The following is a 144179-nucleotide window of genomic DNA, read 5'->3' on the forward strand; positions in this document are numbered from 1 at the left end:
GCAGCTACCACATTGTCCGTTCCCTCGCAACACGTGCCGCTACCACCGCTTGCTACCTCCGCTTGCTACACCGCGGTCTCGTCGGTTCACTCAAAATACACTTGACGCGCGTCTAACGTACGCGTTGACACATGTTCGTGCGTGCCACTTCTCTCTTGCTTCACCCTGTCCACCACTCATCCAAGCAGGGTTCCTTTGGGGAAGATGGTGTAAGCTTACGTCTAAAATAGGCCTTTATTGCAACATGGCGCTCGCGGCTTTTTTCACGTTTTTTGCCGATCTTTATTCTAGCGTTCAAAATTTCATCAATATTCAATACTAACTTGCTTAGTTTTGTGTAAAAGCGGATACGAGACCCGGATACGAGGCTCGGGGATACGAGCTCGGGAATACAAAATACATTCGTCACAGTTTTTGTTCTCGTGATGCGCAATATAACAATGGACCACGCAATCATAGTGAGAAAAAAACGCCCACGTTGTGCACGAGTCAGACTCACTACTGAAAAGACCTCCTGTCTGTGGTGTGGTTGAAGTTGGCATCCTGGTTGAATGTGGCGGCGTCGAGGTTGTAGTTGGCATCGTGGTTGTAGTTGGCGTCGTGGTTGTAGTTGGCGTCGTGGTTGTAGTTGGCGTCGTGGTTGTAGTTGGCGTCGTGGTTGTAGTTGGCGTCGTGGTTGTAGTTGGCGTAGTGGTTGTACTTGGCGTAGTGGTTGTAGTTGTCCTAGTCGACGTTCTCGTAAGCGTCGTACTAGAAGTTGTCTTCACTGGCGTCGTCGCACTTGTCGGAGTCGTCGCCGGGCTGGACGGCTTCGCAGTGGTCGTTGTAGTTCTGACGCTGGCCGCTGTGATGGTGCTCGAAGCCATTGATGTAATAGTTTGGCTGCTTGCCGTCGCAGTAGGTGATGCCGTAGTCGTTGTGGCTTTTGTAGATTTTATGACGTCTAATTGAAAAAGAAAAGAGACGAAAGTACTGTGACAATATTATACGCCAATTCTAATACGCCAATGAAACGTCAATGAAGCGCCATAATACGCCAATTTATACGCTATAGTAGCTCTTTCCGATTAAACTGTAGCTAAAGATCTACCTATTTTGAAGTCATTGAGCAGAGAAAAATTATGCTTTTGAGGAGGCTCGCGGGAAACGGCTCGTCGAAGGACTAGTTGAACAGAGTAGCACTTTCAGAAAAGTGAGTGCGTGCAACGCTGCACTGCACAACTAAGTTAAACGAAGACGAATTTATCACGCAAAAAGTTTAGTTCATCAAAGTTAGATTAATTAGGCTCCTTCTGAGCCACTATGGGATGTAACAAAAACGTGTACAAAATTTTGTATATAGCTTCTCAAAGTGTTAAAAACGCTTGTTCTACTTACTTGGAATGTTAACATGCGCTGCACACACACACACACACACACACAAATAAAGAGCAGAACAACAACATCAATTTTTTTATGAAACAAGATCAGTGAATGCAAAAGCAAATAATTATAAGCGTGTCTAGCACCACGCGGTAAGGAGTATGTAGTATCGTGATACGACGTACTTGTAAACGTATGTTGTGTGCTTTCCAATAAAGAGAAGGCAAAAGCACGAACTGTGTAACACAAATGCAGCATCGTATTTGATACGCAGTCCTCTACGCATGTCAAACGTGTTGACATGCCAGGAGAAGACAGTGAAAAAAAAAAGCATCAAGCAATCATCAAAGCGATACCGCGTTGCTTAGAAAAGAGCAGCAAAATCATTGACAAAAAAGCAGAGGTTCACATATGAAGTTCGAATCGACCCAAAAAGGCTGGCTCCGTGTTCGCCAGCTGATTTGGAGAGCGAAGAGTGACAACAAGGTGGCCGACAGGAAGCAGCGACCGAAGATAGCGCACAGCTTGAAGCAGAACGTTGCCGTTTGAAGGATGCTTTAGTCAAAAACTGTTGAGCGTGACGAGAAGATACAGTGAACGTCGCTTCAGTTGTGTCATTCCTGCGAATGAAAGAAAGATACGCGAAAATAAAAAGAAAAGAAAGGGCTGGTGTGGGTTTTCTAGAAGGTTCATGTTATTATTGATCATTGTGAAGCACCCAAACACCATGTTCAAGAATGCTTATCAAGATTGATGTCTACAGAAACGCCAAATCCACGAACATGATTTTTTATCGACTGCAAAAGCTTCGATACGCAATCTGGTTTCCTCCTCTTGAAAACCTTCTCAATTTCAGTATTTTCTTCCAAACACCACGAGCACCCAGCTGAATTCCCCGACTATGTCGGCCCTGAAACCAGGAACTTTATGATGTGCTGTCCTTATGACGCTCGGCAAAATAAGGCAAACTGCCTTAATAAACACAGACCAGCAGCTGCTTACACTTATACAAATTGTATCGGTTACAACCCCATGTCCGTGTAATATATCTTAGTAGGGGGCAGTAACCAGATGTGACCGCTCTCTGAAAATAAGAGAAAAATTATGGACCATCTCACCGAAGGGAACCCTGACGGAATGCGAAGGAGCAGTGGTGCGCACGTCATTGACCAGGTTGAAACGCGTGTCGACGCGGGCGCTGGAAGAACCGTTTGAAGCGAAACTCCTTGCGTTTACATGAGTTTCATCGCAGATAGACTGTTCGCTCGATGTGCGCTCAAACATTGCGAGTGGTGGAGAGGGTGAAGCTAGACGCGGCGAGCGGTGACAGCCTGTAGGGAGAGAGTGACGTCAACGCGCGCGCACTGCGAGGGAAGGCGTGAGCTACTAGGCACCACCCCAACAGCTGCGGCCAGGGAAGCGCGGTGCGGATGGAGGGACAGCGTTACACAGGCTAGTTGAAGAGCTACTTCGCATCTCAAAGTTAGAAGCGAACAAATGTCAACCAACACTCGTTTTTTTTTTCACACCCCATTGGAGTCGGCTTCCACCGGTGATTGTGAGTGTCGCACTGAAACATCGCTCACAGACATACTGTTGCAGTTATAGCTACATTTTTTATGTTAATCTTGTTTTCATCGTTATTCTTACGTAAGAATACCTTATCCTGCGTATCTCCCCCCCCCCTTGTAGTAATGCCTTCGGGCGCGGCAGGTAATTTGAATAATTAAGTAAATAAAAACCAACGCATCACCGCTTCGGTTCTACTTTTTCTAGGATCACCAGTGCCAGCTCCAGGATTTACACCGACGTGCCACTCCACCCATGACGTCACACGTGATGTTTCGTTTCAGGTCACGTGACCACAGTTCTTGGGGCTGCAGATAGGCTGTCCTCTCTGAGACACGATCAAAAGTGCCGTGGTAGAGACGCAGGACCAAGACTGGTGTAGCGTCACCTGCAAAACAGCTGGAGCCATGCCAGGAGGTTTTGCAGCTATCCCTTAAATATTCATTCCAATAAAAATAATGACATAGCTTATTAACATTTTCAAAGAGCATGATTACAATGCAGACTTGGCCTGCCGTAGCCTCATTGGGCTTAAAACGCAGAGCTGACAGACAGCAGACACAATTTCAGATTTTAAAAAATCACGGCGTATCCACGGAGTGAATAATGATGAGTGGGGCGAAGTGTCTATCTATCTATCTATCTATCTATCTATCTATCTATCTATCTATCTATCTATCTATCTATCTATCTATCTATCTATCTATCTATCTATCTATCTATCTATCTATCTATCTATCTATCTATCTATCTATCTATCTATCTATCTATCTATCTATCTATCTATCTATCTATCTATCTATCTATCTATCTATCTATCTATCTATCTATCTATCTATCTGTCTATCTATCTATCTATCTATCTATCTATCTATCTATCTATCTATCTATCTATCTATCTATCTATCTATCTGTCTATCTATCTATCTATCTATCTGTCTATCTATCTGTCTGTCTGTCTGTCTGTCTGTCTGTCTGTCTGTCTGTCTGTCTGTCTGTCTGTGACGGACAGACGGACGTTTTGCCTCACTCATGATGATTAACTCCGTGCATATGCAGTGAATTTCTTAGGACAGCGCCATCTATTCTTTTTAAACGTCAACTATACGAAAACCACGGAAGTCATCAAGTTATATTATTTCCAAGAACATATTCGCACGACGGCATGTAGTGAGCACTTCTTGAAACTAACTAGTAGTGGCTGCCACTGCAACAAGGACCCACACCCTACCGAGTTCGGCCCTAAAAAAGTCAGGAATTAGGTTACGCTTGTTACAAAAGCGCGCGTACCCCAACCCCACCAAAGCTAACGTTTTCTATCCCGACGTGTACGCCAGCGACACGTGCCGCTCGTGCGGACACACGGTGACACTCGCACACATGCTCTGGGAGTGTTTCTAGAAACGCTCATGCCGGCGCTACCTGAAACCAGTGGAATATGGCCCTCAAAAGATCCCTTATCGCAGCAGGTCCACGAAGCGGCCGCCAGGTATACCCTGACGTGTGAGACGCCCGATATACGATAAGCGAGTCCTGCAGGAAAAAATAATGTTTTAAAGATGATGGTCTTTCTTGGGAACCTTCGACGCAAAAATTTTGGTCTGTCTGTCTGTCTGTCTGTCTGTCTGTCCGTACATTTGTCTGTTTGTCCACTTTGAACGGCATTGGGTACTTGAAATTGCTGACCCCATCCGCAGTGCCCACCTATGTTGCTCAAGGTTGAGTGTTCATGCTTGTGAATTGTCAATTAAAAAAAATTCCGCCATATCCACGAAGTGAATGATGATGAGTGGGCGAAGCTCCGGAGGTAAACCTGGTAAACCATGAATCCTCTGTACATTTTGCCCACTCGATTTTATTACATCGCTCCCCCTAGCGTACGTCGCCGCACTAAATCGAACGATTGCCTTCAACCAATGACACGCGTCATATGTGACATCATTCCTATTTTATAAGATCTCGCGTCTTTCATCAACTACAAGTACCGCTTTCTAGTTTATAACATCTTGCATCTTTTCATGATCAGCTACAAGTACCACCATCTAGTAAACACTACAAGAACTAAACGAGAGGTGGCTACATACAGGAGACGGTACCGCTATCTAGTGAACACTGCAAGAACTAAACTAGAGGTGGCTACATACAGGGGACGGTACCGCCATCTAGTGAACACTGCAAGAACTAAACTAGAGGTGGCTACATACCGGCTACAGGGGACGCACAGCGCACGCCCTAAGGAGCTTCGCCCCTAAAAGCAATTATTGCGCATGTCTGGGGCAGCATAAAACGTATATATTTTGCATGTGCGTCTCTTACTAGAAAAAGCATACATAAGTAATTTTAAGGACCGTAGCACCTATCACGCTGCGCTGACCATGCAACGCTTGCACGGAAAGGCGAGTGCTTCCAACGCTTTGCTAAAACGAAACGGTGGCGGCACCTATCCATCGCCTTGCGTTCTACACCTTATCACCTCAAAGATGGGCGCGCACATTCGTCTCAGAGCCACGCATTTTGTTTTCTAAGACAACTGCCAGATGGCGCTTATGTGTCACGTGTGACGTGACTTGATGTGTTCGTTCACCTCCACTGCACGCTCGAGGCACTCTAACGCAGCGCCTCCAGAATACCATACACCAATTTTTCTTGCTCAGAACATCAAACAAATGTCTTGTTCACTCTCTCCACACGCCAGACTATCGTCTTTCGACGACATTTGCAGATTACATGCAAATACGGGGCCAATTTTTTTCCATTTAATTTCATTCGAGCAACATGTAAAACAGATGCGCGCGTAACACAGTGCGTGAGAGAAGAAAGCTGACACTGGCACGTATGATGCCTTCTAGACGGAAATGAATTTTGCCATGACATATTTAACACCGACATAACCATACAGTAAGAATACAATCAGTCTTTCGGCGAATTAATAAAAAGCGAAAAAAAAAGATAGAGAACAAATATAGTATGCATAATTTTTTACTTTAAAAACAGTTATGTGGACCTTGAAACTACACGGTTACCTTAAGGCTTTAATACCACAATGGCATTTTTCAAGGAAAAGAGCAGATATCACGAAGAAAATAAAAATTAATGCGCAGAAATTACTTCGGGTCATATTTTATTTTTGCGGGTGGGTAATTAAAGATTATGACACAAGGTTCAACGTGAATTATACTTCAGTAAACACTCTTTGACTTAGTTGATATATAAATGTTGGAAAGTGAAGGCATGGATATCACGGGCATGACATCAAGACCAACCCATGACGTATTGGACAACACTAGTATCGTCTATGTCCGCACTCACTTGTCGTGCTTTCCTTTTCTAACTTCACGATTGAAATACTGAGCAGAGCTCACGAGTACGTCAAAAAAAAAAAAACGAAAAAATCAACACCTTTATCCCGTCCTTTGTTCTTATTCGTGGGCGCTGGCACTGCACAGGATTTCAACATGAACAATGATCCACTAGTTCAACTTACCGTGTTACCGACCCTAACTACAGATACCGGTTGGTAACTTCGATTTCAGGATTGACGTACGGCTGTGGCGGTCGAAATTGGATAGAGTCAAAACGATGGAGGCCCGTGTACTGTGAGAGGTGAGTGGAGCTTAAAGAACCCCCAGGTGGTCGAAATATCCGGAGCCCTCCACTACGTCGTCTCTTATCGTATGATGGTTTTTGGCTGTTAAAGCCCAGATATAGTGAGCGTAGTGAACAACTGCACGTTTCATCGTCGCTTGTATAACTTCTTAATCTGTAGACATCATCAACGTGTGCCAGTTCGAGCTCGTCTCGAATGGAGCACTTCCTCCGAAGGACATTATTACAATTGACCTAGCAATGAAAGCGGGGAAAATATAATGCTAGCTTTCTTCTAGAGAAATAGCATGTGCTTACTAACACTCATGGACACGCCTAGCGAGAAAATAAGAGCGCGGGCCACATGTCTATATCAGCGACGCCTAACTGTGCTCATAGAGTTTCCTAAAATTAACTAGAGGTGCTCTGTCACTGCAATCGTTCAGCGACCATGGGAATGATGGGTAATACACACATCTGCCTAGTCTTCGTGCTTGCGGGCGGCGAATCGTATTTGCGGCTTCGTTTATTGCTTTTGTTTGGAAAGAAGGATTCAACCCCTTGAACTTCGTGACCAGATTTGGAAAGGTAAGTCTGGAAGAACAAGGTGGTGAAGCGCAACCGCTGAACAGTTGCTGATTTTTTGTTTCGTGAGAAAACAGCTCCAAGCCACACGAACACACACGGAGCCAGAAGCAGGCCAGAAGTACGAAGATTAGACAAATGTGTGTACTACCGACCATGCTCGCTGAAGCACTGTGCGTTGCATTTCCCATAGACACTAGCGCCATAATCGCCTCTAGTGTATATTAGGGAACTCTATGCCTATGATGATACGAAGCTTCGCACATGCGCGGTTTGTTTGCGGTGGGGTTATATCTTTCTATTGGACGCGGAGCACCATAAGCTAGCGTCTTCGATGAAGCGGCGCTAAGATGACGTGGTTCGTGGGATTATAAATATTCTCGTAGCAGACGTATACTGCTACATGTGCCGGGAGTCAAGCTGATGTATAGATAGGCGTCGCTGTCAAAGTGTCTGGCACGCACTCCCACGTTCGCGCTAACAATGCTGACGACTGTATACTGTCGTGAGCACATGTGACAGGGAATTGATTGATTTGTGGGGTTTAACGTCCCAAAACCACCATTTGATTATGAGAGACGCCGTAGTGGAGGGCTCCGGAAATTTTGACCACCTGGGGTTCTTTAACGTGTACACTAATCTGAGTACACGGGCCTCCAACATTTCCGCCTCCATCGGAAATGCAGCCGCCGCAGCCGGGAATCGAACCCGCGACCTGCGGGTCAGCAGCCGAGTGCCTTAGCTAATAGACCACCGCGGCGGGGCATGTGACAGGGAAACAAACCAGTGCGTGGCTAATAGCCTCAAATGCTGATTCGACAGATACTCGGATGGCACTGTCAAAACTAAAGTTGATTGAAAGGTTGACGCTTTCCCGCGCAGCAGCCACGCGTCTGCCTTTGGGATGTGCGAGACATATAAGAGTAGTGATAGCTTGATATTGCCTGCTGCAGGGCTCACGCGAGGCAAAAAGCAGTACTGCGTCGCAAACTCTTACCTTGCCGTTTCTTTAATTCAGTTTCCCACACAAATGAATCAAAAAGTGATATTTAGCATTGGGGAGGGGAGTTTATCGCAACGATTCCACTAGTATTGATTAGATGGATCAGGCAGAGTGCGCGTGTCTACTACACGCTGCTGTTGCTCAGTCGCAAGCGGAGAAAACGAAGTGTAATAAATATATCGCGCATGACAGTCGGGCGAATATGCGAGACAAGAGAGACCGAGCATGCAACGGCATACCGAACCAGGGTAGGCGACGATCACGACAGGTATTCCTCGCGTCACGTGAACGACCAGCTGGCGTCGTGAATTGAGCTGCAACTGAGACTGGATACGCCGGAAGAGATTAACGCGCTCGTTCTTTCCATTTCCGGGTTCGGTTCTGGGAACGTTTAGGAACCGAGCGAAGGACGGAGTAGGGCAGGGAGAGTCGCCAGTGTGTTCTCTTACAGGTTCCTTCTGGCTCGTCTTGTGGAACCAATGCTGAAAATTCCGCCGTTAGACATGAAAGGAACGTTGCATTCAGTTGAAATAAAGTAAACTTGCTCACTTGAAGAAGAAATCCTTCGTGAACAGCCCGCGTGCTTCTTGATGACATGGTTGCTTTTCGTTCACGCAACTGGTTCGTGGCCATTACGGTGCTGCGAGGCTCGGACGGGGACGGCTGAAGGCACGCGGGTGGTGACCGTCTCACCGTCATCACATTCTTAATAACCACGACTAATGGTTACGCTCAGTGACGGACAGAAGTGCGGCACGACAGGGTGACCTTTGCACAGCACGTGTTCACGTCGCCCTCTTCTCGGTGGTCGATTCTGTTGTCTGAAACGACAGGCGCCAGCTAGCGGCTTGCGCACGAAACGCTTCCAGGAGTAGCTGTGGGTGCTGCCACCTGTCCAGAAGCGTGGGAGAATCCCGGGGGAAGGCAGCAGAAGAATGATGCTGCTATCACTAAATCAGCCGATTCGTTCTTGTTCTTGTCGCCTAGAAAATCTTGGCCTGCATGCCTAAGCACTCGCCCTGCGTGCGCCTCCGCTGACGTCATCGTCGTCACTGCCTTTGCACGCCAGCACGCGATAACCTGTAGGAACAAAAACTACCGAACAAAGATGATGATGATAAGTGGAATTTAACGTCCCGAAACCGCCTTATGATTATGAGAGACGCCGTAGTGGAGGGCTGCGGAAATTTTGACCGCCTAGGGTTCTTTAGCGTGCCCCTAAATCTGAGCACACGGGCCTACAACATTCTCGCCTCCATCGGAAATGCAGCCGCCACAGCTGGGATTTGATCCCGCGACTTGCGGGTCAGCAGTCGAGTACCTTAGCTACTAGACCACCACGGCGAGGCAACCGAACAAAGAGAAAAGCAAACATACAAATGTTCTTGTAAACACATACCTGACGGCTAAGTTCTTGTCAAGTGTGGCTAATATCCCCATTTATAAGTGAAACAAAATGAACCTGGATCGTTCCCGTCGTGAGAAACACAGGAAATTGGTAATCAAAAAAAGCGACAAAAGGATAATAATATTATTATTTCTGCCCCGCCGCGGTGGTCTAGTGCCAAAGGTACTCGGCTGCTGACCCGCAGGTCGCGGGTTCAAATCCCGGCTGCGGCGCTGCATTTCCGATGGAGGCGGAAATGTTGTAGGCCCGTGTGCTCAGATTTGGGTGCACGTTAAAGAACCCCAGGTGGTCTAAATTTCCGGAGCCCTCCACTACGGCGTCTCTCATAACCATTTGGTGGTTTCGGGACGTTAAACCCCACAAATCAATCAATATTATTATTTCTTGAGTCTTACGCTCGTGAATCATGATATGATTATGAGCCTATATAAGGCATGCCGTACTGTGGAGCTGCGAATAATATCAACCACCCGATGCTTTGAAACGAGCTATCACACCCCATAGCACGCATGCTTCCGATTCCGTCACTCTTCAAGCTTGACTGCCGCGGGCGGGATCAAACCCGCTTCTTTAGCGTCACCAGCGAGCGAAGAGCAACAGAACGGATTCCAGCGGTGGGAAGCGGCACCGAGGAATGCATTGTGATAGGCCAACGTGAATGCTTTTTGCTTTCGCATAGCATACCAATCGACAATGTTGTCCCGCCAGCGGGGCGCTAGTGGTGAGAAAGTTTGATGCCCTGCCACTGGAACAATTGAATGCTTCGCGTACTTAGTCACTTCTTTAGGGTGACATAAAGGATCACAAGTGTACCTGATGTATTTCTTGTTGTAGTTTTCCTCCGAAGATGGCTCATACCCAATGGAGGGGATTGGCCGAGTAGTAAGTGAATTTTAAGGGCCAAGTTCCTGAAGCTGAGTGTCTGTCCATGCTTGTCCGTGACCGGTTTGTAACTACCTATAGTTGTATGACTCGCTCAGCAGGCAGCACTAGTGTGATACAGACATATGGACGGATGAACAAATGGACAGACAGACAGACGCACGGACGGATGAAAGCAAAAACGAACGGATGGACGGAAGCACGGACGCCTGGGCAGTTGGCACGAGATGCAAGCAAGGGACACGATACGCGAGGCGTGAGTATGTGCAGGGACGGTGTGGATCGCGCTGACTTACGAAGCGGGACATCATGCGACTAAGAAACGCGTTCTCATTTTTATAAATAAGAATAATAAAAAAGAAATAACGATTAAGCATTCCCAAACCATACCCATTTACGCAACATTCACGCCATACCGCAAACACTCTGCGACGCATTAGGTAGATTTAGAATAGCACACCGCAAGCCCTTGCGGTGCGGTCACTGCCACTGCGCATGCGTCGTAATGCCAGCCGCCATTCGTGCTTGTGGCCTGCCGCAGAATTTTCGAAATAGCGTGCGGCGACCGCGGCCCGCAAAGGTCTCTGTGTAGCTTCCGTGCATTTGGGTTTGCGGTCGGGGCGAAATTCCGTAGAATTTTCCCGAGGGGGATCAAACGCTTTTCTAAAACTCATATGGCGACCGCAACTAAGGACACGGCCACAACGCCTGCGAACGTTATTCTAAACCTGCGGGCCCTATTTACTCGAGTTCCCCCCGTGGGAAGATGCGGGTGGCGTTTATTTATTTATTTTTTGCTCACATCATCATTTCGCAATACCTTCGGGATCGGAGGCATTGCAAGCTATCTGCACATCACCTGGTTTCGCACGGCCTCCATGATCTACCCACCTTTCAGCCATAGAGTTACCTGTAAACACGCTATTGGGAACTCTGGAGCTAGTGTCTAGGGGAGCTGCAACGCATGGCGCTTCAGCGAGCATGGGAATTACGAGTAGTAGAAGGATTTGCCCAATCTTCGTACTTTCGGCTCCGTTTGGCTTCGCGTGGCTTGGAGCTGCTTTGCCGATAAACGGCAATGGGCAAATTATCAGCAGTTGCAATTCGCCCCCTCAGCCATTAAAGCTCACCAATTCAAATTGGGTCACAAATTTCAAAACGGTTCATTGTTTTCTTCGAAACGAAACCGAAACACAGCAATAAACAAGTCACAAATGCGTTCGAAGCTCGCAAGTTCAAAGACTATAGGAAAATGCGTGTACTACCGATCATTCCCATAGTCGCTGAACGATTACAGTTACCAAGTCCTCTCAACTTAACTTCAGGAAACTCTATGCTTTCACTAAGCTAAAACACGTTCTTGGTCTAGTTGGTTCACGGCGTGACGAAATGCAGAGGTCCCATAAACGAGCACGAGAACGCACCGGATGGCCTGGACCTCTCTTGCCGCCGTTTCTATGTTCCTTCGAATTTTTGTCAGGCTATTACCAAGTGAGGACTACATGAAATCGCGTGGTCACGTCACGTCGTGTTGAAGTAACAGTTTTTGTCGATATGTGACGTCGGTGTGATATCATGAGGTGTCATCACTCGACGAATTTTCGCATTGCTCGCGTTGACGCCGACGCCGCGGCACGACGGTTGACGTCGGTGGACAAATTTTCGCGTTTCGGGAGGCATCTTGGGTTTTCGTCTTTATACTTACCGAGGATCACTTGATCGACTGATATGTGGGGCTTAACGTCCCAAAACAACGTAATCCTTATAAGAGACGCCGTAGTGGAGGGCTCCGAAATTTCCGACCACCTGGGGTTTTTCAAGGTGCACCCAAATCTGAGCACACGGCCATACAATATTTTCGCCTCCATCAAAAAAGCAGGTGCCGTAGCCGGGATTCGATCCTGTGGCATGCGGGTCAGCAGCCGAGTATCTTAGCCACTAGTCCACCACGGCGGGACGTTTTAAGTCCTAAAACTACGAACGATTATGAGCGATGCCGTAGCGAAGGGTTCCACAAATTTTGTCCATCAAGTACGTGTTCTTTAACACGCACCTCAGTATCAGTTGGCTCACGAGATTCTCAGTGAGTCTCCATCGAGATGCGACTGCTGGAGCCGGGATTAAACCACGTGACTTCGAGGTCAGAACTGGAGAGCCATCACCACTAGACTACTTACCGTGGCGGTTCCTTTTGAAAAAAAAGCCTAAGAGTCCTCAAAGATTAGATATGACGTTTTTAATGAATACAGGTCAAATCACGTTAAACTGGGCACCACACGTCCACGTGAGAAGCAAGCTGCTTCCGTATTCATGCACTATCAGCCTGTACTGCACCGCGCCTGACATCATCGGTCACGAGGTACCGCCGCACGTGGCTCCAGCAGTCCTCATTCAGGTCGTCCAGCTGCATGCGGCCGTCCTCGGCAGGGTGGCACACGACACGTTCCTTTACTACTCCAACGGCCCTCATGAAACCGTCCATGGATTGTACTTGCATCAGGCGGTCTCGTACCAAGACCGCGAGTTCTGCACGGTCGAGTTTAGCTCTCAGGGCAACCTCGTCCAGCAGGGCGGGGTGTCGGGCGACGCGCTCCACGGCTCCCGTCACGTACCTGCACGGGACGATCGCTTGCCATTCGAGAAAGTCGCGTTTTCTCATACGAGGCTCGCTAGTATAAACTTTGTACTAGCACTTCAAAACTTGATTATTGTAGCTCGAGAAACAGGGAGAATGTAAATAAAAAAGTCAGACGCATTTTCAGGGGGACTAACAGTCGGCAGAAGGAATATCGGCTACAAAAAAGTGTCGCACAATATCCACCTACTTCTCCGGCAAAAAACTTCGTCGGAAATGGAAGCCATTGATTACGTATTCTGGTGTAACATATTTTGCAGGCTTGTGAGCCAATGATAGTGAACAAGGGCCAATGAGAGCGAAACCAGATGTTGCTGCCAGACCAGCTCTTCTCGATAAGGCAGTACTTATTCCTTCTTGTGAACACTCTGCTAAAGTTCAATAACTGACATTGATAATAATAAATAAAAAATAGCTTCATAAAATCTGCATTACTCATAAAAAAGGGCACTGTTTCTTGTCAATAAAAATGTTGCATAATTGTTTGTACAAGGCAGCATCAATTGCCTTCTTTACCAACTCTCGTCGCTCCATTGTGATTGATTGAACAGTTTAGTTGTCACTTTTATCTCCAAAAAAATGCATGAAGAAAACGATGCGCATGGATTCACGCAACCGTTATTTCACACAATTTTAAGGGAAGAAAAAATTATTATGAAATCATGGTTGTATTGGCATTGATTTAAAGAGCAGAAATTATGTGATAAATAAAACAAATGCTCAAAGACCAAACAAACTGGCTCGGCTAATGTAGTAACCCACTTTCGAGTTAACCACGAATTGCACTACCAATCGTGCTATGGCGAAGACGATCGTTTTGCCCAATTACAGGTGCATCTGAGTGTTAGCTCCGCTGTAGTATGCCGCACCACTGTTAAAGCCACAAGAGAGTCGTGAGCATGCAAAGCGATTCAAACAACAATTCTAACGTTCCTGAATGTACGCAGTCTCTTTGCCTACCACTTTCAGAACGGTCTTACTCCTTGATCAGTTCAGCCCAAAAGGCATGTTCACTTGGTGTGGAAAAGCTCGCATATATCGTACACGCCTATATCGCTCCGCCAAACTCGCCCCTAACAGTACACGCTGGTTCTACTATAAAGCTGCACTCGACACCAACTTAGCGGCACTAGAAAACGCGAAATACAACATTATATGTACCGATATACCTACTTTGTTAAAGATAAACACCAAAAAGTGTTGGAGCGTTATCAAACCCTCACGTGGCAAACATATATTTCCATATATAGAGGCAACCATGCACCAATGAAACAATACGCTTCAACTCTTAACGATACATTTGCGAAAAAAAATTTCCGCCTCCTGTAGTGATCGCCTTCCAACCACTCGCCAGTAGAATTTTGTTGTTCTAGGCTATCCGTCGGCCGGGCTAAAGGGCTTACGCTGCTTCGGAATATTGCTCTCGGATGCTGAGAAGGGCTTGGCCAACGTCAGCTTCGTCACAAAAAAAAAAAAAAATCGGCGACGTGGTACTGTGTTATGTCTCCAGTGACTGTTGACATAGATGCCATTGCCAAACTTATCGATTTTCTGAGCAATCACTCACCAGCGGGCTATGACTTATGAGCAAGAAATTTCTAAAAAAAACACCAAGGCCAATATTTAGGTGCTTCTCGCTAAACTTTTTCAGCAGCCTTTGGATTCACCTACTCTGTCTATACAATGGAAAATCGAGAAAGTGGGGCCACTTCACAAGCCAGACAATAAAGTCTCGCAACGAAGTATTGTCCCATTTATTCATTTATTTATTTAGTTGTTTATTTATTTATTAGTAGCACTACCCATTTTCAGGAGTTTTAGTAGGGTGGAATGCAATGCATGAATAAAAATTTATTATAAAATTTCTGTACAGGAAGATTGCAATAATAATAATAATAATAATAATAATAATAATAATAATAATAATAATAATAATAATAATAATAATAATAATAATAATAATAATAATAATAATAATAATAATAATAATGCCAAGCACATTCACTAAAGATATCAAAATCATGCTAAATGACTCCAAAAATTGCATTTACAGTAAATGCAAATGAAACAAAGCGACAGGAAACGGAGAAGCAAACAGACTGTAATAATGAAAAATAAATGATCACGTTTCAGCCATCAAGAAACGATCAAGATGCTGAGAAAGAAGTTGCTTGAGTGATGTTGCTGTTAATGTTATTTAAATCTGTCAATGCTCTCGGAAAAAAATACTTAAAGCTGTCGTTATGAGAACAGAAAGGAGTGATTGTTAGTTCGTGTCTTTGACGCGTTAAACAACCGGAGAAGAATGAAATCCATTCGATAGCGCTGACATTCTAGTGTCCCTTGATTAACTGGTATAGAAATTTTAAACGTGATGAGCGGTCTCTTTCGGCTAATGGTTAGCTCGAGCTTGCCGGTCTCGCACTGAGCTGCATAGGAAATCGCTATAGATGAACTGTGTGGCTCTTTCTTGGACGTTTTCTTCAGTCTGATTTCACTCTTAAGTACTAGCTGTAAACTACTTGAACACACATCTTTTCCAACAATCTCGTTAGGTTTCTTGATTACAATACGTTTTTCCTTCCAACCCAGCAGGGATATAGAAAATCATTACCTCGCGAAACTCAACTCGCGATCTTCACTCACAAACTTCATCGTCTTCTCATTCATTCATGTTTGGCCGATTGGATTTCGCCAGAGCATATAATAAAGCCTCACATTTATTTTTACTTTATAAACTAAGTCTACTAAATTGTGACACTAACATTCTTAGGTGTATTAAATGTTTTCTATCTAACCGGACACAGTTCGTAGTTGCTAACGACCATAATTCATCACACCGAAACGTTAACTCCAGTGCACCGAAAAGTTCAACGCTTGGACCTCTTTTGTTTTTGATTTATAGTGACGACCTTCCTTCACTAACATCTACCATTCATTTCTTCGCCGACGACTGTGTTGTATTTCGCGAAATTTCCAGTGTCGATGATTATTCTCACGGTCAGTCTGATTTACATATCGTAGCTAACTAGTGTAAACAATAGTTAATGGAGCAACGACCCTAAATGTAAATCCATGCGTGTGTCAAGTTCTTCTAACATCATGCACGCGCACCTCCTAAAAGATTTTCGTCTTGTATGTGTTCGCTCGTACATATATCTAGGCGCACATAAAACTTCTAACCTATCTTGGAACACCCACATTGACTACGTGACTCAGATTGCAAACCGCACCCTTGGCTATCTACGCCGTAACTTTTCTGAATACCCCTTCATCCCGAAAAATACTTCTGTAAATAACCCTTGTAAGTCTAAAACTAGAATATGCATGCGCTGTTTGTGGTTCTATTACTGACAAACTAAGTACCTCTTTAGAACTTGTGCAATATAATTCAGCTCGCTCCATCTTGTCTAACTAAAATCGTACCGCAAATGTGTGTCTGTCATGAAATTCTATCGTTCACTAACACCGCTATCTCATCGTCCAAAATTGCCCGTCTCGCTCTTTTTGATAACATATATCATTCAACTCTCCAGAACGAAATAATTTTGTGGCCACAATGCATACCTTCTATTAACGACCACCGTTACAAAGTTGGCCTTGAAAGATAGCACAAAATAGGATTCTTTTAGTCATTCATCCCTTCAACATCAACTGAAAGGAACAACGTTGCTGATTACATTGTAACATTGTAACAATTCAACGCAATCATGTGTTTGGAGGAAGTTTAATTAGCATTGTATAGCTGGATTCTCTTTCCTTTGTTTTTTCTCTATTTTTTGCGCAACGTGTATGCATTTCGTTTTCCATGACTAGATTTTTATTTTGCTGCATACATGCCTGTAGCCTTAGCACATTTCTCAAATCATTATTTATAATTAGTTTGTGAACACTATACATGTCCTTGTTACGACTAGCTGAACCTGTATAATTAGAAAAATGTGTACTACGATAATCTGATCTGTTTCTATATAGTACGTCGTTTATTATAATCACTCCCATCTTCAATATCCTTGATCATGAGGGTTTACATAAATAAACAAATAAATAAATAAATAAATAAACTTCCTAAACAAGGCAATAAAGAGACAGTCGATGGTTGCGATGACAAATTTGAAAACAGGAGGTAAGTACTGCAGTCGACGTTTCGGCAAATGAACTTGATTTTTTGTTATAGCCTTGAAAGCCTTGTTCAAACAGATCACTTGTTCAAACGCCAACTGCAGCCTCTACCCACCTGTTTACGAATTTTTCACCATAAACGTCCCAAGACAGGCATACATGCAGTACTCAACCGACCCGTGGTATTTTAATATTTTTAGTAAGAGACTGGACCACTAAACACTAGTTAAAACTCGTCTTTACAAGAAGCAGACGCCAAGAAGCCTACAACTCTGGACACATGATACATAAAAAAAATGGCTTCGCTTCTGTTTTACACTTACCTGTCCAATGAAGATGCTTGCTTTATTCGAGCCGCTCGTGAGACGAGACCTGAGTTCCGCCATGTTGTCTCCTGGACAGCAAACCAGTCACTGGCCAGTTGCTCTTCACAGTATCCCGAGTATTTAACGTCGGTTAGCCTGTAATTCTCCTCAATACCTTTTGAAAGGCGCCGAATGAATGCGCTGCTATTCTCCGGCGGTGTGTAGAATAGGGAGAGTCGCCGTATGCACGTATTCCGCTTGATCGAATCGGCCATGTCCTCGGTGTCTTGGATGGTCATGTTATAAGACGTATGCACCAATTTCGTCAACGTCTTGTTCAGAGACAGCGACTCAAGCACGTGCTTCCACCATTGGTTTCGCCCACCTGCTCCACGAACACACATCACGCGAATGTCTAGTTTTTGCAAGGTTCTAGTCGATCTCAAAAATTCGGCTAATGGAATCGATATCCTGGGGTCGTCAAACCTAAAATCGATTCGGACGGACGTTAGCTGCTGACAATTCGGTAACTGAACCAAGACGGCTAACTTTTGTTCATACTGCGACAACGACAAATCGACTGCCGAAAACACTTTCGACTGTAGGAATTCAATGTCGTACGCACTAGTGTAACGTTGGAGGGAAACTTTTTCTTCCGATCCACTATGTTTCAGCTCTGCGCAAAGCCAGTTTAGTCGAGAAAGGTAAAATGGTGAGCTGATGTGAAACTTCTTCAGGTTTTCCTTAGTTGGCAGCGCCCGGAAGAAAGCGGACCACGTTTCGGGATGCAGTGCGTACAAGGGGAGTCTCACTTCTTCCAGAGTGTCGTTCTCCATGAGAGGACGAATCCAACAGTCGTAAACTGTTCTATGAACAGGTGGTAAAGGAAGTGGTCTCGAAATCTCTAGCATGCGTATTACTGGCTTAGTCTCGATTATTCGCGATATCAGAGCCGTGGTCTCTTCTATCACCATGAACAAGTCGAGCGATAGCTTCTCGATGCTCCAGTTTTCCCAAGAGGCCTTCGAGTACAGCCATTTGTATTGACGGTGTTTTAGTGCTCACGTAAAGAACCTTTAGCATTGTAGTGGAGGCGAGGAATTCCTTTACAGATTGCGGATACAGACTACCGTGCACTGACATGTCTTGGAAGTGAAGCTCTGTTAGAGTGGGGTTTTTTAACAAGGCTTTAAAGAGCGTGTCAACCATCCTGTCTTCCGCAAACGTGCCCTCTACGTGTAGGCTACTGAGAGACACCGACGACTCCAGAAGTGCACACAGAGGGCCTACAAGGACATCCAGAGGTACCTCCACGGGCGTGAGTTGCAGTTTTTCAATGTTGGTCAGGCAAGGCAGTATAGTGGAAATGGCGCTAGCGGTCCAAGTATTCATCCTAGCTACTGTAACGCTTTTGATACACCTGTTTTGACAAAGGGCGCTCAGGAGGGGCAGGCTTCTACACTCCGTTGAAGAAAGCGCAAGGCTGACGCTGCCTATGCACCGGTGCGTCGTCAATATCCACCCAAGAAGTTCCAGGCATTCTGACCATGGTTTTGTGACGGAACTTTCCACATACGGTGCTGCGGTGGCAGTGTTAGTTACGTGTAGCTGGTTACATCTCTCGTGGTCTTCTCGGATTTCGAATCGCAAGCCGCGGAGAAAATTGTTCCAGCTAACCAGCTCGGTGACGATCTGACACGTTTCTTGATCAGAAGCTGTGCAGGGTAAGAGGTGAACACCGGTTCCTCCTTGCGGGCCTTCCATGATGACGCACCCGCTTGGTTATGGAATATGATGAAGCGTTAGACCTCCATGGTTGCTCAGCAGGTCCAGTAAGAACAGTCAGCCGCATTCCAGAGTAATCTAGTGTGACTGAAAAATATATAATACTATAATGTATAATATATATAATAAATATTTGATACTATATAATATATTATATTATTATATATTATAGTATATAATATCATATAAGAAATATATCATACTATATTTATAGAATATAATATTATCGGACGTATTACGTCCTGAAATCGTGCTATGATTATGATAGACGCCGTAGGGAAAGACTCCAGAAATATTGACCATCTGGTGATCTATAACGTGCGCTGGCATCACACAGTGCACCGCCGCAGTGGTCCAGTGGCTAAGGTACTGGGCTGCTGACCCGCCAGTCGCGGGATCGAATCCCGGCTGCGGCGGCTGCATTTTCGATGGAGGCGAAGATGCTCTAGGCCAACGTGATCACATTTGGTCTTCGCGTGGCCACCTGGGGTTAACCCCTGGGGTTAACGAACCCCAGAGGGTCGGAATTTCCAGATCCCTTCACTACAGTGTCACTCATAATCATATGGTGGTTTCGGGACGCTAAACCCAACATATCATCATCATCGTCGTATCACACAGTACAGGGGCCTCCACCATTTCACCTTCATCGAATTGCAACCATCATGGCTGTGATCGAACCCCCGACCTTCGGGTGAGCAGCCGAGGACTCTAGCCATTTTTCCTCCGAGGTGGACAACAAATGTAAAGTTGACGGGCGTAAGAAAATCTTTACATTAAATGTGTCATGTTACTACTTGAGATGGAATTAGGGCCAAAAATAAGTTCCGACCGCAGAAGCCTCATTACAGTGAGAAACGCCAGAAGTCATCGTGCAATTACGTCTCAACTATTTCAGCTAGATTCGGGGACAACTTTCTGTGGCATGGATAGTAAGGCTACCGAAGAAAGTGGGTGTATGCCTCAGGTGAAGTACGTAGTCCCACAAATGCGTCTATGCTTTTGGTGTGAAAAATCACAGAAAATATCCCTTTATTTTCTACGGATGCTATTTATAAAGAGATGTTGCAATAATATAGTCCCAAAAACCAAGGAGATACTAATACTTGTTTTGATTTATGAAGTGTCATTTCACGTTTTTGAACGCCAGAAAACGTCGCACGTTTTAGGTGCATCTCACAGTGAAAATGGCGTACTCACCTTTCGGTGAGTGGTCGTCACCCTCCAGCTATTATGTAGACGACTCACCGAAGAAGCCTGTGGTGAATTTCACTGACAAATGTCTGTATAAGTAGGCATAGAAAATTCTATGCAATGACATTATTCGAACGTGGCCGTCATTCGAGATGCGAGCCGCACCGGACTTATTCGCAGAGCAGTACATGTGCAGTAGCTCTGCCCCCATAGCTTTCCTTTCATTGCCACAGGAAGTTGCTCCCGATTATAGCAAGCTGACGCGAGAAATAACGTACGAACGAAGCACAACTATGGTGAGCCATCTGGGGAGTCTGATAGCGTCTTATAAATAATAATATAGGCAGGGGCAACCTCATCATGCGCAGCCGTGGCTTTCGTTTGCAGATGTTACAGCAAAAAATGCCCCTGCCTTATCGAAGAGAATCGTGAGTAAATGCGAATGAATACATTTATTGCGCCAAAAGAGGGCACCATTGCCGTCTGACATTCGCCTTCACAGATTTCTGCCATCGCCTTAAGAGGGGCCCAGCCAGCGAACGGTCGAGAGCGAGGAGCCAGCGTTCTCGGCTCTGCATTGGCGTTTCACAGCAGCGTCTCGAGCGCACATTTCCGGCTGCTCTTGAGAGGCGCCCAGCCAGTGAACGGTCGAGAGTGAACGCGTGCGCAGAGAGGAGAGAGAGCGAATGGCGAGAGAAGGAAGGCGAAGCACTGCAACTACCCTTTCCTACACTCTCTAACAAAACATGCTCCAGCGGCTAGGGGCGAGGATAACCCAAGGAGGATATAAAAACTTGCTGGAGTGGAAGCGACGCCCGTCAGGTGACGCCAGCGGCAGCCATCTTGCCGGAGGCAGAAAGCGCGCTGCCGGTGTGTCGCCTCCACGCTTTGTTGCTGGTGCACGCTGTTTTCTTCAAAGTTTTCAATGAGTGCAAGTCTTGCTCTTGGATAATGGTTACCTCCTGCGTTGCCTACGGATGCACAAACAAGCTGAAGAAAGGTTGTGGCCTCACATTTCACCTGTAAGTACATGAAATTTAGCGTGTTCTACTCGCGGTCATTTCAGCCGCATTGTAGTTGGTTGCAGGCCCGCACATGAAAGAGCAGCAAAATGGCATTGTGTGTACGTGTGCCGCAGTTGATTGTCGTATATTTCTTGACAGGTTTCCAAAGAATGCAGAAGTTCGGAGTCTTTGGGAGCGGGCAGTTCGCCGTGAAGTGTGGCGCGCTAAGGATGGAGACCGCCTGTGCTTTGTACATTTCACTCCTGAGTGCTTTGACCGCACTGGGCAAACGACGCGACTGCGGGTGGGAAGTGTGCCCACGTCGTTTCCAGCTTTTCCGCCTCATCTGCAGAAACCTGTGAGTATTATTGCCATCGCTGGACGAGAAGCGTAATGTTTAGCGTGCATAACGCTCGTGGCGTTACGGCCGCTACATAATACTTGTTCCACGAAATGTTGTTGCGGGTATACGTGGCATTGATTGCGTGCCGAGAATTGGCGGTACTGTGCAGGAGTAGCTGTAGTTTTAGCATATCGTTACCGTGTTTGCGTTACCGTTTACCGCATTACCGGACGCCGCCGGCGAAGGTGAAGTTACCGGTAATGGTAACTGCTTCACCTTCGCCTTAACTGGTGATCAAGATATTTATTATTTATTTATTTATTTATTTATTTATTTATTTATTTATTACTGCTGACCTGTTTACCAGGTCTTAAGCAGGAATGGGCATACAGCAATGTTTACTACAAAAACATTATTGACATTCACAGCATACTGACAGTGGTTACAATTCGATACTTAAAGGCACATCCGGCGAATGGAAAGTTATACCAGAGCGGGTGCATGTCCTTTTTGCTGGCATACAATGTCTCGTGCACGATTATGAAAAAGTTTGTTACTTAATACATTTATTATTTCTTCAAAGAAAATGTGTAGCTTAATTGTACCCACATTATACGTGTGAGGTTTCATTTAGTTTTTGCGCTTGCTGCCTTTTTAGCTCGTCTGAAAAAACGTATGCTTTCAAACCCAGGTCAAACAGAAGCGTCCCGACCCCAAGTCTCGAGATTTCCCGGCCCCGCCTGGTCCTGAGTGTTCTGGGTTGTGCGACCTGCCTGGAGCTGAAAATATTCCTGAAGACTCGCCAACCAAACAGTTCTACAAAGACAAGGTCCTTTCCTCACAAGAAGAGATAACCCAGTTAAAGAAGGTCAAAACACTGCAACAAACTAAACGAAGGCTGGTCAAGAGAAATGAAACCACCCAAGAAATCATCAAAGAAATCAGAGAGCAAAAACTCTTGTCAGAAGAAGGCTCACATCTGTTTTCATCTGTTTTCTCGGATGACATTCAGCAACTACTTTGCAGGGTGGGCAATGAGCAGAAGGGCAAGTACCCACCTGAGCTGCGAGCATTTGCACTGACTTTGCATTTTTACGGTCCAGCCGCGTACGAGTATGTACGATCCAAGTTCAACGAAGCCCTCTCATCCCAGCGAACACTAAGGGGCTGGTACAAGTCGATTCAAGGAGCTCCTGGCTTCACAGCCGAAGCATTTGCTTTCCTTGAGAAGTTTGCGGAAGCACGTGATAAACCCTTCTACTGCGCTCTCATTGTAGACGACATGGCCATCAGGAAACACGTAGAGCTAGTTGGAGATAAGGTAGTAGGGTATGTTGACTTCGGAACTGGGCTTGACGATGACGGTCTTCCTGAAGCTGCAAATGCGTGTGTCTTCATGATCGTTGGAATCAACGTCAGATTTAAGATGCCAGTTGGATACTTCTTAATAGACTCACTCACAGGAGCAGAGAGGGCCGAGCTGGCCAAACAGTGCATTGAGAAGCTTGCGTCGGTGAAGGCTGAAGTATTCTCTCTCACATTTGACGGAGCCTCGTCGAATTTCACTATGGCCAGGTGTTTAGGTGCTCAACTTCGTGTTGACTGTGAGCAAATTTCTTCAAGCTTTGTGAACCCAGCTGACGATGCTAAGAATGTTTACATTATCCTAGACGCCTGCCACATGATTAAGCTTATCCGCAATTGCTTGGCGAACTTAAGCTACATTGTTGATGCTGAAGGAAAGCACATAAAGTGGGCCTACATAGTGGCATTGGAGGCATTGCAGCGTTCCGAAGGGCTGCGGCTGGGCAACAAACTCACGAAAGTACACGTGCAATGGGAAAAACAAAAGATGAAGGTGCGATATGCTGCGCAAGCATTGAGTTCCTCTGTGGCCGACGCCTTGGACTTCTGTGAAAATGTGCTGAAGCTACCCCAGTTCCGGGGCGCCAGTGCAACATCGAAGTTCGTGAGGGTCTTCGATCACCTGTTCGACCTTTTTAATTCTAGGAACCCTTTTGCAAGGTCGTAGAAGGCTCCTCTGCGGAAGCAGAATGAAGCCTGCTGGAAGCCATTCTTTGCCTACACCCAAGCGTATATAAAGGGATTGAGAGATCCGGCTGGGCGGCCAGTTTTAGAAAGCTTGAAAAAAAAAACTGGTTTTGTGGGCTTCTTGATCTGCATGGCGAGCACTGAAAAAATGTTCGACGAGCTTGTTGGCCAGGGTAAGCTGAAGTACTTGTTGACGCACAAACTGAGCCAGGATCACGCTGAGAACTTCTTCGGATCTGTTCGTAGCCGAGGTGGGTATAACAACAACCCAACCGCTGCTAAGTTCATGGCAGCATACAAGCGTTTGCTGGTGCAAACAGAAGTGACGTCTTCTAGCTCGGGAAACTGCACCAAAGACATGGTTTCCATCCTGAATGCCACTACTGTTGTCGCCCAGGTAGACGCAACAAGCGCGCTCACAGACATGCGCAGGTCCTCGATCTTGGAGTCTCACGATCACCACGACTACACGCACCCTGAAAACCTTTCTGCCATAGTTGTTGCGGTGGTGCCTTATATCGCAGGCTTCGTTGTACGCCAAGTGTGCAAGGCAACAACATGCGAATAGTGCATTGCGGCCCTGTACTCAGATGAGCTAGTTCCCCTAGTTGAGCAGAAAAACAGAGGTGGGCTTGTGTCCCCGTCCAAGGATGTCATTGGCTTGTGTGAAGCCGTTGAAAAGGGGCTGCGATGGCTACAGATTGAGTGTGGAACACTTCAAGCTGTTAACTCCTAGTCAAAGCATCTCGTTTTGGAAGTGCTACGACTGTCTGTAGAGGAAAAATGGTTTCAGAAGCTAGAGCAGCACATTCTTGACCTTGATCCCCTCGACAATCATATCTACAGCTTGTGGAAAAAAGTTGCGGAGCTGTATGTGAAAATCCGCATCCACCATATGACAAAAGAAAGAAACCGCGAGATCATCAAGGACAGGGTCAGGCCAGTTCTTTCAAGAATGATCATTTTCAAACATCAGTGAGTCTCCCCGCACTGCTCGTTTCGGCTATACTGTTCGCATATATTTTTAATGTTTGTGTGATTGTGTTTTTTCTGCCATTTTCGAGTTTCTCAAAGCGTTATTGTAGGCCATTTCGCCACCAAAAAGCAAAGAATAAATGCTTTCAACCTGACACAACTGTTTTTATTGCTTTGAAGACGCGAGAAACTGCACCTGCTGCTTAAATAAGCGCGAGCGCAGCTGTACTCGGCTGTTTCTTGCCTCTGCCAAGATGGCCGCCGGCGGGTCGGCGCGGCTTCACCCCCTCCCATGGGTAAGCATAGGCGGCTTCCACTCCAGCAGGTTTTTATATCCTCCTTGGGATAACCACGCGCACCAAGGGGCTTTACGCACGCCCACAGCTGTCGCAATAGGAGAGGGAGTGAGAGCGGAAACATAACACCTGTCGGTGAACGTCCGCCGCCGCGGACGCCGCCGCTGGATGCCTGCCATAGCCCGACTAATGGAGTCATCGATTGGCAGATTTGGAGTGGCCGACAAACGCTGCGCCGAAGCACTTCCCTCTGGCGGAGGGCAACCGAAGGGAAGCCACCAATGGAACACGCGTGCTCTATTATCTAGAACAAATAAAGGTTCAGAATGGAACGCGAAGCGCGCCTTTCTCTTTTGGCATGAATGGGTACGCGGGGCACAGCGCTGCTATGCTAGCAAAACGTGAGCTCCGACGCGGGGCAAAACTGACGCGACCAGCGTCCGTTGGCGTGGCCGAAGGTGGCACCGTTTGAAGGCATGGGGTGCTTGAGACTTCCGACCAAAACCACCAATTGAAGCGGAGTAGAAAAAATTGCTCTGTGGAGTGGATCTGGCGACAAAACTGCTCCAGATCTGCCATTGGAACATACAGGGAGCACTTTCAATCCTCCAAAAAAAGAGACTTGTTCCAGATGAAGCAGACGAAAGTATTATTGGAAGTGCTCCGAATCTGTCAATGGATGACACCATAAGAAATGCATTCGCATTTAAAAGAAAAGCGGTCACCCCAAGTGGTCGTGAGGTCTTCTGTGGGGGCTGCACGCTGCGCCTCAGTAACCCCCCTTCCTCCCCCTCCCCCCCGTTTGGGTGACTGAAGAGGCAGCTATTCTCCCAACACTCACCCCTCCCTGTGCGCATAATGTATATGCTGGTCACAATGACAAGCAGTGTCTTCGAAAAGGCGATGGACTGCAGTTCTTACTTTACTCTCCCTCAAGATAACAGCGATCATTGACAGCTAATAAATGGCTTTTATTACTCTGCTTGCTAACTACTAGTTTTGAGCCCACAAACGCTGTAAAACTAAATGCCTAAGTTTCTTACTTTCTGCATGATTCGCAACTCTTTCCACTTTGTTTGCGTCAATGAAATTAATTTCAAAATTTAGATTGTATTCACTGACTATGCCTTCCGCTTTGAAATTAAAACCTTCCGCTATTGGCTCTGAAGCTTTTTCACGCAGCTCACAGGTACGGGACAAAATTTGCGGAAACTTGGTAAACGCCACTCTATTTATAATCGGAGACGTACGAATAAACATGGTGTAGTTTCTCACCTTGTGGATATCAGTACGCGAGTAGAGGCAAAACGGAAGATGGCAGCTCAGGATGACAGCGTTGAAACGATGTGACAGCAACATATCTGGGCCAGGCAGTCAGGTTGACGGATGCCGAATCTGCAAGGATGTGGCAGTCGATACTCGAACCTAGTCCCGGCAGAGTAACGACCAGGCAAGCAAGGCCTTCTTCTTCTTCACCTCTTTTCGTGGCTCTTACGCAATGCAGGTGATTGGCCGAGTGTTAGGTGAATTTATTTCAGTGTTTCTTAATCATAAAATGACTATGCTAAACTTCAAACGGCCCCTAAATTGCCAAGAGGTCCAAAATTATGGTGTGATCCATTGGCCACAAAGTTTCATACAATAATACCCAGAGCAAAATCTGGCGCTAGTGTTTACGCGTGCTACTTCGGCGGCACTTGTACCCCCATGGGAATCATGGGAAGTACAGGCTTCGGATCCGCTTTGAATGTATTACGTTCTTGAGATTCGCGACGCTTCTTTTTCGGGGGTAAAACAAAGTGATATGAACTCAAATTTGATTTGAACTTGATTCAATTATTTGTGCAAGAACTTTCTTGCAAAGAGTTTTCGCGACCAGACGGCAAAAGTGAAACCTGGACGAATTCAATCATCGGTGTTTGCATCGCTGTGCTATTGCACTCCAGGTTTGGCATCGAGCTTTATTGAATTATTTTTCACAACACTTGAAAAACAAACTTGATTGTTTTTGTCTGAGAAGTATGTATTATCTGTTTATAGAAATAACAGCACAGGATTAAGCGTGAAACACTTATCGTTTCGTCTTCTGCAACGCTAGGTGCGTCTGTCCCAGTAGTCCCAGTGGTATGCCCTCAATGCACCTCTGGTTTTGTTGTGAAGTCGAGTCAGAGGAGCGTGACGGTGCGTCTCCCCTGTTTCGTCATCGGTTTGCAGTCGATTTAAAACGAGCTTAGGCAAGACGCGCTCGTGAAAAACATTCACTCGAGGCAATGTCCTGCGCTGGCATGAGACGCTACATCTATGTGCAGCGGTGAGGGGACGACGCTTCTTTTAACCGTCAAATACGACTCGTAAAGCTCCAACGTCGCAGCAAATCAGGTAGGTAGGTGGTAAAAAACTTTTCTTTCTTATTTACATTCCATTGGTTCTAATAACTTCCCCTGTACATTCCTTGGCATTACTGTCTGTTATATCTCATTAATATTGTGTTAAAACATGAAGAAACGAGCCCTTAGGTATACTCTTCTTCCCTTATATATATATATATATATATATATATATATATATATATATATATATATATATATATATATATATATATATATATATATATATATATATATAATGTATGTATATATTGAGACGTGATAATGACTGTATGGTAACGAAATTTACTTGGCTGTGAACTCGGGAGCGAACAGGCGCTACAGGTCCTGAGATGAGGTGCCCATCCACAAACGCCTATGATTGTCCGCCAAAACAGATGATTGCTGCTGAGATGTTGCCTATATATATACATACATACAAAGAGAGAGATATCCCACCTGATAGGTTTCTTTAAGTGTCTCCACTGATCTCATTACATTTCCTTCATCGCTCGGTATTCGCACATCCCGGAGGAATCCGAAGCCGTACAGCGGCACCCCCTGCTTCTTTAGGACGTTTCGCACGCTGATTTGGAAGAATATAGATTTCAGCGCCGTATTTGTCGGTGCGAAGTTATTCCGAATCAAGTTGACGGTGAAGAGAAACGTGTACGCCGTTCCATTCGGCAGGAAATCATACGAGTCGGCTGCAGGAAATGAGATGAAAATAAACACAAGGAAGGCGTGAGCGGTAACAGTACGTGTTAGAACTCTTCTTTTCGACGGGCTAAATTATATTCGAATAAGGTGGCATGTATAGTCAGCTTAGCAATGCACATGAAGGAGCTTTAGGGTCATGTTTTCCGAAGGTGAAACTTTTCGTTGTTGCAAAGCACTTCAATATCGTTTACGGGTGCCCCGCCACGGTGGTCTAGTGGCTAAGGTACTCGGCTGCTGACTCGCAGGTCGCGGGATCAAATCCCGGCTGTGGCGGCTGCATTTCCGATGGAGGCGGAAATGTTGTAGGCCCGTGTACTCAGATTTGGGTGCACGTTAAAGAACCCCAGGTGGTCAAAATTTCCGGAGCCCTCCACTACGGCGTCTCTCATAATCATATGGTGGTTTTGGGACGTTAAACCCCACAAGTCAATCAATCGTTTACGGGTCTTTAAATAGCGGTCGGACGAAAATTTAGAGGTGCAAGCGAACCAGGAAAAGAAAGGACCGAAGCGGGGCACCATTCCTGTATTTGCCCTTGTTGCTTTGTGCCTCCACATTTTCACAGGTCCACGGAGCGACTAGGCCCAGAACGCGTTTTAGTTGTCGCAAATGGAACTCCTCTATACTTTGTGTCACATAGGCTAATATGGTAAACAAGTTAGATACGCTTGCTAACTGTTGTACGGTTTTAGCCTCCCTCGTCCTACGCGGGACAAGCAAGACAACGCAACCTGCGGCTTTGGGTTGGCCCAGTGAACGTCAATCAATTATAGCACACAGCTACACCACATTGAGACATCCGCAGTGACAAGCTGAGCTCCACATCTTGTTGACATTTTTAACAACAACAACAACAACAACAACAACAACAACAACAACAACGACGACGACGACGACGACGACGACGACGACGACGACGACGACGACGACGACGACAACAACGACGACGACGACGACGACGACGACGACGACGACAACAACAACAACAACAACAACAAACTTGTTTTATCACACTCATTGTGGGAATTGGTATAACACGAAAGCGAACCGCATCTTCACAGGGTATATAACTGCGCATTGTACATTTTAATGTACTTGAAGTGCCTATTATATTTATTTCCATTTTTTTTTGTTTTTTCTTCTTCTCTGGCTTTGTTTTACTTTTTGTATTTTGTATGTTTTTCTTTTCGACTTTTTTTGTCTTTTTTTCTCGTTACTTAGCTTCAGCAAGTGTATAATTAGGTACATTTGACCTTGTAGTGCACCTGCGCCCGTAGTGAATGCACTATGATATCAATTTGAAACTGTTTACTGACTATTATTATTCATTTTCCCCCCGCATTTATCAGGTGCTTTACCCTGTCGTTTCGTCACCGATGGGTGGCTGGGGTTTTGTCAAGCTGTCATTGAACAGCTTTTTTCCCGGCCACTTTTTTTCACCGTATATGTTTTTGTTTTTCGTGAAAATAAAGTTCTTTGATTGATTGATTGATTGATTGATTGATTATTCATTGCGGGTGTTGGCACAAAACGCGTTTGTTTTAATACTAAGTGTTTCCGCTACTGTGAAGAGGGTAGCCAACGGCTGCGGCTGCGCCTTGTGCGGCAGCGGCTACAAATCTTTGCGGCACCCTTTTACTCTTCTGTGCACTTCGGTGCTCCTTCAATTTCTCTTATTCCTGCTCCGAGTGAACTAAACACGTCGGTCCCATCACATGGCTTCCACGTAATAGGACAGGTCTTTGCTATCTTTGCTATCCCTAACTCTTTTTCCCCATGCGAAATACTGAGTGGTGGAGGTTGCGGAGGTGAGCGACAGCAGGACGCTGGGAGGCGAGTTTGTTTCACATGCGCTGCTTTTGCGCGATGCCCGCCGCTCTGATGGGCAGCGTTCTCCGTACTGAGGAGTGGAAGCGAGTTGCTCCCGGTGAGCACGCCCGCTCCTCGACTCCGCCCCCGCCATCACGTGCCACCCACGCCACTACTGCCCCTTTGGTTAAACGCTATGCCGCGAGCGAATTTTTTCAAACTTGGGCGATGTTCGTTGCAGCGTCTTGTAGACGCTCTAGAAACCTCTTCGCGACGGCTTCCGCTCCGCTCTTGGGGCAAAATCGCTCGCATGTGAAACACGCTTAAGGATGTTCTACGGAGCCCAGCCGCAACGCACGTGCCGGGACCCCTGCCGCATGCAAGCGGGGGACAAATAAGCCAATTGGACCTGCTCCCTTCACTTGGATGCGGCAGGTGTGCCAGCACATGCACTGCGGCTGTGCGGCTAGCGCATGGAACGGCCCTTAACGGCACGAGGTGAAGGGGCACTACAGTTGGCGGGAGGTGCCACCGCCGAGTATCACGACACTTGTGAAAGAGGCATCGGTGGTGGCGAAAGGGCGGGGGGCACCGAACAGTGCAATTTTACGCGTCAATATGCCCGCGCAGGCGATATAAATATCGGTTGTGGGGGACACCACGGCGTAACCATGCGGGGACAACCTTGTGACGTGCATGGTTAGATTGCTACGCCAGCCTTCTGGCGCACAGTCCAAAGCGCGCTTTCGCGTATCCATTCTTTATTAAAGATGATAGTCTTTCTCGAGGATCTTCAACGCAAAAATTTTGGTCTGTCTGTCAGTCTGTACACTTGTCTGTTTGTCCGCCCTTAACGATACCCCAAACGGCGCTAAACCTCAAACGATACCCCAAATGGTCGACCCCATCCACAGCGCCCACCAATGTTGCTCAAGATTATGCGTTCATATTTGTTTGATGGTCAAATAGGAGCAATTATTGCGCATATCTGAGACACTAAACAACACGTCACTATTCTGTATGTGTGCCTTTTTACTAGAAAAGGCGTAAATAAGTAATTCTAAGGACCGTAGCATCTATCACGCTGCTCTGACAATGCAAAGCTTGCGCGAAGAGGCAAGTGTGTCGAACGCTTTGCTTAGACGACACGGTGGTGGCACTTACCCGTCGCGTTGCCTTCTACACCTTATCGCTTCCAAGACAGGCACGCACGCCACGCGCTTCGTTTTCCAAGATAATTAACTGCCAGATAGCGCTCATGTCTCGCATGTGACGTGACTTGATGCGTTCGTTCGCCTTCACTGCACCCTAGAGGCACTGTAATGCAGCGCCTCCAGAACACCATTAACCGATTTTCTAGCACAGTACATCAAATAAACGTTTTGTTCACTCTCTCCAGACGCAAGACTATTGTCTTTCTACGACTATTGCTGTGTAACATGCAGATGTGAGGCCAATCTTATTCTTGTTTTGTAGTTGACTTCATCGAAATCAGTAAAATGTTGTGGTGGTTTCTTCATAGACTGTACGAAATGCCAAATAACTGCTTAAAAAAAAATGCTGCTCATTCTTTACTGCCTGACTGCCGGCGTTATCTGTTATAGCCACCTGCATGAAAGCTTCGGCCGAGTGAGCTGCTTTTATCAACTCTATCGAGTCATTCTGCGTCGAACTGAAGTATATGAACAGGGCGTTAACGCATGCTTGTGGCAAAAAAACAACAACAACATATTTTTCTGCAATACATGTTCGCAACCGTGTTGTTACACTCCTTCTATAGAAGGAGTGTAATAACATGGTTGCCAACCTGTAATAACACAGAAGCCAACCTATAGGTTATCATCTGAAAACGGGTCGTGGTTGACGCGACAAGCATGCGCAGGTTGTAAATGTTCTTGTTTAGCATGCTGAGCCCTATGAGGCACATAACAAGCAGATTCCCCACTTGTGGGAAGGAAGCCACATGTTTACAGCTGCATGCCGCAGCAACCTTTCTGTATATTATTGGAGGAAAACGTGTACAGGCGTGCCTCACTCAGAGTTGTAGGTATAGGTAAACTTTCACATGATTTCACTTGCTGTGGCACAATCGTAATATTTATCTGTTACCCCCATTGCGCAAGCTTTTTGTACGGTTTTAACACAGTGCCCATTTGATCGCCATCGAGCAGGGGGAAAATTTTCGGAGGATTGCATCAGTTCTGCACATTTTGGAAAGGTGTAAATGGTGATATAAAAATGCGGTGTTGACCGGGCTCGATTACGATAGCAAGTGCAGCATGTGCCAGACGGCCATATTACTTCGCACCCTTCAAGGAGCATGCGGCAAGGTTTTAATTACCGCGATATAAATTGCAATTTAGTGTTTCAGTACAAATATCCCTGTCGAGCGCTTACAGCTTCCTTGATAAGCTGTATGAGATTTTGCGGCAGCTGTAGGAAGCTGAATACTTTTTCTCTTGTCGCTGAAAACAACATCTGGAAGAACAAGTGACCGTGTTTAAGGGCCTACTCTACAGGTGTAATCTATAATCAAGGAGGAATGTGAGCTGAAGTCTACAGTCACGGACGGAAACCGCCCGAAATCCGTGTGCTCGGGAACCCACACGAGGACAACGTATAACATGGACACCCGAAAAGGGGGTGTTGCAAGGCGCAGACTGTGCTAAACGTTACCTCAGCAAGAAAAGTAACCTTCAGCAAAAAAGGCTCCAGCAGCACATGCGTACGATGTAAGAGAGAAGGTTTGATCGAACGCGCTGGCGGAACGCGCGGAAGAAACCAGACAAGAAATAGACCAGAGTAAGTTAAAGATAACGGAAAGAAAAGAATTTGACTTCTTGGATTTATCTTGACTTTCTGACAATTCATACATTGACGCACATTCTTAAACTCAGCGACGGCCACTTCCCACACATGCACGCATGTTGCTACGTCGTATTTCAAAGCATACATATTCATTTAACATACATAATCGTTCGCACACTGTGAACGAGGCTCCAGAGCGGGAACACACACCTTCCGTTTTTATGTGCACATTTGCGGTCGGCGTTCACTTTGACCCTATGGACACAATAAGCACAATAAGCACAACAATAAAATATGAGAGGTGACTTGGCATCACGCTCTTGCAAAGCATGGTAGGGGTAAAAGTGAAATAGCACGTCTGGCTCCTTCTGCTACGGATCGCACTGTATATATGTATCACGGAGCAGAATAGTACTACGCCACATAGAGTTTCCTCAAATTAAATATAGGGGACTCTGGCGCTACGATCGTTTAGTGGCCATGGGAATGATGGGTAGTACACAGATTTGCCTGGTATTCGGGTGACCAACCGTACTTGCAGCTTCGTCTATTGCTGGTTTCGGTTTCGTTTTGAAAGAAATAACGAATCTTTTCGAATTACGTGACCCGATTCTAAATGGTAAGCCTAAAAACATGAGGTGGTGAAGCGCAACCGTTGAACATTTGTTGATTTTTGTTTCGTGAGAAAACAGCTCCAAGCTACACGAACATGCACGGAGCCAGAAGATTAGACAAATCTGTGTACGAATTATGTCCATGGTCGCTGAAGCGCCGTGCGTTGCAGCTCCCATAAGACACCAGCGCCAGAGTTTCCTCTAGTGTATATTAGGAAACTACGCTACGCCATTTCTAGCCTTTCTCGCATTTTTTTCTGATTGTGTAGCCTCCAGTAGTTCGCACGCATGAAGTGAGAGCAAAACAACGCAGTTTATAATTGGTACCACAACGAAGTCGCGCTTAAAAACAACGCATTCTGCCACCCGCTTTTCTTCGCCAGAGTGAGGCGAGATAACGTGATTCAACCCTGCACGTCACAGCGATTGCAGCGTCCGTTCCTCCTGTGGGACTCGCGCCCAATACGCCCCCTTTTGTTCACAGGCACAGTCCCTCAGAGTCTGGCCATATACGTGATCGCAATAGAAATAACGGCTATCGTAATCTACGATGCCTTTGATCAAGTGCATCAAAGTAATGCTGGGAAAGTTTATTATTTGGTAAGATGGCGTGTTCGGGTAATGTTCGAGTGAGGAAGAGTAATCGACAGAGGCAAAGAAATATAAACGTGCTTAGTGAATACTGATTGCACATATGAATGGCGTTTTCGGCTTAAATGGAATAATCAACTACTTCCAGCAGTACATTGTGTGTTGTGTTTAAGGCCAAGGTACTCGCGCAATTGCATCTCACACAGAGAAAAAAGCCACCTTCTTTTGTTTCGATCCACTGCACATTTATCTTTCTACTCTTTGCAGAAAGCAGGTTGCTACCCCAAGATACACGACCCAAGCATTGGGAAAGTCTAAGGCAAACGCAAATGACGCACAATTGTTCTGGTCGTCGACTGGCTTTACTGGTCCAATGATTGCACGCCTGAAACGTTCAGTGACGCAGTGATTCGGAAGTAGATGACACATTTCAGAAATATTCGTTTAGATGTAGAAAATGCGCAAATAAAGAAGCGAGTAAATGCTTTGCTTACTAGGGAAGTATTGATAGAATGTCTGTTCATCTGTCAGCTTTAGGTACGTGGATTTTGCGTATGAATATGACATCCTGACCATTAAAGAGGATGTGATTTGAGCACCCAACAATCTGGGGTCTTCAACAAAAAAGAGAAGTTGAAGGGTCTATTCCGTTTATACTTCTATGAAAAATAGGCTCTACAAGAATATTTCGGTTCAATATAAGGCCCCAGAATTCACTGCTTATAAGCTCCACTACTAACCATCCAGGACCACCGTATTAACACAGCATGTGTGACATCGTGTGCTGCATGGAGAAGAGTCGTCGTCTCTTACCGTAACTTTAACTTTGCTAATCGTTTACTTTCGAAGCCGGGCGGAAAAACGCTGAAATTAATCGATTGAGCACGTCACTCATCGTAGAACCCAATCGCCTGACGGAGTGCAAATGCTCGCCAAAGCAATCTACTTACTACGTCACAACTCGTGAGCGCGCAATTGCTGCCCGACTTTCAGGCCACTCACACCCTTAGAAATAATCATTTATTATTGACATACCCAACCAAATGCAATTAAATTTTCCCAACTTGTTCGTGGACGTGCAAGGAATAACCCACGTAACGCGGAATACGATTGAAAAGTGAATGCCGTAGCCGTTTGCATGTGTCCGGCACATGCGTACTTTCAGACTTCGGCGTATTCGTTTGAATGTTTCGTGAAAGCTTAGTTGTCTTTACTCTGACATCAGACGAAGTTGAGCACGATCCCTGTTTAGCTTGTCGTTCAGATATCTCCTCACCAGTTCGACACAACAGTAGGCAGAGTTGTGCGGTGTTTGATCAGAAACCCGCATTACACAAGCCAAAGACTTGGCAAATGACTCACTTAGAAAGTGCTGCTCTCTCCTTTAAAAGGCCGATGTTCTCGAAAAAAAAAATGGTCCCGTATATGCAGGTTTCCCTGCAAATGTCGTTGAAAGACGCTTGTCTTGCCTCTGTAGAGAGAGAAGAAAACGTTTATTTGATGTTATGAGCAAGAAAATTGCTGAATTGTATTCCGGAGGCAATGCGTTAGAGTGCCTCGATCCGTGCAGCAAAGGCGAACGAGCGTATCAAGGCACGTTTTAAGGCACGTGAGACACGAGCGCTATCGGTCAGTTATATTCGAAAACGAAAAAAAGTGTGCGCGCCCGTCTCGGAGACAAAGTGTAGAACGCAAAGCGACGGCCAGGTGCCACCACCATGTCGTCTTAGCAAATTGTTGTAAAAACACTTGCATTTTTTTGCATAGCGTTGCATTGTCAGCGCTGCGTGATAAACGGTACGGTCCTTAGAGTTACTTATGTATGCCTTCTCTAGTATAAAGACACACATACAGAATGTTGATGTGTTGTTATTGTGCCTCAGATACGCGCAATAATTGTTTTTAATTGACAATCGCACAAGTATGAACACTGAAACTTGAGCATTATTGGTGGGTGCTGCGGATGGGGTTAGATAATGGCCGTTTGGTGTAACGTTTCGGCAGAAAAACCGACAAACGTACATACATACTCACAGACTGGCAGACCTAAATTGTTGCGTCGAAGTAACCCAAGAACGACTACACGTCGTGTTGCTTCCAGTAAAAAAACCGATATCATTATGAATTGCAATGCGTTATTGCATATTGAAATAAATCTATCAAAGTTTTCATTTCATGTACACAGATTTCTCTTCAAAGCTAATGACAGCTAGGACAGCGTTCGAATAAACCCTACGTGAATACATCCCCGGCGACTGGAGTGGAAGCTCCAAGACAACGAAGTCGCACACTCCTGGTTGTGGTATAGTTTGAGACATTAGGTACGATTTGTCCGAGTTGTTCTGGGCGTAGACGGGAGACAGCAGGTGACACACCAGCGGCGGCTTTTCTGTGTACCACATACACAAAAAAAATTGGCAGATCCCACGTACAGTGGGAATCGATGATAAGCGAAGCACGAATGAAAAATGTTGATATGTAACTTTAAAAACAGCACAACGTTACGAGATGGAGGTAAACGATGCCGTACATGACTTCCGTGTCATGATTTTTATGTTTGGATATGTCATTTACCTTCGTCATCTATTCACGTCACGTGATACCAAATTTAGTATATGTGGGGCTAGCGAAACGGCCACGAGCACGCTATGAGCGTGGTATGTTGTCGTGTTCTTACATGACACGCGTGTCAGGATTATCATGTTTGCCCCAGTCACATATTTCGTCATCCATTGATATCATGAACACCAAATTAGGTATATGTGGAGCTAGCAACATGGCCGCGAGCGCATGATGAAGGGCTCAATATACTCCAATGTAGCGTTGAAACGTGCGCACACTGGGCACAGCGACGCTACGTTAGCGAAACGCGAGCACTTATAATCTGACGCCAGGCGCGACCAGCGTCCGTCAGCGCGGCCCGACGGCAACCGGTGCGAAATGCGACACGCTTCATTTCGCGCCGATGCGTTACCCAGACAACACTGTGTCTTCCTTTTTTTCGTGACGGAGGGACGCCAGATGCGCTGAAACGCGCCTGCGTCAAAGGAACGCAGCGCGGGGTGCGCCTGCAAATATATGGCAGGACCGGTGCCTGGCGTGGCAACGCCTGCGGGACGTGACGAAATCAACACCGGCGAGCGCGTGCACCAGGTCACGTCGAAATGTATTGGCGTCTTCACTGTGGCAAGTAATCGTGTTCTAACATGACACGCATCTCATGATTATTATGTTTGCATCTATCACATAGCTTCGTCATCCATTGGCGTCGTGTAATAGCGAGTTTGGTACATGTGAAGCTAGCGAAATGGTCGCGAGCGCATCGTGAGCATAGCACATGGTCATGTTATTACGTGACACGCATCTCATGATTATCATGTTCGCACCAGTCACACACCTCCGTCATCCATCCATGTACCTACCGTAATACCAAATTTGGTATATGTGACGCTAGCGAAACGGCCGCGAGAGCATCCTGAGCGTAGAACGTAGTCATGTTGTTACATGACACGCATGTCGTGATTTTCATGTTAGGGTTTGTCACTTGTGTTCACCATGCAATCATACCATACCATACCAGTTTTTCAGCATGCCTCGTGAACGAGACCACCGCAAGATTTTACAGGACCATGAAATGTAAATTATGAAATTCATGACATACATGTCATGGGTTTCATGTTCATCATCAGCCTGACTACGTCCACTGCAGGACAAAGGCCTCTCCCATGTTCCACCAGTTAACCCGGTCCTGTGCTTGTTGCTGCCATTTTATACCCGCAAACTTCTTAATCTCATCTGCCCACCTAACCCTCTGTCTCCCCCTAACCCGTTTGTCTTCTCTGGGAATCCAGTTAGTTACCCTTAATGACCAGCGGTTATCCTGTCTACGCGCTACATGCCCGGCCCATGTCCATTTTCTCTTCTTGATTTCAACTATGATATCCTTAACCCCCGTTTGTTTCCTAATCCACTCTGCTCTCTTCTTGTCTCTTAAGGTTACACCTACCATTTTTCTTTCCGTTGCTCGCTGCGTCGTCCTCAATTTAAGCTGAACCCTCTTTTTAAGTCTCCAGGTTTCTGCTCCGTAGCTAAGTATCAGCTAGATACAGCTGTTATATACCTCCTTTGCCTGCGCTACCATATATGACCATGCTACCCTACCAACAAGCCCAAATTGCCACCCTCACTGTTCTGAACTCGTTCTGATATCTCTGTCAGGTATTCTTTGTGACTAGACGAAATAAGGGAGGCGTGCTCGAGTTAAGGGCAAACAAGAGTGAGGTAAGCTAGCTTGCGAACATTCGGAGGAGCATTTCTTAGACTTTGACGCAGGTATCCCAAAGATTAGGAAGCCTTGGCTGTAACGGAGGTGATGTGCTCTGACCAAGAAAGATTTGATGTGAATTTAATTACAAGCCATGCTACGAGTCAACACAGTTCCACTGAGTTTACGAAATCTGCGTACTGCTTGAAGCCAAAATCGCAGTTATCACTGCCAGGGTCACTTTACGCGCACCATGAGCGGCTAGCGAATACTTCGCTAGTTCATCGCAAATCAGTGTCTCCCTGTGACGTCACACTATCATGACACGTCAACGAGAAGTTGCCTTCGCGATATCGAAACCAAAAATGTTTTTTTTAAGGCAGCGGTATTAGTGCACTATGCGATGAATGCTGAGGCACCACTAAAGTCATTATAGGTTGCGCGACCACATCGCTCTTATTCAAAACAGCGATTCGAAAATATTCGAAATTCGTGTCAGTACTTCTTTGAGTGAAGGATAATAGAACTTTGACGGACCTATTTTTGATGCTGAAACTTTATGGAGTACGCGCACTACTTGGACACGCTGGTTTATATACGTCACTGAGTAATGAAGTTACAAATACTAACTGATAAATATGTGATACACTCAAGGTTTAGCCTTTTAACTGCGAACACGAATAAGGAAAGCACACGACGATTGCTGACCCACAACGGTAGGCTTCTTTCGACAAAATAGAGAAATGTGTACTAAAAAATTTTAAATGACTCAATCCTATTGCGTCACATGATAATTTTGATATATATCGGAGCATAATGAATGACAAACCCTTGCATCATATTTCGGCGTCTAACAGAAGGGTTTATGCCGTTCTCCGTTCTCTTGGATATTTTCTCCTACAAAAACTTTTTCTGCGTACGTATTCCCACACGGAATCTACGACCAAATTACTCTTTTTTTAGATAAGTAGCAGCTCTTTGATTACGTGCGTAATGCCATACGCACTCGCATCCGTACGTACTTGCCCGAACACGTTCCCCTCGCCACAAGTGTGGGAACAGTGCCAAGTAGGTGACGCCGCAGCTGCGCGTTGCCGTCACGCTCCCTTGGCAGTGCGCGCTGACGTCACTTTCTCCCTCGCCTGTCGCGCGCTCGCCGCAGCGCCCGCAGCTGCCACTTCGTCCGCTCTCTCGCAACACGTGCCGCTACCACCGCTCCCTACCACCGCTCGCTACGTCCGCTTGCTACACCGCGGTCTCATCGGTTCACGCGCAATAAACTTGACGCGCGTTCAACGTACGCGTTGACACATGTTCGTGCGTGCCACTTCTCTCTTGCTTCACCCTGTCCACCACTCCCTGCTTGGCATCCAAGCAGGGTTCCTTTGGGGAAGATCGTGTAAGCTTACGTCCAAAATAAGCCTTTATTGCAACATGGCGCTCGCGGCTTTTTTTCACGTTTTTTGTCGATCTTCATTCTAGCGTTCAAATGTTCATCAACATTCAATACTAACTTGCTTAGTTTTGTGTAAAAGCGGATACGAGGGTCAGGAATATTTGATTAAAATCTATTGAATATTGAATTGAATCTCTACCAAGTTGCTGTGATCTGTCATAGATACAAAATACATTCGTCACAGCTTTTGTTCTCGTGATGGGCAATATAACAATGGACCACGCAATCATAGTGAAAACAAGCGGCCACGTTGTGCGCCAGTCAGACTCACTACTGAAAAGACCTCCTGTCTGTGGTGTGGTTGAAGTTGGCATCCTGGTTGAATGAGGCGGCGTCGAGGTTGTACTTGGCGTCGTGGTTGTAGTTGGCGTCGTAGTTGTACTTGGCGTCATAGTTGTACTTGGTGTCGTAGTTGTACTTGGTGTCGTAGTTGTACTTGGTGTCGTAGTTGTACTTGGTGTCGTAGTTGTACTTGGCGTTGTGGTTGTAGTTGTCTTAGTCGACGTTCTCGTAAGCGTCGTACTAGAAGTTGTCTTCACTGGCGTCGTCGCGCTTGTCGGAGTCGTCGCCGGGCTGGACGGCTTCGCAGTGGTCGTTGTAGTTCTGAGGCTGGCCGCTGCGATGGTGCTCGAAGCCATTGATGTAGTAGTTTGGCTGCTTGCCGTCGTAGTAGGTGGTGCCGTAGTCGTTTTGGCTTTTGTAGATTTTATGACGTCTAATTGAAAAAAAAAGAGACAAAAGTGCTGTGACTATATTATACGCCGATTCTAATACGCCAATGAAACTTCGATGAAACATCATAATACGCCAATTTATACGTTATAGTAGCTCTTTCCGATTTAACTGTAGCTAAATAACTACCTATTTTGAAGTCATCGAGCAGAGAAAATTTATGCTTTTGAGGAGGCTCGCGGAAAACGGCTCGTCGAAGGACTAGTTGAACAGAGTAGCACTTTCAGAAAAGTGAGTGCATGCAACGCTGCACTGCACAACTAATTTAAACAAAAACGAATTTATTATGCAAAAAGTTTACTTCATCAAAGTTAGATGAATTAGGCTCCTTCTGAGCCACTAGAAGATGTAACAAAAACGTGTACGAAATTGTGTATATGGCTTTTCAAAGTTTTAAAAACGCTTGTTCTACTTACTTGGAATGTTAACATGCGCTGCGCACACACACACACAAAAATAACGAGCAGAACAACAACATCAATTTTGTGATGAAACAAGATCAGTGAATGCAAAAGCAAATAATTGTAAGCGTGTCTGGCACCGCGAGGTAAAGAGTATGTAGTATCGTGATACGACGTACTTCTAAACGTATGTTGTGTGCTTTCCAATAAAGAGAACGCAAAAGCGCGAACTGTGTAACACAAATGCAGCATCGTATTTGATACGCAGTCCTCTACGCATGTCAAACGTGTTGACATGCCATGAGAAGACAGTGAAAAAAAAAAGCATCAAGCAATCGTCAAAGCGATACCGCGTTGCTTAGAAAATAGCAGCAAAATCATTGACAAAAAAGCAGAGGTTCACATATGAAGTTCGAATCGACCCGAAAAGGCTGGCTCCGGCTCCGTGTTCGCCTGCTGATTTGGAGAGTGAAGAGTGACAACAAGGTGGCTGACAGGAAGCAGCGACCGGAGATAGCACACAAATTGAAGCAGAACGTTGCCGTTTGAAGGATGCTTTAGTCAAAAACTGTTGACCATGACTAGGAGATACAGTGAACGTCGCTTCACTTGTGTCATTCCTGCGAATGAAAGAAAAATACGCGAAAAAGGGAATGTGCTGGAGTGAGTTTCCTCGAAGTTTAATATTAGTATTGATCATTGTGAAGCACCCAAACACCATGTTCAAGAATGCTGATCAAGATTGATGCCAAGAGAAACGCCAAATCCAAGATTATGACATTTTTATCGACTACAAAAGCTTCGATACGCAATCTGCTTTCCTCCTCTTGAAAACCTTCTCAATTTCAGTATTTTCTTCCAAACACCACGAGCACCCAGCTGAATTCCCCGACTATGTCGGCCCTGAAACCAGGAACTTTATGATGTGCTGTCCTTATGACGCTCGGCAAAATGAGGCAAACTCCCTTAATAAACACAAATCAGCGGCTGCTTACAATTATACAAATTGTATCGGTTACAACCCCATGTCCATGTAAAAAACTCCCAAGCATTTCCCCGAGGGTGAACATGGTTAAGTGCGAATACACGGGGTGATGCTATGAGGGGTATTTATTAATTCGCACTATTATATTTATTAATCACACTATGGTGCCTTCATGGTGTAATGGTTGCTGGGAATCGCAATTTGATCACACGGGGGAGTTTACGTTAACTCACTGGCGTTAATCACTGGCGAAGACTGAGAGAGAAGGCGGGCGCGCGAGAGAGAGGGGTGTGCGCGCAGCTGCAGCGAGCGAGGGGAGCGGAGGAGCGAGCGAAGGGGGAGGGGGTATAAGGCGCGTTACTGACACCGATATCAGCGTCGCGTCCGTGGCTTATTCGGTAGAGCGTCGCGCTGCGGCCCGCCAAGTCCTCTTTCTTTTAAAGATAGAGAGAAGACTGCGGACGCCGCCGACGGCGGTGGATGGTTTGGGGTCGCTTATAAAGCGTATTCACACTTAATATATCTTAGTAGAGGGCAGTAACCAGATGTGACCACTCTCTGAAAATAAGAGAACAATTATAGACCATCTCCCCGAAGGGATCCCTGATGGAACGCGAAGCAGCAGTGGAGCGCACGTCATTGACCCGATTGAAACGCGTGTCGACGCGGGCGCTGGAAAAACCGTTCGAAGCGAAACTCCTTGCGTTTACATGAGTTTCATCGCAGATAGACTGTTCGCTCGATGTGCGCTCAAAAATTGCGAGTGGTGGAGAGGCTGAAGCGAGACGCGGCGAGCGGTGAGAGCCTCTAGGGAGAGAGTGACGTGAACGCGCACGCACTGCGAGGGAAGGCGTGAGCTACTTGGCACCGCCCCAACACCTGCGGCCAGGGGAGCGCGGTGCGGATGGAGGGACAGCGTTACACAGGCTAGTTGAAGAGCTACTTCACATCTCAAAGTTAGAAGCGAACAAATGTCAACCAACACTCGTTTTTTTTCACACACAATCTACCATTGGAGTCGGCTTCCACCGGTGATTAAGAGTGTCGCACTGAAACATCACTCAGAGACATACTGTTGCAGGTATAGCTACATTTTTTATGTTCATCTTGTTTTCATCGTTATTCTTATGTAAGAATACCTTATACTGTGTATCTCCCCCCACCCCTGTAATAATGCCTTCAGGCGCTGCAGGTAATTTGAATAATTAAGTAAATAAAAACCAACGCATCACCACTTCGGTTCTATTTTTCTAGGATCACCAGTGCGAGCTCCAGGATTGACACCGGCGTGCCACTCCACCAATGACGTCACACGTGACGTTTCGTTCCAGGTCACGTGACCACAGTTCTCGGGGCTGCAGATAAGCTGTCCTCTCTGAGACACGATAAAAAGTGCCGTGGTAGAGACGCGGGACCAAGACTGGTGTAGCGTCACCTGCAAAACAGCTGGAACCATGCCAGGAGGTTTTACAGCTATCCCTTAAATATTCAAATAATATTAATGACATAGCTAAGTAACATCTTCAAAGAGCATGAATACAATGCAGACTTGGCCTGCCGTAGCCTCACTGGGCTTAAAACGCACAACTGACAGACAGCAGACACAATTTCAGATTTAAAAAAAATCACGGCGTATCCACGGAGTGAATAATGATGAGTGGGGCGAAGCGTCTGTCTGTCTGTCTGTCTGTCTGTCTGTCTGTCTGTCTGTGACGGACAGACGGACGTTTTGCCTCACTCATGATCATTAACTCCGTGCATATGCAGTGAATTTCTTAGGACAGCGCCATCTATTCTCTTTACACATCAACTATACGAAAACCACTGACGTCATCTAGATATAATATTTCCAAGAACACATTCGCACGACGCCATCTAGTGAGCACTTCTTGAAACTAACTAGAAGTGGTGGCCACTGCAACACTCTGTTGCGAGGTAAGGACCCACACCCTACCGAGTTCGGCCCTTAAAAAGTCAGGAATTGGGTTACGCTTGTTACAAAAGCACGCGTACCCAAACCCCACCAATGCTAACGTTTTCTATCCCGACGTGTACGCCAGCGACACGTGGCGCTTGTGCGGACACATGGCGACACTCGCACACGTGCTCTGGGAGTGTTTCTAGAAACGCTCGTGCCGACGCTACCTGAAACCAGTGGATTATGTCCCTCAAAAGCTTCCTTATCGCAGCAGGTCCACGAAGCGGCCGCCAGCTGCATACCCTGACGTGTGAGACTCCCGATATACGATAAGCGCGTCCTGCAGGACAAAAGTAGTGTTTTAAAGATGATAGTCTTTCTTGGGGACCTTCAACGCAAAAATTTTGGTCTGTCTGTCTGTCTGTCTGTACATTTGTCTGTTTGTTCACCTTGAACGGCATTGGGTACTCGAAACTGCTGACCCCATCCGCAGCGCCCACCTATGTTGCTCAAGGTTGAGTATTCATGCTTGTGAATTGTCAATTAAAAAGCAATTATTGCGCATGTTTTGGGCACCATAAAACGTATATATTTTGCAAGTGCGTCTCTTACTAGAAAAAGCATACATAAGTAATTCTAAGGACCATAGCGCCTATCACGCTGCGCTGACCATGCAACGCTTGCACGGAAAGCCGAGTGTTTCCAACGCTTTGCTAAGACTACACGGTGGTGGCACCTACCCATCGCCTTGCGTTCTACATCTTATCACCTCTGAGACTGGTGCACACGCCCGTCTCAGAGCCACGCGCTTTGTTTTCTAAGACAACTGCCAGATGGCGCTTATGTGTCACGTGTGACGTGACTTGATGTGCTCGTTCGCCTCCACTGCACGCTCGAGGCACTCTAACGCAGTGCCTCCAGAATACCATACACCGATTTTCTTGCTCAGAACATCAAACAAATGTCTTGTTCACTCTCTCTACACGCCAGACTATCGTCTTTCGACGACATTTGCAGATTACATGCAAATACGGGGCCAATTTTTTTCATTTATTTTATTCGAGCAATACGCAAAACAGATGCGCCCGTAACACAGTGCGTGAGAGAAGAAAGGTGACACTGGTACGTATGATGCCGTCTAGACGGAAATGAATTTTGCCATGACATATTTAAAACCGACATAACCATACAGTAAGAATACAATCAGTCTTTCGGCGAGGTAATAAAAAGCAAAAAAGATAAAAAAACGGATATAATATGCATATTTTTTTTAAATAATAAACAGTTTTGTGGACCTTAAAACTACACGGTTACCTTAAGGCTTTAACACCACAATGGCATTTATCGAAGGAAAAGAGCAGACATCACGAAGAAAATAAAAATTAATGAGCAGAAATTGCTTCGGGTCATATTTTATTTTTGCGGGTGGTTAATTAAAGATCATGACACAAGGTTAAACGTGAATTATACTTGAGAAAACGCATTCTTCGACTTAGTGGATACATAAATCTTGGAAAGTTGAGGCATGGATATCACGGGCATTACATCTAGACCAACGCATGACATATTGGACAACACTAGTATCGTCTATGTCCGCACTCACTTGTCGTGCTTTCCTTTTCTAACTTCACGATTAAAATACTGCGCACAGCTCACGAGTACGCCAAACAACGAAAAAATCAACATCACCTTTATCCCGTCCTTTGTTCTTATTCGTGGGCGCTGGTACTGCACATGATTTCAACATGAACAATGATCCACTAGTTCAACTTACCGTGTTACCGACCCTAACTACAGATACCGGTTGCTAAACTTCGATTTCAGGAATGACGTACGGCTGTGGCGGTCGAGTTTGGATAGAGTCAAAACGATTGAGGCCTGTGTACTGTGAAAGGTGAGTGCAGCTTAAAGAACCCCCAGGTGGTCGAAATATCCGGAGCCCTCCACTACGTCGTCTCTTATCGTATGATGGTTTTTGGCTGTTAAAGCCCAGATATAGTGAGCGTAGTGAACAAATGCACGTTTCATCGTCACATGTATAACTTCTTAATCTGCAGACATCATCAACGTGTGCCAGTTCGAGCTCGTCTCCAATGGAGCACTTCCTCCGAAGGACATTATTACAATTGACCTAGCAATGAAAGCGGGGAAAATATAATGCTAGCTTTCTTCTAGAGAAATAGCATGTCCTTACTAATACTCATGGACACGCCTAGCGAGAAAATAGGAGCGCGGGCCACATGTCTATATTAGCGACGCCTAACTGGGCTCATGGAGTTCCCTAAAATTAACTAGAGGTGCTCTGTCCCTGCAATCGTTCAGCGACCACGGGAATGATGGGCAATACACACATCTGCCTAGTCTTCGTGCTTGCGGGCTGCGAATCGTATTTGCGGCTTCGTTTATTGCTGTGTTTCGCTTTTGTTTTGAAAGAAGGATTCAACCCCTTGAACTTCATGACACGATTTGGAAAGGTAAGTCTAGAAGAACAAGGTGGTGAAGTGCAACCGCTGAACATTTGCTGATTTTTGTTTCGTGAGAAAACGGCTGCAAGCCACACGAACTAACACGGAGCCAGAAGCAGGCCAGAAGTACGAAGATTAGACAAATGTGTGTACTACCGACCATGCTCGCTGAAGCGCTGTGCGTCGCATTTCCCATAGACACTAGCGCCCTAATTGCCTCTAGTGTATATTAGGGAACTCTATGCCTGTGATGATACGAAGCTTCGCACATGCGCGGTTTGTTTGCGGCGGGGTTATATCTTTCTATTGGACGCAGAGCACCATAAGTGAGCGTCTTCGATAAGCTGCGCTAAGATGACGTGGTTCGTGTGATTATAAATATTCTCGTAGCAGACGTATACTGCTACATGTGCCGGGAGTCAAGCTGATGTATAGGCATCGCTGTCAAAAGTGTCTGGCACGCACTCCCATGTTGGCGCGAACAATGCTGACGACTGTATACTGTCGTGAGCACATGTGACAGGGAAACAAACAAACCAGTGCGTGGCCAATAGCCTGAAATGCTGATTCGACAGACACTCGGATGGCACTGTCAAAACTAAAGCTGATTGAAAGGTTGACGCTTTCCCGTGCAGCAACCACTCGTCTGCCTTTGGGATGTGCGAGACATATGACAGTAGTAACAGCTTGATATTGCCTGCTGCAGGGCTCACGCGAGGCAAAAAGCAGTACTGCGTCGCAAACTCTTATCTTGCCGTTTCTTTAATTCAGTTTCCCACACAAATGAATCAAAAAGTGATATTTAGCATTGGGTGGGGGGAGGGGAGGGGTATTGCAACAATTCCACCCTCATTGATTGAATGAAGCAGACAGAGTGCGCGTTTCTACTACACGCTGCTGTTGCTCAGTCGCAAGCGGAGAAAACGAAGTGTAATAAATATATCGCGCACGACAGTCGGGCGATTATGCGAGACAAGAGAGGCCGAGCATGCAACGGCATACCGAACCAGGGTAGGCGACAATCACAACAGGTATTCCTCACGTCACGTGAACGACCGGCTGGCGTCGCGAATTGAGCTGCAGCTGAGACTGGATACGCCGGAAGAGATTAATGCGCTCGTTCTTTTCATTTCCGGGTTCGGTTCAGGGAACGTTTAGGAACCGAGTGAAGGACGGAGTAGGGCAGGGAGGGTCGCCAGTGTGTTCTCTAACAGGTTCCTTCTGGCTCGTCTTGTGGAACCAATCGTCAAAATTCCGCGTTAGACATGAAAGTAACGTTGCATTCAGTTGAAATAAAGTTAAAACTTGCTCACTTGAAGAAGGAATCCTTCGTGAATGGCCCGCGTGCTTCTTTACGACGTGGTTGCTTTTCGTTCGCGCAACTGGTTCGTAGCCACTACGGTGCTGCGAGGCTCGTACGGGGACTGCTGAAGGCACGCAGGTGGTGACCGTATCACCGTCATTGCATTCTTAATAACCACGACTAATGGCTACGCTCAGTGACGGACAGAAGTGCGGCACGACAGGGCGACCTTTGCACAGCACGTGTTCACGTCGCCCTCTTCTCGGCAGTCGATTCCGTTGTCTGACACGACAGGCGCCAGCTAGAGACTTGCGCACGAAACGCTTCCAGGAGTAGCTGTGGGTGCTGCCACCTGTCCAGAAGCGTGGGAGAATCCCGGGGGAAGGCAGAAGAAGAATGATGCTGCTATCACTAAATCAGCCGGTTCGTTCTTGTTCTTGTCGCCTAGAAAATCTTGGCCTGCATGCCCAAGCACTCACCCTGCGTGCGCCTCCGCTGACGTCATCGTCGTCACTGTCTTTGCACGCCAGCACGCGATAACCTTTGATAACAAAAACTACCGAACAAAGATGATGATGATAAGTAGAATTTAACGTCCCGAAACCGCCTTATGATTATGAGAGACGCCGTAGTGGAGGGCTGCGGAAATTTTGACCGCCTAAGGTTCTTTAGCGTGCCCCTAAATCTGAGCACACGGGCCTACAACATTTTCGCCTCCGTCGGAAATGCAGCCGCCACAGCCGGGATTCGATCTCGCGACTTGCGGGTCAGCAGCCGAGTACCTTAGGCACTAGACCACCACGGCGAGGCAACCGAACAAAGAGAAAAGCAAACATACAAATGAAAAAGGACATTATGTTCTTGTAAACACATACCTGACGGCTAAGTACTTGTCACGTGTGGCTGATATCCCCATTGATAAGAGAAAGAAAATGAACCTGGATCGCTCCCGTCGTGAGAAACATGGGAAATCGGTAATCAGTAAGATCGATAAAATGATAATAATTATTACTTTTGGAGTCTTACGCTTCTGAATCCCGATATGATTATGAGCCTATATAAGGAGCGCCGTACTGTGGAGCTGCGAATATTATCGACCACCCGATGCTTTCGAACGTGCATTCACACCCCATAGCACACATCCTTCCGATTCCGTCACTCTTCAAGCTTGACTGCCGAGCGCGGTATCAAACCCGCTTTTTTAGCGTCACCAGTGAGCGAAGAGCAACAGAACGGACTCCAGTGATAAGAAGCAGCGTCGAGGAATGCAATGTGATAGGCGAACGTGAACGTTTTTTGCTTTCGCATAACATATCACAATCGACAATGTTGTCCCGCCAGCGGGACGCTAGTGGTGAGAAAGTTTGATGCCCTGCCACTGGAACAATTGAATGCTTCGCCTACTTAGTCACTTCTTGAAGGTGACATAAAAGCTCACAAGAGTACCTGATGTATTTCTTGTTGTAGTTTTCCTCCGAAGATGGCTCATACCCAATGGAGGGGATTGGCCGAGTAGTAAGTGAATTTTAAGGGCCAAGTTTCTGAAGCTGAGTGTCTGTCCATGCGTGTCTGTGACCGGTTTGTAACTACCTATAGTTGCATGACTCGCTCAGCAGGTGGCACTAGTGTAAGACAGACATATGGACGGATGAACAGACGGACAGACAGACAGACAGACAGACAGACGCACGGTCGGATGAAAGCAAGAACGAACGGATGGACGGAAGCACGGACGCCTGGGCAGTTGGCACGAGATGCAAGCAAGGGGCACGATACGCGAGGCGTGAGCATGCGCAGGAATGGTGTGGACCGCACTGACTTACGAAGCGCGACATCATGCGACTAAGAAACGCGTTCTCTTCATTTTTATAAATAAGAATAATAAAAAAGAAATAACAATTAAGCATTCCCAAACCATACCCATTTACGCAACATTCACGTCATACCCTTACCACTCTGCGTCGCAATAGGGAGATTTAGAATAGCACACCGCAAGCTCTTGCTGTGCGATCACTGCCACTGCGCATGCGTCGTAATGCGAGCCGCCGTTCGTGCTTGTGGCCCACGCGCAGAAATTTGAAAATAGCGTGTGGCGATCACGGCCCGTAAACTTCTCTGTGTAGCTTCCGTGCATTTGGGTTTGCGGTCGGGGCGAAAGTCCGTAGAATTTTCCCGAGGGGGATCAAACACTTTTGTAGAACTCATATGGCGCCCGCAACTAAAGTAACGCCCGCAACGCCTGCGAACGTTATTCTAAACCTCCGGGCCGTATTTACTCGAGTTCCCCCCGTGGGAAGATGCGGGTGGCGTTTATTTATTTATTTTTTGCTCACATCATCATTTCGCACTACCTCCGGGATCGGAGGCATTGCAAGCTTTCTGCACATCACCTGGTTTTGCACGGCCTCCGTGATCTGCCCACCTTTCACCCATAGAGTTACCTATAAACACGCTAGAGGGAACTCTGGCGCTAGTGTCTAGGGGAGCTGCAACGCATGGTGCTTCAGCGAGCATGGGAATTACGAGTAGTACAAGGATTTGCCCAATCTTCGTACTTTCGGCTCCGTTTGGCTTCGCGTGGCTTGGAGCTGTTTTGCCGATAAACGGCAATCGGCAAATTATCACCAGTTGCAATTCGCCCCCTCCGCCATTTAAGCTCACCAATTCAAATTGGGTCACGAATTTCAAAATGCTTAATTTTTTCTTTCGAAACGAAACGCAAACACAGCAATAAACAAGTCGTTCGAAGCTCGCAAAAATGCGTTCGAAGCTCGCAAGTTCAGAGACTATAGGAGAATGCGTGTACTTCCGATCATTCCCATAGTCGCTGAACGATCACAGTTACCAAGTCCTCTAAACTTAACTTCAGGAAACTCTATGCTTTCACTAAGCTAAAACACGTTCTTGGTCTAGTTGGTTCACGGCGTGACGAAATTGAGAGGTCACATAAACGAGCACGAGAACGCACCGGATGGTCTGGATCTCTCTTGCCGTCGTTTCTACGTTCCTTCGAATTTTTGTCGCCCCTCCGCGGTGGTCTAGTGGCTAAGGTACTCGGCTGCTGACCCCCAGGGCGCGGGTTCAGATCCCGGCTGCGGCGGCTGCATTTCCGATGGAGGCTGAAATCTTGTAGGCCCGTGTGCTCAGATTTGGGTGCACGTTAAAGAACCCCAGGTGGTCGAAATTTCCGGAGCCCTCCACTACGGCGTCTCTCATAATCATATGGTGGTTTTGGGACGCTAAACCCCACATATCAATCAATACATCGAATTTTTGTCAGGCTGTCACCAAGTGAGGATGACACTAAATCACGTGGTCACGTCACGTCGTGTTGAAGTAACAATTTCTGTCGATATGTGACGTCGGTATGATATCATGAGGTGTCATCACTCGACGAATTTTCGCATCGCGCGCGTTGACGCTCACGCCGCGGCACGACGGTCGACGTCGGTGGACAAGTTTTTGCGTTTCGGGAGGAGTGTAGGGTTTTCGTCCATGTACCTACCGAGGTTGATTTGATCGACTGATATGTGGGGCTTAACGTCTCAAAACAACCATATGATTATGATACGTCGTAGTGGAGGGCTCCGAAAATTCCGACCACCTGGAGTTTTTCCCGGTACTCCCACATCCGAGTACACGGGCTTACAATATTTTCGCCTCTATCAAAAATGCAGCTGCTGTAGCCGGGTTTCGATCCCGTGGCATGCGGATCAGCAGCCGAGTACCTTAGCCACTAGTCCACCACACGGGACGTTTTAGGTCCTAAAACTACGAATGATTATGAGCGATGCCGTAGCGAAGGGTTCCACAAATTTGTCCATTAAGTACGTGTTCTTTAACGCGCACCTCAGTATCAGTTGACTCACGAGATTCTCAGCGAGTCTCCATCGAGATGCGGCTGCTGGAGCCGGGATTAAACTACGTGACTTCGAGGTCAGAACTGGAGAGCCATCACCACTAGACTACTTACCGTGGCAGTTCCTTTTGAAAAAAAAAAAGCCTAAGAGTCCTCAAAGATTAAGATACTACGTTTTTAATGAATACAAGTCAAATCACGTTAAACGGGGCACCACACGTCCACGTGAGAAGCAAGCTGCTTCCGTATTCATGCACTATCAGCCTGTACTGCACCGCGCCTGACATCATCGGTCACGAGGTACCGCCGCACGTGGCTCCAGCAGTCCTCATTCAGGTCGTCCAGCTGCATGCGGCCGTCCTCGGCAGGGTGGCAAATGACACGTTCCTTTACTACTCCAACGGCCCTCATGAAACCGTCCATGGATCGTACTTGCATCAGGCGGTCTCGCACCAAGACCGCCAGTTCGGCACGGTCGAGTTTAGCTCTCAGGGCAACCTCGTCCAGCAGGGCAGGGTGTCGGGCGACGCGCTCCACGGCTCCCGTCACGTACCTGCACGGGACGATTGCTTGCCATTCGAGAAAGTCGCGTTTTCTTATACGAGGCACTCTAGTGTAGACTTTGTACTAGCACTTGCAGGCTAGAATAATATAGCTCGAGAAACAAGTCTGATAGCAGGTGAATGGAAGGCAATAATCACGAATGGGGGAATGTAAATTAAAAAAAAATCAGACGCATTTTCAGGGGGACTAACAGTCGGCAGAAGGAATATCGGCTACAAAAAAGTGTCGCACAATATGCACCTACTTCTCCGGCAAAAAACTTCGTCGGTAATGGAAGCCACTGATTACGTATTCTGGTGTAACATATTTTGCAGGCTTGTGAGCCAATAAGAGCGAAAACAGTTGTTGCTGGCAGACCAGTTCCCCTCGATATGGCAGTAGTCATTTCCTTATTCTGAACAATCTGCTAAAGTTCAATAACTGACATTGATAATAATAAATAAAAAATAGCTTCATAAAATCTGCATTACTCATAAAAAAGGGCACTGTTTCTTGTCAATAAAAATGTTGCATAATTGTTTATACAAGGCAGCATCAATTGCCTTCTTTACCAACGTCCACACGTCGCTCCATTGTGATTGATTGAACAATTTAGTTGTCACTTTTATCTAAAAAAAATGCATGAAGAAAACGATGGGCATGGATTCACGCAACCGTTATTTCACACAATTCTAAGGGACGAAGAAATTATTATGAAATCATGGTTATATTGGCATTGATTTAAAGAGCAGAAATTATGTGATAAATAAAACAAATGCTCAAAGACCAAACAAACCGGCTCGGCTAATGTAGTAACCCACTTTCGAGTTAAGCACGAATTGCACTACCAATCATGCTATGGCGAAGACAATCGTTTTGCCCAATTCTAGGTGCCTCTGAGTGTTAGCTCCGCAGTAGTATGCCGCACCACTGTTATAGCCACAAGACAGTCGTGAGCATGCAAAGCGATTCAAACAACAATTCTAACGTTCCTGAATGTACGCAGTCTCTTTGCCTACCACTTTCAAAACGGTCTTACTGCTTGATCAGTTCAGCCCAAAAGACATGTTCACTTGGTGTGGAAAGTTCGCACATATCGTACACGCCTATATCGCTCCGCCAAACTCGCCCCTAACAGTACACGCTGGTTCTACTATAAAGCTGCACTCGACACCAACTTCGCGGCACTAGAAAACGCGAAATCCAACTTTCTATGTACCGAAATTCCTAATTTGTTAAAGATAAACACCAAAAAGTGTTGGAGCATTATCAAGCACTCACGTGGCAAACATATATTTCTATATAGAGAGGCAATCATGCACCAATGAAACAATACGCTTTAACTCTTAACGATACATTTGCGAAAAAAATTTGCCGCCTCCTGTAGTGATCGCCTTCCACCCACTCACCAGTACGATTTTGTTGTTCTAGGCGACCCGTCGGTCGGGCTAAAGGGCTTACGCCGCTTCGGAATATTGCTCTCGGATGCTGAGAAGGGCTTGGCCAACGTCAGCTTCGTCACAAAAAAAAAAAAAAAACCTTCGGTGACGTAGTACTGTGTTATGCCTCCAGTGACTGTTGACATAGATGCCATTGCCAAACTTATCGATTTCCTGAGCAATCACTCATCAGCGGGCTATGACTTATGAGCACGAAATTTCTCAAAAAACACCAAGGCCATTATTTAAGTGATTCTTGCTAAACTTTTTCAGCAGCCTTTGGATTCATCTACTCTGTCTATACAATGAAAAATCGGAAAAGTGGTGCCACTTCACAAGCCAGACAATAAAGTCTCGCAACTAATTATTGTCCCATTTATTTATTTATTTATTTATTTATTTATTTATTTATTTATTGTAGCACTACCCATTTTCAGGAGTTTTAGTTGGGTGGAATGCAATGCATGAATGAAAATTTATTATATAATTTCTTTACAGGAAGATTGCAATAATAATAATAATAATAATAATAATAATAATAATAATAATAATAATAATAATAATAATAATAATAATAATAATAATAATAATAATAATATAAAATAACATAACAATAATAATTATGCCAAGCACATTCACTAAACATATCAAACTCATGCTAAATGACTCCAAAAATTGCATTTACAGTAACTGCAAATGGAACAAAGCGACAGGAAACGGAGAAGGAAGCAGACGGTAATTATGAAAAATAAATGATCACGTTTCAGCCATCAAGAAACGATGAAGATGCTGAGAAAGAAGTTGCTTGAATGATGTTGCTGTTAATGTTATTTAAATCTGTCACTGTTCTCGGAAAAAATACTTAAAGCTGTCGTTATGAGAACGGAAAGGAGTGATTGTTAGTTCGCGTCTTTGACGCGTTAAACAACCGGAGAAGAATGAAATCCATTCGCTAGCGCTGACATTCTAGTGCCCCTTGATTAACTGATATAGAAATTTTAAACGTGATGAGTGGTCTCTTTCGGCTAATGGCATTAGGTTAGCTCGAGCTTGCCGGTCTCGCACTGAGCTGCATCTAAAATCGCTATAGATGAACTGTGTGGCTCTTTCTTGGACCTTTTCTTCAGTCTGATTTCACTCTTAAGTACTAGCTGTAAACTACTTGAACACACATCTTTTCCAACCATCTCGTTAAGTTTCTTGATTCCAATACATTTTTCCTTCCAGCCTAGCAAGGATATAGAAAATCATTATCTTGCGAAACTCAACTCGCGATCTTTACTCACAAACTTCATCGTCTTCTCATTCATTCATGTTTGGCCGATTGGATTTCGCCAGAGCATATAATAAAGCCTCACATTTATTTTTACTTTATAAACTAAGTCTACTAAATTGTGACACTAACCTTCTTAGGTGGATTAAATGCTTTCTATCTAACCGGACACAGTTCGCAGTTGCTAACCGCCATAATTCATCACACTGAAACGTTAACTCCAGTGCACCGAAAAGTTCAACGCCCGGACCTCTCTTGTTCTTAATTTATAGTGACGACCTTCCTTCACTAACATCTACCATTCATTTCTTCGCCGACGATTGTGTTGTATTTCGCGAAATTTCCAGTGTCGATGATTATTCTCACGGTCAGTCTGATTTACCTATCGTAGCTAACTAGTGTAAACAATAGTTAATGAAGAAACGACCATAAATGTAAAGTCATGCGCGTGTCCAGTTCTTCTAACATCATGCACGTGCACCTCTTCAAAGATTTTCGTCTTGTATGTGTTCGCTCGTATATATATCTAGGCGCACATAGAACTTCTAACCTATCTCGGAACACCCACATTGACTACGTGACTCAGATTGCAAAGTTACGGCGTAGATGGCTATCTACGCCGTAACTTTTCTGAATACCCCTTCATCCCGAAAAATACTTCGTCATATAACCCTCGTAAGTCTAAAACTAGAATATGCATGCGCTGTTTGTGGTTCTATTACTGACAAACTAAGTACCTCTTTGGAACTTGTGCAATCAGCTCGCTCCATCTTGTCTAACTAGAATCGTACCGCAAATGTGTGTCTGTCAAGAAATTCCATCGTTCACAAACACCGCTATCTTATCGTCCAAAATTGCCCGTCTCGCTCTTTTTGATAACGTATATCATTAAACTATTCAGAACGAAATGATTTTGTGGCCACAATGCATACCTTCTAGTATCGACCACCGTTACAAAGTTGGCCTTGAAAGATAGCACACAATAGGATTCTTTCAGTCCTTCATCCGTTCAACATCAACTGAAAGGAACAACCTTGCTGATTAGATTGTAACAATGTAACAATTCAACACAATCATGTGTTTGGAGGAACTTTAATTAGCATTGTATACCTGGATTCTCTTTCCTTTGTTTTTTCTCTATTTTTTGCGCAACGTGTATGCATTTCGTTATCCATGACTAGATTTTTATTTTGCTGCGTACATGCCTGTAGCCTTAGCACATTTCTCAAATCATTATTTATAATTAGTTTGTGAACACATGTCCTTGTTACGACTAGCTGAACCTGTATAATTAGAAAATTGTGTACTATGATCATCTGATCTGCTTCTATATAGTACGTCATTTATTATAATCACTCCCATCTTCAATATCCTTGACCATGAGGGTTTACATAAATAAATAAATAAATAAATAAATAAATAAATAAATAAATAAATAAACTTCCTAAGAAAGGCAATAAAGAGACAATTGATGGTTGCGATAACAAATTTGAAAACAGGAGGTAAGTACTGCAGTCAACGTTTCGGCAAATGAACTTGATTTTTTGTTATAGCCTTGAAAGCCTTGTTCAAACAGATCACTTGTTCAAACGCCAACTGCAGCCTCTACCCACCTGTTTACGAATTTTTCACCATAAACATCCCAAGACAGGCATACATGCAGTACTCAACCGACCCGTGGTATTTTAATATTTTTAGTAAGAGACTGGACCACTAAACACTAGTTAAAAACTCGTATTTACAAGAAGCAGACGCCAAGAAGCCTACAACTCTGGACACATGATACATAAAAAAAATGGCTTCGCTTCTGTTTTACACTTACCTGTCCAATGAAGATGCTTGCTTTATTCGAGCCGCTCGTGAGACGAGACCTGAGTTCCGCCATGTTGTCTCCTGGACAGCAAACCAGTGACTGGCCAGTTCCTCTTCACAGTATCCCGAGTATTTAACGTCGGTTAGCCTGTAATTCTCCTCGATACCTTTCGAAAGGCGCCGAATGAATGCGCTGCTATTCTCCGGCGGTGTGTAGAATAGGGAGAGTCGCCGTATGCACGTATTCCGCTTGATCGAATCGGCCATGTCCTCGGTGTCTTGGATGGTCATGTTATAAGACGTATGCACCAATTTCGTCAACGTCTTGTTCAGAGACAGCGACTCAAGCACGTGCTTCCACCATTGGTTTCGCCCACCTGCTCCACGAACACACATCACGCGAATGTCTAGTTTTTGCAAGGTTCTAGTCGATCTCAAAAATTCGGCTAATGGAATTGATATCCGGGGGTCGTCAAACCTAAAATCGATTCGGACGGACGTTAGCTGCTGACAATTCGGTAACTGAACCAAGACGGCTAACTTTTGTTCATACTGCGACAACGACAAATCGACTGCCGAAAACACCTTCGACTGTAGGAATTCAATGTCGTACGCACTAGTGTAACGTTGGAGGGAAACTTTTTCTTCCGATCCACTATGTTTCAGCTCTGCGCAAAGCCAGTTTAATCGAGAAAGGTAAAATGGTGAGCTGATGTGAAACTTCTTCAGGTTTTCCTTAGTTGGCAGCGCCCGGAAGAAAGCGGACCACGTTTCGGGATGCAGTGCGTACAAGGGGAGTCTCACTTCTTCCAGAGTGTCGTTCTCCATGAGAGGACGAATCCAACAGTCGTAAACTGTTCTATGAACAGGTGGTAAAGGAAGTGGTCTCGAAATCTCTAGCATGCGTATTACTGGCTTAGTCTCGATTATCCGCGATATCAGAGCCGTGGTCTCTTCTGTCACCATGAACAAGTCGAGCGATAGCTTCTCGACGCTCCAGTTTTCCAAAAGGCCTTCGAGTACGGCCATTTGTATTGACGGTGTTTTAGTGCTCACGTAAAGAACCTTTAGCATTGTAGTGGAGGCGAGGAATTCCTTTACAGATTGCGGATACAGACTACCGTGCACTGACATGTCTTGGAAGTGAAGCCCTGTTAGAGTGGGGTTTTTTAACAAGGCTTTAAAGAGCGTGTCAACCATCCTGTCTTCCGCAAACGTGCCCTCTACGTGTAGGCTACTGAGCGACACCGACGACTCCAGAAGTGCACACAGAGGACCTACAAGGACATCCAGAGGTACCTCCACGGGCGTGAGTTGCAGTTTTTCAATGTTGGTCAGGCAAGGCAGTATAGTGGAAATGGCGCTAGCGGTCGAAGTATTCATCCTAGCTACTGTAACGCTTTTGATACACCTGTTTTGACAAAGGGCGCTCAGGAGGGGCAGGCTTCTAGACTCCGTTGAAGAAAGCGCAAGGCTGACGCTGCCTATGCACCGGTGCGTCGTCAATATCCACCCAAGAAGTTCCAGGCATTCTGACCATGGTTTTGTGACGGAACTTTCCACATACGGTGCTGCGGTGGCAGTGTTGGTTACGTGTAGCTGGTTACATCTCTCGTGGTCTTCTCGGATTTCGAATCGCAAGCCGCGGAGAAAATTGTTCCAGCTAACCAGCTCGGTGACGATCTGACACGTTTCTTGATCAGAAGCTGTGCAGGGTAAGAGGTGAACACCGGTTCCTCCTTGCGGGCCTTCCATGATGACGCACCCGCTTGGTTATGGAATATGATGAAGCGTTAGACCTCTATGGTTGCTCAGCAGGTCCAGAACAGTCAGCCGCATTCCAGAGTAATCTAGTGTGACTGAAAAATATATGCTATAATGTATAATATATATAATAAATATATGATACTATATAATATATTATATTGTTATATATAATATTATATATAGTATAAAATAAGAAATATATAATACTGTATTTATAGAATATAATATTATCAGACGTATTACGTCCTGAAATCGTGCTATAATTATTAGAGACGCCGTAGTGAAAGGCTCCAGAAATATTGACCATCTGGTGATCTTTAACGTGCGCTGGCATCACACAGTGCACCGCCGCAGTGGTCCAGTGGCTAAGGTACTGGGCTGCTGACCCGCCGGTCGCGGGATCGAATCCCGGCTGCGGCGGCTGCATTTTCGATGGAGGCGAAGATGCTCTAGGCCCACGTGATCACATTTGGTCTTCGCGTGGCCCCCTGGGGTTAACCCCTGGGGTTAACGAACCCCAGAGGGTCGGAATTTCCAGATCCCTTCACTACAGTGTCACTCATAATCATATGGTGGTTTCGGGACGCTAAACCCAACATATCATCATCATCGTCGTATCACACAGTACAGGGGCCTCCACCATTTCACCTTCATCGAATTGCAACCATCATGGCTGTGATCGAACCCCCGACCTTCGGGTGAGCAGCCGAGGACTATAGCCATTTTTCCTCCGAGGCGGACAACAAATGTAAAGTTGACGGGCGTAAGAAAATCTTTACATTAAATGTGTCATGTTACTGCTTGAGATGGAATTAGGGCCAAAAATAAGTTCCGACCGCAGAAGCCTCATTACAGTGAGAAACGCCAGAAGTCATCGTGCAGTTACGTCTCAACTATTTCAGCTAGATTTGGGGAAAACTTTCTGTGGCATGGATAGTAAGGCTACCGAACAAAGTGGGTGTATGCCTCAGCTGAAGTATATAGTCCTACAAATGCGTCTATGCTTTTGGTGTGAAAAATCACGAAAACATCCCTTTGTTTTCTACGGATGCTATTTATAAAGAGATGTTGCAATAATATAGTCCCAAAAACCAAGGAGATACTAATATTTGTTTTGATTTATGAAGTGTCATTTCACGTTTTTGAACGTCAGAAAACTTCGCACGTTTTAGGTGCATCTCACAGTGAAAATGGCGTACTCACCTTTCGGTGAGTGGTTGTCACCCTCCAGCTATTATGTAGACGACTCACCGAAGAAGCTTGTGGCGAATTTCATTGACAAATGTCTGTATAAGTAGGCGTAGAAAATTTTATGCAATGACATTAGTCGAACGTGGCCGTCATTCGAGATGCGAGCCGCACCTGACTTATTCGCAGAGGAGTACATGTGCAGTAGCTCTGCCCCCATAGCTTTCCCTTCATTGCCACAGGAAGTTGCTCCCGATTATAGCAAGTTGACGCGAAAAATAACGTACGAACGAAGCACAACTATGGTATGCTATCTGGGGAGTCTGATAGCGTCTTATAAATAAGAATATAGGCAGGGGCAATCTCATCATGCGCAGTCATGGCTTTGGTTTGCAGATGTTACAGCAAAAAATGCCCCTGCCTTATCGAAGAGAATCGTGAGGAAATGCGAATGAATACATTTATTGCGCCAAAAGGGGACACCTTTGCCGTCTGACATTCGCCTTCACAGATTTCTGCCATCGCCTTAAGAGGGGCCCAGCCAGCGAACGGTCGAGAGCGAGGAGCCAGCGTTCTCGGCTCTGCATTGGCGTTTCACAGCAGCGTCTCGAGCGCACATTCCGGCTGTTCTTGAGAGGCGCCCAGCCAGTGAACGGTCGAGAATGAGACGCGTGCGCAGAGAGAAGAGAGAGCGAATGGCGAGAGAAGGAAGGCGAAGCACTGCAACTACCCTTTCCTACACGCTCTCACAAGACATGCTCCAGCAACGCCGACAAATTGACCATTTGCGGGAAAACCACTGCGCATGAGCAGTAACCGCACAGGTAGTGTTCCTGCACAGGCGTTTTGGTTTTGGTTGGAAAACATCAGCCTGGCGTTCCATCAATATGACCCGTAGTAACGGCGAACACTGCCGTTTTCACGTAAACACCGTACCTCACAGACGGTGCACAAGCCGTCCTCACTGAACCTATAGTTAATCGACAGACATTTCAAGGTTCAACTTCAAGTGTATAACATAATGTTCTTCTTAAAAGAGCAGGCGTAATGAGCCTGGCGAACCGTCGAGGTAGCGGAGTGCAGGTATCACCTCACTTGGTTATTTCTCAGGCTGAAACGCGAGAAATTCTTGTTTTACACCGTGTATACAAACATCAACAGAATGTTTTTCTCCTTTACCTTCTTGTTTCAGTAACGGGCATGCGTTTTTGGTCCTAAAGCAACAAAACAAGCGTTTTGTTTTCCAACCAAAAGCGAAGCTTTCCTGTTTACACGACAGGGGGCGCTCACTTTTCCGCAAATGGTCAATTTAGTCGGCGTTGGCTCCAGCGGCTAGGGGCGAGGATAAACACGTGCACCAAGGGGCTTTACACACGCCCACAGCTGTTGCAATAAGAGAAGGAGTGAGAGCGAAAACAAAACACCTGTCCGCGCATGTCCGCCGCCACCGGACGCCGCCACCGGATGCCTGCCATAGCCCGACTAATGGAGTCATCGATTGGCAGATTTGGAGTGGCCGACGAACGCTGCGCCGAAGCACTTCCCTCTGGCGGAGGGCAACAGAAGGGAATCCACCAATGGAACACACGTGCTCTATTATCTAGGACAAATAAAGGTTCAGAATGGAACGCGATGCGCGCCTTTCTCTTTTGGCACGAATGGGTACGCGGGGCACAGCGATGCTATGCTACCAAAACGTGAGCTCCGACGCGAGGCAAAACTGACGCGACCAGCGTCCGTTGGCGCGGCTGAAGGTGGCACCATTTGAAGGCACGGGGTGCTTGAGACTTCCGATCAAATCCACCAATTTAAGCGGAGTAGAAAAAATTGCTCTATGGAGTGGATCTGGCGACAAAACTGCTCCAGATCTGCCAATGAAACATACAGGGAGCACTTTCAATCCTCAAATAAAAGAGACTTGTTCCAGATGAAGCAGACGAAAGTATTACCGGAAGTGCTGCGAATCTGTCAATGGATGACACCATAAGAAAGCCATTCGCATTTTAAAGAAAAGCGGTCACCCCAAGTGGTCGTGAGGTCTTCCATGGGGGCTGCACGCTGCGCCTCAGTAACCCCCCTCCCCAACCCCCCCCCCCTTTGGGGTGACTGAAGAGGCAGCTATTCTCCCAACACTCACCCCTCCCTGTGCGCATAATGTATATGCTGGTTACAATGACAAGCAGTGTCTTCAAAAAGGCGATGGACTGCAGTTCTTACTTTACTCTCCCTCAAGATAACAGCGATCATTGACAGCTAATAAATGGCTTTTATTACTTTGCTTGCTAACTACTAGTTTTGAGCCCACAAACGATGTAAAAATAAATGCCTAAATTTCTTACTTTCTGCATGATTCGCAACACTTTCCACTTTGCTTGCGTGAATGAAATTAATTTCAAAATTTAGATTGTATTCACTGACTATGCTTTTCACTTTGAAATTAAAACCTTCCGCTATTGGCTCTGAACCTTTTTCACGCAGCTCACAGGTACTGGACCAAATTTGCGGAAACTTGGTAAACGCCGCTATATTTATAATCGGAGACGTACGATTAAACATGGTGTAGTTTCTCACCTTGTGGATATCAGTACGCGAGTAGAGGCAAAACGGAAGATGGCAGCTCAGGACGACAGCGTTGAAACGATTTGACAGCAACAGATCTGGGCCAGGCAGTCAGGTTGACGGATGCCGAATCTGCAAGGATGTGGCAGTCGATACTCGAACCTAGTCCCGGCAGAGATGATGATGATGATAATGATGCTTGACACTCTGGCGCACACCCACAAAGGGGGAGTAATGACCAGGCAAGCAAGGACTTCTTCTTCTTTACCTCTTCTCGTGGCTCTTACGCAATGCAGGTGATTGGCCGATTGTTAGGTGATTTTTTTTCAGTGTTTCTTAATCATAAAACGACTGTGCTAAATTTCAAACAGCCCCTAAATTGCCAAGAGGTCCAAAATTATGGTGTGACTCATTGGCCACAGAGTTTCAAACAATAATACCCAGAGCAGAATCTGGCGCTAGTGTGTACGCCTGCTACTTCGGTGGCACTTGTACCCCCATGGGAATCATGGGAAGTACAGGCTTCGGATCCGCTTTGAATGGATTACGTTCTTGAGATTCGCGAAGCTTCTTTTTCGGGGGTAAAACAAAGTGATATGAACTCAAATTTAATTTGAACTTGATTCAATTATTTGTGCAAGAACTTTATTGCAAAAAGTTTTCGCGACCAGACGGCAAAAGTGAAGCCTGGACGAATTCAATCATCGGGGTTTGCATCGCTGTGCTATTGCACTCCAGATTTGGCATCAAGCTTTATTGAATTATTTTTCACAACACTTGAAAACAAACTTGATTGTTTTTGTCTCAGAAGTATGTATTATCTGTTTATAGAAATAACAGTACAGGATTAAGCGTGAAACACTTATCATTTCGTCTTCTGCGACGCTAGGTGCGTCTGTCCCAGTGATCCCAGTGGTATGCCCTCAATGCACCTCCGGTTTTGTTGTGAAGTCGAGTCAGCGGAGCGCGACGGTGCGTCTCCTCTGTTTCGTCATCAGTTTGCAGTCGATTTAAAACGAGCTTAGGCAAGACGCGCTCGTGAAAAACATTCACTCGAGGCAATGTCCTGCACTGGCATAAGACGCTACATCTAAGTGCAGCGGTGAGGGGACGACGCTTCTTTTAACCGTCAAATACGACTAGTAAAGCTGCAACGTCGCAGCAAATCAGGAGATCCAGTGGTCGTCAGCCTCTTCGAAAATAAAGGCACAACGTCAGCCTCTTTCACCGCACCCCACTACCCATGCTGTGCGAAGAACGAAACTGAAACTTCAGAAAAAAGTCCATAGACACTTCGCTCATACATCATTCTCATAGAGGTACACGATCGCACCGCCAGATTCCTCTCTAGTTATTATTGTATGAAACTCTATGTCATTGGCATATTCGGAGCACTTCTGGTAGTACTTTTTCTTCTACATACGGAGCAAGTCTATTTCATTCGCAGATTGAGAGTGCACCCTGTATGTTCCATTGGCAGATCTGGAGCAGCTTTGTCGCGCGATCTACTCCACGGAGCAAATTTTTCTACTTCGCGAAAATCGGTGAATTGAACCGAAAGTTACTAGCGCTCCGTGCCTTGAAACGGTGCCAACGCGCCCAGGAACGCCACTCGCGTCGTTTGCGCCTCGCATCGGAGCTCACGTTTTGCTAGCGTAGCGTCACTGTGCGCAGCGTACCTACTCATGCAAGAAGAGAGACGCGCGTGGCGCGTTCCATTCTGGCCCTGCCATTTGCTCGTCAGGAAGAGCGTGTGTTCCATTGGCATATTCCCTCCTGTTACTCTCCGCCAGAGTGGAGTGCTCTGGCGCTGAGTTTGTGCCCCCCCCCCCCCCCGAGTCTGCCAATCGATGACACCATTAGTTGTGGCGTCGCAGTTGTGCGCGAGTTTACAGCGAACGCTGCCGGAGTTGCATGCATTTCCTTGTTTTCCTCTTTGTTGAATGCGAAGCATTTCTTAGCGAACTTTGGCGACTTTGAGCGTATCTATCTATCTAGCCGCCTACGACATTTACCTCTCCTGGCCGTTTGCATAATGGTATCTATACCAAACTTTGTATGGCATAACGTTACTGTATCACGAACGAGTATATTTGATTAGTCATAGCAAGAAAATCATGACATGTATGTCATGAATTACATTTCATGGTTTTGCTGCTCTTGCGGTGGTCTCGTTCACATGGCATGCTGCAAAACTGGTGTGCTATGACATGATTGCATGGCGAACACAGGCAACAGACCATAATGTGGAAATCATGACATACAGGTTATGTAAGTCATGAGTCATGACTACACGCCACGCTCATGATGCGCTCGCAGCCATCTCGCTAGATTCACATATACAAAATCGGCGTTGCGTGATGCGAATGGATGACGATGGTATGTGACTGGTGCAAACATGATAATCATGACGTGCGTGTCATGTGAGATTATGAATACAAGCCACACTCATGATGCCCTCGCAGCCGTTTTGCTAGCTTCACATACCCCAAATTTGGTATTACGGGACGTGAATGGACGACAAAGGGATGTGACTGGTGCAAGCACGATAATCATGTGATGCGTGTCATATAACAACATGACTACATGCTACGTTCATGTTGTGCTCGCGGCTGTCTCGCTAGCTTCACATGTACCAAATTCAATAGTACGTGACGCGAACATATGTAAATGACATGTCCAAACATGATAATCATGACATGCATGTCATGTAACAACATGACTACATGCTGCACTCATGATGCGCTCGGGGAAGTTTCGCTAGATTCATATATGCCAAATTTGGTATTACGTCACGTGAATGGATGACGAAGGCATGTGACTGGTGCAAGCAATATAATTATGAGATGCGTGTCATGTAAGAGCATGAGTACATGCCACACTCAAGGCGTTAATACACTTAGACGTGATCCGGTGCACGTGTGCTCCAGCGTTGGTTTCGTTGCTTCATGCCGGTGATACCACGCCAGGCGCCAATCTGCCTGGCCAACGCCTCCTAGATTTCCCGTGCCTGCCGTGACATCGGTGGTCACTTCGGAAGCGGTGGTCGTCGGAACTACGGTGGTGGCGCCGCTCAAGTACACTCTAAAAAAATATCGAGTAAAAAGAGTGTCATTTTGTCCCACAACAATAATCGTCATCAGGCTTGCGTGCGCTTCCTATCTTGAAAACTCGGCACTGGCCACTTTCCTTCCGAGAATGCAATGTAACCTGATAATGGGCATGTCGATTGTGACCGGAATGTATCGGGCGCGGGGCGATAGCGGAAAGATGGAACGCAATATAGATGACGATTATTGTTGTGGGACAAAAGGACACCCTTTTTACTCGCTCTTTTTTTAGAGTGTAGGGGTGTCTTCAAATAGGTTTTTACGTTTTTGGAGCTTATATGCAACGAAAATAACGTAAAAAGTTTTTAAAAAGGCGTAAACGTAATTATAATTATCCCTACGTAAGTGACGCCGTCATTCAGCAAGCAACTTTTTAATACAAGGCATCCTCTGAAGTTAGTAGCAAATGCCGAAATTGCCGACCGCATAGGCCAAGTACAAAGACCCTTACCTCTACGTAGGCAGCGTTGTCACAGATGACCGGCGTTTCGCACTCATTCGGCAGGCACGAAAAATCTAGGAGGCGTTGGCCTGGAATATCCTCGCAGGCATGTGCCGCACTGCGTTGCTTTGACGCGTGTGCGGCACTGCGTTGCTTTGACAAGTCCGGCGTCCCTTTGTCACGAAGTAAGACAGACGTGGTGCATCCTGGGTAACGTGGTGGGCATCTCGCACCGGTTGCCGCAGGGCTGCGCCAACAGACGCTGGTCGCGTCTGGCGTCAGACTATATTGTCATAGAGAAAGAAAAAGACAAAAGAGGACACTCCGCGAAACCTGGCCTCAGGAAGTGCGTCACGACTACGTAACGAACAAGTGCTCTCACCAAACGTCAGAGGACGCAAGCGCAAAACAAAAACAGTTATAATTAATGACACAGAATTGTTTTTACAGAATAATAAATATACGCCCAAATCTGGTATGTTCTTCATACATAAAAACAATTTATTCAACACACCTTACGCGATTATTTTTCTTCAGCCGTACTGTCATAAACACCATCCACCCAGCGACAAGCCCATGCATGACTGACAGCGGGAAGCTTTCGTCGCTTTCGTGAACGTCGGCTGCGTCGGCGTTTTCGTGCGTGAGATAACAGGTGAGGTACGTTTTCAAGTGAAGCTTGTTGAATGACATGTTGTTGGGCTTGTTGGGTCATTTTTTCAGAAAACGGTTATACTTGCGCGAATAAGACACCATGCAACAAACATAGAAAGATGCACACACTTTGCGCTTCGAGTGTGCGAGTTTGTTTCTTACGTGGCGTCTCATTCACGCAGTTGTAACCTTTTTCTGGAGCTTGTAAGGACGGGGAGGTTCGCTAAAAAGAAAGTTTGCGGCTCTATGCGGCGTCTAGACGGGAACATTGTGCAACGTATGCAGTATAGCAAAGGCGGCATGGCGTCAAGCCGAGGCGAAGCGTGCTGCGTCTGCCACGAACGCGAGCGTCTGTGCGCTGAGCATAGCTGGGCAGCTAGGTCATAGGCTCGGTGGCTCGGTGCAAAATATTGAGAATCGTTCGCTGGGCCTCGCATGCTTCACGACGCGTTTCCCGAAGGCTTGGAACACGAATTATTCTTGGTGTGCCGGAGGCAGATCTGGACTAGCCAAGTGACCATCATCTTCGTTTCTTCGCTAGCCTTGTGCCACTAGTGCAAGCTGCCCACAATTTTTTGACGTTTCCAATATAACTTTACCGCACAAATTTCAACTACGATTTTTCTTCCCAATGTACTGCTGATACTGCGTATGCACGAAGGTGTTCTAAAGTTCCCAGGCCAGGCCGCGATACCATTGCATTACAAGGGATAGCGGCCTGGAAACTTCTGAAGATCTTTGTACGTGGTCTTGACGTCTATCTTTGTAAGTCAGAGTTTTATGGGTCAGAGATGTATCACTGGTTTTGTATTGTGCATCGATTAGCTAATCATTCAATGGGGTGTTTGCTGGCACACTTATGACGTGCACATATTGTAACGGGTGTAAGAGAGGAAAAGTAAAACTGGTTTATTATGGGTGAACTTGTGCCTTGAAAATTATGTGCGAAAAGATGGAAGAGTCTGCTAGAGCGTTCCAAAAACAAAAACTGTTCCTCTGCCCAGGCACCGTCTTCTTCTTCGCAGCTCCAACCCACACTGGCTCGTGCCTGTGAACAAGGGGCATGAGTCGTGCGGCCCCAAGCAAGAGTGTACACAAGACTGTGGACGCTGATTTTTCATAATGTCCGATATTGTCAACAGTCTCTGTGGCATTAGTCCCCCTTCGAAATACGCATCGTCCCGATGCGCTATGGAGGGAGGCAAACAGAAAAAGGGAGCGCTTTCATTCCCTCTCATAATAGGGCTTCATACGAACGACGTGTACGACTTCTGCGCTGTTTTGCCGCTTTGAAGAGATGTGTTCATCGGCGATGACTTCGTAGTTTAGGTCACTAATTCGTCGGAGAACCTTATAGGGGCCAAAGTATCGACAAAGAAGCTTTTCTGATAGGCCGTGGCGTCGGAGTGGTGTCCATATCCACACTCGCTCGCCTGGGTTGTACTGAACTTTTCTGCGGCGCAGGTTGTAGTGCCTTGCGTCCTTGTTTTGCTGTTGATGTATTCGATGTAGTGCCACTGGCGTGCTTCTTTAGCCCTTTGCAGAAAGTCGTCAAGTTCAGATGGCTCGTAATGGTCGTTGTCTACTGGCAACATGGCATCTAGTGTCGTAGTGACAGTGCGACCATAGACCAGCTGAAATGGTGTGACGCGGATGGTCTCCTGCACTGCCGTATTGTAGGCGAAAGTTGCGTATGGCAAGATTTCGTCCCACAATTTATGCTCAATGTCAACGTACATCGACAGCATGTCAGCGATGGTGCGGTTCAGGCGTTCTGTCAACCCGTTGGTTTGGGGATGGTATGCAGTGGTCCTCCTATGGCTGGTGTTAGTCATTGTCAATAAGGACTGCATCAAATCAGCCGTGAACGCTGCTCCTCGATCGGTAATCACGACGAGTGGGGCTCCATGGCAAAGAACAATATTCTGAACAAAAAACTTCGCGACTTCCGTTGCCGTTCCTCACTCAAGGCAGCCGGTTTCAGCGTATCGTGTCAAATAGTCAGTCGCAACTATTATCCACCTTTTTCCTGATGCCGACATTGGAAACGGTCCGAGGAGGTCCATTCCGACCTGTTGAAATGGAGTCGCAGGTGGCTCTATAGGCTTGAGAAGGCCGGCCGTCTTGAGGGGCGGTGTTTTTCGCCTTTGACATTCGCGACATGTCTTGACGTAATGCTTCACGGACGCTAGCAACTTGGGCCAGTAGTATTTTTGATGAATTTTGGCGAAAGTTCGACTCGCGCTCAAGTGAGCCGCAGACGGTTCATCATGGCAGGCTTCTAAGACTTCATGCCTCATGGCTGATGGTACAACGAGTAAGAACTTCTACTTGTTGTGTTCAAAATTCCTCTTGTAAAGTGCATTATCTCGCAGGCAGAATGAGGATAACCCTCTCTTAAATACGTGAGGAACTTGTTCGTCGTGCCCTTCGAGATACTTTATTAATGGGAGCAGTTCCATGTCAGCCCGTTGATGTTCGGCGATTTCTGAGGTTTTTATCACACGTCCTCTTCTTCTGAAAGAGTTGAGTGGACTGGTGAACGTGATAAGCAGTCAGCATCATCATGCTTTCTGCCAGACTTATATACGACCGTAATGTCATACTCTTGGAGCCTGAGACTCGCAAGCCGTCCCGATGGGTCTTTTAAGCTCGCCAGCCAACAAAGTGAGTGGTGGTCGCTGACGGCGCGGGAAGGCCTGCCGTAGAGGTATGGCCTGAACTTGCTGATCGCCCATATGACTGCAAAGCATTCTTTTTCTGTTGCAGAGTAGTTTCTTTCCGCTTTTGAGAGGGTGCGACTAGCATATGCTATTACTTTCTCTTCTCTATTCTGCCATTGCACCAGGACCGCACCTAGGCCAAGATTGCTGGCATCTGTATGAACTTCCGTGTCTGCGGTTTCGTCAAAGTGGGCCAGGATAGGTGGAGCTTGCAAACGTTTCTTTAGTTCGTTGAAGGCAACGTCTTGTTCGGTGCACCAAATAAATGGCACGTCCTCTCTTGTGAGTCTCGTTAAGGGTTCGACAATTTTCGCGAAATTTTTCACAAACCGCCTATAATAAGCACATAAACCCAAAAATCGGCGTACTTCCTTCTTGTCTTTTGGCTTGGGAAACAGCCCCACGGTCACAGTCTTCTCCGGGTCAAGGTAGTTGTTGGACAAGGTAGTTGTTGCTTAGGAGAGAAGCTAAACATGACCCTATGCAAACGCAATTTTTTAACACGAAAGTGTTTTATGCTGGGGTCGAACAAGATTTTCTTAACGTATTCCTGTTGCGGATATGACGTCAAAAATGTACACAATCTGATGTCAAAGAAAAAATGATATTTCCACGGGCACGAAAACATCCACTTCTCTGCCCGCAGCAACAGATGGCGAGCAGCTAACCACTGCGCCACGGCTACAAACGTGCCTTTTATATGTCACACTTTCCTCTCGTAGTGCTTTTTGTCAGTGGCATAGTGTCTCCCTCTTGTAGCGGTAAACTGAAGTAATTCATGGTTGATGCGGCCTCCGCGATTAGCACCTGCAATGTGCGTTGCTACACGTTCGTCCGATTTGGCGTGCTTTCGATAGAAGTGAGATTTCATCAACCATTTTTGTCAAACCGAAATCAGCTCTGCAACGCCTACCTGATACACCAGGTTGTAATATCGCGTTCCTAACTTACTCTCGCCCGGAGAAAAATTACGGCCGGGCTAGCCACCATAGCCAGGCAACGGGGATGGTCTGACGCGCTTAGTGTTTTCCTCAGTCCTGCCGTGGTGCATAATCACACTTTAAGTAGTCACAAAAGGGCCACCATATCCAGAGTTTTGTATCGAGTATGGGACGCTTGTCTAGCTATCAGGCCTCTTTCTCTGATTACACTCTTGCCCTTGACATGCAAGCTTACACAAGGTCTCGTTTCATCATCGATCATCGACGTTATTACCACCAGGTGTAGACTTCGACACATCGACATTAACCGGTGCTATATCTGCCAAACATCAAAACACATTGTGCGAATTTCCTTTATCAATGTACAGTTAACATTCAATTACTTATGTACGGGTCGTATTACTTTCGTGTTATACTGATTCGTATGATAGATGGATTAACCATGTAATTTCGTTTGTACTGGCTATCTTCCCACAAAAAAAAAGTAGATATTGAGGTACATTGTCAAGAAATTCATTGACTCACTAATCGAAAGGCCTGTGGCGTCCTGGATTAGTGTTGACCCGAAACTGTCAATGGAGTTTAGTGCGCAATATCTGCATTATTCCCCGCCGGGTGAAGGTTTGTTAAAATGTGTAGAAGAATGCGTTGGTGGTTTCGAGTCAGCAGCATTACAGAACGCCACACGCATCGCAGTTAACGGGCTTATGATTTCGCTAACAATGCACCTGAGGTCTGCGGTTGTCTCATGGGAAGAGCGTGTTTGGTACCTACGGTAAGCGACATTTCGCTCACTCACAAAGGTCGTCAATATTCAATTCAACTCCGATGAGTCCGTAGAAAGAAAAGTGCGCAGATACATGGGTGATATCTTCATTTTCATTTATTGTCCGAAGGAGTTGTTCGAGAAAGCTCCAGATATATGTGTTTTTGCAGAAGGTGCATCAGTTAGAGCTGACACACAAACTAGCTGAAAATAGTTCAAGGTTTTCGACATCAAGACAGAGCCCCACTAGAAAACATACGCGTTGGTCTTTTGAACCTATAAGGGCGGAAATCCGTTTTCCTTTTTTTTCGTTCCAGACCTACAAAATTAACAAATAGAGGAATGCCCTTTGTCACAAACGACTGCAATTTTCGTCTCGCCCACGCGCCACATCACCCAAGGAAGGGTGCTTTTGTGTTAGAAGGACGACATCCGGCGACTAACGATACAGCATCGGCGCCGCCGCGTCTTCTCTACTCCTGTACCGAAAAGAGAGACATGTGCTCGAGGAAAAATAAATGACCTAGAGAGGGTACGGGACGTCCCGAAAGAGTTTCGACTTCTTTGAAATCGGCAGTTGACCTGCAACCGGCAAGAAGCGTGGTCGTCAGCGTCGAGAGAGCTCGCGTAGGTGGCTAGTATGGACTGACCCGCGCAACGTATTGAGATGGCTGCAATACCGGGTACCCTCGTCGTCTACTAAGCTGGCGAGGTCTTCAGCGACACGCCGTCAACTCCCCTACGTGCACCAAGGGCTGGCCTGGTCCATATGGAACCTTTTATTGTGACTTTTTTTCAACTGTTACTTTATTTTAAGCACTTTTTAATTAATTGTAGTTGTGCGCGCTGCGTTGCACTTAGAGATACAGAAGCTCCATTTTGAGCTTGTCGTAGTTTTTCTTTCTATCTTTTTCGTTTCCATCTTGTTATTTTTATTAACATTCCACGTATTTGTGTTTTGTTTGTACCTGTTGTAGTGTTCTTTTAGAGCATAGTTTGCTTTGTTCTGTTTCATCGCGTATCAGTGTTATTCCTCTCCGTTAATTTACTTATTCTCCTGCCTATTGCCCTGTGTTTTAAATAAATGCTTGTTTGCGTTTAAGCAAATGTTGAGTACGTTGGTCAGGCCCATACGTCACCACACGCGCAACCTCGCACGAGTTGACCGACCTGCAAATAAATTTGAGGTGTGCCACTTCGAGGCCTTTCAGGCGTCGCAGGCCGAAGCGTAAAGAGGAAGCCTGCGAGTCTGCCGCACGTCGATTGTTGGATCGGCGGGGCCTCACCCGAAGTGTGTGACACCCTTAGGAGGTCGCGTCTGCATTCTATGCGAAAAAACTTTGACAGCCAGGTCATCCACGTGTTTTCTGCGACGTATACCAAGACTCTGGTTTCAGTGGTTGCGAAAAATATGTGAAGGCAAATCAAGCGGGGCTAATATAACGTGTACCAGATGCGCCTGCTGCTTAAAAAAAAACAACAACTTGCATTACTTTTGTGCAGGCATGATGTGTCCAACAAACCGAAGAGGGTCAGACAATGTGCTTGCGTTACGGTAGTGTTTTCCACACCAGAAATGTGAAAGTTTGGCAAGTTTATTTCAAGTTGTTTCAAGTGGCAGCCATAATAGCTGTTTTAAGAAACACAGAAAGCATTCTGTGCCCATAACCACTGGCGCGGTAAACGTGACTCGCCTGTCGTGAGGGAAGAAATATGTGGGATAGATTTGGAGGTGCTTCGATGACCATCTAAGAGGGTCATCGAAGCAGCTCTGTACAGCATGGCCCAAGGCTACTGGGGTGTCCATCAGCACGTCTGCGGTTTCGCAGCCTCTTTGTAAAAAAAAGCAAGGCGCTGGCTGAGCACAATTTTCAATTGACACGTGAAATAATTGAGGCAATGCACCAGTACTCCCTCAAGAGGACTTTCATGTCGAGAACTCTAATATATAAGCAGGTCATGAATGACACACCATAGTGTGCAATGATGTTTCCACGATGTATAACATCCAGTACGATCTCTTTTGTAACTTTTCCCTGGTTGTGCCGCATGTAATTGGCATTTGTGTAAAAGTTCATTTTGCCGTTCCTATGAATAAAATGTGTGTCACCGCTGCGTGTGCATTGCCTTTTCTTGTATCCGTATTGTGCACTATGTTCCGTCCAATTTTTAACCAACACGCAAAAGCTTCCACACTAAGTTGCTTGAAGGGTAATGTTTTGTCTTTGGAAGTTCTTCAGGTCTCACTTTACATGCATTGTACACAAGCGCTATTTTGTTTTTCATCGTATTTATGTAGAAAAAGTGAAGCTAAAGAAGCACGACCGTCCGGAAAAAGCAAAAGATAGGGGGAAGTTCCTGGTAAAATTTGTCTATGTGATATGGCTTCTGACAGGGTTTCTTAGCACCCATTGCGTCTTAACAAAATGACTACTGAAGTTGAGTTGCACGCGTATCAACGTTAGGCTTGTGCAAATATTCGAATGCTTCGAACATTCTAACGAATAGTTGAGTATTTGAATTCGCTTCGATTCAAATTTAAATTATATCGAAGTATTCGCAATGAACGAAAAGAGGTATATTGATGCGCATGTAACCGCTTGTAAATGTGGTTTTGCTGCAATGTTGTAATGTATAGCCGCGAACACACTTGTCCAAAAAAATTTGTTTTGCCGCGAAGTTCCTCTTTAAATATAAAGGGGCCCTGCAACACTTACTGAGCATGGTCAGAAAACGCTGCCATTGGGTAGTCAAGGCTACCGAGAACACGCGAGCCAAATAATATAGCGCAGCACGTGGCCTGTAGTTCCCAATAAATTTTCATAGCTAAAAATTGCTTCCCTCCCTCGGCAATTGACACTAAAAGCCCAAAAATCAGTTGTCACAGCCGTTGGTTTACTTGAGCATGGCGCGCTCGTCGTTACCGGGGCCGCCACGGGAGGCCGCCGCTTGTCCACGAGTAGATGCGCGATCGCACTGAAAAGCCGCGTATTCGAAGAAAAAGAAAACAAAAACAGAGGTGCCCAATGTCACGAGGTGCATGTTACGTATTTTCATTCATCGTGCCATTCTTTCCTGCTTAACTTCCAGCTATTTCGTCGGGACAAGAAGAGAGAATGCAACGGCAGCGCGCGACAAATTTTTGGAACTCCGGTCGCACTGAACTGATTCTAGAACCTTTGAGGCAGTAAACTTGTGAAGCAACAAGCATGTTTACTAGCTCCATGGCTAGTTGAAAAAGTGTTGCAGGTCCCCTAAAAAGAAACATGCTACCCTCAAATCAATTCTGCATTTTATTAAGCTTGTTATGGCGGCTTACTTGCTCCAAGTATGATAAATCGTAAAACATTAAGTATCTTACTGGTTATTTATTTATTTATTTATTTATTTATAGAATACTGCGGACAAAAAGTCCAAGCAGGGTGAGCATACATGAAACAGACTAAATAACAGAATGAAACAAGGTTGCAAAGCGTTTTTTACACAATTTCTTTGCTATAAGACAGAGGGGTTATGACTTAAAAAAAAGTAACAATTGAACAGCAAGGTGACAATACAATTCAAGGAAGCCATGGAAGAAGAGTATTCACACAAATGGTCAAGGGCGTTGAGGAAATGCTTCGGTTAGTTTATTCCAATCATCTATTGTTTGTGGGAAGAAGGAGTACCGAAAAGTATCAGTCCTTGCAAAGATTGGCGTTAGGGAATGAGGATAGTGGTGTCGAGTGGGTCTCCTTAACAAGGGGGATACCTATGCTGCGGTGTCTAAGTGTAGCCTGTGTTTCACTATGTTTGAAAGAAACTGTAGCCGACTTTTTCTTTTCGGATTTGTAATAGTTCTATACCATTAGCCGTTAGTAATGCAGTGGGGGAGTCGGTTGACATAAATTGACTATATATGAATTGTACTGCTTTTCTTTGAATCCTTTCTAGGTTTTGAACGTTAATTTTTGTGTGGGGATCCCAAACTATGGAGGCGTACTCAAGTTTAGGCCTAATTAAGGAAAAGTAGGAGAGGAGTTTAACACTAGGCGGAGCAGTCTTGAGCTTGTGGCAGAGAAGGCATAATTTACGTAAAGCGGCAGAGCAGATGTTATTTATGTGCGAATTTCAGGATAAGGTACTTGTTAACGTTAAGCCTAAGTATTTATAGGAGGCTACTTTAAGTAAAGGTGCTTCAGCTGAATTGTATGTGTAGTCTAATGGGACTTTTTTGCGCGTTATGGGGAGATACACACATTTGTTTCCATTAAGAAGCATTCCCCATTGTTCACACCATTTTGATACATTGCCTAAGGTAGTATTAAGATCACATTGGCCACTAATGCAGGTTACATCTCTAAACAAAACACAATCGTCAGCAAACAAACGAATTTGTACCGGGGTGCTAATTACATTGACAATGTCATTATTGTTGACCAGAAACAGAAGGGGGCCTAGTACGCTCCCCTGCGGAAAGCCAGAAGTCACAGGAAAGCAGCCCGATTGTTTTTCTCCTACCTGAACATATTGGTTGCGAATAAGTAGATAAGCTGAGATACAGGAGATAAATAATTCTGGTATACCAACTAACCGAAACTTTATAATTAGTTTATCGTGTGGAATGCTTTACTGTAGTCTAAGAATATTACATCAATTTGGTCGTTAGCATCAAGACAAGCTGCAAAGGTATGAACGATAGTAACCAATTGTGTTGTAGTAGAAAATCCTTTTCGAAACCCATGTTGATGATTTGTTAAAACTGAGCGTTCTTCTAAGAATTCATTTAATTTATGAGCTATTATGTGTTCGATAAGCTTACAGCATGATGATGTGAAGGAGATCGGTCGACAATTTTGTAGTACTAGGCAGTCACCTTTCTTGAATATAGGAACTATTCGTGCCGACTTCCAGTCATCTGACGATTCCGCTGAAAAATGACGAGTAAGTATTTTGCAACAGACTCTGCAAAGCGACGCAGAAATATGTTGGGGATATTGTCGGGACCGCAAGAAGTCTTAGTCTTTGAGTTCTACAACATAGCAACGACACCCGAATAAGAAATAAAGTTTACAATTGCATCACTCGCATCCTACGGCAACTACTACTGAAGGAAGTTTAGACTTCCTATGAACAAATAAAATGGCATTTGCATACAGCCCGTATTTCAATTCGAAAGAAATATTGTGCAGGTTAAATATTCCCCCTTTTTATGTGTCATACATACCATTAGAATTCGATTCAAAATTATTCGACCAAAATCTTTATTTGCTTTGAATTCGCTTCGAACCTGAAATTCGCTATTCGCACAAGCCTAATGAACGTGCAAACTTGGACCTCAAACAGCAAGTCAGTCGCACCTTAAACGGGGCAAGTGTTTTACGAAACGAAACAATTCATTCTCGAGAAATGACATTCTCGAGAAGGTCACTTAAAAAAAAAAACATGTCCCAAACATGTCCCTTCTGGTATGGTCCGTTGAACGCGGCCGATCTGGTAGACCGTATGTGGAGTGCAGAACCACGGATTCGCCGGAGGTCTGTCAAATGTTGTTGTCGAGCACTTTGCGGATTTGTTTGATCCTATTGTCAGGCCCGTTGCACTGCTGAGGCGCAAGACCTCGCGTAACGTTGAAAACACTCCAGCCAATCACGTACGCCGCGGTTAGACTCCAGCCCAGGCGGCGGTAGACGGCGACCATCTGCGTGGAGTGGGCGCACCAGTTCTGATAATTGGCTTGCTTAAGCGACCCAACGCCGAAGATCAAAAATATCGAAAGCTGGGCGGGTTCGCGTTAAACCAGCTAGCTAAAATATTTAAGGGCTTTTATCGTGTCTGTATATCATACCCTTACATCCTTTTATTAAGGCACCTTCACGAATCAAAACCCTCATGCCATGCGGGTGTACCAATCGTTATAACACCCTTACCACTAAAATACTGAAGAATAAAGACCCCCAGTCGGAGGACATTCCATTAAAGATGCCATAAGCGTAGGTGGGGGCGCGAATCCATCCATACACACAACGTAGCATATTGTAAAACGCCCCTTTGATGGAGCACTCGCGATACACAGCTTCAAGCCGACCAATCTAGTACATATAACCATGGTATCTTGAACCATCGTTTAGTACCCATGAGGATATTCCTACTGCGTGTAATTCAACAATGCAAATTGGCAGAATGGGCGTCAATTAATGATGTGCTTGTGTGCGTCGGCACATCCCCCATACCGTGGGAATCGATATCATGCGAAGCGTCCGAACGGAAGGTGACTTTGGCGTAATTTCATTATTGATTTTAGTGTGAAGAAATTATGCTAAAGATATTTACAAATGTGCGCTAAAACATATGTCTAACAGACGCATGTGCCTCATATTACCAATTGTTTGGAGTTTTGTAACGGGACCAACGACAACATGGGTATTACCAACACAAGAAGGGTTAAGCTGATATCTAGCGCTTGTAATAATAATATACAATAATGAAGTTTAATGTACCGAAACGAGGACGTGATGATGAATGACGCATATATAGCGCCAACGCTTGCGAAGGATGGTAGTCACGGATATATTGCAACGTAGACAAGCTTCAGTAGATGGTGCTTAAGAATACAATTGGCGTTAAGCCAACGTGATGCATGTGTCTTAGAAATGCATATGTAATGTTTATAAAATTTGATAGCCAGCACTGCAACCACAATCGACATTTCCCAAACACTGCGTCGCGATAGGGCATCTTTGCAAAGCAGCTTCGAGACCTGACATGATCATTTAATAGAACACTTGATTGCCTATCGAAGAATGCTTGGGTATGATTCATGCTGAGCATTCGCATGGTTTGGGGACATCTGTACGTGTTGCCATTTCTCGGCGGCAGCAACGGTGTGCTTCCACAACGGAATGGAAAATAGGCTAGAACGTTCACAATGTTCGAAATAAGCTAGTTATCAAAAACGACTCCGGGATATATACAGCAGAGACCTACTGGAACGATTTCGTGAAATTTCAGTTATCGCGCTGCAAAGCGAGCGGGTTCCAAAGTCAATTGAACACCACCCAAAGAAATTACAATTAAACACTCTGGGAAGCCATGCGGTTTGTGGTGCCACAATGCAATTCTAACAGAACGTTCAATTAGCCCTCTGCCGGGTAAAACCTGGAATCGTTCTTCATAACCAGCCTTTTTCGTCACACATGAGTTTTTGAGATACAAAGCATCTTATGAGCGAGCTTCGTCCGGTGACGTCTGCGCTCCACTGCGCATGCCCGAACTCTCTCTCCCACCCTCCTTTACGCGGGTGTTTGGTTGCCTCTTCTCCTCCGCGTGCGCTGCAGCCTGTAAACCGACTCCCTCCTCTCTCTGCCCCCTTTCTTGTAACCGCTTGCGCTCAGTCGGCTTCTGTCATTCTCGCATCACTCCCGTTCCGACGAGTTCTAACGAGAGCGTCGGCGCCAGTTGAAGCAGCACTCAAACCTCTGCCGAAATCGAGATCGTCGTGGAGTACCAGCAGCACGGGGCTCACAATGCGGAGCTCAAACACCTGCACAGGCAAGGCTATCCTGAACTCCGGCTCAGGGAAGCGCAAGCCAAGTGTCAGCATCGAGCTACCGCTTCCGCTACTGAGAGACAACGCGAGTCTTCGGCGAGGGCCACGAAGCTTTCGAGGCAACTGTAGGGTCCAGAATCAGATGGATCGACCACACGATTCAAAGGAGACTACATCGACAACGTACAGACACAACGTAATGGTAAAAGAACCGCTAAAAACAAACCGCACACATTAACGGAAACTCTGAGTGAACGTAAATGGAAACTTGGCGTGCACCCCAAAGGATGCTTCGCATCTCCTCACGGTTTTCTCTAGGAGGAGATGGTGTAATTTTTTTTATGCCTATTTCCCTTTCAGTTACAGCTTGACGTTGCTGTTGCCGACGAGAGATGGCGCTAAGTGCAAATTTTCCCAGATTCTGGTCCTGGCCCTGATATATAACCATATGATAAGATTCTTTGCATTGGTCGGGTCAACGCTGCCGATGCCCCACCTTATTTCTTGATGTTCTCGCATTTAAATTACCAAACCCTCTTCTCGCCGTTCCTGGGTAGGCAGACTAGCAATCACTTGTCGCGAATATCCGCATTCCACCACCCATGATGCAGGGGGAAGCCAGAAGGTGGCACTCCAAATCTATGCCCTTCCCCCCACCCCCCTACCTACATGTTTTTTCGCCATGCTTTATATAGCACGAATTGACTATTTTACTGCCCGGCCCCCGATTTCTGAATCAAGGTTGTGCCTCCTGCCCCTTCCCCCAGAAAAATAGTTCGGCATACAACCCTGTTGTGGTGCACACGTTGCTAGAAGAAAGGATGTACGTGACTGAAGTTTCAAGTTTTCACGTTATAACTAGCCAGACATATTCGTCCAACTTTCTTACGCTCCTATGCCACTACCCCAAGCAAAGCAGGTGACCCTGAGAACACCCAGACATGGGCGGCTATATAGATGGATAGATAGAAATATAAATACGTAAACAGAAACGGTAATGTGCCTTTCGTTTGATAATAAATGCTTCATTTTCGTTAAGACAAAGTGGTCAAAATTTTCAAATTTCTGCAGGAACCACCAATAATTATATCGTCGTTTTGGTACGTAAAATCCTAACACCCATATTACTAGTATTACCTTGTTTCGCAATGTGCCGGGCGTTTCGAAGGACACCACGCTGCGTGTGCCATGCTTTGGGGCGAACATGCAGCCTCCACCACCGAAGTATACTGCAGACTTGACCTTGGGGTCATGCTGGAAGAAGTCTTCGCATTCCTGAAAGACCGGAAAAGAAAACGCATGGATTATGAAATAGACAGACGTTATTTACCAACCCCTGTATGTCATTGAGGGGTTTGACAAAACGCATTATTTATTACGCTAAAAAAGATATGAACGATATCTGAAAGATATGAATAATTAAGCTAGTATCGTCCTCTTCCCGCTAACGTACGTCGGGACTGGAGAAAGAACTGTGCTCTTCCCTCTATATTTTAACATGACAGTGTTTTATGCCGGGGTTCACCATAGCTCCACTGACGCACTTCCGTTACGATTATGACGTTGTAAAATAAATCCTAAAAGATTGCAAATAGAGGAAAACGAGAACAAAACATTTCTGTTATGTGGCGTCGAACCAGCGACCTTTCAATTCACAGCGCGTGACGCGAAGCACTGTGCCACAAGGCGTTTCTTTTCTTTATTGCATTACAGCGTACGAAATCAAGCATGTTAACGTTAAGACATTCATATACACTACGCACTGTTGACGGTCCTCAAAGCTCAGAAACTTCAGTTTCAATTTTCGTCATCCGTAGCGAGATGGCGCGAGAAGCGCGTTGGGCGCACTCTCTCAAAAGGTCGTCGTCCCGCTTTGCCTCCACATCACGTGGTGAAAGTGTGTGTAAATGCTATCTCTCCTGGTGGCTCACTCCCTTGTGCACTTATCTTGTGAAGCGATTGCTTTTTTTACCTCTTGTGCTTGCACAGAAAGTTTGCTTTGAAGTTACAGTAGTTAAAATGAGCATGAACGTTTTCACTTCGCTCGCTGCCACGGCCGCGATTACGGAAGGAGCGCGCTGCTCAACAGTTGTCCGCACTCGTCTTGTGTATACCTGTACGTTCGTTTCGTGCGTCTTTCTTCCTTTCTGAGCAGCGTGCTTTATGTGTCCACTGTGTCAGCTGGTTGTCCGCGCTGGTTCTCTGTATGCTCATTTAGTGCGTGCTTTCTACTTGAGGTGCGCGCGGCAACTTTCGAGCTGCTTGCCGTTATTTGTTGCTGTAGCATTCATTCCTTCGCACTTGTTGCAAAACAATGAACAATAAACGCTCACCTACCTTTGTGAACACATATACCGATTTCTAAAGAGAGGGATCAGCCACGCTTTTTTTTCTGCTTCTCTTTTTCATACTTGCGCAGTTAGTCAGCCGTTCGGTGTGAACCAACTAGACGGAAAGAAGGTCTCTTACTAAAAGTAAAACAAGCTTTACGTTGCAAGCATATCAGTTGTGAAAATATTTTCGTGATTCGTTCCGAATAACCTCCTTTTTTCTTATCTCCTGAACTTCATAGCTGTGTTCACAGATGTTCAACACCATTAGTGTTTGGGAGCAGGTGGGCGTTCAACAACACTCCTCCCCCTCTTCTCAAGTTTGAACACGTATATGCGCACTTACACAAACACACGCTAAGCTGCTCATTCAATTGTCGCGGGTTCGATTCCAGGTACGGCAGTGGTATTTAGATGAAAGCAGCGGAATGTGGTCCCGTGCACGTAGCTTTCAAGACAAGTTAAAAAAATCTCAGGTAGTCGAACTTTCCGGAGACCACCACTAATGCATGCCTCGTAATTCCACGGCAGTTTCGGCGCATTAAACCCTAGATGTGATTATCACTGTAGGAAAGACTTCTGGCTGCCAAAAAGTGCAGTCTTGGGAGGGCATTGTGGTATATCTGTTTGCTCAGCTATAGTCGCTTACAAGCTTAAATTTTGTCCTTGTGTAGCGATTAGCGTAGTTAGAAACCCTGCGCTAAAAACCGCTACACTACTATGCAAGCTGAGAAAGCTCGTAGCAAGGGCACTCAACGATTCCCAACCGTAGAGTTGAGATAGGCGTCACTACAGCCAGCTCCACCAAGTTGTTTGCCCCTTCAGATGTGGCGCTGGAGAAGCGCCGGTGAGGTAGTCCTCGGTGACGTAGTGGCGCCCTCTTTCCCTCGGCGCGGGTATCATGCGCATGTTCCCGAAGCCCTTTCAGTCATTTCAAGGGAAAATTATTCAGAGTACTTCTGCATTTGGTTCATTATGTTATTTTTGAACTTGGCAGCTTATTTTTATTCCGGTTGCCAGCACTGCTAGCGTTGTTTAATGCTTGTATTAAGAACTTGATTTTGAGCGTGAACGCACTACACAAGATCCTCTGGCACAGACGACGAGCCATGCCCCGTTAGTGCCACGAACTGAATTTCGTAGATTTACTTACCCTTTCGTAAAAACCGGCAGAGTGACGGCTTGAGAGCATCACATTAACGTCACCGTGGCCTAAATCAGCTATGCCTACGCTGTCGAACGTGTCGAAGCGCAGACTGACTGCCAAAGTGAACTTCACCCTACTTGGCATCGAGACGCTGGCTATGAGATCAACGGCATCGATCTGGAACGAGCAAAAATAAAACTGAGCAGCACTACTCATATAGGCAAAATGAGGAAACATGCCCAACACAATCAATCAATCAATCAATCAATCAATCAATCAATCAATCAATCAACCAATCAATCAATCAACCAACCTATCAATCAATCAATCAATCAGTCAATCAAATCTATCCGTCAATCAAATCGATTGATCCATCTATATATCCATCCGCCCGTCTGTCTGTCTGTCCGCCCGTCTGTCCGTCCGCCTGTCTGTCTGTCCGTCCGCCTGTCTGTCTGTCAGCCCGCCTGTCTGTCTGTCCGCCCGCCTGCCTGTCTGTCCGCCCGCCTGCCTGTCTGTCTGTCTGTCTGTCTGTCTGTCTGTCTGTCTGTGTGACTACTTCCATAAAACGGCGTGTTCATGCTGGATGAAGACGACGGTGGTGCGAAATTGTTCATTCGACGGCATGACATGGAATACTCTTGCACGATACGTAATGCGTTAGGTCTGGTGCGAGACGTCAATGCGCACATCTTGAACAATTGAAACAAAATACAGTGAGCTGTTGTATTTACTCATTCATTGGCTAACTTTCGCCGTGCTACTGTCCACGCATGTAATGCCGTGGCGGCGGTGATTAGCTCCGGCAGCGCGTTGGGTTGGTCGTTGTACTGCTGCAACTGATCACGGTTGCCATGATAAAACATCACGTATATAGGTGCAATTACGGGTAAAAAGATTGCTTGTATCACTGAAATTCTTTGAGGGAACGTATCTTAGGTTGTATAGCGCTTACAACTAACTGTGAGATATAAACAGAACAGGCCAAGGGCTCAGCCTGAATCCCAAATTATTCCGGATATTTACAGAAGCACAACTTCAAAAGGCAGAGCGACAACGCAGCATCGGAATCGCACGTTAATATTTTTTTTATAGTGGTGACAGTTATAGAGTATAGCAAAGTGTTCATTGTTTAGGATGACTGCCGGTTGGCCATGTTGGTGTAAGCTTATGATGAAACAAGCACCAATATGTACGAAGACCTTCAAAGAAAACAAGGTCACTTTGGGGGGATAGGGGATGTGACACGTGTTTTTCCGGTTGTATGCCATCGGTTATGGTAGGGGTCTTTTCTTCGTTATAATAGAAGTGGTTTGTGGTGACGTGTGTGCGCGTTGTGCACATGTGAGATTCTTTCCTTAATAGAAATTTTCACTTGCTAGTGAGAGCTTGATCCCGTGTTTTTTTTTTCAAGTCTGCATACATATTGGCACTTGTTTAATCATGAGTTCATCGCACTGGGACTATGCATATAGTGAACACAACCATGAATCCTGTCTGATCAAGAGCAGGCACTGTAAAAAGTAAGGAAGGTAACATCGACAATGATAAGAACACTTTAAAAACGAACCAGAATTTTCATACTCTCCACGGGAGCCTTCATAACAATGAAGTAAAAGAAGTTACGCCAAGCTATACCTTGACTTAGGCGCCGCATGTATTACACGTACACATCAGGAATGTTGCCGTCGTTGTGGTTAAGGGTTCACTGTAATTTGTATTAATGATTCTGGCAAAGACGCAAACAATCTTATTGGGACATCAGTTATATGGACAGTCTCGACGCGTTATGCTATCGCTGTCACGTCCAGTTCAAAGTCCAAAATGACAAGATCCCCTGGCGCACCATACGTTCTACCCGCGGGTAATAGGGCGCCTGTGGGTGCAACGAACACGGCTGAAGCAGACATCAAACAAGCCAGCCCATCTACGTCATTTAGAGGACTCATATGATAAGATGCCCCTCCTGTTAAACCGGAAATCGAATGCTCAAGGAGAGAGGAAACACCCCGCCTGTCTTTAGGAAACATTGAAAGACGCGTGCGCGCGCGCGTGTGTGTGTGGGGGGGGGGGGGGGAGGCTGCTCGATCAGCAACTGCGAATTTCGACTCTGGTGGTGAGGTAACCCTTGCTGGCGCACGCACTATCTCGCCATCTCGGCATGCATGAACGAGCGGCTCAAATGTAAATGTAGGTGCAGCTCTCTCAACGTGAAGATACTTGCGAAAAGTGTCCCTGGAGCGGCCGTTGTTTTTTTCTTACATCAGCGTTTTGTAGAGTTGCACGATATCGAATCCAAAAGAGCTAGCTGCCAGCTTTACATCGTCTAGCATTAAAATTTGTTGCTATGGTACTCGTTTCTTCATCCTTGCGGTGAAGCTAACTTTTTTCCCCGCTTGAAAAGGTGCTGGCATTGCCAAACGGCGCAACCTCAACAGCAACGACGGAAATTTTCCTCACGTGTATGCGCAATGCTTGCGGCACCTGTTGAAACGTACATAGGCGCAACTTTCCGACCATGGACGCACCATTCTGACTTCACTCTCAAGCGGCTTGCAGGACTTGTCCCATCCTGATGACGGCAACACATTCTTTGTGGATTCGTCGGTCACCGTAAGCAAGAAAACCAAGCTGATATATTCGATGCTGCGGAATAGAAAGCACTTTGTTAGAAAGAAGAAGCGCTTTGTATGCCATGGCATCAGCATATTGTATTGCATGCAGTAACACCAAAGCTAATACGCATGTATGACAGGCAACTGAAATTTGAAGGCCTCTTCATTCCATGCCCACATGGTGAAGGCAAAACCACAAGAGACAAATGTGTGAGATAAGTGTGTGATTATAGATAATAGATGAGGTGAGCGCGCAAGAAACCAGGCATGGAACGCACACCCCATATTGCTTCATTTTACTAGCTTGCACGATCGAATAGTTCTTTCTGAATTACAAAGCTGCTTAGTGACACGCGAGAGGAGTGACACTATACTTGCTTAAACCACCCCGTATAGTACCGCTGTGAGCTGTCCAGAAAGCCCGCTGAAAATAAAAACGTATATTATTGCGTTTGTAAGGAGCGAAGAGCAAAAAGCATGGTTCAACGATTTGCGGCAGCGTCTACAAATGCCTTTTGCTTTTGCTCGCTTTGACGAGGATGCACCAACATCCATCCGTGCAGACTCCAGTCATGTGCCTAGTGGCTGTTCTTGTCCAGTGCCAAGATGGTGCGGAGAGGGTGGCTGCCTACGCTAGCAGAACCTTGAAATATGCCGAGTCCGTGCTTGACAACGGAGGAGTGTCTGGCTATCGTTTGGGCAGTTTGAAAGTTTCGCCGGTATTAACCCGGCCGCTCTTTACAGTCGTAAGCGACCACCACTCCCTTTGTTGATTCAGCAAGATATTGTAACGGGGAGTATTTAATAAGTGAACGCCGGGTGGGCTAACACTGCACACAGTATGCAAAGATGCACGACAAGAGGGCCGTTCAGACACGGCCCCACAACAACATCATCGTCTTCATTCCATCTGCGTTGTTTTTGCACCTGTGCCTGAGGTACCTTTCTATACCCGTGACATTACCCCGGGCGGCAAAGCACCGTCCCGGTGCCTGCTGTTATTAGACGGACGGGTCACTGTGATAGGGCTTCAGGCGAGACACATGCACAATGCCACTTCTGGATGTAGCAGTGGGGTTGGTAGTAGGAGAAAATTCATAGGGGACAGGTGTGACTTGGCGCAGAACTCGGTAAGGCCCAACGTATTGCGATAAAAGTTTCTCGCACAGCCCGACACGACGAGATAGCAGCCACAGTAGCACGAGAGAGCCCGGAGAAAAATCGACAATATGATCGACAATATGAATATGACAAAAATCGATAATAACAAGTCGGGAAGGCAACAAATGGACCAACTGTTCGTCAAGGTCACCGACTAAGTCACCAACTGCAAAGCGTTTGTAACGTCTGAGTCTGCCAGCTTTCGCTTGTACGCATTATTGATATCTCGTGAATGGCCTTTGAGATCTACGAAGTCTTCTTCGTTCTCAATCATGGGAATGCTTTCCACCTCGAACGCTGCAGTTATTGTAGACTTCTTGTCAATAGCTTGATGGGTGCAGCACGCTGATGAGATCTCTAACGGCACGGAAGAGGCCTTCTCTATAGTTAAAGTTCCAGCTTGTGTGCTGCCATTTTCCCCTTTATTTGTCCTGTGGTACACCTATCTAAGTTCTGTGGGACAAGATGGCTGTTGGAGACGTAATTGTTAGATAGCGGTGACATTGTCGGAGAGAGTACTTTCTTCTGGGCCTCCGTTCTCATACGTTGTTATTAAGTCTAGGTGCGTCTGCCGAGCCTTTAATGTATCTGCAATATTATATTCTGCTGTGACCCTTGCTAGAATAATCTGGTGCACGTAAACGTCAGCTTCCTCCATCTCTGCTTCCAAGTGATCGATGTCAACTGTGTTTTCAATCTCCTCATAAATTCATCTGAGAAGCTCGTACTGCTCGGTCAAAATTCGGTAAAACTTCTTCAAGTCACATATTGATGGGTGTGGTCCATATGCCAAAGGTGTTCGATATTTGCGATGACCTGCATGACGGCCTTGCGTGCTTGACTCCGCCTTTCGTAGAGGGCCTCCATAATCCGGTCCAATGTCGGAAACAGGAGAGATCACTGGCTGGCCGTGCAATAAGGTGAAGTCGGAGTCAACACGGCATCCATTGCAGAAGGTTCACACAACGAATATGCGTCACTTGTCAGGCTGTCGTTTTTCATGATCTTGTGCATATCGGGCCATTGTCGTGAAGGGCGAGTCACAACTGAGCTAAAGAAGACGTGAGAGCTCCCGTCTCGCGAGCCTCCAGACGATGCCTGCACTCACGGGGCTGCACTGTCAAGATGCACGTCATTGATCTATGGACTGCCTTACTTGTGAATATTGGGCCGTCGTCGTGAAGGGCGAGTCTGGGCGGAGCTGAAGTAAACGTGAGGGCTCCCATCTCGCGAACCTTTAGACAATGCCTGTACTCACGTAAACCCATGGGTGCTTCTAGTGGCCTTAGTTGCAACCCGAGTCGTGCTTCGATGTCCCAGCAGTGGTTAGGCCTCGCACATCAACTTTTCCCACGGCGGCTTCACAAAAGTCTTCAAGGCTACGACAGCGGTCGAAATTTGTGAAGCCCGCTTCGTCTCACCTCCGAAGGTTCTTTTTCCGGGATTTCACGGCACCAAAATGTTGAGGAAAGAAACGAGTTCCCGTGCTCGTGGCGAAACCCACCCCTCCACCTCTTCATTAGTCCGAATGCACTGCTCTCATCCTAGTGGCGCTCTTTGTCGTTCACACAATATTTAACACAGTGCATAGGAAGACGGCAACGTAAAAAGAAATAGGTCTTCCAATAAGCTACTAAGCTGACGTTCATTTCGGAAAAAGCTTTTCTTCGAAGTTCGTATAACACACGCAGAGATAACAAACCAAAAAACAACAAATAAAAACCAAACAAGCTAATCTAAGCAAATCACCTCTGTGCTAGAACCAAACATTCTTTCCTGGTGAGATAAACTGAAGCTGCACTAACACATTTGTGTGGACCGAGTTTCCAGATATGGAATGCCTCATCTCCCGTTCAGGCAGATAACAAACAAACAAAAAACAACAAATAAAAACCAAACTAATCTAAGCGAATCACCTGTGTGCTAGAACCAAACATTCTTTCCTGGTGAGATAAACTGAAGCTGCTCTAACACATTTGTCTGGACTGAGTTTCCAGATATGAAATGCCTCAGTAATCTCTAATTCAGGCTGCGTCTTAGCCTTACTCGAAAAACGCCCCCTTATCGAAGAGGGGCGCACAACCACACGACTTGGAGTGCAACGGCAAGTTACCAACAGTGCCCGAGGATAGTTGATTTTCATGCGCCCTCAGCCTAACACTCTAGGTAAGGCTAAGATGCAGCGTGAACGGGAGATTATTGAGGTATTCCATATCTGGAAACTCAGTCCAGACAAATGTGTTAGTGTAGCTTCAGCTTATCTCACCAGGAAAGAATATTTGTGTGTGGCGCATAGATTAGACTATAGCTTGCTTGTTTTTTGTTTTTGGTTTGCTATCTGCGCATGAGCTACTAAGCAATACAAGTTCGTTCGTTGTACCCTACGAATGCCTCTTTATACCTCGACAAATAGACTGCTAGCTTCTTCAATAGTGCGTTCTCATCCGACATAACCAGACGTTCTGCTTAAGGCTCATTTTTCCAGCTCTGCACGAATTGTGGCACCTGAGATAAATTTAAAGACAAATTCAAGCTTGCACCAACTTCTTACCCGCTAATGCCATTTATCAAGGCATTGTAGATGCCTCGTCGCGCGGTGAAACTAGACGGTCTGAAGGCCACGAAGTTGCAGATCTTAGAGGAAGGCACTCCCTCTGCCGTTAAAGTGGCGGTCAGAATCTGCAAAAAACAAGATAAGGACAATGTTGGCAAGTTGGCAGCTGCAACGAATAATAAAATTAGGGAGCCCGGAGTCTACCGGCGAAGTTGGGCCAAGAGAAGCTTGGCGTGTGCGAGTCTGACCTATATATAGTTTATTCCTGCGCCTTCCTTGGCTCGTTGTTAGTTCGTTAGTTAGTTCGATCCACCACACTCGTGTTAAAGTGCCGGAAGCTTGTGTGATACCCGGAGCCAACCGGGTTTGGCACGGTTCAAGGTGTGCGCACCTTAATAGAATACTAAGGTGAAACAGTAAATCAGTTTTAACAGATACAGTACTCAGAACTTCGTTGCCTTTGATTCTCCCTCCGTCATATATTAATAAATGAGGAATCTAAGCTTCCAAATTCATGCGTGAAATTTGATCAGAAACTTCAGTCCATAAACAGTCAAGAATTCCAAATTATTTGCACATTTTTAGGCCACGTTGGCTCGATTACATTTTGTGAAACATAGTACTTATGTTAAGAAGCAGTGTACAATAGAAAATAGTGAGGACAATTTTCAGCGACAAAGAATTATGTAGGACCTAGTTAACACTGTCTAAATCAACGACATCATTTTGAGCTGCATGGTGCGAGAACCTTAAGGTGGCGTCACCACGCACATTGTCGTTAAGCACACTTTCTCGTTGATCAAACGCCTCTTCGAGGTAAAAGCCTTCCACCAGTGTGAAATTCTAACTTACTGCTTGGAGAAAAATAGATTTAAGTTGTCACTTTGAGGCTTTAGACAGAAGTGTGGCTTGATTTAGGGCGCTTTGCTAAAGTGGTAAAATGCGTCAATCTTTCAGGTAATCCTCGACTGGCATGATAGAAATCGCTTATTGCGTCTCAAATCTAGTCCCATGAAAATTGTTTTTGGTCCACCAACTACAGTTGGAGTCCACCGTGCGCTTCAAATGCTTTCTTTCTCATTTCGAAGCAGCGAGTGGGAGGAAAACAGCAAGTGCAAAAAGATGCGTCCGTTCATCAGCGCGTGACATGACCTTGAACTTTTTTTCCGTCCTTCTTTACCCTTCAAATATAATCCTTGCTTTTAGGGCTATCATGAGTGCACGCGCAGGCATGTGGCGGCATCCTACGGAGGCCACGGTAAGTATGCAGACCACGATGCTCAACTAATTCAATGACCTTGTACTGTGTTTATCTCGCAGTCGTTTGGGCTTATGGCTTCATTTGTACAAGGGGATTGGGAACAATTTCCATCGATTGTTTTTAGAATTGTGTGCAGGCCGTGTGCAGCGCTACGATGCTTATAGCTCGCATGCACGCAGGTCCGCCCTCCGGACTTACACGGGTGGATAAAAAGACTATTCCACCTATCCTTGTTGAACTTTGTGCACGAGTTCAACTCGGTTATCCTTATTGAACCTCTTCTGTTATTAGGTTCGCTTGTTTTTCGAAAGGGCGATCATCCGAAAAAATAAAAAAAAAGCCTCTACATTCAATCAAAAGAGTTCGCTGAACATGCTCAAGAGGCGTTACAGGCCCTCATGGAGGAAGGAAACAACTTAGGAGAGTCCCTGACGTCACTCGTTGTGAAGCCGTGGTGATGCCGGAAGTCGGTCATATTGACTGGGCTAATTATCCTCTATTGTTTTCATCCGAATGTAGAGCAGAAGGCGCGACTCCCTCTCCGACTCGGAAAGCACGTGGGCTGCACAGCGCACGTTTCGTGACGATCCGAAACTAATGGAACGGGGCTCAACACTCTGGGACAGCACGATACCTTCGGCGAAATCATTTCGTACGAGTATTAACAGCGAGTAACAGCTCGCCGATAACGAAGCAAGTCAAGAGAATGCGCGCTAGATGCACCGACAACGGTGACTGTTTTCAGGTCAATAATTTAGCGACTGTACAGACAACAGGATTGGTCGTGCGTCTTCTACGGTTGCATTCCGCCACGCGGCCGACGCAGCGCCCTGCCACTGTGTCCCGTGTTCCGCGTGAAACTCACCGGCGTCAGCATTCTGCGACCGTGGTGACTTTGAGCACGGTGGAAGTGACACTTGAACGCGGTTGCTCTAACATTGAGGTTGCAATGCTGGGGGCGAGTATAATAAGCGAAACAGAAAAGGTGTTGTAACACGCACATGGAGGTTGTTACTGTACACATACGGAACACGAAACTACGTATGTGCACATGGTCCTCATTGCGTCTTGCTGAGCGCAACAGTTTCGTTCACAGTCGCAAGCAGGAGCACTGCCCAACCGTCACTGACCTAGGCGTTCGTCGTCGTTCTGCTTCGTCATGGTGCCCAACGCGATTTCGCTGAACACGTCAAATGCCTCATCCGCGTAATCCACCGCACAACGCATGGATATGCGTTCGTTCTACGCACTGTTGAGGCCCCGCGGTGGACAAACGGTTTTGTAAACGTTGCTAGGAGTGCAGTAACTGCCTGGAAAACAGTGCGGAACCAATAACGCGGCGCAGAGCACGGATATTGTTCGCCCCGGTTCAGCATGAGACCTGTGGAGGCACACATGCCGCCGCCAGCCGCGGCCGCTCGCTGCTAGACCAGCTACACTGCGCAACACGTAACCATAGCAACGCCGCCATGGTGCCTAGTGAATATGACCGCCAAGATGTCATTTCCCTTCACACTTTTCCCGTAGCGCGCCGCCTGGGCATGCCCTCTCGTTTCTTTCCTTCCTCTGTGCAGGGTCTGTTTAAGGTTAGGCTTAAGCACTTGCACACCAATACCGAACATATGCAGATGCAAACAAAGAAATGATTTTATGGATTAAAAAAGATCATACATAGCAGAAATAATATACAAAAGGAGGTCCCAAAGCTCTTGGCTGCAAGGGGACCTTCTGTGCTGGTTTAACAAAAGAAAATGAGTGAAGCAGACCAACTTGGCAAAGATAAAAAAATGAGTTTCAGAGAATCAACAACACCTGATAGCAAACTACCTAAACCAATGATGTACAAATTCAACAAAATACATGTGAGATGAAAAGCGAACGATACAAATCAGCTCAATACAAACTACAATGCAACAATAAAGTCCGAACGCTATCATGCCATTACAATAAAATAGTCCTGAATCGAATACTGCTATACGAGATATCACATGTGATGATTTATAATGGGCAAATAAAGAAAAAGGTAAAAGTGTTGTGCCCCAAAGCGCCAACGATTTCAGACGAAAAATTATAAACGAATTTGGTATAATATATAACTAAACTGAGGCGTTTTAGAGCGGCACTCTCTTTTATAAATCAGGAGAGCGGTCACAAGTCAAGTGGTAATGGCGGAACCAGCCTGTGAATTCAGCCAACCAAACGTCGTCCTCTTCACAGACTGAGTGATACCCGCTGCCTATCCGAGTAGCACTCATCTTCTTCACTATACATAACAAATATAATGGGCAAAATAGTTCTTATTGAACAGCGTAAACTAGAAAGTAACTCAAACGTTAGGTATATACGTAATAAGTGTTTATTTTAAAACTACCTGTGCTCAGAGACATTCATGTCGCTTGGAATACCGTTCCAGACGGAAATCGCTGTGAAGATTCAAGCGATTCTGCCATAACTAGCGCTGGCTTTTGGTAACGAGAAGTTATTATTTGATGCAAGTCGAGTTGTATTTTCATTCACGAGTTGTTCCTTGTTAAAAATTATGATTTTCACCTCTCCTTGGCTGTCTCTTTCTGTGTGTCGTGTTTTGTGATACTCTCACGGTGGTTTTTATGTCAAAGCACCAACTCGTGCCCAACACTCAACTCTTATGTATGGCATGTTTCAGTGAAGAGAATGGTATGTAAGGAATGTCATTTTAAAATGAAAAAAAAGTTTCTCAATGGTTCTAAAACGATGCTCTTGTAAAAGAGCAGATGCACTACATCGTGGCGACTGAAATGTGACAATGCGAATGGCCTGGTTTTGAAGATGTTGTAAAGGAGGCAGATGAGTGCTATATGTATTACACCAGGACGCAATGCAGTAAATGAAGTGACTGTTAATGAAGACAGAGTAAAGCGAGGCATTTATACGGCAGTACGTACGCGACTTGATGAGAATTCTGATGCCATAGGCAGCTTCTTGCTTAAAGCGCGGTACATGAAAAGTCTACTCCAAGTTTGAATCACGAATCATTCCCTGAAAGCGACAATGACTGGGAGCTTTGATGGAATAATTATTCACCGTAATAGACATAAATTCAACGACCGTTTTCTGAGTGGGGTAAAATAGCGTAAAAACATTTAGTGCGGTTAATTTCTAATGAATTTTGATGAAAACAGCGAATTATGCTTTCAATATCGCTATTCAGCTTAGAAGTAAAGAAGTTCAAATTGTAGTGTCATCCAACAGAAGAATCATCAAACAGGACATAGTATAATATATATATATATATATATATATATATATATATATATATATATATATATATATATATATATATATATATATATATATATATTGTAGGGAAGAAGAGGAGCTTCAGCGGCATTTCTCGGCGCATCAGGGGCATCGCCATCAGCATAAGCTCGTGCTTGCTGCGCTTGGCCGGACGCTGCTGACTGCTTCGCTTTCTGCGTTCTGCGCTGCAAATAAACCCCGTTACAAGTGGTGGATTCTGCTGGGTTTCGATCACCCTGGAGCTTCGGAATCGCATTTTACCATCCACTATGCCTACCGACGCAAGCGCCGCTCCAACTCCTCCACCGGCACCGCCTACTGTTCTCTGCGCCGGTTCTCTGCGTCTGCGCGATCCCTCTGTTTTCTCAGGCACAGAAGACAAGGACGTTGACGACTGGATTTCAATGTACGAGCGAGTGAGTACTCACAACAAATGGGATGACGCCGCCAAGTTGGCGTACGTCTCCTTCTACCTGTCGGACGTGGCCAAGCTGTGGTTTATAAACCACGAAGCGGAACTCCCTACATGGTCGGTCTTCAAAACGAGCCTCAAACAAGTTTTCGGGCGGCCAGAGGTACGCAAACGCCGTGCCGAACAACGCTTACATACTCGGTCCCAGCAGCTTGGTGAGAATTTCACAAGCTATATTGAGGACGTTCTGGACCTTTGCAAGCGAGTCAACGAGTCCATGTCCGAAGAGCTTAAGATCAAGCATATCATGAAGGGCATTGAGGACGACGCTTTCCAAATGTTGCTTTCTAAGAGTCCTCGCGCTGTCCTAGAACTGACCGAGTTATGCCAGAGTTTTGACGAGTTGCGCAGGCAACGTCTTTCCACCCGACGTCCCTCAGCGCTCGACAACTCTTTGTCCAGCCTGTCCACCCTTGGCATAGGAGAAGACCATGCCTCTCTTCTCTCCAAGATCCAAGAGTTCATCCGCGCTGAGGTCGCTCGTCAGCTCTCTTTGATGTCCTGCGTACCCGATCAACCACGCAGATTGACGTCTACACTCCGTGACTTCATTCAAGACCAGGTCGCACAAGTTCTTCCTCCCGCTCGTGAACCGCCGCCAGTCGCCGCACCTCTCACGTACGCCGAGGCCGTTGCTCGACCTCAACAGCCTGCGTTCCAGCCAGCGCCTACGTATTCGTCGCCGCCCTTTTCGCCGCCGATCTATTCACCGCCGCCTATGCCGATACCACCTCGGCCGCAGTTTTCTGCCCCCCAGCCGCAAGTCGGAGTCTACTCCGACGAATGGCGGACCCACGACAACCGTCCCATATGTTTTGCTTGTGGTGGTGTTGGCCACGTGGCACGTTATTGTCGTCGTCGCCAGGCTGCTCAGAACATTCGACGAATGCCCTCTTTCGACCCTCAGTTTTCTTTTACGCCTTCAAGCCCTCCTTCCTCTTCCTTTCCTTCTGATCGTCCACACGGCCCGACCCGCCGCTCCCCATCTCCACGTCGACGTTCGCTTTCCCCTATGCGTCGCCGTTCCGGACCCACCGACCAGGAAAACTAACGGCCGCAGTTCCCGAGGCACGAACTGCGTCCCCGTCACCATGCACAAGTCCTCGCCCCTGTCCAGCTAACGTCATTGAAGTGTCAGTCGATGGTATCGTCGTCATGGCGCTTGTCGACACCGGAGCCGCTCTATCCATCGTTTCCATCAACCTGTGCCGCAAACTCCGCAAAGTTCTGACGCCATTATCCGGCCTCTCTCTTAGAACGGCTAACGCACAAAGTGTAACACCTCTCGCAGCCTGTACCACACGAGTCGTCATCGAAGGGATTGTGTATATTGTCGAATTCGTAGTGCTGCCCTCGTGTTCCCATGACATGATACTCGGCTGGGACTTCCTTGTGAATAATAATGCCGTCATTGACTGCTGTCGCACTGAACTTGAGCTATCTGCACTTCCTGATGTAGACGCTGTCGAAGCCTCCCTGCCGTGTTATAAACTGTTTGTTTCCGACGACACCACCGTACCACCGCGCTCTGCTCTGCTGGTGACTGTGTCGTGTGACGCTATTTCCGACGGTGATGTTTTATTTACGCCCTCTGCCCTGTTCATTCAACGCAAATGTTCTCCACTGCCCATTGCTCTCCTTACTCTCCACCATGGCGTCACGAAGACGCTCGTGTACAATATGCTAGAAGGGCCTTCACCTTTATTCTATGGTGAATGTCTCGGTCACGTGCATCCGATCGACGCCCGTCGCATTTTTGACGCTCCATCTAGTTTACTATCTACGGACCTCAGCGCACTCATTTCTGACTCTGTTGTTGACCAGTCACTTCTTGACGCTTTCCACCACTCCATCGATGTCGCAATGTCTTCTTCAGAACGAAGCCAGTTAGTGAACCTGCTGCAAAAGCTTCGTACTTCTTTTGACAGCCACGCTTCTGGCCTCAGTCGCACATCGAGCATATCTCACAAGATTGACACAGGAAGCCATACGCTTCTACGGCAGCGCCCCTACCGAGTCTCAGCGTTGGAGCGCCGTTTATTGACGACCAGGTTGCTGGCATGCTCCAGCGGGGTATTGTACAGCCTTCTAACAGTCCCTGGGCGTCACCGGTCGTTCTTATTAAGAAGAAGGACGGCTCCATTCGATTCTGTGTGGACTATCGACGTTTAAACAAGATCACACGCAAGGACGTTTACTCGTTACCGCGAATAGACGACGCCCTTGACTGTTTGCAAGGAGCAGAATACTTCTCTTCGCTGGATTTACGGTCTGGATACTGGCAAGTTCCTATGGAAGCATCTGACCGACCAAAAACAGCATTTGTCACACCTTATGGGTTATACGAGTTTACCGTTATGCCTTTCGGCCTTTGTAACGCTCCAGCCACTTTTGAAAGAATGATGGACACTATTTTACGAGGCCTCAGGTGGAACACATGTTTATGCTACCTCGATGACGTAGTTGTCTTTTCCACCGATTTCGACACCCATTTAAATTGTCTCGAGCACGTCCTCACACGTCTCACCGACGCCGGCCTTCAACTCAACCTCAAGAAGTGTCGTTTTGGTGCCCGGCAGCTCACCATTCTTGGCCACGTCGTATCGCGAGACGGCATACTTCCTGACCCCGCCAAGCTTCGAGCAGTCGCCGATTTTCCGAAGCCAAAGAACTTGAAGGAACTTGTCGGCTTGTCGTCATACTTCCGACGCTTTATTAGAAATTTTGCTTCTGTATGTGCGCCCCTTACGGACCTTCTTAGCGGCGACAAGGACCTTTCCACCTGGTCACCAGCATGCGACGATGCATTCACCAAATTACGCCACCTGCTGACTTCACCACCCATTCTCCGCCATTACGATCCTGCCGCTCCCACGGAGGTTCATACTGATGCCAGCGGTGTTGGACTTGGCGCTGTGTTCGCGCAACGAAAGGCAGGGTTTGATGAATATGTCGTCGCCTACGCAAGCCGAACTTTAACGAAAGCCGAGGCTAACTACTCCATGAGCGAGAAAGAGTGTTTAGCTATTATTTGGGCCCTTGGAAAATTTCGCCCCTACCTGTATGGTCACGCATTCGACGTCGTCACTGACCACCACGCCCTTTGTTGGCTATCCACTTCTAAAGACCCTTCCGGACGACTTGCTCGCTGGGCGCTCAAACTTCAGGAATACGACATCCGCGTTATTTACAGATCTGGTCGTAAGCACACGGACGCCGACGCCCTTTCTCGCTCACCCATATCGGATGAAGGCGTTTGCCTCTCTTCCCTCGAGCCTGCACTTGCGTCATCCGCCTTGCGCAGCATGACGGTGGAACGACGAAAAGATCCTTGGATCAGTGGCCTCATAAGCATTCTTTCTGATCCTCTCACTCCTTCGCCGTCTCGCGCTCTCCGCCGCCAGGCTAGCAACTTTTGCCTAAGGGATGATCTTCTTTATCGACGCAACTACCTTTATGACGGTCGCAAGTGTCTCCTTGTGATACCCCGCCATCTTCGAGCTGCTATCTGCGAAGCTTTTCACGCGGACCCACAGTGCGTCCACGCAGGCCTCTTCAAGACATACGCTAGGCTTCGACTCAGATTTTATTGGCGTGGCATGTATAACTAACTACATGCGGAAATTCATTCGCTCGTGTGCTCAGTGCCAACGACAAAAGTTACCTCCCGGGCAAGTCTACCTGTCACAACCTCTTCCTTGTCCTAGTCGACCTTTCGATCGCGTCGGCATTGACATTTACGGACCACTACCATCAACTCTAGCTAGTAACCGCTGGATTATTGTTGCGATAGACCATCTGACACGCTATGCCGAAACAGCCGCGCTGCCGACTGCCACAGCCCGTGACGTTGGAACGTTTCTGTTGCAACGTTTCGTTCTGCGTCATGGTGCCCCTCGCGAGCTCTTAAATGACAGAGGCCGCGCCTTCCTTTCTGACGCCTTGAAGGCATTACTCAACGAATGCCGAATCGTGCACCGCACAAGTACAGCGTACCCCCCTCAGACGAATGGCATGACGGAGCACTTCAACCGTACTCTTGGCAGTATGCTGTCGATGTACGTCACCTCTGATCATTCAAATTGGGACCAAGTTCTCCCGTTCGTCACCTACGCCTATAATACTGCCGTACAAGCTACTACTGGGTTTTCGCCATACTTTCTTTTGTACGGACGAGAACCTTCAAATACAGTAGACACTATTCTTCCATATAAACCTTATGAGTCCGAAAGTACAACTCTGTCCGAAGCTGCCCGACATGCTGAAGAATGCCGCCAGCTTGCCCGCTCTTTTTCTACCGAGGACCAGTGGCAGCAGCAGTCCCGCCAGACTGGGGACCGTTCGGCTCCAAACTTTCCACCTGGTTCATTGGTATGGCTTCGGGCACCTGCTACCGTGCCTGGCCACTCCGCAAAATTTCTTCCCAAATACATCGGGCCATACCGTGTTGTAGAGCAAACGTCACTCGTCAACTATATTGTGGAGCCCATCATCCCATCCACAGACCTACGCTACCGCGGGCGCGACACTGTCCACGTCTCTCGTCTCAAGCCATATTACGACCCATTAGTCGTTTGTTCTCCCTAATCCGCCAGGATGGCGTCTTTTTGTGCGGAGGGCGATTTATCAGCGGCATTTATCGTCGGCGCATCAGGGGCATCGCCATCAGCATAAGCTCGTGCTTGCTGCGCTTGGCCGGACGCTGCTGACTGCTTCGCTTTCTGCGTTCTGCGCTGCAAATAAACCCCGTTGTAATATTATATATATATATATATATATATATATATATATATATATATATATATATATATATATATATATATATATATATATATATATATATATATATATATATATATATATATGGAGTCTTGGTTTGGAAGACCTTTATTAGGCCCGAAGAACCGGCAGCCGACAGCTGAGATGATCGGACCAAGATGATGATGCTACGCGACAACGATGGGGATGCATGAGCCACACATGATAATGATGATAATGTACCGGTGAAGAGGATGCGTATACTAAATGCCCACATCAATTCCCCCCACGTGAAAGCGGCCAGCCTGGCCGCGGCAAGTCAAGGGGACAAAGAACGTCGCATGAAGGGCTTCATACGGGATACATGGACGACCTCTGTAGTTCGATAACGGCGATCTGCGGGGGCTACAAGTGGCGTCACGCGATAATTCACTGGTGAAGTCTCTTCAAGAACTGTGTACGGTCCAATAAACCGAGGCTGAAATTTGTCGCACAAACCAGGTGTGCGAACAGGCGTCAAAAGGAGCACTTCGTCTCCAGGTTGGAAGAATACATCACGATGCGATTCATCATAAACTAGCTTTCTGTCTTCCTGGCGGGCTTCAGTGTTTATACGAGCTCGTTGGCGGCACTGTGCGAGTCGTGAAACGTATTCCTCTGAAGAGGATGGAGATGAATTCACTTGGCAGGTAAAGAAGGAGACGTCCAGGAAAGTAGTAGGGGAGCGTCCATAAACTAGGTAAAATGGCGAGTAGCCGGTTGTTCGCTGAATGGCCGTATTGTAGGCGAAAGTGACGAATGGGAGAACAACGTCCCAGTTTTTGTGGTCTGGTTGAATATAGGCGGCGATCATGTCAGCAAGAGTGCGGTGGAATCGCTCAGTGAGGCCGTTAGTCTGGGGATGATAACTAGAGGCAGTCTTGTGAGTTGTGCTGGAGGCCTGAAGAAGTTCGTTCACTAGTTGTGAAAGGAAGGCCCTTCCACGGTCACTGAGCAACACACGTGGAGCACCATGACGCAGTATAATGGCTCGGAGGATGAAATCGGCAATCTCAGAAGCTGAACCTGTAGTAACGGATGCCGTCTCGGCGTAGCGCGTCAAATGGTCAATGGCTGTTACTATCCACCGGTTTCCAGCAGCACTGACTGGGAGGGGGCCATAAAGATCGACGCCTACAACTTCGAATGGTGTGGCTGGGCACGGAAGAGGCTGTAGTTTACCGGCGGGAGCAGATGTTGGTAGTTTTCTACATTGGCAGGTAGTGCAGGACCCGACGTACCGAGCTACGCTAGTGGTAATGCCTGGCCAATAAAACCGACTTCGAAGGCGATCGTAGGTTTTATGGTAACCAAGGTGACCAGCAGTCGGATGGTCATGAAGTGCCCTGAGGACTTCGGACCGAAGCGATCGGGGTAGAACGGGAACCCAGCGCTGACCGTCAGGTTGGTAAATTTTGCGGTACAGCACCGAGTTGTCCAGCTTAAATTGCGAGAGCTGGCGACGGAGCCTTGCATTAGGTGGACGGGAACTGCCAGTGAGGTAGTCTATAATACGTCGACAGTATGGGTCAGCCAACTGTCGAGAAGGAAAATCGTGCGGGTCATCCGAAGGCAGCTGGTCCATAGAGGCGAGAGAGGAAACCGCCGTAGACGTGGACTCCGAGGGCGTGTTGTGCAAATTGACGGCTGAAACCCCGAGTGGAGTCGCTGGCAGTGGGCAGCGAGAAAGAGCATCGGCGTCACTATGCTTCCTGCCACACTTGTACACGATCTCAAAATCATATTCTTGGAGGCGTAGAATCCAGCGTCCGAGGCGTCCCGACAAGTTCTTGAGTGTCGAAAGCCAACATAAAGCATGGTGGTCGGTCACAATGGTGAAATGGCGGCCATGCAGGTATGGACGAAATTTCTGTACTGACCAAACGATGGCGAGGCACTCCTGCTCGGTGATCGTGTAGTTCCTCTCGGCTGCGGAGAGGACGCGGCTGGCGTATGCAACGACTCGCTCTCGCGAAGAGTTGTCGCGTTGCAGGAGCACGGCTCCTAAACCGTGGCCGCTAGCGTCTGTGTGCAGGAAGGTCGGTGCATCATCGTGAAAATGAGCAAGTACAGGGTCGGTCGTGAGGGCACTCTTCAACCTGTCGAAAGCTGATTCACATTCCTGAGACCACTGAAAGGGCATACCGGAAGCAAGTAGCTTATGAAGTGGTGCGGCTATGGAGGCAAAGTTTTGTATGAATCGCCGAAAGTAAGAGGCGAGACCAAGGAAACTTCGCAAATCTTTTGGTTTGTCAGGGCGAGGGAAGCGAAGCACTGCAGCAGTTTTGTCAGGGTCTGGGCGAATTCCGTCCTTGCTCACAATATGACCGAGTACCTTGATAGATCTGCTGGCGAAATGGCACTTTTTGGTGTTAATTTGAAGACCAGCGCCCGCAAGACAAGTCAGGACCTCGTCCAAGCGTTGCAGATGTTGAGAAAACGTCGATGAAAAGACAACAATGTCATCGAGGTAACATAGGCAAGTCTTCCATTTCAGGCCACGCAGCACGGTGTCAATCATGCGCTCAAAAGTTGCGGGCGCATTGCATAGACCGAACGGCATAACATTGAATTCGTATAGGCCGTCCGGCGTTGCAAACGCAGTTTTTTCTTTATCATCTTCGTGCATGGGGATTTGCCAATAGCCTGAACGCAAGTCGAGGCTCGAAAAGTATTCAGCACCCTGTAAGGAATCTAGGGCGTCGTCGATGCGTGGCATGGGGTATACGTCCTTTCTAGTGATCTTATTGAGTGCTCAGTAATCGACGCAAAATCGTACGGAACCGTCTTTTTTACGCACCAAAACCACTGGAGACGACCAAGGACTGGTTGAGGGTCGGATTATCTCCCGTTGCAGCATATCGTCTACGTTTTCCTCAATGATTTTTCGTTCGGCTAGGGAGACGCGGTATGGACGACGATGCACAATGGATGTTCCGTCGGTCTGAATACGATGTGCTGTAGCAGTTGTCTGAACCAGGCTGGATGAATGAACGTCAAAAGAGTTTGCATGCTTTTGCAACAAATCAAGCAGCTGCTGCTTCTGCAAGTCTGTCAAGTCCTTGTTGATGGCTGCTGTAAAGGCCGAGGAAGCAGCATGATCTCCAGGATGGCCTTTAGAGGAGGCAGGGGTAAGAGGCACGACGCACACAGGCTCCAGATCGGCAACGCAGGCGACAGTAGTGCCCCGCGGCAGTAAAATTTTATCTGGTGTGGTGTTCGTAGCAGCGAGGACAGCTGATCCATCGTTGAAGCGAGCCACACCTGATGCCAGAGCTATGCCTTTATTAAGGCAATACGGTGACGGAGTGACCAAAATGTCACCAGAGTCGACGTCGTTGGACAAAACTGTCACTAATTGATGTTCGTTTGGTGGTAACTCGATGTCTACTGCAGCGATGAGTCGAAGTGGCCTGTAGGTTTCGTCGTTGAGCAAGTGGTCCGTGTCAGTAAGATGGACGACACGTTGTGCACAGCAAATAGCCGCAGAAGCAGAGGAAAGAAAGTCCCAGCCTAAAATGAGTTCATGGGAGCACGGGGATAGCACAGCAAATTCTATATGATGAAGAATTTCGTCGATTAGTACACGGGCAGTACAGAGAGCGGAAGGGCGAATCATTGTTCCCTGGGCTGTAACCAGTGTCGGTCCATCATAAGGCGTCGTGACTTTTCGAAGACGGGCACACAAATCAGCACGAATAACAGAAAACGCAGCCCCAGTGTCCACCAAAGCATCAACGTCCACTCCCTCAACTGTGACCGCAATCATATTGTAGGGGCGCGCTGGAGGAATTGGAGTCTTGTGTTGGAATGCAGTTTGTCCTCCAAAAACTGCATCGCTTAGTTTTCCGGACGCCGATCAGAAGTAAGGGAAGCGGGCTGAAGAGGAGAAGAAGAGCGACGGTAAGGCGACGGTGAACGGCGTCGGGTTGATCGGTGACTACTGCGCAGTTCACCCGATGCTGGCGGAGATGGAGACCGACGCGGCGGTGACGAATAACGGCGACCCTGGTACAAGGCTCCTGCGGTATAGTCCCGTTCGCGTATGTCATACCCTCGGCGCTCGTCTTGCTGGCGCTTGCGGCAAAAGCGTGCAATGTGACCACGATAGCCGCAATAATAGCACGTAGGCCGAGTCGATCGGTGAGGAGGGTAGTAGCTTGCGCTAACTGCACCAGGAGAGAGAGAAGTCAGAGGGACAGGTGACGGCTCACGCGGTGGTGATGAAAAGCTCGTGGGAAAGCTTGTGGGAGGTGCGGCAGCAACCGACGCGTACGTTCGTGGCGGGGACGTCGAGCTGACGGTGCCTGGTGGTGCGGCGGCGGTGTGCGGGAACGATGGTAGAGTACGAGAGACAATGGGCTGCAGGTTGGCCATGTGGGTCATGGACGTGAGCTCTTCCCTGATGACATCCCGCAATGACGTTGAAGAAGGCTGAATGGTAGATACTGATGGTAGTGTGAATCCCATTGATTCTAATTCTTCGCGTATTATCAGCCTTATCGTTTCTCGTAGGTTTGGATCAGTCGTAATACGGGCCGCGTCACTGTCCGGTTGTAGGCGCATCGACTCAAGTTCTTCGAGGCGCTGACAGGTTGTCGCAACGTCAGCAACGGTAGCCGGATTCTGGATTGCAAGGGCATTGAATGCGACGGGTCCAATGCCCTTAAGAAGCTGGCGTACCTTGTCTGACTCTGTCATTGGGGTGTCAACCCGGCGGCAAAGTGAAAGGACATCCTCGATGTAGGATGTATACGACTCCCCGATGTGCTGTTTCCGAGTCGCAAGAGCTTTCCTTGCGAGAGCTGAACGGACAGCCGGTGTGCCAAAAACATGGCGAAGCTGATCTTTGAAGGCTGACCAGTCGGGGATGTCCATGAAGTGGTTGAGAAACCACGTCTTCGCGACACCCGTGAGGTAGAATGACACGTAAGCGAGTTTGTAGGTGTTATCCCACCGGTTAGCAGCGCCGACCCGTTCGAAATCGTCCAGCCATTCCTCCACATCTTCCCCGCGCATACCAGCGAAGGGATGGGGCTCACGCTGTAGGCTGTTAATGACGTGAAAAGGCGCGGCACGCGGTGGCGGAGTGGGAACGGCTGCAGCACCGACCTCTTCTTGGTGCGACATATTTCCGGACACCTGGCCCAAGCGGCGACCTGAACGTAGCTCCAGGGGGTAGAGTGGTCGAGAGGATGGCGGGGGATCCAACAGCACGCTCCACCACGTATGGAGTCTTGGTTTGGAAGACCTTTATTAGGCCCGAAGAACCGGCAGCCGACAGCTGAGATGATCGGACCAAGATGATGATGCTACGCGACAACGATGGGGATGCATGAGCCACACATGATAATGATGATAATGTACCGGTGAAGAGGATGCGTATACTAAATGCCCACAATATATATATATATATATATATATATATATATATATATATATATATATATATATATATATATATATATATATATATATATATATATATATTGCGACGTGATAATGACTATATGGTAACGAGGTTTATTTGGCTGTGAACTCGGGAGCGAACAGGCACTACAGATCCTGAGGTGCCCATCCACAAACGCCTATGATTGTCCGCAAAAACAGATGATTGCTGCTGAGATGTTGCCTATATATATACATACATACAAAGAGAGAGATATCCCACCTGATAGGTTTCATGAAGTGTCTCCACTGATCTCATTACATTTCGTTCATGGCTCGGTATTCGCACATCCCGGAGGAATCCGAAGCCGTACAGTGGCACCCCCTGCTTTATTAGGATGTTTCGCACGCTGAATTTGAAGAATGGAGATTTCAGCGCCGTTTTTGTCGGTGCAAAGTTATTCTGAATTAAGTTGACGGTGAAGAGAAACGTGTAAGCCGTTCCATTCGGCAGGAAATCATACGAGTCGGCTGCAGGAAATGAGATGAAAATAAACACAAGGAAGGCGTGCGCGGTAACAGTACGTGTTAGAACTCTTCTTTTTGACGGGCTAAAATATATTCGAATAAGGTGGCATGTATAGTCAGCTTAGCGATGCACATGAAGGAGCTTTAGGGTCATGTTTTCCGGAGGTGAAACTTTTCGTTGTTGCAAAGCGCTTCCATATCGTTTACGGGTCTTTAAATAGCGGTCGGACAAAAATTTAGAGGTGCAAGCGAACCAGGAAAAGAAAGGACCGAAGTGGGGCACCATTCCTGTATTTGCCCTTGTTGCTTTGTGCCTCCACATTTTCACAGGTCCACGGAGCGACTAGGCCCAGAACGCGTTTTAGTTGTCACAAATGGAACTCCTCTGTACTTTGTGTCACATAGGCTAATATGGTAAACAAGTTAGATTTGCTTGCTAACTGTTGTACGGTTTTAGCCTCCCTCGTCCTACGCGGGACAAGCAAGACAACGCAACGTGCAGTTTTAGGTTGGCCCAGCGAACGTCAATCAATTATAGCACACAGCTACACCACATTGAGACATCCGCAGTGACAAGCTGAGCTCCACATCTTGTTGACATTTTTAACAACAACAACAACAACAACAACAACAACAACAACAAACTTGTTTCATCACACTCATTGTGGGAATCGGTATAACACGCAAGCGAACCTCATCTTCACAGGGGTTATTGATTATTCATTGCGGGTCCTGGCACAAAACGCGTTTGTTTTAATACTGAGTGTTTCCGCTACTGTGAGGAGGGAAGCCAACGGCTGCGGCTGCGCCTTGTGCGGCAGCGGCTACAAATCTTTGCGGCACCCTTTTACTCTTCTGTGCACTTCAGTGCTCCTTCGATTTCTGTTATTCCTGCTCCGAGTGAACTAAACACGTCGGTCCCATCACATGGCTTCAATGTAATAGGACAGATCTTTGCTATCTTTGCTATCCCTAACTCTTTTTCCCCATGCGAAATACTGAGTGGTGGAGGTTGCGGAGGTGAGCGACAACAGGACGCTGGGAGGCGAGTTTGTGTCACATGCGCTGCTTTCGCGCGATGCCCGCCGCTCTGATGGGCAGCGTTCACCGTACTGAGGAGTCGGAGCGAGTTGCTCCCGGCAGGCGCACCCGCTCCTTGACTCCGCCCCTGTTGTCACGTGCCACCCACGCCACTACTTCCCCTTTGGTTAAACGCTATGGCACGAGCGAATTTTTTGCCAACTTTGGCGATGTTCGTTGCAGCGTCTTGTAGACGCTCTAGAAACCTCTTCGCGACGGCTGCCGCTCCACTCTTGGGGAAAAATCGCTCGCACGTGAAACCCGCTTAGGGATGTTCTACGCAGCCCAGCCGCAACGCACGTGCCGCGACCCCTGCCGCACGGAAGCGGGGCACAAACAAGCAAATTGGCAACGCTCTTTCACACTTCACTTGGGTGCGGCAGGTGTGCCAGCACGTGCACTGCGGCTAGCGCACGGAACGGCCCTTAATGGCACGAGGTGAAGGGGCACTACAGTTGGCGGGAAGTGCCACCGCCGAGTATCACGACACTTGTGAAAGAGGCATCGGTGGTGGCGAAAGAGTGGGGGGCACCGAACAGAGCAATTTTACGCGTCAATATGCCCGCGGAAGCGATATAAATAGAGAGTTTTAGTACTGCGTACGCTGTGCACGTGGCGGCGTTGCGTACGTAAGGACGCCACGTTCTGCGTAGTGCGCATGCGCAGACGGCAACGCGCATGTCAACAACACGTGCTTCTATTTTGATCTACCAGATGGCGCAACGCGCTTCACGCTCGTTACGTACGCGGGTACTACGGCGTACTAAAAGCCGATTAGTGGCAAACGACACCACGTAACGCAAGGCGCTTGCGTGATGCGTACGTAGCACCATTCCGCAGTACTAAAACTCTCTAATATCGGTTGCGGGGGACACCATGGCGTAACCATGCGGAGACCACCTTGTGACGTGCATGGTTAGATTGCTAGCCAGCCTTCTGGCACACAGTCCAGAGCCCGCTTGCGCGTATCCATTCTTTATTAAAGATGATAGTCTTTCTCGAGGATTTTCAACGCAAAAAGTTTGGTCTGTCTGTCAGTCTGTACACTCGTCTGTTTGTCCGCCCTTAACGATACCCCAAACGGCACTAAACCCCAAACGATACCCCAAATGGTCGACCCCATCCACAGCGCCCACCAATGTTGCTCAAGATTCAGCGTTCATATTTGTTTGATGGTCAAATAGGAGCAATTATTGCGCACATCTGAGGCACCATAACAACACGTCAATACTCTGTATGTGTGCCTTTTTTGCTAGAAAAAGCGTACATAAGTAATTCTAAGGACCGTAGCATTTATCACAATGCGCTGACAATGCAACGCTTGCACGAAGAGGCAAGTGTGTCCAACGCTTTGCTTAGACGACACGGTGGTGGCAACTACCCCTCGCGTTGCGTTATACACCTTATCGCCTCCAAGACAGGCACGCAAGCCGCGCGCTTCGTTTTCTAATATAATTAACTGCCAGATAGCGCGCATGTCTCACGGGTGACGTGACTTGATGCGTTTGTTCGCCTTCCCTGCACCCTCGAGGCCCTGTAATGCAGCGCCTACAGAATACCATTCACCGATTTTCTTGCACAAAACGTCAAATAAACGTTTTGTTCACTCTCTCCAGACGCAAGACTATTGTCTTTCTACGACTATTGCTGTGTAACATGCAGATGTGAGGCCAATCTTATTCTTGTTTTGTAGTTGACTTCATCGAAATCAGTAAATGTTGTGGTGGTTTCTTCATAGACTCTACGAAATGCCAAATAACTGCTTTAAAAAATGCTGCTCATATTTTACTGCCTGACTGCCGGCATTATCTGTTATAGCCACCTGCATGAAATCTTGGGGCCGAGCGAGTTGCTTTTATCATCTGTATCGAGCCAATCTGCGTCGAACTGAAGTATATGATTTGGGCGTTAACGCATGCTTGTGGCAAAACAACAACAACAACAACAACAACATATTTTTCTTCAATAAATGTGTTATTACATTCCTTCTAGGTTAGCATCTGAAAACGGGTCGTGGTTGACGCAACAAGCATGCGCATGTTGTAAATATTCCTACTTAGCATGCATAGCCCTATGAGGCACATAACAAGTGGATTCCCCCCTTTTGGGAAGGAGGCCACATTTTCACAGCTGCATGCAGAAGCAACCTTTCTGTATATGATTGGAGGAAAACGTATACAGGCATGCCTCACTCAGAGTTGCAGCTATAGGTAAAATTTCCCATGATCAATAGCTTCGCCGCGGTACAATCTTAACATTTATTTGTCAACCCTCATTGCGCAAGCTTTTTGTACGGTTGTAACACAGTGCACATTTGATCCCCATCGAGCAGGGGGGGGGGGGATTTTGAAGGATTGGATCAGTTCTGCACATTTTGGAAAGGGGTAAATGGCGCTTGAAAAATTCGGTGTCGACCGGGCTCGATTACGATAGCAAGTGCACCATGTGCCAGATGGCCATATTACTTCGCACCCTTGAAGGAGCATGCGGCAAGGTTTTAATTACTGCGATCTAAATGGCAATTTAGTGTTTCAGTACAAATATCACTGTCGAGCGCTTACAGCTTCCTTGATAAGCTGTATGAGATTTTGCGGCAGCTGTTGGAAGCTGAATGCGTTTTCTCTTGTCGCTGAAAACAACATATGGAAGAACAAGCGACCGTGTTTAAGGGCCTACTCTACAGGCGTAATCTATAACCAAGGAGGACTGTGAGCTGAAGTCTACAGTCACGGACGGAAACCTCCCGCAATCCATGTGCTCGGGAACCCCCACGAGGACAACGTATAACATGGACACCCGAAAAGGGGGTGTTGCAAGGCGCAGACTGAGCTAAACGTTACCTCGGCAAGAGAAGTAACCTTTAGCAAAAAAGGCTCAAGCAGCACATGCATACGATGTAAGAAAGAAGGCTTGATCGAACGCGCTGGCCGAACGCGCGGAAGAAACCAGACAAGAAATAGACCAGAGTAAGTTAAAGATAACGGAAAGAAAAGAATTTGAATTCTTGGATTTATCTTGACTTTCTGACAATTCATACATTGACGCACATTCTTAAACTCAGCGACGGCCACTTCCCGTAGAAATACGCATGTTGCTACGTCGTATTTTATAGCATACATATTCATTTACCATACATAATTGTTCGCACACTGTGAACGAGGCTCCAGTGTGGGAACATACACCTTCCGTTTTTATGTGCACATTTGCGGTCGGCGTTCAATTTGACCCTATGGGCACAATAAGCACAATATGCACAACAATAAAATATGAGAGGTGACTTGGCATCACGTTCTTGCAAAGCATGGTAGGGGTAAAAGTGATATAGCACGTCTGGCTCCTTCTGCTACGGATCGCACTGTATATATGTATCACGGAGCAGAATAGTACTAGGCCACATAGAGTTTCCTCAAATTAACTATAGGGGACTCTGGCGCTACGATCGTTTAGTGGCCATGGGAATGATGGGTAGTACATAGATTTGCCCGGTATTCGGGTGACCAACCGTACTTGCAGCTTCGTGTATTGCTGGTTTCGGTTTCGTTTTGAAAGAAATAACGAATCTTTTCGAATTACGTGACCCGATTCTAAACGGTAAGCCTAAAAACACGAGGTGGTGAAGCGCAGCCGCTGAACATTTGTTAATTTTTGTTTCGTGAGAAAACAGCTCCAAGCTACATGAACATGCACGGAGCCAGAAGATTAGACAAATCTGTGTACGAATCATGACCATGCTCGCTGAAGCGCCGTGCGTTGCAGCTCCCATGGACACTAGCGCCAGAGTTCCCTCTAGTGTATATTAGGAAACTCTATTCTACGCCGTTGCTAGCCTTTCTCGCATTTTTTTTTTCTGATTGTGTAGCCTGCAGTAGTTCGCACGCATGAAGTGAGAGCAAAACAAAGCAGTTTATAATTGGTAACACCACGAAGTTGCGCTTAAAAACTACGCATTATGCCACCCGCTTCTCTTCGTCAGAGTGAGGCGAGATAACGTGATTCAACCCTGCACGTCACAGCGATTGCAGCGTCCGTTTCTCCTGTGGTGGGACTCACGCCCAACACGCCTCGTTTTGTCCACAGGCGCAGTCCCTGAGAGTCTGGCCATATACGTAATCACAGTAAAAATAACGGCTATCGTAATCTATGATGCCTTTGATCTAGTGCATTAAAGTAATGCTGTGAAAGTTTATTATTTGGTAAGATGGCGGGTTCGGGTAGTGTTCGAGTGAGGAAGAATCATCGACAGAGGCAAAGAAATATAAACGTGCTTAGTGAATACTGATTGCACATATCAATGGCGTTTTCGGTTAAATGGAATAATCGACTACTTCCAGCAGTACATTGTGTGTTGTGTTCCAAGGCCAAGATACTCGCACGATTGTATCTCACATAGAGAAAAAAGCCACCTTCTTTTGTTTCGATTTACTCCACATTGATCTTTCTACTCTGTGCAGAAATCAAGTTGCTTCCTCAAGATACATGACCCAAGCATTGGCAAAGTCAAAGGCAAACGGAAATGACGCACGATTGTTCTGGTCGTCGACTGGCTTTACTGGTCCAATGATTGCACGCCTGAAACGTTCAGTGATGCAGTAATTCGGAAGTAGATGACACATTTCAGAAATATTCGTTTAGACGTATAAAATACGCACTTTTTGGAGCGAATAAATGCTTTGCTTACTAGAGAGTTATTGATAGAATGCCTGTTCTTCTGCCAGCTTTAGGTACGTGGATTTCGCGTATGAATATGACATCCTGACCATTAAAAAGGATGTGACTTGGTCACCCAACAATCTTGGGTCTTCTACGAATAAGAAAAGTACAAGGTCTATTTTGTTTACACTTCTATGAAAAAATAAACTCTACAAGGATATTTCAGTTCAACATAAGCCCCCAGAATTCACTGCTTATAAGCTCCACTAACCATCCAGGACCACCTTATTAACACGGCATGTGTGACGTCGTATGCTGCATGGAGAAGAGTCGTCGTCTTCTACCGTAACTTTAACTTTGCTAATCGTTTACTTTCGAGGCCGGGCGGAAGAACGCTGAAATCAATCGATTGAGCACGTCACTCATCGCAGAACGCAATTGCCTGACGGAGTGCAAATGCTCGCCAAAGCAATCTACTTACTACGTCACAACACGTGGGTGCGCCATTGCTGCCCGACTCTCAGGCCACTCACATCCTTAGAGATAATCCTTTATTATTGACATGCCCAATCAAATGCAATGAAATTTTCCCCAACATGTTCGTAGACGTACAAAGATTCACCCACGTAACGTGGATTACGATTAAAAAGTGGTTGCCGTAGCCGTTAGCATGTATCTGGCACATGCGTACTTTCAGACTTCGGCGTATTCGTTTGAATGTTCCGTGAAAGCTTACTTGTCCTTAGTCTGACATCAGACGAAGTTGAGCACGATCCCTGCTCAGCTTGATGATATATGGCGTTTTTTGGCTCAAGGGCCATTTGATGGCCAAAGAGCGCCAGTTCATAGGACAAGGAATGTGGACGATGATTGTGATTAGCGGCTGTATAAGGGCCATAAAATTCCTCGCGGGAAGGCGGGTAAAAACATACAAGTAGTAAAATCATGACCATGCCGTGAAAGGTGTGTGGTGCGAATAGGTGATGAAAGTTGGTGATAATAAAAGACGATGATGGATATGTATGGCATTAGCACAAGTGCCTCACTCGTTCATACCCTTGCGTCCAAGGGCCGTGAGGCAAGTGCTTTCTTGTGTAGCCACCGCAGCGAAAACCTCCCAGGAGAGGTCGTGCTATGGAATGCCGGGGAATATGATATGAAAACTATGAATTTCTCTTAAAAACGCGAATAATGACTTATGACTAAAAAGCGGTTCCCTACCGACGAACATTGCAGGGTGTAAAGGTATATGTTGTCGGTAGGGTAATGGAAAGTGTTGTTTTCTTAGAGCGTCCAATTGTTTGCTCTGAATTAAAATGTGAAGGACTGTTAATCCTTCACCACATCTGTCACACAATGGTGGATCCCCACCCGACAGAAGATGTGTGTGTGTCGTGTATGTGTGTCCTATCCTGAGTCTTGTAAGTATTACCTCTGTATGACGCGATTTCGATACGGGCAGCCAATGACCAAGGTGTGGCTTAACAATGTGTAGTTTGTTTTGTGTGTGTGTATCCCACTTGCTCTGCCAGTAGTCCCTGAGATCTCGTTTGAGAGACGGCTTAAGATCAAGGGCCGGGATTGATATGGATGTAATGGCGGTGCTCTCATGGACGGATGCAGCGAGCTGATCCGCCCTCACGTTGCCTTGAATTTCACGGTGCCCTGGCACCCAGCACACAACAACATGTCGGTTGAGTGTGAAGAGTGTGCATAAAATGGAGTAAAGTGAAACGAGGACAGGGTTTTTTTTGTTTTTTAAGACCTTGCAGAGCCGTTACCACACTGAGGGAGTCTGTATAAATTACTGCTTTTTGTATTTGTGATTGTTTTATGTGTTTAGCTGCCACGAGTATCGCGTAAGCTTCCGCTGTGAAGATACTTGTGCCTGGATGTAGCGGGCCAGCATCCAAAAAGGAAGGGCCAACAGCAGCGTAGGACACAGAGGAGTTAGACTTAGAGGCATCTGTAAAAAACTCAGGACGTGTGTATTTGTGTTGAAGTTCCAAGAAGTATGTTCGAATATGGGCAATGGGCGCATGTTTAGTAACTTCTAGGAAAGACACATCGCAATCTATAATCTGCCACTGCCACGGTGGCGGGTATGCTACAGGAGCCATTAAACTGTGTTCGAGTAACACTCCAGTGTCCTCAGCTAGACCCTTCAGGCGAACTGAGAAGGGCTGCCTCATTGAAGGCCTGTTTTGGAAAAGAATGGAGCACGACAAGTCATTAATAGTAGAGTATGAGGGGTGCCTCTTGTCTGCCTTCACCTTAAGGAAATATACAAAGGACATGTAGGTTCTTTGCAGATGAAGCGACCACTCATTTGACTCAACGTAAAGGCTTTCTACGGGGCTGGTGCGAAAAGCACCCGTAGAAAGGCGGATGCCGGAATGGTGCACGGGATCCAGCATCTTCAAAGCACTTTGAGTCGCAGACTGATAAACAATGGCCCCATAATCTAAGCGGGTGCGAATTACGCTTCTATACAGGTTCATGAGGCATTTCCTGTCACTACCCCACGTAGTATGCGACAACACTTTTATAACATTCATGGCTTTTAAACATTTTGTTTTTAAATACTTTATGTGGGGTACGAAGGTCAACTTGTTGTCCACGATTAAGCCTAAGAATTTATGCTCGGCTTTGACGGGCAGACGTTGCCCGTTCAGTCGGATGTCAGGTTCCGAGTGCATGCCTCTCTTTCGAGAGAACAAGACACACGTGCTTTTTTGTGGGTTAAGCCGAAATCCGTTTTCATCTGCCCATTTGGAGACCTTATTTAAACCCAGCTGAACCTGCCGCTCACACATGGCCAAGTTGCATGACTTGAAGCCAAGCTGAGCGTCGTCTACATATTTACAATAGAACATATTGCGGGGAATGGACAAGTGCAAAGAATTCATTTTAATAATAAAAAGTGTGCAACTAAGCACACCACCTTGTGGCACGCCTGTTTCCTGGATAAATGTTTGAGAGAGCACACTGCCCACTCGGACACGGAATGTCCGGTTTGACAGGTAACTTTCGATTATATGAAACATTCTTCCGCGCACGCCAAGGTGTGACAGGTCTCTTAGAATTCCGAAACGCCATGTTGTATCATAAGCCTTTTCGATATCGAGGAACACAGAGAGAAAATATTGTTTATGAACGAAGGCGTCTCTGATCTGTGCCTCGACACGAACAAGGTGGTCTGTGGTGGATCTACTTTCTCGAAACCCGCACTGAAATGGGTCGAGCAAATTATTTGTTTCAAGAAAATGTACAAGTCGGCAGTTTATCATTTTTTCGAAGACTTTGCACAAGCAGCTTGTAAGTGCTATAGGCCTATAACTCGAGGGTAAAGAAGGGTCCTTGCCCTCTTCAAAATGGGAATAACAATAGCCTCTTTCCAGGCGGTAGGAATAGTGCCAGAAGACCAAATAGCATTGTACAAACAAAGTAGGGTTTTTCGGGTTTCGTTTGGTAGGTTTTTTAACATTTCATACATCACACGGTCAGAGCCTGGGGCAGAAGTACTGCAGGAGTTTAGAGATGTTCGGAGCTCAGCTAGACTGAAAGCTTGGTTATATGCCTCGTATCTAGTGGATTTGTGTTCGAGTTTCTGCTTTTCTATTCTTGTTCTGTATTTTTGGAAAGTGTCAGTATAGTGGGACGAGCTGGATACCTGTTCGAAGTGTGCACCGAGGAAGTTTGCCTGATCTTCCAAGGTATCACCTTGAGTGTTTACGAGTGGAAGTGCGTGTACTTGTTTTCCTGCTATCCTACTGACCATGTTCCATACTTTAGCCTCCTGTGTGTATGAATTAACCCCTGATAAAAACTTTTGCCAGCTTTCTCTTCTGGCCTGCCGACGCGTTCTCCTGCCTTGAGACTTTATTTTCTTGAAGGTTTCAAGATTTTCGGCTGTCGGTGAGTTACGAAGCAGCCTCCAAGCTCTGTTTTGCTGTTTGCGCGCGTTTCGGCATTCATCGTTCCACCATGGCACACATCGTTTTCCAGGGTGTCCATTTGTTTGTGGGATGCATTTTGTTGCAGCATCAATCAAAAACGCTGTGAAGTAGTTCACAGCAACATCAATGTTCAAAGTACAGATGTCATTCCAACCTAGACAAGCGATAGTATAAAACTGTTCCCAGTCGGCTCTGTTTATGAGCCACTTGGGAACGCGTGGTGGACACTCAGTTACTGTCGTTGTGCTCAAAACTACGGGGAAGTGGTCACTTCCGTACAGATTACTGACGACTTTCCACTGGAGTAGAGCCACAAGAGATGGAGATACTATGGTCAGGTCTATAGAGGAGTAGGTGTTATTAGCGAGGTTATAATAGGTTGGTACTTTTCGATTTAGGAGACACGCGCTCGATGAGATAAGGAACTGTTCGATCAGCCGACCTCGCGCGTCATACCGAGAGTCACCCCATAGCCTGCTATGCGCATTAAAGTCTCCAAGGAGAACATAAGGTTCCGGAAGTTGATCAATTAGAGAGTGTAAATCACGTTTTTGCAGCTGATAGCTAGGAGGAATGTAGATAGTTCAGATTGTGATCAGTTTATCAAAAAGAACCGCTCGAACAGCCACTGCCTCAAGGGATGTTTGTAGTTGTAGGTGTGTGCATGCAGTTCCTTGTTTCACTATGATGGCAACACCTCCGGATGATGTCATGGCATCATCACGGTCCTTTCGAAAAATAACGTGTTTGCGAAGAAAATTTGTGTGTTTTGAATTAAGGTGTGTTTCTTGTACACACAGCACTTTTGGTGTGTGTTCGTGTAAGAGTTCTTGGATGTCGTCAAGGTTTCTGAGAAGGCCCCTGACGTTCCATTGTATAATTTGAGTGTTCATGGTGAATGTAAAATAATGCTGTGTGTACGAAGAGCGAGTGGCTGTTTAGACGGGGAGTTTGAGTTCAATTAACAGGGCCATCACCAGGCCCTGTTATTTGCTTTTTTGTTTTCTTGGCGCGCTCCAAGGAGCCACGCCACTCTTTCGGCACCAAGGGTGCCGACGTATCCATTGCCTCCTCGGAGGCACTGGATGCCCGCACGTGCGGGCTGTTAGTTCGGATTTTAGGCCTCGCCTGGTGAGGGGAGGCCTTGGGACCCGAAGACTCTGGAGTCTCCGGCCTCTGTTTGGGAGCAGGCGGTGTAGCCTGGGCTACAGCCGCCTTGGGGGCAGGTGCCACAACCTCCGGCTCGGTATGCGCGGGCCGAAGGTGTGGCGAGGGCTGGTGCGGCGGTGCCCCCTGACGCGCTGCATCAGCGTATGTAGGTCCATAGAATGGGGCGACTCTTCGCCGTGCTTCCTTAAACGTAATGTTCTCCTTCACCATCAATGTAATTATTTCTTTTTCTTTTTTCCAGTAGGTGCAGGAGCGTGAATATGCGGCATGGTTTCCTTCGCAGTTTACACAGTGTGGCGGTTGTTTGCAGTTCTCAGACACGTGGCCTAGGACTCCACATTGTGCACAAGTCTGGCGACCACGACAGGTTTTAGAGCCATGGCCATACCTCTGGCATTGGAAGCAACGACGAGGGTTTGGTATATACGGTCTGATAGATGTCTTTGTGTACCCTGTTTGTATGGAATCTGGTAGTTTACTGGATGCAAACGTGAGTATCAAGTGTTTCGTTGGTATTTCCTTATTATCTCTTCTGATTATAATTCTCTGTACATTATTGACATTTTGGCTCTTCCACCCTTCCAAAAGTTCAGTTTCGGTGAGTTCAAGTAAGTCTGCATCAGATACTACTCCGCGGGTGATGTTCATGGATCTGTGTGGTGTTACGGTGATCGGCACGTCACCAAACGTTGAGAGGCTGTCTAGCTTTACAAATTGTGCTTTGTCCCGAATTTCGAGAAGAAGGTCTCCGCTAGCCATTTTGGTTACTTTGTATCCAGCCCCGAGAGTTTCATTAAGACACCTGGCAACTACGAAAGGAGATACGGTCCTGGCTTGCTTTCCGGTTTTTTCGCAGTGAATGACGTGGAAGCGGGGAAAAGTTTCTACTGGCTGGTTGAAGAAGTTTATGTCGTCGGTGCGTACCCGCTTTAGGCCGGTACGATCAGACAGTTGAGGGAATGCTCCATGCATGCCGGTCTTATTTTTGTTCGGCAGCGTTGGCGGCCACCCACCACGGAGCCCAACGAGGGGACGCTACAAGTTTACAGATGCTGAAAACTGCAGACGCCAGCCGTACAACGCCACTATAACCCAATGCGCCAAGACCAAGGTAGGCTATTTGCACAGGGTTAACCCTTGCCGCCAGGAAAATTGGAAGTAAACAGAAGAGAGAAGTAGACAGGAAAGCTAAAAAAGTAAGAAAGACGAAGATGTAGAGAGAGAGAGATAGGAAAAGGCGACTGCCGATTTCCCCTGGGTGGGTCAGCCCAGGGGTGCCATCTACGTGAAGCCGGGGCCAAAGAGGTGTGTTGCCTCTGCTGGGGGGCCTTAAAGGTCCAATCACCCAGCGTCAGCTCAACCCCCAGGATCCCCTTTTCCCCGGGCACGGCAAAACCACGCACGGCTAGGCGTGGGAGGGAGTAGAAACTCCCCCGTTAGCTCGGGTCCGTGGTGTCGCTACACACCAAACGCCTACTTGCGCAGGCGCCCCTGCGGGTCCCTGTTCAGCTTGCCGTTTAGATATCTCTTCACCAGTTCGACACAACAGTAGCCAGAGTTGTGCGGTGTTTGATCAGAAACCCGCATTACACAAGCCAAAGACTCTACAAATGACTCACTTACAAAGTGCTGCTCTCTCCTTTAAAGGGCCGATTTCTCGAAAAAAAAAATGGCCGCGTATATGCAGGTTTCCCTGCAAATGTCGTCGAAAGACGCTAATCCTCCGTCTGTAGAGAGAGAAGAAAACGTGTATTTGATGTTATGCGCAAAAAAATTGCTGAATTGTATTCCGGAGGCAATGCGTTAGAGTGCCTCGATCCGTGCAGCGAAGGCGAACGAGCGTATCAAGGCACGTTTTAAGGCACGTGAGACACGAGCGCTACCTGTCAGTTATCTTCGAAAACGAAGGAAAGTGTGCGCGCCCGTCTCGGAGACAAGGTGTAGAACGCAAAGCGACGGACAGGTGCCACCACCATGTTTTCTTAGCAAATTGTTGTAAACACTTGCCTTTTTGTGCATAGCGTTGCATTGTCAGCGCTGCGTGATAAACGCTACGGTCCTTCGAGTTACTTATGTATGCCTTCTCTAGTATAAAGACACACATACAGAATGTTGATGTGTTGTTATTGTTCCTAAGATACGCGCAATAATTGTTTTTTATTGACAATCGCACAAGTATGAACGCTGAAACTTGAGCATTATTGGTGGGTGCTGCGGATGGGATTAGATTTTGGCCGTTTGGTGTAACATTTCGGCAGACAAATCGACAAACGTACATACATACTCACAGACAGACCTAAATTGTTGCGTTGAAGTACCCCAAGAAAGACTACACGTCGTGTTGCTTCCAGTAAAAAAACCGATATCATTATGAATTGCACGGCGTTACTGCATATCGAAATAAATCTATTAAATTTTTCATTTCATGTACACAGATTTCTCTTAAAAGATAATGAGAGCTAGGAGAGCGTTCGAATAAACCCTACGTGAATACATCCCCGGCGACTGGAGTGGAAGGTCCAAGACAATGAAGTCACACACTCCTGGCTGTGGTAAAGTTTGGGACATCAGGTACGATTTGTCCGAGTTGTTCTGGGCGTAGACGGGAGACAGCAAGTGACACACCAGCGGCGGCTTTTCTGCGTACCACATACACACACAAAAAAATTGGCAGATCCCACGTACAGTGTGAATCGATAATATGCGAAGCACGAATGAGAAATGTTGATATGTAACTTTAAAATCAGCACAACGTTACGAGATGGAGGTAAATGATGCCGTACATGACTTCCGTGTCATGATTTTCATGTTTGGATATGTCATTTACCTTCGTCATCTATTCACGTCACGTGGTACCAAATTTAGTATATGTGGGGCTAGCGAAACGGCCATGAGCACGCTATGAGCGTGGTTTGTTGTCGTGTTCTTACATGACACGTGTGTCAGGATTATCATGTTTGCCCCAGTCATATATTTCGTCATCCATTGATATCATGAACATCAAATTAGGTATATGTGGAGCTAGCAACATGGCCGCGGGCGCATCATTAAGGGCCCAATATACTCCAATGTAGCGTTGAAACGTGCGCACACTAGGCACAGCGACGCTACGTTAGCGAAACGCGAGCACTTATAATCTGATGCCAGGCGCGACCAGCGTCCGTCAGCGCGGCCCGACGGCAACCGGTGCGAAATGCGACATGCTTCATTTCGCGCCGATGCGTTACCCAGACAACACTGTGTCTTCCTTTTTATCGTGACGGAGGGACGCCGGACGCGCTGAAACGCGCCTGCGTCAAAGCAACGCAGAACGGCGCGCGCCTGCGAGTATATGGCAGGACCTGTGCCTGGCGTGGCTACGCCTGCGGGACATGACGAAATCAACACCGGCGAGCACGTGCACCACGTCACGTCGAAATGTATTGGCGTCTTCACTCTGGCAAGTAATCGTGTTCTGACACGACACGCATCTCATGATTATTATGTTTGCATCTATCACATAGCTTCGTAATCCATTGGCGTCGTGTAATAGTGAGTTTGGTACATGTGAAGTTAGCGAAATGGTCGCGAGCGCATCGTGAGTATAGCATATAGTCATGTTATTACATGACACGCATCTCATGATTATCATGTTTGCACCAGTCACACACCTCCGTCATCCATCCATGTACCGTAATACCAAATTTAGCATATGTGACGCTAGCGAAACGGCCGCGAGAGCATCCTGAGCGTGGAACGTAGTCATGTTGTTACATGACACGCATGTCGTGATTTTCATGTCAGGGTCTGTCACTTGTGTTCGCCATGCAATCATACCATACCATATCAGTTTTGCAGCATGCCTTGTGAAGGAAACCACCGCAAGATTTTACAGGACCATGAAATGTAAATCATGAAATTCATGACATACAAGTCATGGGTTTCATGTTCATCATCATCATCAGCCTGACTACGTCCAGTGCAGGACAAAAGCCTCTCCCATGTTCCACCAGTTAACCCGGTCCTGTGCTTGTTGCTGCTAATTTATACCCGCAAACTTCTTCATCTCATCTGCCCACCTAACCTTCTGTCTCCCCCTAACCCGTTTTCCTTCTCTGGGAATTCAGTTAGTTACCCTTAATGACCAGCGGTTATCCTGTCTACGCGCTACATGCCCGGCCCATGTCCATTTCCTCTTCTTGATTTCAACTATGATATCCTTAACCCCCGTTTGTTTCCTAATCCACTCTGCTCTCTTCTTGTCTCTTAAGGTCACACCTACCATTTTTCTTTCCGTTGCTCGCTGCGTCGTCCTCAATTTAAGCTGAACCCTCTTTTTAAGTCTCCAGGTTTCTGCTCCGTAGCTAAGTATCGGCAAGATACAGCTGTTATATACCTCATTTGCCTGCGCTGCCATATATGATCATGCTACCCTACCAACAAGCCCAAATTGCCACCCTCACTGTTCTGAACTCGTTCTGATATGTCTGTAAGGTATTCTTTGTGACTAGACGAAATAAGGGAGGCGTGCTCGAGTTGAGGGCGAACAAGAGTGAGGTAAGCTAGCTTGCGAACATTCGGAGGAGCATTTCTTAGACTTTGACGCAGGTATCCCAAAGATTGGGAAGCATTGGCTGTAACGGAGGTGATGTGCTCTGACCAAGAAAGATTTGATGTGAATTTAATTACAAGCCATGCTACGAGTCAACACAGTTCCACTGAGTTTACGAAATCTGCGTACTGCTTGAAGCCAAAATCGCAGTTATCACTGCCAGGGTCACTTTACACGCACTATGAGCGGCTGGCGAATACTTCACTTGTACATCGCAAATCAGTGTCTCCCCGTGACGTCACACTAACACGACACGTCAACGAGAAGTCGCCTTCGCGATATCGAAACCGAAAATGTTTTTTTAAGGCAGCGGTATTAGTGCTCTATGCGATGAATGCTGAGGCACCACTAAACTCATTATAGGTTGCTCGACCACATCGCTCTTATTCGGAACAGCTATTCGAAAATATTCGAAATTCGTGTCAGTACTCCTTTGGGTGAAGGATAATACAACTTTTACGGACCTATTTTTGATGCTGAAACACGCTGGTTTATATACGTCACTGAGTAATGAAGTTACAAATACTAACTGATAAATATGTCATACACTCAAGGTTTAGCCTTTTAACTGCGATTTTTTTTTTGAATGTTGAAACTTTATGGAGTACGTGCACTACTTGGACACCCTGGTTTATATACGTCACTGAGTAATGAAGTCACAAATACTAACTGATAAATATGTGATACACTCAAGGTTTAGCCTTTTAACTGCGAACACGAATAAGGAAAGCACACGACGACTGCTGACCCACAACGGTAGGCTTCTTTCGACAAAATAGAGGAATGTGCACTAAAAATTTTTAAATGACTCAATCCTATTGCGTCACATGATAATTTTGATATATATCGGAACATAATAAATGACAAACTCTTGCATCATATTTCGGCGTCTAACAGTTTATGACGTTCTCTGTACTCTTGGATATTTTCTCCTACGAAAACTTTTTCTGCGTACGTATTCCCACATAGATTCTAAGACCAAATTACTCTTTTTTAGATAAGTAGCAGCCCTGACTTACGTGCGTAATGCCATATGCACGTGCATCCGTACGTACTTCCCCGAACACGTTCCCCTCGCCACAAGTGTTGAAACAGTGCCAAGTAGGTGACGCCGCAGCTGCGCGTTGCCGTAGCGCTCCCTTGGCAGTGCGCGCTGACGTCACTCTCTCCCTCGCTTGTCGCGCGCTCGCCGCAGCGCCCGCAGCTGCCACTTCGTCCGTTCTCTCGCAACACGTGCCGCTACCACCGCTCCCTACCACCGCTCGCTACCTCCGCTTGCTATATCGCGGTCTCGTCGGTTCACTCGCAATAAACTTGACGCGCGTTCAACGTACGTGTTGGCACATGTTCGTGCGTGCCACTTCCCTCTTGCTTCACCCTGTCCACCACTCCCTGCTTGGCATCCAAGCAGGGTTCCTTTGGGGAAGATGGTGTAAATTTACGTCCAAAATAAGCCTTTATTGCAACATGGCGCTCGCGGCTTTTCTCACGTTTTTTTGTCGATCTTCATTCTAGTGATCAAAATTTCATCAACATGCAATACTAACTTGCTTAGTTTTGTGTAAAAGCGGATACGAGGCTCGGGAATATTTGATTAAAATCTATTGAATATTGAATAGAATCTCTACCAAGTTGCTGTGATCTGTCATAGATACAAAATACATTCGTCCCAGTTTTTGTTCTCGTGATGGGCAATATAACAACGGACCACGCAAGCATAGTGAAAACAAACGCCCACGTTGTGCACGAGTCAGACTCACTACTGAAAAGACCTCCTGTCTGCGGTGTGGTTGAAGTTGGCATCCTGGTTGAATGTGGCGGCGTCGAGGTTGTACTTGGCGTCGTGGTAGTACTTGACGTAGTGGTTGTACTTGGCGTAGTGGTTGTAGTTGGCGTCGTGGTTGTAGTTGGCGTCGTGGTTGTAGTTGGCGTCGTGGTTGTAGTTGGCGTCGTGGTTGTAGTTGGCGTCGTGGTTGTACTTGGCGTAGTGGTTGTAGTTGTCCTAGTCGACGTTCTCGTAAGCGTCGTACTAGAAGTTGTCTTCACTGGCGTCGTCGCGCTTGTCGGAGTCGTCGCCGGGCTGGACGGCTTCGCAGTGGTCGTTGTAGTTCTGACTCTGGCCGCTGTGATGGTGCTTGAAGCCATTGATGTAATAGTTTGGCTGCTTGCCGTCGTAGTAGGTGGTGCCGTAGTCGTTGTGGCTTTTGTAGATTTTATGACGTCTAATTGAAAAAGAAAAGAGACGAAAGTACTGTGACAATATTACACGCCGATTCTAATACGCCAATGAAACGTCAATGAAACGCCATAATACGCCAATTTATACGTTATGGTAGCTCTTTCCGATTAAACTGTAGCTAAAGATCTACCTACCTATTTTGAAGTCACTGAGCAGAGAAAATTTATGCTTTTGAGGAGGCTCACGGGAAACGGCTCGTCGAAGGACTAGTTGAACAGAGTAGCACTTTCAGAAAAGTGAGTGCATGCAACGCTGCACTGCACAACTAAGTTAAACGAAGACGAATTTATCACGCAAAAAGTTTAGTTCATCAAAGTTAGATTAATTAGGCTCCTTCTGAGCCACTAGGGGATGTAACAAAAACGTGTACAAAATTTTGTATATAGCTTCTCAAAGTGTTAAAAACGCTTGTTCTACTTACTTGGAATGTTAACATGCGCTGCACACACACACACACACAAAATAACGAGCAGAACAACAACATCAATTTTTTGATGAAACAAGATCAGTGAATACAAAAGCAAATAATTGTAAGCGTGTCTGGCACCGCGCGGTAAAGAGTATGTAGTATCGTGATACGACGTACTTATAAACGTATGTTGTGTGCTTTCCAATAAAGAGAACGCAAAAGCACGAACTGTGTAACACAAATGCAGCATCGTATTTGATACGCAGTCCTCTACGCATGTCAAACGTGTTGACATGCCACGAGAAGACAGTGAAAAAAAAAGCATCAAGCAATCGTCAAAGCGATACCGCGTTGCTTAGAAAAGAGCAGCAAAATCATTGACAAAAAAGCAGAGGTTCACATATGAAGTTCGAATCGACCCAAAAAGGCTTGCTCCGTGTTCGCCAGCCGATTTGGAGAGCGAAGAGTGACAACAAGGTGGCCGACAGGAAGCAGCGACCGGAGATGGCGCACAACTTGAAGCAGAACGTTGCCGTTTGAAGGATGTTTCAGTCAAAAACTGTTGAGCGTGACGAGAAGATACAGTGAACGTCGCTTCACTTGTGTCATTCCTGCGAATGAAAGAAACATACGCGAAAAAGGGAATGTGCTGGCGTGAGTTTCCTCGAAGTTCAATATTATTATTGATAATTGTGAAGCACCCAAACACCATGTTCAACAATGCTTATCAAGATTGATGTCTACAGAAACGCCAAATCCATGAATATGACATTTTTATCGACTGCAAAAGCTTCGATACGCAATCTGGTTTCCTCCTCTTGAAAACCTTCTCGATTTCAGTATTTTCTTCCAAACACCACGACCACCCAGCTGAATTCCCTGACTATGTCGGCCCTGAAACCAGGAACTCTATGATGTGCTGTCTTTATGACTCTCGGGAAAATAAGGCGAACCGCCTTAATAAACACAAATCAGCGGCTGCTTCATTATACAAATTGTATCGTTTACAACCCCACGTCCGTGTAATATATCTTAGTAGGGGGCAGTAACCAGATGTGACCGCTCTCTGAAAATAAGAGAAAAATTATGGACCATTTCCCCGAATGGAACCCTGACGGAATACGAAGCAGCAGTGGTGCGCACGTCATTGACCCGGTTGAAACACGTGTCGACGCGGGCGCTGGAAAAACCGTTTGAATCGAAAGTCGTGGCGTTAACATGAGTTTCATCGCAGAAAGACTGTTCGCTCGATGTGCGCTCAAACATTGCGAGTGGTGGAGAGGGTGAAGCGAGACGCGGCAAGCGGTGACAGCCTATAGGGAGAGAGTTACGTCAACGCGCACGCACTGCGAGGGAAGGCGTGAGCTACTAGGCACCGCCCCAACAGCTGCGGCCAGGGGAGCGCGGTGCGGATGGAGGGACAGCGTTACACAGGCTAGTTGTAGAGCTACTTCGCATCTCAAAGTTAGAAGAGAACAAATGTCAACCAACACTCGTTTTTTTTTCACACACAATCTCCTATTGGAGTCGGCTTCCACTCCCCCCACCCCTGTAATAATGCCTTCGGGCGCTGCAGGTAATTTGAATAATTAAGTAAATAAAAACCAACGCATCACCGCTTCGGATCTATTTTTCTAGGATCACCAGTGCCAGCTCCAGGATTTACACCGGCGTGCCACTCCACCCATGACGTCACACGTGACGTTTCGTTCCAGGTCACGTCACGACAGTTCTTGGGGCTGCAGATAGGCTGTCATCTCTGAGACACGATCAAAAGTGATGTGGTAGTGACGCAGGACCAAGACTGGTGTAGCGTCACCTGCAAAACAGCTGGAGCCATGCCAGAAGGTTTTACAGCTATCCCTTAAATATTCATTCAAATAATATTAATGACATAGCTTATTAACATCTTCAAAGAGCATGATTACAATGCAGACTTGGCCTGCCGTAGCCTCATTGGGCTTAAAACGCACAACTGACAGACAGCAGACACAATTTCAGATTTTAAAAAAATCACGGCGTATCCACGGAGTGAATAATGATGAGTGGGGCGGAGCGTCTGTCTGTCTGTCTGTCTGTCTGTGACGGACAGACGGACGTTTTGCCTCACTCATGATCATTAACTCCTTGCATATGCAGTGAATTTCTAAGGACAGCGCCATCTATTTTCTTTACACGTCACTATACGAAAACCACTGACGTCATCTAGTTATATTATTTCCAAGAACATAATCGCACGACGCCATCTAGTGAGCACTTCTTGAAACTAACTAGAAGTGGCTGCCACTGCAACACTCTCTTGCGAGGTAAGGACCCACACCCTACCGAGTTCGGCCCTTAAAAAGTCAGGAATTAGGTTACGCTTGTTACAAAAGCACGCGTACCCAAACCCCACCAAAGTTAACGTTTTCTATCCCGACGTGTACGCCAGCGACACGTGCCGCTCGTGCGGACACACGGTGACACTCGTACACATGCTCTGGGAGTGTTTCTAGAAACGCTCATGCCGGCGCTACCTGAAACCAGTAAAATATGGCCCTCAAAAGATCCCTTATCGCAGCAGGTCCACGAAGCGGCCGCCAGCTGTATACCCTGACGTGTGAGACTCCCGATATACGATAAGCGCGCCCTGCAGGACAAAAGTAATGTTTTAAAAATGATAGTCTTTCTTGGGGACCTTGGACGCAAAAATTTTGGTCTGTCTGTCTGTACATTTGTCTGTCTGTCTGTACATTTGTCTGCTTGTCCACTTTGAACGGCATTGGGTACTTGAAACTGCTGACCCCATTCGCAGCGCCCACCTATGTTGCTCAAGGTTGAGTGTTCATGCTTGCGAATTGTCAAAAAGCAATTATTGCGCATGTCTTGGGCACCATAAAACGTATATATTTGGCATGTGCGTCTCTTACTAGAAAAAACTTACATAAGTAATTTTAAGGACCGTAGCGCCTATCACGCTGCGCTGACCATGCAACGCTTGCACGGAAAGGCGAGTGCTTCTAACACTTTGCAAAAACGAAACGGTGGTGGCACCTACCCGTCGCCTTGCATTCTACACCTTATCACCTCGGAGATAGGCGCGCCCACTCGTCTCAGAGCCACGCGCTTTGTTTTCTAAGACAACTGCCAGATGGCGCTTATGTGTCACATGTGAAGTGACTTGATGTTCTCGTTCGCCTCCACTGCACGCTCGAGGCACTCTAACGCAGCGCCTCCAGAATACCATACACCGATTTTCTTGCTCAGAACATCAAACAAATGTCTTGTTCACTCTCTGCACACACCAGACTATCGTCTTTCGACGACATTTGCAGATTACATGCAAATACGGGGCCAATTTTTTCCATTTAATTTTATTCGATGCGCGCAAAACAGATGCGCGCGTAACACAGTGCGTGAGAGAAGAAAGGTGACACTGGCACGTATGATGGCGCCTAGGCGGAAATGAATTTTGCCATGACATATTTAAAACCGTTAAGGGTAACTAACTGGATTCCCAGAGAAGGGAAGCGGGTTAGGGGGAGACAGAAGGTTAGGTGGGCAGATGAGATTAGGAAGTTTGCGGGTATAAATTGGCAGCAGCAAGCACAGGACCGGGTTAACTGGCGGAACATGGGAGAGGCCTTTGTCATGCAGTGGACGTAGTCAGGCCGATGATGATGATGATGATTTAAAACCGACATAACCATACAGTAAGAATACAATCAGTCTTTCGGCGAGGTAATAAAAAGCAAAAAAAAAGATAAAAAAACAAATATAATATGCATATTTTTTTACATTGTAAACAGTTTTGTGGACCTTGAAACTATACGGTTACCTTAAGGCTTTAACACCACAATGACATTTATCGAAGGAAAAGAGCAGATATCACGAAGAAAATAAAAATTAATGCGCAGAAATTGCTTCGGGTCATATTTTATTTTTGCGGGTGGTTAATAAAAGATCATGACACAAAGTTCAACGTGAATTCTACTTCAGAAAACGCACTCTTTGACTTAGTGGATATATAAATCTTGGACTATGAAGGCATGGGTGAAATTCACGGGCATGACACCAAGACCAATGCATGACGTATTGAACAACACTAGTATTGTCTACGTCCGCACTGACTTGTCGTGCTTTCCTTTTCTAACTTCACGATTAAAATACTGGGAAGAGCTGACGAGTACGTCAAACAACGAAAAAATCAGCATCACCTTTATCCCGTCCTTTGTTCTTATTCGTGGGCGCTGGCACTGCACAGGATTTCAACATGAACAATAATCCACTAGTTCAACTTACCGTGTTACCGACCTTAACTACAGATACCGGTTGCTAAACTTCAATTTCAGGATTGACGTACGGCTGTGGCGGTCGAAATAGGATAGAGTCAAAACGATAGAGGCCCGTGTACTGTAAGAGGTGAGTGCAGCTTAAAGAACCCCCAGGTGGTCGAAATATCCGGAGCCCTCCACTACGTCGTCTCTTATCGTATGATGGTTTTTGGCCGTTAAACCCCAATTATAGTGAGCGTATAGTGAACAACTGGACGTTTCGTCGTCACTTGTATAATTTGTTCATCTGTAGACATCATCAACATGTGCCAGTTCGAGCTCGTCTCGAATGGAGCACTTCCTCAGAATGACATTATTACAATTGACCTAGCAATGAAAGCGGGGAAAATATAATGCTAGCTTTCTTCTAGAGAAATAGCATGTGCTTTATAACACTCACGGACACGCCTAGCGTGAACATAGGAGCGCGGGCCACATGTCAATATCAGCGATGCCTAACTGTGCTCATGGAGTTCCCTAAAATTAACTAGAGGTGCTCTGTCACTGCAATGGTTCAGCGACCAAGTCTGCCTAGTCTTCGTGCTTGCGGGCGGCGAATCGTATTTGCGGCTTCGTTTATTGCTTTTGTTTTGAAAGAAGGATTCAACCCCTTGAACTTCGTGACACGATTAGGAAAGGTAAGTCTGGAAGAACAAGGTGGTGAAGCGCAACCGCTGAACAGTTGCTGATTTTTTGTTTCGTGAGAAAACAGCTCCAAGCCACACGAACACACAAGGAGCCATAAGCAGGCCAGAAGTACGAAGATTAGACAAATGTGTGCACCACCGACCATGCTCGCTGAAGCGCTGTGCGTTGCATTTCCCATAGACACTAGCGCCAGAATTGCCTCTAGTGTATATTAGAAAACTCTATGCCTGTGATGATACGAAGCTTCGCACATGCGCGGTTTCTTTGCAGCGGGGTTATATCTTTCTATTGGACGCAGAGCACCATAAGTGAGCGTCTTCGATAAGCTGCGCTAAGATGACGTGGTTCGTGTGATTATAAATGTTTTCATAGCAGACGTATACTGCTCCATGTGCCGGGAGTCGAGCTGATGTAAGTAGGTGTCACTGCCAAAAGTGTCTGGCACGCACTCCCATGTTCACGGTAACAATGCTGACGACTGTATACTGTCGTGAGCAAATGTGACAGGGAAACAAGCCAGTGTGTGGCTAAGAACCTCAAATGCTGATTCGACAGACAGTAGGATGGCACTATCAAAACTAAAGTTGATTGAAAGGTTGACGCTTTCCCGCGATGCCACCACCCATCTGTTTTTAGAATGTGCGAGACATATGACAGTAGTAACAGCTTGATATTGCCTGCTGCAGGGCTCACGCGAGGCAAAAAGCAGTACTGCGTCGCAAACTCTTATCTTGCCGTTTCTTTAATTCAGTTTCCCACACAAATGAATCAAAAAGTGATATTTAGCATTGGGTGGGGGGAGGGGAGGGGTATTGCAACAATTCCACCCTCATTGATTGAATGAAGCAGACAGAGTGCGCGTTTCTACTACACGCTGCTGTTGCTCAGTCGCAAGCGGAGAAAACGAAGTGTAATAAATATATCGCGCACGACAGTCGGGCGATTATGCGAGACAAGAGAGGCCGAGCATGCAACGGCATACCGAACCAGGGTAGGCGACAATCACAACAGGTATTCCTCGCGTGACGTGAACGACCGGCTGGCATCGCGAATCGAGCTGCAACTGAGACTGGATACGCCGGAAGAGATTAACGCGCTCGTTCTTTCCATTTCCGGGTTCGGTTCTGGGAACGTTTAGGAACCGAGCGAAGGACGGAGTAGGGCAGGGAGAGTCGCCAGTGTGTTCTCTTACAGGTTCCTTCTGGCTCGTCTTGTGGAACCAATGCTGAAAATTCCGCCGTTAGACATGAAAGGAACGTTGCATTCAGTTGAAATAAAGGTAAAACTTGCTCACTTGAAGAAGAAATCCTTCGTGAACGGCCCGCGTGCTCCATGACGACCTGATTGCTTTTCGCTCGCGCAACTGGTTCGTAGACATTACGGTGCTGCGAGGCTCGGACGGGGACGGCTGAAGGCACGCAGGTGGTGACCGTATCACCGTCATCGCATTCTTAATAACCACGACTAATGGCTGCGCTCAGTGACGGACAGAAGTGCGGCACGACAGGGTGACCTTTGCACAGCACGTGTTCACGTCGCCCTCTTCTCGGCGGTCGATTCCGTTGTCTGACACGACAGGCGCCAGCTAGCGGCTTGCGCACGAAACGCTTCCAGGAGTAGCTGTGGGTGCTGCCACCTGTCCAGAAGCGTGGGAGAATCCCGGGGGAAGGCAGAAGAAGAATGATGCTGCTATCACTAAATCAGCCGATTCGTTCTTGTTCTTGTCGCCTAGAAAATCTTGGCCTGCATGTCTAAGCACTCGCCCTGCGTGCGCCTCCGCTGACGTCATCGTCGTCGCTGCCTTTGCACGCCAGCACGCGATAACCTCTGCGAACAAAAACTACCGAAAACAGATGATGATAAGTGGAATTTAACGTCCCGAAACCGCCTTATGATTATGAGAGACGCCGTAGTGGAGGGCTGCGAAAATTTCGACCACCTGGTGTTCTTTAGCGTGCTCCTAAATCTGAGCACACGGGCCTACAACATTTTCGCCTCCAACGGAAATGCAGCCGCCACAGCCGGGATTCGATCCCGCGACTTGCGGGTCAGCAGCCGAGTACCTTAGCCACTAGACCACCACGGCGAGGCAACCGAACAAAGAGAAAAGCAAACATACAAATGAGAAAGGACATTCTGTTCTTGTAAACACATACCTGACGGCTAAGTTCTTGTCAAGTGTGGCTGATATCCCCGTTGATAAGTGAAAGAAAATAAACCTGGATCGTTCCCGTAGTGAGAAACACAGGAAATTGGTAATCAGTAAAAGCGACAAAATGATAATAATATTATTATTTCTGCCCCGCCGCGGTGGTCTAGTGCCTAAGGTACTCGGCTGCTGACCCGCAGGTCGCGGGTTCAAATCCCGGCTGCGGCGCTGCATTTCCGATGGAGGCGGAAATGTTGTAGGCCCGTGTGCTCAGATTTGGGCGCACGTTAAAGAACCCCAGGTGGTCTAAATTTCCGGAGCCCTCCACTACGGCGTCTCTCATAACCATTTGGTGGTTTCGGGACGTTAAACCCCACAAATCAATCAATATTATTATTTCTTGAGTCTTACGCTAGTGAATCATGATATGATTATGAGCCTATATAAGGCATGCCGTACTGTGGAGCTGCGAATAATATCGACCACCCGATGCTTTCGAACGAGCTATCACACCACATAGCACGCATCTTTCCGATTCCGTCACTCTTCAAGCTTGACTGCCGGAAGCGGGATCAAACCCGCTTTTTTAGCGTCACCAGCGAGCGAAGAGCAACAGAATGGATTCCAGCGATGGGAAGCGGCGTCGAGAAATGCAATGTGATAGGCGAACGTGAACGCTTTTTGCTCTCGCATAACATACCACAATCGACAATGTTGTCCCGCCAGCGGGACGCTAGTGGTGAGAAAGTTTCATGCCCTGCCGTTGGAACAATTGAATGCTTCGCGTACTTAGTCACTTCTTGAAGGTGACATAAAAGCTCACAAGAGTACCTGATGTATTTCTTGTTGTATTTTTCCTCCGAAGATGGCTCATACCCAATGGAGGGGATTGGCCGAGTAGTAAGTGAATTTTAAGGGCCAAGTTCCTGAAGCTGAGTGTCTGTTCATGCGTGTCTGGGACCGGTTTGTAACAACCTATAGTTGCATGACTCGCTCAGCAGGTGGCACTAGTGTAAGACAGACATATGACGGATGAACAGACAGACAGACAGACGCACGGACGGATGGAAGCAAGAACGAACGGACGGACGGAAGCATGGACGCATGGGCAGTGGGCACGAGTTGCAAGCAAGCGGCACGATACGCGAGGCGTGAGAATGTGCAGGGATGGTGTGGACCGCACTGACTTACGAAGCGTGACATCATGCGACTAAGAAACGCGCTCTCTTCATTTTTATAAATAACAATAATGAAGACGAAATAACAATTAAGCATTTCCAAACCATACCTATTTACGCAACATTCACGACATACCCCAACCACTCTGCGACGCATTAGGAAGATTTGGAATAGCACACCGCAAGCCCTTGTGGAGCGGTCACTGCCCCAGCGCATGCGTCGTATAATGCGAGCCGCTGTTCCCGCTTGTGGCCTGCCCGCAGAAATTTCAAAATAGCGTGCGGCGATCGCGGCCCGCAAGGTTTTCTGTGTAGCTTCCATGCATTTAGGTTTGCGGTCGGGGCGAAACTCCGTAGAATTTTCCCGAGGAGGATCAAACGCTTTTGTAGAACTCATATGGCGCCCGCAACTAAAGCAACAGCCACAACGCCTGCGAACGCTATTCTAAACTTACCTTTTCACTCGAGTTCCCCCCATGGGAAGATGTGGGTGGTGTTTATTTATTTTTTGCTCACATCATCATTTTGCACTACCTCCAGGATCGGAGGCGTTGCAAGCTTTCTGCACATCACCTGGTTTTGCACGGCCTCCATGATCTATACCCACCTTTCAGCCATAGAGTTACCTATAAACACGCTAGAGGGTGCTCTGGCGCTAGTGCCTAGGGGAGCTGCAACGCTTGGCGCTTCACCAAGCATGGGAATTGCTAGTAGTACAAAGATTTGCCCAATTTTCTTACTTTCGGCTCCATTTGGCTTCGTGTGGCTTGGAGCTGCTTTGCCGATAAACGGCAATCGGCAAATTATCAACAGTTGCCATTCGCCCCCTCAGCCATTTAAGCTCACTAATTCAAATGGGGTCACGAATTTCAAAACGATTCATTGTTTCCTTCGAAATGAAACCCAAACACAGCAATAAACAAGTCACTAATGCGTTCGAAGCTCGCAATTTCAAAGACTATAGGAAAATGCGTGTACTACCGATCATTCTCATAGTCACTGAACGATCACAGTTACAAAGTCCTCTCAACTTAACTTCGAGAAACTCTATGCTTTGAGTAAGCTAAAACACGTTCTTGGTCTAGTTGGTTCACGGCGTGACGAAATTCAGAGGTCCCATAAACGAGCACGAGAACGCACCGTATGGTCTGGACCTCTCTTGCCGTCGTTTCTACGTTCCTTCGAATTTTCGTCAGGCTATCACCAAGTTAGGACGACATGAAATCGCGTGGTCACGTCACGTCGTGTTGAAGTAACAATTTTTGTCGATGTGTGACGTCGGTATGATATCATGAGGTGTCATAACTCGACGAATTTTCGCATTGCTCGCGTTGACGCTGACACCGCGGCACGACGGTCGACATCTGTGGGCAAGTTTTTGCGTTTCGGGAGGCATCTTGGGTTTTCGTCTATACCTACCGAGGTTGATTTGATCGACTGATATGTGGGGCTTGACGTCTCAAAACAACCATATGATTATGATACGTCGTAGTGGAGGGCTCCGAAAATTCCGATTACCTGGAGTTTTTCCCGGTACTCCCAAATCCGAGTACACGGGCTTACAATATTTTCGCCTCCATCAAAAGTGCAGCTGCTGTAGCCGGGTTTCAATCCCGTGGCATGCGGATCAGCAGCCGAGTATCTTAGCCACTAGTCCACCACACGGGACGTTTTAATCCTAAAACTACGAATGATCATGAGCGATGCCGTAGCGAAGGGTTCCACAAATTTCGTCCATCAAGTACGTGTTCTTTAACACGCACCTCAGTATCAGTTGGCTCACCAGACTCTCAGTGAATCTCCATCGAGATGCGGCTGCTGGAGCCGGGATTAAACCACGTGACTTCGAGGTCAGAACTGGAGAGCCATCACCACCAGACTACTTACCGTGGCGGTTCCTTTAAAAAAAAGCCTAAGAGTCCTCGAAGATTAAGATATGACGTTTTTAATGAATACAAGTCAAATCACGTTAAACTGGGAAACCACACGTCAACGTGGGAATCAAGCTGCTTCCGTATTTATGCACTATCAGCCTGTACTGCACCGCGCCTGACATCATCGGTCACGAGGTACCGCCGCACGTGGCTCCAGCAGTCCTCATTCAGGTCGTCCAGCTGCATGCGGCCGTCCTCGGCAGGGTGGCAAATGACACGTTCCTTTACTACTCCAACGGCGCTCATGAAACCGTCCATGGAACGTGTTTGCGTCAGGCGGTCTCGTACCAAGACCGCGAGTTCTGCGCGGTCGAGTTTAGCTCTCAGGGCGACCTCGTCCAGCAGGGCAGGGTGTCGGGCGATGCGCTCCACGGCTCCCGTCACGTACCTGCACGGGTCCATTGCTTGCCATTCGAGAAAGTCGCGTTTTCTTATACGAGGCACGCTAGTGTAAACTTTGTACTAGCACTTGCAAGCTTGAATAATATAGCTCGAGAAACAAATCTGATAGCAGGTGAATGGAAGGCAATAATCACGAATGGGAGAATGTAAATAAAAAAAAATCGGACGCATTTTCCAGGGGGACTAACAGTCGGCAGAAGGAATATCGGCTACAAAAAAGTGTCGCACAATATGCACCTACTTCTCCGGCAGAAAACTTCGTCGGTAATGGAAGCCACTGATTACGTATTCTGGTGTAACATATTTTGCAGGCTTGTGAGCCAATAAGAGCGAAAACAGTTGTTGCTGCCAGACCAGTTCCCCTCGATATGGCAGTAGTCATTTTCTTCTTGTGAACACTCTGCTAAAGTTCAATAACTGACATTGATAATAATAAAAAAAAAGATAGCTTCACAAAATTGGCATTACTCATAAAAAAATAACGCTGTTTCTTGCAAATAAAAATGTTGCATAATTGTTTGTACAAGGCAGCATCAATTGCCTTCTTTACCAACGTACACACGTCGCTCCATTGTGATTGATTGAACAGCTTAGTTGTCACTTTTATCTCCAAAAAATGCATGAAGAAAACGAGTGGCATGGATTCACGCAACCGTTATTTCACACAATTCTAAGGGATGAAGAAATTATTATGAAATCATGGTTATATTAGCATTGATTTAAAGAGCAGAAATTATGTGATAAATAAAACAAATGCTCAAAGACCAAACAAACCGGCTCGGCTAATGTAGTAACCCACTTTCGAGTTAAGCACGAATTGCACTACCAATCATGCTATGGCGAAGACGATCGTTTTGCCCAATTCCAGGTGCCTCTGAGTGTTAGCTCCGCAGTAGTATGCCGCACCACTGTTATAGCCACAAGACAGTCGTGAGCATGCAAAGCGATTCAAACAACAATTCCAACGTTCCTGAATGTACGCAGTCTCTTTGCCTACCACTTTCAGGACGGTCTTACTCCTTGATCAGTTCAGCCCAAAAGACATGTTCACTTGGTGTGGAAAGCTCGCATATATCGTACAAGCCTATATCGCTCCGCCAAACTCGCACCTAACAGTACACGCTGGTTCGACTATAAAGCTGCACTCGACACCAACTTAGCGGCACTAGAAAACGCGAAATCCAACTTTCTATGTACCGAAATTCCTACTTTGCTAAAGATAAACACCAAAAAGTGTTGGAGCGTTATCAAGCCCTCACGTGGCAAACATATATTTCTATATATAGAGGCAACCATGCACCAATGAAACAATCCGCTTCAACTCTTAACGATACATTTGCGTAAAAAATTGGCCGCCTCCTGTAGTGATCGCCTTCCAACCACTCGCCAGTACAATTTTGTTGTTCTAGGCTATCCGTCGGTCGGGCTAAAGGGCTTACGCTGCTTCGGAATATTGCTCTCGGATGCTGAGAAGGGCTTGGCCAACGTCAGCTTCGTCACAAAAAAAAAAAAAAAAAAAAAAATCGGCGACGTGGTACTGTGTTATGTCTCCAGTGACTGTTGACATAGATGCCATTGCCAAACTTATCGATTTTCTGAGCAATCACTCATCAGCGGGCTATGACTTATGAGCACGAAATTTCTAAAAAAACACCAAGGCCAATATTTAGGTGCTTCTCGCTAAACTTTTTCTGCAGCCTTTGGATTCATCTACTCTGTCTATACAATGGAAAATCGGAAAAGTGGTGCCACTTCACAAGCCAGACAATAAAGTCTCGCAACTAATTATTGTCCCATTTATTCATTTATTTATTTAGTTGTTTATTTATTTATTGTTAGCACTACCCATTTTCAGGAGTTTTAGTAGGGTGGAATGCAATGCGTGAATGAAAATTTATTATAAAATTTCCGTACTGGAAGATTGCAATAATAATAATAATAATAATAATAATAATAATAATAATAATAATAATAATAATGCCAAACACATCCACTAATGATATCAAAATCATGTTAATTGACTCCAAAAATTGCATTTACAGTAACTGCGAATGAAACAAAGCGACAGGAAACGGAGAAGCAAACAGACGGTAATTATGAAAAATAAATGATCGCGTTTCAGCCATCAAGAAACGATGAAGATGCTGAGAAAGAAGTTGCTTGAATGATGTTGCTGTTAATGTTATTTAAATCTGTCACTGCTCTCGGAAAAAATACTTAAAGCTGTCGTTATGAGAACAGAAAGGAGTGATTGTTAGTTCGTGTCTTTGACGCGTTAAACAACCGGAGAAGAATGAAATGCATTCGCTAGCACTGACATTCTAGTGCCCCTTGATCAACTGATATAGAAATTTTAAACATGATGAGTGGTCTCTTTCGGCTAATGGCGTTAGGTTAGCTCGAGCTTGCCGGTCTCGCACTGAGCTGCATCGGAAATCGCTATAGATGAACTGTGTGGCTCTTTCTTGGACGTTTTCTTCAGTCTGATTTCACTCTTAAGTACTAGCTCTAAACTACTTGAACACACATATTTTCCAACCATCTCGTTAGGTTTCTCGATTCCAATACATTCTTCCTTCCAGCCCAGCAGGGATATAGAAAATCATTACCTTGCGAAACTCAACTCGCGATCTTTACTCACAAACTTCACCGTCTTCTCGTTCGTTCATGTTTGGCCGATTGGATTTCGCCGAAGCATATAATAAAGCCTCACATTTATTTTTACTTTATAAACTAAGTCTACTAAATTGTGACACTAACATTCTTAGGTGGATTAAATGCTTTCTATCTAACCGGACACATTTCGTTGTTGCTAACGACCATAATTCATCACACCGAAACGTTAACTCCAGTGCACCGAAAAGTTCAATGCTTGGACCTCTTTTGTTTTTGATTTATAGTGACGACCTTCCTTCACTAACATCTACCATTCATTTCTTCGCCGACGACTGTGTTGTATTTCGCGAAATTTCCAGTGTCGATGATTATTCTCACGGTCAGTCTGATATACATATCGTAGCTAACTAGTGTAAACAATAGTTAATGGAGCAACGACCCAAAATGTAAATCCATGCGTGTGTCAAGTTCTTCTAACATCATGCACGCGCACCTCCTAAAAGATTTTCGTCTTGTATGTGTTCGCTCGTACATATATCTAGGCGCACATAAAACTTCTAACCTATCTTGGAACACCCACATTGACTACGTGACTCAGATTGCAAACCGCACCCTTGGCTATCTACGCCGTAACTTTTCTGAATACCCCTTCATCCCGAAAAATACTTCTGTAAATAACCCTTGTAAGTCTAAAACTAGAATATGCATGCGCTGTTTGCGGTTCTATTACTGACAAACTAAGTACCTCTTTAGAACTTGTGCAATATAATTCAGCTCGCTCCATCTTGTCTAACTAAAATCGTACCGCAAATGTGTGTCTGTCATGAAATTCTATCGTTCACTAACACCGCTATCTCACCGTCCAAAATTGCCCGTCTCGCTCTTTTTGATAACATATATCATTCAACTCTCCAGAACGAAATAATTTTGTGGCCACAATGCATACCTTCTATTATCGACCACCGTTACAAAGTTGGCCTTGAAAGATAGCACAAAATAGGATTCTTTTAGTCATTCATCCCTTCAACATCAACTGAAAGGAACAACCTTGCTGATTACATTGTAACATTGTAACAATTCAACGCAATCGTGTGTTTGGAGGAAGTTTAATTAGCATTGTATAGCTGGATTCTCTTTCCTTTGTTTTTTTTTCTATTTTTTGCGCAACGTGTATGCATTTCGTTTTCCATGACTAGATTTTTATTTTGCTGCATACATGCCTGTAGCCCTAGCACATTTCTCAAATCATTATTTATAATTAGTTTGTGAACACTATACATGTCCTTGTTACGACTAGCTGAACCTGTATAATTAGAAAAATGTGTACTAAGATAATCTGATCTGCTTCTATATAGTACGTCGTTTATTATAATCACTCCCATCTTCAATATCCTTGATCATGAGGGTTTACATAAATAAACAAATAAATAAATAAATAAATAAATGAATAAATAAATAAATAAATAAATAAACTTCCCAAACAAGGCAATAAAGAGACAGTCGATGGTTGCGATGACAAATTTCAAAACAGGAGGTAAGTACTGCAGTCAACGTTTCGGCAAATGAACTTGATTTTTTGTTATAGCCTTGAAAGCCTTGTTCAAACAGATCACTTGTTCAAACGCCAACTGCAGCCTCTACCCACCTGTTTACGAATTTTTCACCATAAACGTCCCAAGACAGGCATACATGCAGTACTCAACCGACCCGTGGTATTTTAATATTTTTAGTAAGAGACTGGACCACTAAACACTAGTTAAAACTCGTCTTTACAAGAAGCAGACGCCAAGAAGCCTACAACTCTGGACACATGATACATAAAAAAAATGGCTTCGCTTCTGTTTTACACTTACCTGTCCAATGAAGATGCTTGCTTTATTCGAGCCGCTCGTGAGACGAGACCTGAGTTCCGCCATGTTGTCTCCTGGACAGCAAACCAGTCCCTGGCCAGTTCCTCTTCACAGTATCCCGAGTATTTAACGTCGGTTAGCCTGTAATTCTCCTCAATACCTTTCGAAAGGCGCCGAATGAATGCGCTGCTATTCTCCGGCGGTGTGTAGAATAGGGAGAGTCGCCGTATGCACGTATTCCGCTTGATCGAATCGGCCATGTCCTCGGTGTCTTGGATGGTCATGTTATAAGACGTATGCACCAATTTCGTCAACGTCTTGTTCAGAGACAGCGACTCAAGCACGTGCTTCCACCATTGGTTTCGCCCACCTGCTCCACGAACACACATCACGCGAATGTCTAGTTTTTGCAAGGTTCTAGTCGATCTCAAAAATTCGGCTAATAGAATTGATATCCGGGGGTCGTCAAACCTAAAATCAATTCGGACGGACGTTAGCTGCTGACAATTCGGTAACTGAACCAAGACGGCTAACTTTTGTTCATACTGCGACAACGACAAATCGACTGCCGAAAACACCTTCGACTGTAGGAATTCAATGTCGTACGCACTAGTGTAACGTTGGAGGGAAACTTTTTCTTCCGATCCACTCTGTTTCAGCTCTGCGCAAAGCCAGTTTAATCGAGAAAGGTAAAATGGTGAGCTGATGTGAAACTTCTTCAGGTTTTCCTTAGTTGGCAGCGCCCGGAAGAAAGCGGACCACGTTTCGGGATGCAGCGCGTACAAGGGGAGTCTCACTTCTTCCAGAGTGTCGTTCTCCATAAGAGGACGAATCCAACAGTCGTAAACTGTTCTGTGAACAGGTGGTAAAGGAAGTGGTCTCGAAATCTCCAGCATGCGTATTACTGGCTTAGTCTCGATTATTCGCGATATCAGAGCCGTGGTCTCTTCTATCACCATGAACAAGTCGAGCGATAGCTTCTCGATGCTCCAGTTTTCCAAAAGGCCTTCGAGTACGGCCATAAGAACCTTTAGCATTGTGGTGGAGGCGAGGAATTCCTTTACAGATTGCGGATACAGACTAGCGTGCACTGACATGTCCTGGAAGTGAAGCTCTGTTAGAGTGGGGTTTTTTAACAAGGCTTTAAAGAGCGTGTCAACCATCCTGTCTTCCGCAAACGTGCCCTCTATGTGTAGGCTACTGAGAGACACCGACGACTCCAGAAGTGCACACAGAGGGCCTACAAGGACATCCAGAGGTACCTCCACGGGCGTGAGTTGCAGTTTTTCAATGTTTGTCAGGCAAGGCAGTATAGTGGAAAGGGCGCTAGCGGTCGAAGTATTCATCCTAGCTACTGTAACGCTTTTGATACACCTGTTTTGACAAAGGGCGCTCAGGAGGGGCAGGCTTCTACACTCCGTTGAAGAAAGCTCAAGGCTGACGCTGCCTATGCACCGGTGCGTCGTCAATATCCACCCAAGAAGTTCCAGGCATTCTGACCATGGTTGTGTGGCGGAACTTTCCACATACGGTGCTGCGGTGGCAGTGTTGGTTACGTGTAGCTGGTTACATCTCTCGTGGTCTTCTCGGATTTCGACTCGCAAGCCGCGGAGAAAATTGTTCCAGCTAACCAGCTCGGTGACGATCTGACACGTTTCTTGATCAGAAGCTGTGCAGGGTAAGAGGTGAACACCGGTTCCTCCTTGCGGGCCTTCCATGATGACGCACCCGCTTGGTTATGGAATATGATGAAGCGTTAGACCTCCATGGTTGCTCAGCAGGTCCAGAACAGTCAGCCGCATTCCAGAGTAATCTAGTGTGACTGAAAAATATATGCTATAATGTAAAATATATATAATAAATATATGATACTATATAATATATTATATTGTTATATATAATATTATATATAGTATAAAATAAGAAATATATATTACTATATTTATAGAATATAATATTATCGGACGTATTACGTCCTGAAATCGTGCTATAATTATTAGAGACGCCGTAGTGAAAGGCTCCAGAAATATTGACCATCTGGTGATCTTTAACGTGCGCTGGCATCACACAGTGCACCGCCGCAGTGGTCCAGTGGCTAAGGTACTGGGCTGCTGACCCGCCGGTCGCGGGATCGAATCCCGGCTGCGGCGGCTGCATTTTCGATGGAGGCGAAGATGCTCTAGGCCAACGTGATCACATTTGATCTTCGCGTGGCCCCCTGGGGTTAACCCCTGGGGTTAACGAACCCCAGAGGGTCGGAATTTCCAGATCCCTTCACTACAGTGTCACTCATAATCATATGGTGGTTTCGGGACGCTAAACCCAACATATGATCATCATCGTCGTATCACACAGTACAGGGGCCTCCACCATTTCACCTTCATCGAATTGCAACCATCATGGCTGTGATCGAACCCCCGACCTTCGGGTGAGCAGCCGAGGACTCTAGCCATTTTTCCTCCGAGGTGGACAACAAATGTAAAGTTGACGGGCGTAAGAAAATCTTTACATTAAATGTGTCATGTTACTACTTGAGATGGAATTAGGGCCAAAAATAAGTTCCGACCGCAGAAGCCTCATTACAGTGAGAAACGCCAGAAGTCATCGTGCAATTACGTCTCAACTATTTCAGCTAGATTCGGGGACAACTTTCTGTGGCATGGATAGTAAGGCTACCGAAGAAAGTGGGTGTATGCCTCAGATGAAGTACGTAGTCCCACAAATGCGTCTATGCTTTTGGTGTGAAAAATCACAGAAAATATCCCTTTATTTTCTACGGATGCTATTTATAAAGAGATGTTGCAATAATATAGTCCCAAAAACCAAGGAGATACTAATACTTGTTTTGATTTATGAAGTGTCATTTCACGTTTTTGAACGCCAGAAAACGTCGCACGTTTTAGGTGCATCTCACAGTGAAAATGGCGTACTCACCATTCGGTGAGTGGTCGTCACCCTCCACCTATTATGTAGACGACTCACCGAAGAAGCCTGTGGCAAATTTCACTGACAAATGTCTGTATAAGTAGGCATAGAAAATTCTATGAAATGACATTATTCGAACGTGGCCGTCATTCGAGATGCGAGCCGCACCGGACTTATTCGCAGAGCAGTACATGTGCAGTAGCTCTGCCCCCATAGCTTTTCCTTCATTGCCACAGGAAGTTGCTCTCGATTATAACAAGCTGACGCGAGAAATAACGTACGAACGAAGCACAACTATGGTGAGCCATCTGGGGAGTCTGATAGCGTCTTATAAATAATAATATAGGCAGGGGCAACCTCATCATGCGCAGCCGTAGCTTTCGTTTGCAGATGTTACAGCAAAAAATGCCCCTGCCTTATCGAAGAGAATCGTGAGTAAATGCGAATGAATACATTTATTGCGCCAAAAGAGGGCACCATTGCCGTCTGACATTCGCCTTCACAGATTTCTGCCATCGCCTTAAGAGGGGCCCAGCCAGCGAACGGTCGAGAGCGAGGAGCCAGCGTTCTCGGCTCTGCATTGGCGTTTCACAGCAGCGTCTCGAGCGCATATTTCCGGCTGTTCTTGAGAGGCGCCCAGCCAGTGAACGGTCGAGAGTGAACGCGTGCGCAGAGAGGAGAGAGAGCGAATGGCGAGAGAAGGAAGGCGAAGCACTGCAACTACCCTTTCCTACACTCTCTCGCAAAGCATGCTCCAGCGGCTAGGGGCGAGGATAACCCAAGGAGGACATAAAAACTTGCTGGAGTGGAAGCGACGCCCGTCAGGTGACGCCAGCGGCAGCCATCTTGCCGGAGGCAGAAAGCGCGCTGCCGGTGTGTCGCCTCCACGCTTTGTTGCTGGTGCACGCTGTTTTCTTCAAAGTTTTCAATGAGTGCAAGTCTTGCTCTTGGATAATGGTTACCTCCTGCGTTGCCTACGGATGCACAAACAAGCTGAAGAAAGGTTGTGGCCTCACATTTCACCTGTAAGTACATGAAATTTAGCGTGTTCTACTCGCGGTCATTTCAGCCGCATTGTAGTTGGTTGCAGGCCCGCACATGAAAGAGCAGCAAAATGGCATTGTGTGTACGTGTGCCGCAGTTGATTGTCGTATATTTCTTGACAGGTTTCCAAAGAATGCAGAAGTTCGGAGTCTTTGGGAGCGGGCAGTTCGCCGTGAAGGGTGGCGCGCTAAGGATGGAGACCGCCTGTACTTTGTACATTTCACTCCTGAGTGCTTTGACCGCACTGGGCAAACGACGCGACTGCGGGTGGGAAGTGTGCCCACGTCGTTTCCAGCTTTTCCGCCTCATCTGCAGAAACCTGTGAGTATTACTGCCATCGCTGGACGAGAAGCGTAATGTTTAGCGTGCATAACGCTCGTGGCGTTACGGCCGCTACATAATACTTGTTCCACGAAATGTTGTTGCGGGTATACGTGGCATTGATTGCGTGCCGAGAATTGGCGGTACTGTGCAGGAGTAGCTGTAGTTTTAGCATATCGTTACCGTGTTTGCGTTACCGTTTACCGCATTACCGGACGCCGCCGGCGAAGGTGAAGTTACCGGTAATGGTAACTGCTTCACCTTCGCCTTAACTGGTGATCAAGATATTTATTTATTTATTTATTTATTTATGTATTTATTTATTTATTTATTTATTTATTACTGCTGACCTGTTTACCAGGTCTTAAGCAGGAATGGGCATACAGCAATGTTTACTACAAAAACATTATTGACATCCACAGCATACTGACAGCGGTTACAATTCAATACTTAAAAGCACATCCGGCGAATGGAAAGTTATACCAGAGCGGGTGCATGTCCTTTTTGCTGGCATACAATGTCTCGTGCACGATTATGAAAAAGTTTGTTACTTAATACATTTATTATTTCTTCAAAGAAAATGTGTAGCTTAATTGTACCCACATTATACGTGTGAGGTTTCATTTAGTTTTTGCGCTTGCTGCCTTTTTAGCTCGTCTGAGAAAACGTATGCTTTCAAACCCAGGTCAAACGGAAGCGTCCCGACCCCAAGTCTCGAGATTTCCCGGCCCCACCTGGTCCTGAGTGTTCTGGGTTGTGCGACCTGCCTGGAGCTGAAAATATTCCTGAAGACTCGCCAACCAAACAGTTCTACAAAGACAAGGTCCTTTCCTCACAAGAAGAGATAACCCAGTTAAAGAAGGTCAAAACACTGCAACAAACTAAACGAAGGCTGGTCAAGAGAAATGAAACCACCCAAGAAATCATCAAAGAAATCAGAGAGCAAAAACTCTTGTCAGAAGAAGGCTCACATCTGTTTTCATCTGTTTTCTCGGATGACATTCAGCAACTACTTTGCAGGGTGGGCAATGAGCAGAAGGGCAAGTACCCACCTGAGGTGCGAGCATTTGCACTGACTTTGCATTTTTACAGTCCAGCCGCGTACGAGTATGTACGATCCAAGTTCAACGAAGCCCTCTCATCCCAGCGAACACTAAGGGGCTGGTACAAGTCGATTCAAGGAGCTCCTGGCTTCACAGCCGAAGCATTTGCTTTCCTTGAGAAGTTTGCGGAAGCACGTGATAAACCCTTCTACTGCGCTCTCATTGTAGACGACATGGCCATCAGGAAACACGTAGAGCTAGTTGGAGATAAGGTAGTAGGGTATGTTGACTTCGGAACTGGGCTTGACGATGACGGTCTTCCTGAAGCTGCAAATGCGTGTGTCTTCATGATCGTTGGAATCAACGTCAGATTTAAGATGCCAGTTGGATACTTCTTAATAGACTCACTCACAGGAGCAGAGAGGGCCGAGCTGGCCAAACAGTGCATTGAGAAGCTTGCGTCGGTGAAGGCTGAAGTATTCTCTCTCACATTTGACGGAGCCTCGTCGAATTTCACTATGGCCAGGTGTTTAGGTGCTCAACTTCGTGTTGACTGTGAGCAAATTTCTTCAAGCTTTGTGAACCCAGCTGACGATGCTAAGAATGTTTACATTATCCTAGACGCCTGCCACATTATTAAGCTTATCCGCAATTCCTTGGCGAACTTAAGCTACATTGTTGATGCTGAAGGAAAGCACATAAAGTGGGCCTACATAGTGGCATTGGAGGCATTGCAGCGTTCCGAAGGGCTGCGGCTGGGCAACAAACTCACGAAAGTACACGTGCAATGGGAAAAACAAAAGATGAAGGTGCGATATGCTGCGCAAGCATTGAGTTCCTCTGTGGCCGACGCCTTGGACTTCTGTGAAAATGTGCTGAAGCTACCCCAGTTCCGGGGCGCCAGTGCAACATCGAAGTTCGTGAGGGTCTTCGATCACCTGTTCGACCTTTTTAATTCTAGGAACCCTTTTGCAAGGTCGTACAAGGCTCCTCTGCGGAAGCAGAATGAAGCCTGCTGGAAGCCATTCTTTGCCTACACCCAAGCTAATATAAAGGGATTGAGAGATCCGGCTGGGCGGCCAGTTTTAGAAGGCTTGAAAAAAAAACTGGTTTTGTGGGCTTCTTGATCTGCATGGCGAGCACTGAAAAAATGTTCGACGAGCTTGTTGGCCAGGGTAAGCTGAAGTACTTGTTGACGCACAAACTGAGCCAGGATCACGCTGAGAACTTCTTCGGATCTGTTCGTAGCCGAGGTGGGTATAACAACAACCCAACCGCTGCTAAGTTCATGGCAGCATACAAGCGTTTGCTGGTGCAAACAGAAGTGACGTCTTCTAGCTCGGGAAACTGCACCAAAGACATGGCTTCCATCCTGAATGCCACTACTGTTGTCGCCCAGGTAGACGCAACAAGCGCGCTCACAGACATGCGCAGGTCCTCGATCTTGGAGCCTCACGATCACCACGACTACACGCACCCTGAAAACCTTTCTGCCGTAGTTGTTGCGGTGGTGCCTTATATCGCAGGCTTCGTTGTACGCCAAGTGTGCAAGGCAACAACATGCGAATAGTGCATTGCGGCCCTGTACTCAGATGAGCTAGTTCCCCTAGTTGAGCAGAAAAACAGAGGTGGGCTTGTGTCCCCGTCCAAGGATGTCATTGGCTTGTGTGAAGCCGTTGAAAAGGGGCAGCGATGGCTACAGATTGAGTGTGGAACACTTCAAGCTGTTAACTCCTAGTCAAAGCATCTCGTTTTGGAAGTGCTACGACTGTCTGTAGAGGAAAAATGGTTTCAGAAGCTAGAGCAGCACATTCTTGACCTTGATCCCCTCGACAATCATATCTACAGCTTGTGCAAAAAAGTTGCGGAGCTGTATGTGAAAATCCGCATCCACCATATGACAAAAGAAAGAAACCGCGAGATCATCAAGGACAGGGTCAGGCCAGTTCTTTCAAGAATGATCATTTTAAAACATCAGTGAGTCT

At 46.4% G+C, this 144179-nt stretch overlaps 4 protein-coding genes and 1 long non-coding RNA gene across 5 annotated transcripts; all 5 read right to left on the reverse strand.

Moving 5' to 3' along the window:
• Window positions 1–1437: 1437 nt before the first annotated feature.
• Window positions 1438–8911, reverse strand: LOC142771314 (uncharacterized). The gene is made up of 3 exons (XR_012885864.1): window positions 8654–8911; window positions 3116–3330; window positions 1438–1982 (listed from the first exon to the last, which is right to left on the reverse strand). It is a non-coding gene; the product is annotated as an uncharacterized LOC142771314 (long non-coding RNA).
• A 3700-nt stretch (window positions 8912–12611) lies between these two features.
• LOC142771315 (uncharacterized) lies at window positions 12612–19303 on the reverse strand. The gene is made up of 2 exons (XM_075872795.1): window positions 17475–19303; window positions 12612–13006 (listed from the first exon to the last, which is right to left on the reverse strand). The coding sequence occupies exons 1-2, from the start codon at window positions 18428–18430 to the stop codon at window positions 12703–12705; spliced, it is 1260 nt and encodes a 419-aa protein (XP_075728910.1). The 5' UTR covers window positions 18431–19303; the 3' UTR covers window positions 12612–12702.
• Window positions 19193–49970, reverse strand: LOC142772238 (uncharacterized). Its single transcript, XM_075874433.1, has 7 exons — window positions 49889–49970; window positions 47548–47703; window positions 43112–43297; window positions 36250–36402; window positions 27931–28178; window positions 26381–26500; window positions 19193–19328 (listed from the first exon to the last, which is right to left on the reverse strand). Exons 1-6 carry the CDS (start codon window positions 49968–49970, stop codon window positions 26480–26482), a joined length of 846 nt encoding a protein of 281 aa, XP_075730548.1. The 3' UTR covers window positions 19193–19328; window positions 26381–26479.
• Window positions 49971–51547: 1577 nt separating this feature from the next.
• LOC142771316 (uncharacterized) lies at window positions 51548–65662 on the reverse strand. Its single transcript, XM_075872796.1, has 4 exons — window positions 65539–65662; window positions 61990–62109; window positions 56474–58322; window positions 51548–51949 (listed from the first exon to the last, which is right to left on the reverse strand). The coding sequence occupies exons 3-4, from the start codon at window positions 58216–58218 to the stop codon at window positions 51646–51648; spliced, it is 2049 nt and encodes a 682-aa protein (XP_075728911.1). The 5' UTR covers window positions 58219–58322; window positions 61990–62109; window positions 65539–65662; the 3' UTR covers window positions 51548–51645.
• Window positions 65663–75601: 9939 nt separating this feature from the next.
• On the reverse strand, window positions 75602–128286 carry LOC119165634 (uncharacterized). Its single transcript, XM_037417745.2, has 6 exons — window positions 128027–128286; window positions 87946–88073; window positions 84147–84264; window positions 81625–81795; window positions 79279–79416; window positions 75602–76293 (listed from the first exon to the last, which is right to left on the reverse strand). Exons 1-6 carry the CDS (start codon window positions 128174–128176, stop codon window positions 76135–76137), a joined length of 864 nt encoding a protein of 287 aa, XP_037273642.2. The 5' UTR covers window positions 128177–128286; the 3' UTR covers window positions 75602–76134.
• Window positions 128287–144179: the final 15893 nt, after the last annotated feature.

This window comes from Rhipicephalus microplus, chromosome 9 (genome assembly GCF_043290135.1).
Source record: "Rhipicephalus microplus isolate Deutch F79 chromosome 9, USDA_Rmic, whole genome shotgun sequence".
NCBI classification, from domain to species: domain Eukaryota; kingdom Metazoa; phylum Arthropoda; class Arachnida; order Ixodida; family Ixodidae; genus Rhipicephalus; species Rhipicephalus microplus.

What these genes read in the sequence shown, in the direction of transcription:
- LOC142771315 (XM_075872795.1), bottom strand. Translation starts at nt 18,430, where the DNA reads ATGGTGATAGAAGAGACCACGGCTCTGATATCGCGAATAATCGAGACT. An exon ending in CAAGCATCTTCATTGGACAG is followed by an intron (nt 13,007 to 17,474) that starts GTAAGTGTAAAA and finishes CGTCCCGTGCAG; the next exon opens with GTACGTGACGGGAGCCGTGG.
- LOC142772238 (XM_075874433.1), bottom strand. Translation starts at nt 49,970, where the DNA reads ATGGGTGAAAGGTGGGCAGATCACGGAGGCCGTGCAAAACCAGGTGAT. An exon ending in ACGAAGGATTCCTTCTTCAA is followed by an intron (nt 43,298 to 47,547) that starts GTGAGCAAGTTT and finishes GCATGGTTCCAG; the next exon opens with CTGTTTTGCAGGTGACGCTA. An exon ending in GTCGCCGGGGATGTATTCAC is followed by an intron (nt 28,179 to 36,249) that starts GTAGGGTTTATT and finishes CATTTCCTGCAG; the next exon opens with CCGACTCGTATGATTTCCTG.
- LOC142771316 (XM_075872796.1), bottom strand. Translation starts at nt 58,218, where the DNA reads ATGGAAGGCCCGCAAGGAGGAACCGGTGTTCACCTCTTACCCTGCACA. An exon ending in CAAGCATCTTCATTGGACAG is followed by an intron (nt 51,950 to 56,473) that starts GTAAGTGTAAAA and finishes CGTCCCGTGCAG; the next exon opens with GTACGTGACGGGAGCCGTGG.
- LOC119165634 (XM_037417745.2), bottom strand. Translation starts at nt 128,176, where the DNA reads ATGACGGTGATACGGTCACCACCTGCGTGCCTTCAGCCGTCCCCGTCC. An exon ending in ACGAAGGATTTCTTCTTCAA is followed by an intron (nt 88,074 to 128,026) that starts GTGAGCAAGTTT and finishes TGTTTTTTGCAG; the next exon opens with ATTCTGACCGCCACTTTAAC. An exon ending in CTGCCGGTTTTTACGAAAGG is followed by an intron (nt 79,417 to 81,624) that starts GTAAGTAAATCT and finishes CCGGTCTTTCAG; the next exon opens with GAATGCGAAGACTTCTTCCA.